We start from the raw sequence: 111,699 nt of genomic DNA, 5'->3' as shown, positions 1-111,699 counted from the left end.
TCCATCGTTTGTCTTTGTCAGCCTACTGGCGGCTTTCCCAGACAGAATAATCTCTGACTTTGCTGACAAAGATAAACATGGAGAATTTATTACAGAGGAATCAACAGCTGGAAACCCTTGTAGCTCAGCTTCAAGCAGCTGTAGCAGCTTTGCAAACTCAAGCCGTTCCCCCACACACCTCCCCCACGGAGGAGTAAATGTTTCGCTGCTCTACCGGACAAGTTCTCTGGCAACCAGCAGCAATTGGAAAGTTTTTTGGCGCAATGCAAGCTGCATTTCCAGATACGGCCAGAGGATTTTCCTACTGACACCCACAAGGTGGCTTTCATTATCAGTTTACTTTCTGGACCAGCACAAAGATGGGCTACCCCGTATTTGCTTCAGAACAGCCCCTTCCTGAACCAGCTGGACAATTTCCTTAAAGAAATGCTGGCAACATGGGGAGATCCATTCAAGACAGAGATAGCAGAGCGGCGCATACATCATCTGCACCAAGGGAAGGGCTCAGTGGCGGATTATACAACGGAGTTCCGCCTCATTGCCCAGGACTTAACCTGGAATGACAGTGCCCTCCAGGCTCAGTACAGGTATGGGCTAGCTGACCCCATTCTGGATGAACTGGCCCGAGCTGCTCTGCCTGCCTCTCTCTCCCTGCTCATGGAACAAGCCACCAGGATTGATGGCAGGCTGACAGCCCACAGGCTAGCTCGACAACAGACCATGCCCAGGTCTTACGGGTGGGCTCCGAGGGGTCCTGTAGCTACTCCAAGGGCTCCTGCAACCACGTCCATGACACCCGCTTCTAGCCCACCAGAGGAGCCCATGCAGCTAGGAGGAGCCCGCCCACGCCTTTCAGCGGCTGAAAAAGAGCGGAGGAGAGCAGCTGGGCTCTGCCTCTATTGTGGGCAAGGGGGGCATTTTGCCCGTAGCTGCCCACTCAAGCAGCGAGGGGGCCCCTTGTCGGGAAATGGACCCTCCCAGGCTTAGTTGAGGTTAGAAGCCTGGGAGAACCAGTGTCTGCCACTACCCCACCCCATTCGGAACCAAGAAGAGACCTGCTGTTGGTGACAGCTACAATTAGGGGACAGGAGGGCCAGGTGCTGTCAGTGGGTGCCATGATAGACTCCGGGGCGTCCAATAGCTTTATGGATCTGGGGTTTGCCACCCAACACCAGATCCCGCTGCAGCTACTGGAGGAACCACGGCCCGTGGAGACGATCGATGGACGGCTCCTCAAGTAAGGCCCCGTGACCCAACAGACGGCGGTGCTGACCATGGAGATCCAGGGCCATGTGGAACTCGTCCAGTTTTTTGTGGCTGCCGTCCCGCACTTCCCATTGGTCCTCGGAATGCCCTGGCTGACCCAGCATGACCCCTGCATATCTTGGACTTGGCAGGAGGTGCTGTTTGCGTCACCATACTGCCAGGAGCACTGTTGGCCCGAACGGATCCCTGCAGCCCAGGAGACACCCTCCCGGGAATCTTCAGGCCGTCTACCCACAAAATACCAAGATTTTGCGGGGGTCTTCAACAAGAAGGAGGCTGAGTGACTGCCCCCACACAGGTCATATGATTGTGCCATTGACTTGGTTCCAGGGGCCCCTATACCGGCGGGGTGCCTGTATTCCTCGTCCGAACCAGAACTGGCCACCCTAAGGGACTTTTTAGAATCTAATTTGAGGAAGGGCTTCATCCGGCCATCTACGTCGCCTGCAGGGGCTCCTGTTCTCTTCATGAAGAAAAAGAACAGTAGCGAACTGCATTTGTGCAATGACTACCGCGCCCTAAACAGAATTACAATCCACAACAGATACCCGTTGCCCCTAATCCCGGAGCTGTTGGAGCGCCTTCTTCATGCCCGAGTTTTTACCAAGCTGGATCTGAGGGGAGCGTACAACCTGGTGCGCATCCGGCCCGGGGACGAATGGAAGATTGCCTTTATGACCAGGTATGGCCAGTATGAATACACGGTCATGCCCTTCGGCCTCTGTAATGCCCCAGGTGTATGCCAACAATTCGTGGACGATGTTTTCCAGGACTACTTAGATCGGTTCGTGATCATTTATTTGGACAATTTCCTGATTTACTCCCCTAACCAGACCATCCATGACGTCCATGTGCGGGCGGTGCTTCAGAGACTCCAAGAGCACCGCCTCTATGCTAAATTGGAGAAGTGCGATTTTGACCTGACAGCGGTAGACTTTTTGGGCTACCGGATCTCAGCCAAGGGGGTGGAGATGGACCATTCAAAGGTGGAGGTGGTGTTGTCCTGGCAGCCCCCTCAGAACAGGAAGGAGGTCCAGCAATTCCTGGGGTTCGCAATTTTTTATCGGCGGTTCATCCCCGATTTCGCAACCCTCACTGAGCCCATTACGCAGTTGCTCCGGGGAAAGGCCCCGTTCCAGTGGACTGCTATCACCCATCAGGCCTTTGAGGAATTGAAGGCTAAGTTTAACACCTCCCCGATCCTACAGCATCCCGACCCTCGTACACCCTTCATAGTCGAGACGGACGCCTCTGATGTCGCTATCAGCGCGGTGCTGCTCCAGCCAACCAAGGATGCCTCCCGGTTGTCGCCATGTGCCTTCTACTCCAGACAGCTCACACCCCCAGAACACAATTACACCATCTGGGAGAAAGAGCTGCTGGCCATTAAGGCAGCGTTTGAGGTTTGGCGACATCTGCTGGAGGGAGCGGCGCACCCGGTGGAGGTACGAATGGACCACCGCAATCTTGAATACTTACAGACTGCTCGAAAACTGACGTAGCGCCAGAAGCGATGGTCCCTGTTCTTCGTCCGGTTCAATTTCAAAGTAAGATACATTCCACGTTCCCAGAACCGACAGGCGGACGCGTTATCTCGGAAGCCCGAGTATGCAACGGAGCTGGGGGAGGAGCAGCGTTCAATGATTCTGCATCCAGAGCATTTTGCGGCTGCGCCAGTGGCTTCCACTTTGCTCAAACAGATTCGGGACCTTCAGGGTCAGGACTCTTGGGTGGCAGCGCATGCCGGGGACGATCCTCCCACTCTGTTCTCCATGCAGGACGGCCTCCTGTATCATCGTGGCCGTCTCTACGTACCGGGAGGGCCTTGTAGGGACACTGTGCTCTGTCTTTGTCATGATTCAAAACCTGCCGGGCACTTTGGATTGTACAAGACTTTGCATCTCCTTACTCGGGAGTTTTGGTGGCCTCGGGTCCGCGCTGATGTTGCCCGCTATGTTCAAAGCTGCCCAGTGTGTCATCAAGCAAAGGATCTCCGGGGGCGGACGGCGGGGCTGCTGCACCCCTTAGCGACCCCTTCAGGGCCCTGGCAGGTGATTTCTATGGATTTTATCACCGACCTCCCTCTTTCTGCAGGCCATACCACCATTTTCATGGTGGTCGATCTATTTTCGAAAATGGCCCATTTTGTGCCATGTGTGGGGATGCCCACCACTAAAGAAACAGCAAGGCTCTTCGTCAACCAGGTTTTCCACTACCATGGCCTCCCAGAGGGAATTGTCTCCGACCGTGGAGTGCAGTTCACGGCATGATTCTGGAGGAGTCTCCTCCAGCTCCTAGACATCACCGCCCACATGTTGTCGGCGTATCATCCCCAGACGGACGGTCAGATTGAGCGAACCAACGGCACGTTGGAACAGTACCTACGCTGTTATACCAACTACCAGCAGGATGACTGGGCAGAGCTGCTCCCATTGGCGGAGTTTGCCTACAACAATTCTGTCCATGCCTCGACCCAGCAGACCCCTTTTTTCGCAACAGGGGGTTACATCCTCGGTGGTTCCCAGCGGTCGTTCCCTCCTCTGCGGTCCCTGCCGCTGACCAGTGGCTGCGGGAATTGCAGGCCACTCGCTCCCTGCTTCAGGAACAGTTGGAGGTGGTGAAGGAAGCATACAAGTCCGGGGCAGATCGGAAGCAGCAGGAAGGGCCTCCCTTAAAAATTGGGGACCGGGTCTGGCTGTCTACCCAACATTTGCCTCTCCGACGCCCGTGTCGGAAGCTGGACGCCCACTTTATGGGACCATATCTGATCACTGCGGAGGTCAATCCAGTCATCTTCCGGTTACAGCTTCCTTGGACTCTGCGCATACACCCGGTTTTCCATCGGTCCTTGCTAGTCCTGGCTACCGGGGTGAGGCCAGACTTGGGGGCAGGGGCCCCTCCTGCTCCAGTACTCGTGGATGGGGAAGATGAGTTTGAGGTGGTGCAGGTTTTGGACTCTAGGAGACAACATGGCCGGCTCCAGTATCTCATTGACTGGGTGGGCTATGGCCCTGAGGAGTGATCATGGGAACCCGCCTCAGATGTCCATGCCCCACTCTTGGTTCATGATTTTCACCACCGTTATCCCAGGAAGCCGGGCCCTCCGGGTTCGGGGGAAGGGGATAATGGAGGGAGGAGTAGTGTCATGCCCTGCACAGAAATAGAATCAGGAGATGAGGAGGAGTTGGTGGAGGCTGGACCCAGTGCCAGGAGGCCCAGCTCAGAAAGCATGGAGTCTGGATTGGCAGAGATTGCTGCAGAGCCCCAAAGGGAAGACCCAATGCCAGCTGGGACCTCTGCCAGCTCAGAGGGCTCAGTGCCAGCAGAGACCTCTACTATTCAGGAGGGGTCAGGGGGAGAGATGGACATACCTGCCTTTAGCCAATTGCGGGCAGAAAAAGAGACTAGGCGTCGGTCACGACACCTTTATCAGAAACGCCAAGCAATCAAGGAACAGCTGAAACACCGTGACTCAGCACCTTGACTCAGCATAAATACGCAGCCGTGAGTCAAGGCAGCTTTGTCAGAGATTATCTGAGCTTTCTGGCGAAAGCCTCTGTTCCTGAATCTCTTGACCCCGTGCCTTGCTTCTTGTATCCTGGTTCCTGATTCCTGCCTTGACTCCTGGATCCCATGACTACGTCTATCTGCTCTGGACTCCTGTTTGACCTCAGGTTTGTGACTACGCTTGCCTGTTCTTGCCCTCTGGACTTTTGGACTGTTGTTTGGACTTTGCTGAATGCTGGCTGCGCTGACCCTGGACTGGACTCTCGACTATCTACTTTGCCAACTCCCTAGACTTCGGACCGGACACTCACTCCTCTGTAAGCCATCATCCTGAACTGTTGCTTTACTTTGCTTTCTGAGTTAACTTCAAATCAGAGCATTCCTCCTCTGACTGCCTGTGTTCCATAAATAAACTAAACTGTTGCCTAGTTACCAGCATCCATCGTTTGTCTTTATCAGCCTACTGGCGGCATTCACGGACACCAGGGTGACTAACCACAAGCTGTCATCTGTGATTGTCCTGGGCTGGCTGTGGGAGATTGGTTGGATGAACCGAGCGTGTGAGTTTCTGAATGGCTGAGGCTGTGTTTGCGTTGTGAGTGGGTGCTGAGAGAATCAATAAAGTTCTGCTATTGTAAGGATGTGCTTGGAAAACTCTGACACTGCAATCCACCGAGGAGATACATCTATTCCAGAGACTTGGGCAGAAGGAGATGTTGCAGGCATAGGGGGTTCCAGCATCAGAGTAGATCAGCTTTCATAAAATACACAATAAAGGACAGGGTTAGGCCTTATATCATCAGTCATGATCATTGTAAAATGAAAGTGCTCTTCTCTGTAGCTTCAGGAAGAACTTGCAGAGGTAACTGAGAGCTCTTCCATTCCTGACGTTGAGCCGTGGTGTACAGAAATGAAGCAGAAAGATGAAGATGCTGAGACCAATACAACCTTCAGAAATACACATTGAAGGAAGAAGATTTTATTCCGCAAGGAGATGCAGCATCATTCTCTGAAGATTATTATTATTATTATTATTATTATTATTATTATTATTATTATTATTATTTATATAGCACCATCAATGTACATGGTGCTGTACAGAGTAAAACAGAAAATCGCAAGACCCTGCCGCATAGGCTTACAATCTAATAAAATCATAGTAAAGCAATAAGGAGGGGAAGAGAATGTAAACAGGCACTGGGTAGGGTAAACAGGCACAGGGTAGGGTAAAACTAACAGTATAAAGTCCAGGCAGCATCAAGTTTTAAAAGCTTTAGGAAAAAGAAAAGTTTTTAGCTGAGCTTTAAAAGCTGCGATTGAACTTGTGGATCTCAGATGTTTCGGAAGAGCGTTCCAGGCGTAAGGGGCAGCAGAGGAAAATGGACGAAGCCGAGCAAGGGAAGTAGAGACCCTTGGGCAGGCGAGAAACATGGCATCAGAGGAGCGAAGAGCACGAGCGGGGCAATAGTGTGAGATGAGAGAGGAGAGATAGGAAGGAGCTAGACCATGAAAAGCTTTGAAGGTCGACAGGAGAAGTTTATATTGGATTCTGAAGTGAATTGGAAGCCAATGAAGAGATTTCAGAAGTGGAGTAACATGGTCAGAGCGGCGAGCCAGGAAGATGATCTTAGCGGCAGAGTGGTGGACAGAAACCAATGGACTGATGTGAGAAGAAGGAAGGCCAGTGAGAAGAAGGTTGCAGTAGTCCAACCGGGAAATAACCAGTGCATGAACAAGCATCTTGGCAGAAGAGACAGACAGAGATGGTCGAATCCTGGCAATATTATACAGGAAAAAACGACAGGATTTAGCTACTGCCTCAATATGAGGAATAAAGGAGAGCGATGAGTCAAATATGAAGCCAAGACTGAGAGCTTCCTTGACCGGAGTAAGCGTGACATCATTGACAGTGAGAGAGAATGAAAGATGAGAAGAAGGTTTAGGCGGAAAAACAAGCAATTCAGTCTTTGCCATATTTAGTTTCAGACGACGATGAAGCAGCCAGGCTGAGATATCTGAGAGACATGCCGAGATACGATCGTGAACATCAGGAGAAAGTTCTGGAGATGAAAGATATAATTGTGTATCATCGGCATACAGACGATATTGGAGGCCATGAGATTGAATAAGCTTGCCCAAGGGCAACATGTATAATGAAAACAGCAACGGTCCAAGCACCAAGCCTTGCGGAACCCCTACTGAAAGGGGAAAAGAGGAAGACGAGCTGCCATTAGCCAACACGCTGAAAGAGCGACCCGCTAGATAGGAGGCAAACCAGTTATAGACAGAGCCACGAAGTCCAAGGTCATGAAGGGAATCTAAGAGAAGATCATGATCAACCGTGTCAAAGGCTGCAGTTAGATCAAGGAGAATAGGAATGGAATAAAGGCCTTTAGACTTAGCAATAAGAAGATCATTGGTAATCTTAGTAAGGGCTGTTTCAGTGGAATGCAAAGGACGGAATCCGGATTGAAAAGGATCTAGAGCAGAGTTACTAGTAAGAAAGTCAAGACAGCGAGAGTAGACCACACGCTCCAGGATCTTTGAAACAAAAGGCAACAAAGAGACAGGTCGGTAGTTAGACAGAGATAGCCTATCAAGAGTAGGTTGATCCCCAAAAGCGGTCAGGTAAAGCTACCTCAATTCTATTGACTTTTTCTTAATACATAATACAGCATTCTAACTTTCTTAATGGAAAAACTGCCAAGTTGATCTGTGCTGCTGTGGTTTACTTCTCCAAAAGAAGAAAAGGTGGATGATGGGGAGAAATATAGGGTGAAAGAATTGCTTGGACCACATACGTCACCAGGAAGGGAACTAGTTGAGAGAAGGAATTAGAAGATCCCATTCTTTGTGGGGAAAGCAATGGGCCTCCCAATCAACTCCCTACTCCAAGTAGTTATTGATCCAAATAAGAAATGAGAGACATACATAGTGTACAAAAAGAGGATTCAAAGATTTTGCTTCATCCATCAGGCAGATGAACACACTCAGGGAGCATGGTTGGGTAGCAGCATTGGCAAACTTGAGATGGAGATAGGAAAAAACTCCTGAAAATGCTAGGTTTTCTACTTGTATGATCTTTCCAATGAAAATCACAAAATGACTGCTGAATTTTTGTCAGGCAAGGTGGAAACAAATCTCAATTGTAAATGCAACATATTGCCCATCAGGAAAGAAAAGAAGCAAGAGGAAATTTACAAATGGCTATGCACTCGACCTTGGGGGAGCTCGGGGTGGCGACGGCCGACAGAAAGCTGTTGCCTAGGCTGATCCATGAAGTCATGAAGATTCGGAAGCTACTGAACAAATAAACAACAAAATGCATTTTCCTACAATTTCTCCCCCTACTTTGCAACTCTCAAAGATACAATGTTTTCTAGGGCTTTACATGGACACCTGCCCCAATCCACTTTGGAGGGTGACTTGGAGCTTTCAATTCAATCTTCATCTGCTTTTGATGGATTCCCATGTTATCCAACCTGCTTTTGTTTCTCAGAAACCAGAATTGTTTATATTTTTACAAATAACCATTCATTTACATTGGAAAACAGAATTGTCCATTATCTTTTCTGAGTTTTTATAATAAATGCATGAAATTTGGAGACCTGGCAGCCCCTATGATTGATTTTACTGCCAAATTTCAGCCATTTATGTACAATTGTTTTTTTGTGCTAGCCACAGGTAAAATTTGCTTTTGTCAAGACAATTTGTCTAAACAAAGAGCTATTCTTTTGTGCTTCCACCGAAGTGCATGGAATCTGGTGACCTAGCAGTCCTTATGACTGTGACTAATTTGCCCTATTTCAGACAGTTTGTTCCAGTGCCTTTTGTGTTATGTATGCCTAAAGTTTCCTTTCCTCAAAATCTAAACCAAAAGGTAAAAAGAAACCTGGCAAGATGCACAGGGGATTAGAGATCCTTATTAGAAGGTGTTTAATGTGATGAAAAGGAGATCACTTGCACTAATCTCATTTACTTTGAATTGCAAAACACACACACACCACCTAGTACTTTCCTTTTCTCTGTCTTAAAACTGCCATTGTTTAGCTTCAAGGAATAATTTGAGGCTCATCTCATTAAGGGGGGAAAAAAGAGAAAGCTCTCTTTGGCTGCAAAAGCTCAATACAAGGGAAAGAATTCATGCTTATTTATTGCACTGCTCCATTTTCTCCAGTCCATATCATTGCATAAAATTCTCGCTTATTAGAATCATAGAATCATAGAATAGCAGAGTTGGAAGGGGCCTACAAGGCCATCGAGTCCAACCCCCTGCTCAATGCAGGAATCCACCCTAAAGCATCCCCAACAGATGCTTGTCCAGTTGCCTCTTGAAGGCCTCTAGTGTGGGAGAGCCCACAACCTCCCTAGGTCACTGATTCCATTGTCGCACTGCTCTAACAGTCAGGAAGTTTTTCCTGATGTCCAGCTGGAATCTGGCTTCCTTTAACTTGAGCCCGTTATTCCATGTCCTGCACTCTGGGAGGATCGAGAAGAGATCCTGGCCCTCCTCTGTGTGACAACCTTTTAAGTATTTGAAGAGTGCTCTCATGTCTCCCCTCAATCTTCTCTTCTCCAGGCTAAACAGGCCCAGTTCTTTCAGTCTCTCTTCATAGGGCTTTGTTTCCAGACCTCTGATCATCCTGGTTGCCCTCCTCTGAACACGCTCCAGCTTCTCTGCGTCCTTCTTGAATTGTGGAGCCCAGAACTGGATGCAATACTCTAGATGAGGCCTTACCAGGGCCGAATAGAGAGGAACCAGTACCTCACGTGATTTGGAAGCCATACTTCTATTAATGCAGCCCAAAATAGCATTTGCCTTTCTTGCAGCCATATCACACTGTTGGCTCATATTCAGCTTGCGATCTACAACAATTCCAAAATCCTTCTCATTTGTAGTATTGCTGAGCCAAGTATCCCCCATCATGTAACTGTGCCTTTGGTTTCTATTTCCTAAATGTAGAACTTGGCATTTATCTCTATTAAATTTCATCCTGTTGTTTTCAGCCCACCACTCCAGCCTATCAAGATCATTTTGAAGTTTGTTTCTGTCTTCCAAGGTATTAGCTATCCCACCCAATTTTGTGTCATCTGCGAATTTGATCATCGTTCCCTGCACCTCCTCATCCAAATCATTAATAAAAATGTTGAAGAGCACTGGATCCAGGACTGAGCCCTGCAGTACCCCACTCATTGACTCTCCCCAGTTTGAGAAGGTTCCATTGATAAGTACTCTTTGAGTCCGATTCTGTAGCCAACTGTGAATCCACCTAATAGTTGTTCCATTTAGCTAGTTTGTTAATCAGAATGTCATGTGGTACTTTGTCAAAAGCTTTGCTGAAGTCAAGATATATGACGTCCACAGCGTTCCCACGGTCCACAAGGTAGGTTACCTTATCAAAAAATGAGATCAAATTTGTCTGACAGGACTTGTTCTTGACAAATCCATGTTGGCTTCTAGTGATAACCGCATTGATTTCAAGGTGTTTACAGATTGACTTCTTTATAATCTGCTCCAGAATCTTCCCTGGGATGGATGTCAGACTGACTGGTCTGTAGTTCCCAGGTTCCTCCTTTTTGCCCTTTTTGAAGATAGGGACAACGTTAGCCCTCCTCCAGTCGTCTGGCACCTCACCCGTCTTCCATGATTTTGCAAAGGTAATAGACAAAGGTTCTGAGAGTTCTTCCGCTAGCTCCTTCATTACTCTAGGATGCAATTCATCGGGCCCTGGAGATTTGAACTCATTCAAGGAAATTTGGTGTTCTTTGACCATTTGTTTATCAATCTCAAACTGTAATCCTGCCCCCTCAACTTCTGCTTCACTTTTTCCATGGGGGTCATAGACCTGCTTTTGGGAGAAGAATGAGGCAAAGTAGGAATTGAGCACTTCAGCCTTTTCTTTGTACTCATACTCATACTTTCTTTATTGCGATCCATAGATCCATAAAAAGAAAAGAAACAAACAAACAAACACAAGAATCAGACATGAAATCATACAGTTAGAGCTATTGTCAACTTTGGTCTAATACACAAAGAGCTCTAATCCTGGCTGCCACTGTAAGAAATTTAGCAACAGCCAAAGTTACTCTTGAGGACTTATCTTCCAACAGAAACTTAACATAAAATTTGCCTGAACTTCTGGACAGTTTGCTCAACAATGGGGTGATCATAAGATGGTGGGCCTGATTATAAAAGCTACAGGACAGAAGGATATGCTCCATCGTCTCCACTTCTGTATTCCTACAGGGGCATCGTTGTTCCTGATAAGGGACACCAGCATATCTGCCCTGAAGTAATTCAATAGAATAAACATTGCATCTGGCCTTGGAGAAGGCAATACGATATTTAGCGAACGACAAGTTCTTTAGATAGTCAGCCAGCTGAAGAGGCCCAACGTAATGAACGTGCAATGCACTGGGAGAGCAAGAAACATGAGAGCGAACACGTAAGTCGCAGAAGGCTATATCCCACAGTCTTTGTTTGACAGCTTTGAAAGCAAAATTCAAGCCCAGATTAAGGAGGAGGGAAGAGGAGAGACCTATTGAAGCTGCCTTCCTGGCAAGAAGCCTGGACCAGCTGTTCACATAGTTGTCCTGAGCCAGACAGGGCAGCAGACCTGAGCCCCTCCCAAAAAGACTAACTTCCATCCAAAATTTAAAGGCAGACCACCAAGCCCTAAGCGAAAGAGAGCTTTCCCCAGTTTCCAACAAAAGTACAGAATTAGGGACACACTTTGGGAGTTGAAGAAGGGTCCTCAAAAACCTTGTCTGCAGCCTATCTATCTCAGATGTTAAACCCCCTATCCAGATATTGGAGGCATATAAAAGCTGGGCTGCAGACTTGGCATTAAACACTTTGATGGCAGACGGTATAAACATTCCCCCTTTAGTAAAGAAAAAGCGTGTTATTGCAGCTGAACTGACTGAAGCTTTATTAAGGGTGGCCGATCTATGGGCACTCCAGGACAGGGTATGATGGAATAACAGCCCCAGGTAAGAGAAAATTTTCACCTGTTCCAGGATATGCCCATCAAAGGACCACCGACGTTCAGAAAATCTATTTTCAAAGACCATGACTTTAGATTTCTCAAAATTAATTTTCAGTTCGTTGGTCAAACAAAAGTTGGAGAATTTCATTAAAAGATCTTTCAAACCAGGTCTAGAGCGGGAGAGAATAACAGCATCGTCTGCGTAAAGTAGAATAGGAATTTTCCTTGCGCCAAGTTTGGGCAAGTGTCCTTCATGGTCAGACAGGGCCTCCTCAATATCATTTATATATAAGTTAAATAATGTAGGTGTGAGGATACAGCCCTGTCTTACTCCTCTAGACATAGGAATTTCATTTGAAAGCTGTCCCTGTGTGCCACATCTAACTTGCATCCTGCTGTCGCAGTATAGAACCATTATAAGATTAAGAAGTCTTTTGTCCACCAGGATTTTATCTAATTTCTCCCATAGTTTAGTTCTAGGGATTGAGTCAAAAGCAGACTTCAGATCCATGAAGGCGACAAACAGTTTGCTACGTAGAAACTTAAGATGTTTCTCCGCTAAGTGAAAAAGAATCAGACCATGATCAGAAGTGGAGTAATTCTTTCTAAAGGCAGCTTGGGCTTCTGTGACAACATTATTGGCCTCGAGGATGTCAGTTAGTCTATTAGATAGAAATCGAGCATAGAGCTTGCCTATTATTGAGAGGAGGCTGATAGGTCTAAAATTCCCAGGATCTTTTGGATGTCCCTTTTTGTATATCGGAACCACAATTGCGTGTCTCCAACTGTCAGGGATTTTGCCAGATTGATTTATAACGGTAAAAAGAGCGGCTAACAAAGGGGCCCACCAATCCTGATTGATTTTAATAAATTCAGCAGGGATAAAATCTATGCCGGGTGCCTTACCCCCTTTAAGTTGTTGGATTAATTCGATCACTTCCTCCTTAGAGACTGAATTCCAGGGGGGGAGGGAAGAGAAAGTGACATCCTGCATATCAGCCTGAGCTGATTGTATAGTGTCTGGGTCGGTAAAAATGGCTCTGAAATGATCCTCCCAGACCTGAGCTGGAATTGTGCAACTAGGTGCTTGGCAGTTGGATCGTAAGGCGCCCGACACAATCTGCCAAAACATTTTTGAATCATTATTCAAGGAGGCATTTAACAGCAGGGACCAGGAATTTCGTTCAGCTTGGCGTCTTTTTTGGGCTATGAGGGACTTATATTGCTTTTTTAGCTGAAAATAGGTCGAAGGGAGATAATTGTAGCCCGATCTTCTGTAGGTTATATAAGACTCCCTTAACTCATTTTTCTTCTTTGTCATCTGTTATCAATTTGCCATCCTTCTTAAGCAGTTGAACCACCATTTCTTTCCTCTGTCTTTTACTACTCACATATCTGAAGAAAGCCTTTTTATTGCTTTTAGCATCCCTCGCTAATCTCAGCTCATTCTGAGCTTTAGCCTTCCTGATGCCATTTCGGCACTTCTGCGCCACTTGTCTATATTCTTCTATTGTAGCCTGGCCTTCCTTCCACTTCCTATATGTATCCCTTTTTGTTTTCAGGTCATCTCTAAGCTTTTTGTGGAGCCACATTGGTTTCCTCTGTTGACTTCTATCTTTTCTCCTTGTTGGAATTGTTTGTAACTGTGCCTTTAAAATTTCCTTTTTTAAATACTCCCACCCATCCTGCACTCCTTTTCTCATTAGGCTCATTTGCCATGGGACCTTACTTATCATAGTTCTGAGTTTATTAAAATCAGCTTTTCTAAAATCCAGAGTACGTGTATGGCTACACTCAACTTTTGTCTCCTTCATAATCAAGAATTCAAGTATGATGTGGTCACTTTCCCCCAGAGTTCCCGTAACTGCCACTTTATCCACTAAGTCATCCCTATTGGTCAATATCAAGTCAAGGATTGCCAATGCTCTAGTTCCTTCCTCCACTTTCTGTAGGCAAAAGTTATCACCCACACATGTCAGGAATTTCTTGGAAGGGCCACTTTTGGCAGTATTGGTCTCCCAACAGATATCAGGGTAATTGAAGTCCCCCATCACTACTACATCACACTTCCTTGAAACACTGGCAATTTGTTTCTCAAAAGTTTCATCCTTGTCTTCTCCTTGATTGGGTGGTCAGTAGTAGACTCCGATTATCATGTTCTTTTTATTCCTTGCCCCATTTATTTTAATCCAGATGCTCTCGATGGGGCTCCCAGTCTGATCCGCCTGTATTTCTGTGCAGGGATAGGTATTTTTAACATATAGTGCAACTCCACCTCCCTTTCTATTTCTTCTGTTCTTTTTGAACAAGTTATATCCTTGTTCAAAAAGGATAATTTAGAAGCATTTCTTCTAAATTAAATAGCTGAACAGTGAAGCCCTTCCTAATAGAGGAGTTGTATTAGCCGCCTGCTCGTTTGCAGCCTTTCCCCCGCCCCCATGTGTAAAAGAAAAGGAAAGTTTTATTTACTGTTCTTTTAAATACGTATAGACTAATCTGAGCATATTCTTCTTATGGTCAATGCATGTACACATCATCAAACATGCAACAGGCTGTTGCCACAGGTAAAAGAAAGCAACTGGACCTGTTCAGATGTACAACCACTGCTTTAACCATGGTGAATAAGGCTTTTTGCCTTAGTCAATGTAGTTACAGCTGTGGTTTTAGGTGTCTTCTGAACAGGGCCAAAGTCTTCTGCCATGGGGACAAAGTTCCCAGCATTTCCTCAAAAAATATAAAATAAGGGACATCTTACAGGGAGTTCAGTCATAGCCACCAGTAGCACCAGCAGCCAGCCAGTACCAAGCTGGGAATATTCAAGGCTGGTACGGTCCTGCTGGCAGTGTAGGAAGCATGCAGGATGGCCTGGATGACATAAGATGGCAGAGTGGTAGAACAGGGGTTAAACCACAAAGAGCATACACACAGACACGCAAAAGTCCAAAAGAAAGCAGATACAGAAAAACTACAACTAATTAACTAAACAACTAAAGGATGGGAATGTAACCATAACACTAACTATTTATCTGAAACCTAACAAAGGAGAAAAGCTTTTTTTAAAAAAAAAATAGAATATAGAAAAACAAAAGTAGTATGACAGTGGAATCAGTTACCTAGGGAAGTTATAGTCTCTCCCACACTAGAGTGATTCAAGAGGCAGCTGGGCAGCCATCCATCAGGGATTCTTTAGGGTGGATTCATGCATTGAGTCGGGGGTTGGACTCGATGGCCTTATAGGCCCCTTCCAACTCTACTATTCTATGATTCTATGATTTTATGAATATTGGAAGTGAAGGAATATTAATTCAGAAGGGCAGGAACACGTGTGTGAAGAACAAACGGTAAACAATGCAAGGAATCTTAAAGAAGGGTTTAAGGGAAAGAAAAGAACAAAAAAATGGAATTGAGAAGGGCTGGGAAATTCAAGTCAAGCTGCACTAGCACAATCCAATAATACAGAACTCTCCTCCTCCTTCTAACTCTCGCTCACACTGGGAAAGAAAAGCGGAACGTCCTATTATAGACAACCCCTCCTCCACCACTGTGATTGGAGACTGCTGGGTTAAACATTCAGCCCTATGGCAGGCCCTAGAGATTAGGGGTGTGCACGGACCCCCCGCTCCGCTTCACTTGCAGATCTGTGATTTTTGGAGCGGGCCACTTCGCCCTGCCCCCGCTCCGCCCACTTCCGCTCCGCTCCGCTCGGAGCTCTGGATCTGGATCAGAGCTCCGTTTCCCCCCCCCCCATAGGCTTGCATTGAAAGCTAAAAAAGTAAACAACTTTTTTTCTGTTCAAGTTAGAAACCTCATGTTTGGCACCATGACACCTCATGGGGGTATACACATGCACGCCAGGTTTCAAGGGAATCCCATCATCCCCTGATTTTTGGGGAATTTTTGAAAATCGGGCACCCCATTCACACCCCTTTCCATAGCTCCGTCAATTTGCACGTTAGAAACCTCAAACTCACCACCATGAAAGCTTATCCAGGGATACATATGCACGCTGAGACTTAAGGCAGTCCCATCATCCCCTGATTTTTGGGGAATTTATGAAAATCCAACACCCATTCACACCCCTTTCCAATAGCTCCGTCAATTTGCACGTTAAAAAAACCCCTCAAACTCACCACCATGACAGCTTATCCAGAGATACATACGCCGCACGCCGAGACTCAAGGCAGTCCCATCATGCCCTGTTTTTTGGCGGGGCTTAAACCTGCAAAATTTGGAACTTCCAAAACTCCAAGTGAGCATAGGAAGGACTTCTCCCCTGAGTCAAAGCCAGACACACACAACATCCCTGCGAGGTGGGCAGGGGAGGAGGGAGGGAAGGCAGGCAGGCATGCAGCTGGCATTTCTGGGGGCATAAGGAAGTGAGCCAAGGATAAGCCAGTAATTCATATAAAATGGAATAAATAAATAAGTAAACAAAGGAGGGGTGGAATTAAAAGCAGCAGTGTTGCTGAATAAACAACAAGAAGAACTTTTTAAAAAAGGCTATATCTGTCTTTTACCAGTAATAGGGGGACGTGCCCGGGGGAGAGGGAAGCAGCTGCCAGTTCAGCTCAAGAAAGCCATTGCTTCACCAAGAGCTCTGAGAAGTAAACGCTCACTTCAACTCATAATAGGCATTGCTCCACCACTAAGGGAAGTAGAACGCTCACTTCGACTCATGATAGGCATTGCTCCACCAGGTTACTCTCTTTGGAAGGCTCTGATGGCCTTCCAGTACAGGAGAGAGTGGGGGCACGTCCACAATGAGATGCCCTAGGGGAGCTCATCCCCTTGCACCACATCTTTTCAGTTGTTCCCCAAAGTTAGGGTGGGTAGCAGTGCTGTGTTTCTATCTCTTATTATTGGCTTAGTATATGATTTCAGGTTGTGTTTGTGCATTTGGTGGGGCTACTGTGTTATAAAACACTGGGAAAAGTCTGTTCAGATTAAGAAAGAGAAGTTTCCCAGAATCCCAAGTTATCCGTTTTGCCTATGCCCTCCTCCAACTTTGGGATCGTCATGACCGGGAGCTGACTCTGCCCCTCAGCCCTTTGAAAAAGGTATTTTTCCCGCCAATTGTTAAAAAGTTCTAGCGCGCGACCCGCACCACGCAGAGAGGTGAGAGTAGTCTCAAAATGACCCCCATCCATGACTCTCTGTGCACAATAATTTTCAGAAAGATAGCTTCAAAAACAACCCAGTTATCCCCAATTCTTTTCCTCAATGCAATCCTAGGGCGAAAACCGCCGTTTGACCCACGCTGTCCGTTTGTTTACCCGATTTTTAAAAAATTCTAGCATGCAACCCGCATGACGCAGAGAGCTGAGAGTAGTCTCAAAATGACCCCCATCCACCACTCTCTGAGCAGAAGAATTTTCAGAACGATAGCTTTAAAAACAACCCAGTTATCCGCGATTATTTCCCGCAATGCAATCCTATGGGCGAAATGTTTTCAAGATGGCGATCGGAGCGCTCCGCCTGAAAGAGGAGTTCCGAAAAATGGCCGCTTCTCTTCGCCTTGCTTCTAGGGGTCCGCGGTCCGCTTCTACTCCGCCTCTGAGTAAGGCGGAGCAGGCCAATTCACTACTGCTTCTCCGCTCCTAATCGGAGTGGAGCACATGCCTACTAGAGATGTCTCTAGCCAAGGCTCAGTTCTCTCTTCCCAACTCCTCCTCTCCTCCTTTCTATTCTCACACAAATCCTTACATTACCCAGACAGGCTGCCTGGCCTTCAGCAATACACATTGATTCAACCTGCTTTGGACTGAGACGGATCCGATTCAGATCCAGGCTGCTTTGGTCTGAACCCGAGCCCACTTTAGTTTTTGGATTCAGAACCGGAACTACAGCACTACACCGCTCTCATTGTTTTCTCTTATTTTTCCCACCAGATTCTGTGCAGGAGAGTGAGGATAAGAAAGAACATCTTAGCACATCACAAGGAGGAACGAAGGGTGGAGTGTTGGAAGAGGACTTGAGCGATCAGGATAGATCCAGAAGGAACAGGGGAAACTATACAAAATAGAAAGACAAATCCATTACAACTCAGAGTGGGGTCCACCTTGAACAAGAAGAACAAACAGGAAAGGGACACAGAAAGCACCTGGATGCTCATTTGAGAATCCACACGGCAGAGAAACCCAGTCAAAGCTCAGAGTCTGTGAAAAGAGACTGTCTGATTAAACCAATTGTAAAAGCTCCAGTGCTTGACACTGAGGGAGAAAGTCATACTGGTTTGGAGTGTACAATGAGCTTCACACGGACCTCACAACTTACAAGACACCATCAACAAATTCATTCTGGGGAGGAAATATATATGTGTACAGAATGTGGAAAGAGCTTCCAAAAACAAAATCTCGTAGCTGATCCAAGGTGTCATACAAGGGGGAAACCCTTTAAATGCTCCTGCTGTGAAAAAAGCTATGGGGACAGCCCAAAACTTAACATTATTATTATTATTTATTTATTTATTTATTTATTTATTTATATAGCACCATCAATGTACATGGTGCTGTACAGAGTAAAACAGTAAATAGCAAGACCCTGCCGCATAGGCTTACATTCTAATAAAATCATAATAAAACAATAAGGAGGGGAAGAGAATGTAAACAGGCACGGGGTAGGGTAAACAGGCACTGGGTAGGGTAAAACTAACAGTATAAAGTCAGAACAAAATCAAGTTTTAAAAGCTTTAGGAAAAAGAAAAATTTTTAGCTGAGCTTTAAAAGCTGCGGTTGAACTTGTAGTTCTCAAATGTTCTGGAAGAGTGTTCCAGGCGTAAGGGGCAGAAGAAGAAAATGGACGAAGCTGAGCAAGGGAAGTAGAGACCCTTGGGCAGGTGAGAAACATGGCATCAGAGGAGCGAAGAGCATGTGAGATGAGAAAGGAGAGATAGGAAGGAGCTAGACAGTGAAAAGCTTTGTAGGTCAACAGGAGAAGTTTATATTGGATTCTGAAGTGAATTGGAAGCCAATGAAGAGATTTCAGAAGTGGAGTGACATGGTCAGAGCGGCGAGCCAAGAAGATGATCTTAGCAGCAGAGTGGTGAACAGAAACAAACGGACTGATGTGAGAAGAAGGAAGGCCAGTGAGAAGAAGGTTGCAGTAGTCCAACCGAGAAATAACCAATAGGGGTGTGCACGGACCCCCCGCTCCGCTTCTCTTCCAAATCCATGATTTGCGGATCGGGCTGCTCCGCTCCACCCCCACTCCGCCTATGTCCGCTCCGCTCCGCTGCGGAGCTCCGGATCCGGATCGGAGCTCCGTTTTTCTCCCCCCATAGGCTTGCATTAAGCTAAAAAAGTATACAACTTTTTTTCTGTGAAAGTTAGAAACCTCAGGTTTGGCACTGTGACACCTCATGGAGGTATACACACGCATGCCAAGACTCAAGGCAATCCCATCATCCCCTGATTTTTGGGGAATTTTTGAAAATCGGGCACCCCATTCACACCCCTTTCGATAGCTCCGTCAATATGCACGGTAGAAACCTCAAACTCACCACCATGACAGCTTATCCAGGGATACACACACATGCCAAGACTCAAGGCAGTCCCATCATCCCCTGATTTTTGGGGAATTTATGAATATCGGGCACCCCATTCACACCCCTTTCGATAGCTCCGTCAATTTGCACATTAGAAACCTCAAACTCACCACCATGACAGCTTATCCAGGAATACACATGCATGCCAAGACTCAAGGCAGTCGCAACATTCCCTGATTTTTGGGGAATTTATGAAAATCGGGCACCCCATTTGCAGACGTGGACTGTTCTCTGACATTTGGACAGATAAAAAAAAGAGAAGTGGGCACACTCACAGATGCCATCTAGACCCACAATCATGCCAAGGTACAAGGCAATCCCACCATCCCCTGGTTTTTGGTGGGGCTTAAGCCTGCAGACAGCTCAATGGGGCCATTTCAAAGGAAATCCCAACATGCCATGAATTGGGGAGTAGAGATCATCAACCTAATATGAATCTTCTTCCACACTTGAAAAATGGATTTGGAATTTCCAAAACTCCAAGTGAGCGCAGGAAGGACTTCTCCCCTGAGTCAAAGCCAGACACAAACCATCCGTGCGAGGCGGGCAGGGGAGGAGGGAGGGAAGGCAGGCAGGCAGCAGACATTTCTGGGGGCATAAGGAAGTGAGCCAAGGATAAGCCAGTAATGCATATAAAATGGAATAAATAAATAAATAAACGAAGGAGGGGTGGAATTAAAAGCAGCAGTGCTGCTGAATAAACAACAAGAAGAACTTTTTTAAAAAGGCTATATCTGTCTTTTACCAGTAAGAGGGGAACATGCCCAGGGGAGGGGGAAGCATCTGCCAATTTGACTGGTCCTAGTGACACCACTCTTTTAAGAAGCAACGCTCTCAGTTCAACTCATGAAAGGCATTTCTCCACCACGAGGGCTCTGAGACCCAGTCTTAAGAAGCAAAGCTCTCACTTCAACTCATGATAGGCATTGCTCCACCGGGTTACTCTCTTTGGAGGGCTCTGATGGCCCTCCAAGTACAGGAAAGAGTGAGGGCACATCCACATGGCATGCCCTAGGGGAGCTCATCCCCTTGCACCACATCTTTTCAGGTGTTCCCCAAAGTTAGGGTGGGTAGCAGTGCTCTCTTATTATTGGCTTAGTATATGATTTCAGGTTGTGTTTGTGCATTTGGTGGGGCTACTGTTTTAAAAAACACTTGGAAAAGTCCGTTCAGAATAAGAAAGAGAAGTTCCCAGAATCCCAAGTTACTTGTTTTGCCTATCCCCTCCTCCAACTTTGGGATCATGTGATCATGACCGGGAGTTGACTCTGCCCCTCAGCCCTTCGGAAAAGGTATTTTTCCCGCTGGATTTTTTAAAAATTCTAGCAAGCGAACCGCACAATGCAGAGAGCTGAGAGTAGGCTCAAAATGATCCCCAGCCATGACTCTCTAAGCACAAGAAGTTTCAGAAAGATAGCTTCAAAAACAACACAGTTATCCCCTTTTCTTTTCTGCAATGCAATCCTATGGGCGAAATGTTTCAAAATGCTTCACAGTTTCCTTTTAAAAATGGAGACACTAATGCTAACAAAAGTTCCCAGCATTTCCATAAAAAATAAACAACAAGCGACTGTAAGGAAGGGGTTAAGTCATACATGGAATTGCTGTTTTTAAAAAGAAATGTAAATGTCCTGTCGTTGATTTTAGGAAGAGAGAGATAATCACCAGCTGCCCGTGGGCGTTTGGGCACCTCCTGGCTCTGCTCTGTCCAGGCCGAGCTTCCTTGAGAAATTAGCATCCAGGAGAAGTGCGAAATACCTCACGGGGGGGGGGGGGGGCGGAAACTGGAGGGAGGGAAAGAGTAGTTTAGTTTCTATAAAGGGATACTTTTGAAAATGGGCCTTTGTTCTGAGCTGGTGGACTCCATGGCTGGGTGACGTATGTTAGTGAAACTTTGTATTAGTTTGCTGGTGTTGGGGTTCAATGTATCTGTATGTATCATGCTTTTAGAATGCTAATCCTGTACTGGCTTGCCTCCTCCCTGATAAATAAAGATATCAGGCCTAAACCTCTAATTTGAGAGTTGTGTGCGTTATTCCGGGGATCTGTGCAAAATCCAGTGGAAGGCCAGCTTGGCTGGGTCCAGTTTCCTTTAAGCGACATCTTACAGGGAGCCGAGTCATAGCCACCAGTAGCTTGAACAAAAAAAATGAAAAATTTGAGAAGTATTTTTTCGTACGGAAAGGCTTTTACATCGGAACAGAATCTACGCAAATACTCATTCTTCAAAAGTGGTGTAAGGTAAATATAATAACTAGGTTAAATGCATACAGCTAGACTGCCTACACTGAGCCCTGATTCTATCCAAGTTTGTTCCAGGTTAGATTTTTTTTAGGCTGAACGTATTTTGGAAACCAAAAAGGAAGACAATATGAATGCCTGTAAGGAGGCGTGGCCACCCCAACTTGCCTACCCCCATGATGGGTCAAACTTGACATGTATGGCCCCCAAGGGGGCATGGCCTTGATCACATGTCTAATTCTACACCATCATCCTCATTATCACCGTGATCCATTATCAGCATCATTATATCAGCATCAGCATCCATTATCATTATCACCCTCATCAGCATCCATTATCACACCCATGATCATCATTATGTTGGCATTAGGCTTAAGGGGTGGCCTTGGGCTAGTCACCAACTCCCAGCCTACCTCACAGGGTTGTTGTAAGGAGAAAAAATGGGGGGGGCATTTGTGAATCCTTGACCTCCTTAGAAAAATACTAACAATCACCACCATTATTATTATTATTTTGCTTGGCTTTGGTGATCACGGTGCGACTGCAAAGCACAAAGACACAGACCCATCTCCGTGGGGATATGTAACAAATACTCGCCCCTTCCCCAGCATAGCAGCTGTGGCCAGGGCAGGCTCCTTCCCTCCTTTCCCCCACACAGGGTAGAAAAACAAACTCTTTCTTTCTTTCTTTCTTTCTTTCTTTCTTTCTTTCTTTCTTTCTTTCCTTCCTTCCTTCCTTCCTTCCTTCCTTCCTTCCTTCCTTCCTTCCTTCCTTCCTTCCCTTCTCTCCTTCCATCCCTCTAGCTCCCTCTTCTCTTTCTCTCTCCCTCTGGTTCCTCTTTTCTTTGTGTGCCCTTCCTTTAAGTCTCTATCTTCCCCTGTCTATCCCTCCTTCCTTGGCTGCTCTTACCTTCCTCTCTCTCTCTCTCTCTCTCTCTCTCTCTCTCCTCCACCGCTCTCCCTCTGGCTGCGCTTTCTTTTTCCTTTTCTCTCTCTCTGCTCCCTCCTTCTTCCCCTCCTCTTTCTTTCTTTCTCCCTGATCTCTCTGCATTTCTTTCCCCTCTCTCAGGAAATGCGGCAGAGGTGTCAGTCCGATTCCGCTACAGCCCGGGCACGACCCAGCCACACGGCTGAGGATGCGTTGTGGAGGAGGAGGACAGCAGCGCTGCCAGCCATGTACCTTCCCACTGGCTGGCCTGGTCCTGTTGCCACCGCCATCCGTCTGGTTACGGTGGCTGCTGCTGCACATGGCTTGTCCCACCATGCTGATCCGATCCATCGCGCTGCTCCAATCCACCTCCATCTGCGCCACCTTACCCACGCAAGCTGGCTGCCACTGCTTCTACACAGTTCAGCCAGCAGCCGGGGGCTTATTGCTGCAATCTATCATGCGAGATCTCAGCTGCGCCAGAAGTCTCGCGAGATGTCCTGGGCTGGGAAAGATGGCCGGCCTGCTGGGGAAAAGGCCTACCAGTGCAACCGCTGGCTGGGCACCCCCATTATCCCGGTAAAGGGGCCCCCAACTCCAGTTGGCCTAATTTCCCAGAGGTGTCCAGACTTGCCCGGGTCAAAAAGTCACCCTATCCTTTTTCCAAGGAGCCCAAAGAAGCATATAGGATCGCCCTCCTCCAGTTTGTCCTCATAACAACCCTGTGAGGTGGGTCAGACTGAGAGTAAATGACTTGGCCAAAGTCACCCAGTGAGCTTCACGGCCAACTAAGTACTTGCACCTTAAACTTCTCACTTTCACCTACCATTTTAGCCGTTACACCACAATGATGGCAAATAGAGGCTCCATGTTCATGGAGAAAGCCCTTGTGCTACATGGACCTTGGTCTGATCCAGATTGATGTTCAAACTCTTTTTAAAGGGTTAGAGAAAAATCAATGAAATGTGCACGAGAAACGGAATAGAAATCAAAGCAATGGAAATAAAATCCTCAGTTGTTTTAGATCACAAGATGTCCACAACTCTGGGCGGGTTCTTGCACTGAACTACAGTTCCCAACAGCCCTTGCAAATCCCACACCAATGTCCCACAGCTGGCCCCATTTAACTGAGCCAGGTGCTCTGCTTGAAGTGAGAAGCAGAAGGGAAGAAATAAACGCCCTCCTGCAGGCCAAGGAAGCAGTACAAGAAGGTTGCTGCTCTATGCATTCCCATTTCTGTGGGTTGGAGGCTGTTTTGTTGATGTTCCACAGCCAGTGATGCCTCCAGGTTTTTGAGGAGCTTTACAGAAGAACCAGCTCCCTCTGTGAGTCTACGTTCTTCTTGCCGGTGTCACCAGCAGCTCCTCCTCATCCTCCTCTTTCTCTTCATTACAACCACTTCCTTGGTTGGCAGGCAGGACGTCTCCTGCTCCTCCTTCTGAAGAGGTCAGTGAACAAGAAGGTTGCCAAGGTGAAGGGGAGGAGCATGTCTAGGGGGACCCTTGCCAGTGGGCCCTTGGCTCATGCTGGACCATGTCTCTGCTTGATGCCAGCCCTGACTAAGGTCATGCTTTGTGGAAATGGGTCCTTGGAGAAATCCAGAGAGAAAGGAACAAGCATCCAGGGTCTCTTTTGGGGCTTCCAAATGAATTGGCGTGTTGAATCTTTCAGAGTGCAAAGAACAAGGATGTGCCAACCAAAAGATTTAAACTTGCTTCTAGATACTGTATGGGAGTGGAGTGGAGAGAGGAATTAGAGGATCCTGACCTACTATATGAACGTGCTGCAACAGATACATGAATTTTTATCAGCACTGGGCATTATTTTGTGGTCATAGCAATGAACAAATAAGGCTAAACAGACGTGACATCCCACAGGACAGTCTGTGACAATTTCAAGTAGAGCATATCAGAATTAAGAGAAAACTGACCATTGCAGTACATTTTGAGAACAATAGGGAAACCATGATCTCTCTTTAGGCCACTCTGCTAAAATCAAACTTACTGATTAGTCATTTCATTCTAGGGCTTTTGCTTGATGTTCTTGGATGTAAGTATTTATTACGTTTATATCCTGTCTCATGTAGAAATATTCTGTTTTATTGAATTTGTATCCTGCCTTTTTCCTCCAAGGAACCCAAGGCAGCATACATAATCCTCCTCCTCTACATTTTATCATCACAACAACAACCCTGACAAGTACATTGGACTGAGAGTCTCCTACAGGCCCAAAGTCACCCAGTGAGCTTCCTTGGCCGAGCAGGGACTAGAACCCAGATCTCCCACTGCTTTCTAAATGTTGCCAATTCTGATTTAATCTTTGTGTCTATGTCTACATTTATAGCAGGGCATGCTGGCATTTGATAGAATATGAAAATATGGGTTAACGAAACAGCAGTGATGGTGGAAAAAAATAAAATGAAGAGGACCAGGACTGTAAAGCTGCTCTGAGTTCCTTGAAAGAGAAAAAAAAGGACGAAAATGAATGGAATAATGATATGATCATACTGATAATAAGGACCGCAGTTTACAGGTGCAAATGTTTTGGGGGGGTTGTATGTGTGTTTTTGCTTCCAGGAAGGGAACGTTCTTATTCCTGCATGTTCCAATTTCCATCGCTTTTTTCTCTAGGCAGTAGGTGAGCACAGCGATCTAAGTGACTGATCTTCTACTCAATCATAACGTAGGACTGTTTTTTTAAGAAATAACCCATGGAGCACCACCAAAAGTCCACAGGCCCAAGGTCAGAGGAAGGCTCAGAAGAGACAGGAGAAGAACCCCATATCCCTCAGGTAATAACTATTTCATTAATGGAGTAGCAGTTGAAATTCTGCCTGTCTCATCACCAAGACAAAGGCTGGTTATCTGAATTGTGAAATGATAGTGACCAGGGTGACTAACCGCAAGCTATCATCTGTGATTGTGCTGGGTTGGCTATGGGAGATTGGTTGGATGAACCGAGCATGTGAGTTTCTGAATGGCTGAGGCTGTGTTTGCGTTGTGAGTGGGTGCTGAGAGAATCAGTGAAGTTCTGGTGTTCTAAGGATGTGCTTGGAAAACTCTGACACTGCGATCCACCGAGGAGATACCTCTATTCCAGAGACTTGGACAGAAGGAGATGTTGCAGGCATAGGGGGTTCAGGCATCAGAGTAGATCAGCTTTCATAAAATACACAATAAAGGACAGGGTTAGGCCTTATATCATCACTCATGATCATTGTAAAATGAAAGTGCTCTTCTCTGTGGTTTCAGGGAGAATTTGCGGAAGTAGCTGAGAGCTCTCCCATTCCTGACGTTGAGCCGTGGTGTCCAGAAACGAAACAGAAAGATGAAGATGCTGAGACCAGATCCTTGGGTAAGGAGGGTGAGTGGGTTTGATATGGATATCCCTTTTGTGCCTGGGTTTGGGGTTGCCTTGAAACTCCTTTCTGGGCTCTAGCTCCTTCTCTCTCTTCAGGAAGCTCAGAGATACTTAGCTTCGGAATATACACACAGACACGCAAAAGGCCAGAAGAAAGCAGATACAGAAAAACAGCAACTAATTACCTAAACAACTATAGGATGGGAATGTAACCTTAACACTAACTATTTATCTGAAGCCTAACAAAAGAGAAAAGCTTTTTTAAAAAATTAGAATGTAGATAAACAAAAGCAGTATGACAATGGAACCAGTTACCTAGGGAACATGTGGTCTCTCCCACACTAGAGGCATTCAAGAGGCAGCTGGACAGCCATTCATCAGGGATTCTCTAGGGTGGATTTATGCATTGATCAGGGGGTTGGACTCGATGGCCTTATAGGCCCCTTCCAACTCTACTATTCTATGATTCTATGATTCTATGAATATTGGAAGCGAAGGAATATTAATTCCGAAGGGCGGAAACAGGGGTGTGTGAAGAACAAACAGTAAACAATGCAAGGAATCTTAAAGAAGGGTTTAAGGGAAAGAAAAGACCAAAAAAATGGAATTGAGAAGGGCTGGGAAATACAAGTCAACCTGCACTTTGTTGTTTATTCGTTCTGTCGCTTCTGACTCTTCGTGACTTCCCGGACCAGCCCATGCCAGAGCTTTCTGTCAGCTGTCGCCACCCCTAGCTCCCCCAAGGTCAAGTCTGTCACCTCCAGAATATCATCCCTCCATCTTGCCCTTGGTCGGCCCCTCTTCCTTTTGCCTTCCACTTTCCCTAGCATCAGCCTCTTCTCCAGGGTATCCTGTCTTCTCATTATGTGGCCAAAGTACTTCAGTTTTGCCTTTAATACCATTCCCTCAAGTGAGCAGTCTGGCTTTATTTCCTGGAGTATGGACTGGTTTGATCTTCTTGCAGTCCAAGGCACTCTCAGGATTTTCCTCCAACACCACAGTTCAAAAGCATCTATCTTCCTTCGCTCAGCTTTCCTTATGGTCCAGCTCTCGCAGCCATAGGTTACTACGGGGAATACCATTGCTTTAACTATGCGGACCTTTGTTGTCAGTGTGGTGTCTCTGCTCTTAACTATTTTATCAAGATTTGTCATTGCTCTCCTCCCAAGAAGTAAACGTCTTCTGATTTCCTGGCTGCAGTCAGCGTCTGCAGTAATCTTTGTGCCCAGAAATACAAAGTCTGTCACTGCCTCCACGTTTTCTCCCTCTATTTGCCAGTTATCAATCAAGCCGGTTGCCATAATCTTGGTTTTTTTGAGGTTTAACTGCAACCCAGCTTTTGCACTTTCTTCTTTCACCTTTGTCATAAGGCTCCTCAGCTCCTCCTCGCTTTCAGCCATCAAAGTGGTGTCATCTGCATATCTGAGATTGTTAATGTTTCTTCCTGTGATTTTAACTCCAGCCTTGGATTCGTCAAGCCCAGCACATCGCATGATGTGTTCTGCATACAAATTGAATAAATAAGGTGAGACTATACAACCCTGCCATACTCCTTTTCCAATCTTAAACCAGTCTGTTGTTCCGTGGTCTGTTCTTACCGTTGCTACTTGTTCGTTATACAGATTCCTCAGGAGGCAGACAAAATGACTTGGTATCCCCATACCACCAAGAACTTGCCACAGTTTGTTATGATCCACACAGTCAAAGGCTTTAGAAAAGTCAATAAAACAGAAACAGATGTTTTTCTGGAACTCCCTGGCTTTCTCCATTATCCAGCGGATATTGGCAATTTGGTCTCTAGTTCCTCTGCCTTTTCTAAACCCAGCTTGTACATCTGGCAATTCTTGCTCCATAAATTGCTGGAGTCTACCTTGAAGGATCTTGAGCATTCCCTTACTGGCATGTGAAATAAGTGCCACTGTCCGATAGTTTGAACATTCTTTAGTGTTTCCCTTTTTGGGTATGGGGATATAAGTTGATTTTTTCCAGTCTGATGGCCATTCTTGTGTTTTCCAAGTTTGCTGGCATATGGCATGCATCACCTTGACAGCATCATCTTGCAATACTTTAAAATATTGCAAGATGATGCTGTCAAGGATACCGTCGTCTCCTGCTGCCTTGTTATTAGCAATCCTCCTTAAGGCCCATTCAACCTCACTCTTCAGGATGTCTGGCTCTAACTCACTGACCACACCATCTGACCTATCCCCAATATTATTATCCTTCTTATACAGATCTTCCGTATATTCTTGCCACCTTTTCTTGATCTCTTCTTTTTCTTTTAGGTCCTTGCCATCTTTGTTTTTGATCATACCCATTTTTGCCTGGAATTTACCTCCGATGTTTCTAATTTTCTGGAAGAGATCTCTTTTCCTTCCTATTCTATTGTGTGGTAAATAACAGGCAAGGAGTCCAGACTGCATGAAAGAGGAGGCATCCCATTTAGGCTACCCCGTCCTGGTTTTATTAAGAGCTACTTGGTTACATTCCTTGTTCACAAGCTATGATTGGTTGTTGATTACATCATGTTAGTTGCTGACTACCTCGTGCGCATGAGGTGTTGGTTAGTGTGTGTTCAGCATGAATATACCATACAAGGATCTAAGGAAGCACGTGTTTATGGTGCCTTTAGTGCTTGTATTGTTCTATCTGTGGCTCTTGCGTCAGCACATTCTTGAGATGGTTAGCCAGTATCAAGAAGTTCCTTAGCAAGGTCTATCTTCTCATTGTTGTTCTTGTTGCCAGTACTGAATGTGTGCCAGAGAGGAACAACAATAAACCCCACATCTCCCCCTTTTTTATTCTTTTAATTGCAAAGCCTTGTAAGCATAATAAATTTGACATTTGCTTGGTTTTGAAGCTCTGGGACGGCAAGAGGGAACACGCCATGACAGTAATCCTGGGATACATTGTATGAAATAGCAGAAGGTGATTAATAAAAATATAATCAATACAGCATATTGAAATATAGTTTTGAACCATCCTGTTGGAAACCAGGACCATAAAAACTTCCACCATTCAGGTGCAATATCTTGTTTGACTGCATTATTTATTATTATTTATTATTTATTTATTACATTTTTATACCGCCCAATAGCCGAAGCTCTCTGGGCGGTTCACAAAAATTAAAACCACAGTAAAACACCCAAAACCACAGTAAAACATGTGCATATGTTTTAAGTAAGTCCAGTTGTTGTTGAATTTGGTTACTATTGTCTGTGAGATTGAAACAGCACATGTCTTTCACAGCTTCACAGCCAAGATGTCTTTGTAACAACAAAAAGTCAATTGCAGCTCGATTGTCCAGTATAGCATGTCTTAAGTCCTGTTGTTCTTGAATCAAAAGTCCAATAGCAATGGAAGTACTGTTAATTGTCTTTGCTAGTAAACATGCCAGATGCCCAATTTGTTTGGCATTTCCCACAGCTAATCCAGGAACCCCGACAAGACTCATAGCCAGGGAGATGTACTCTGCTGGACTCATGACAGTAACATTGCCATCACAAACTGCATTCATAGTCTCAGTCTCTCTTTGCTGTCGAGTGCTCTTAGTAGGCCAGGGTGGTAGAACCACTGTCAAGCGACTAAGACAACATTGTGTTAAGGTTATATTAGCTGGTACATAATTATAAGTACGAGACCCACATGTGAAAAACCATCCAATTGGCAATATAATGTGTCCATAGTTACTTGTTACATTTTCTATTTTGGAACAATTCCACAGAGAAGGCCCTGGGGACAAACAACCTTTTAGTGGATGGTGAATGGAGCAGTTTACCATTCTAGCACATGTGTTATTCTTGTGGTTTACAACATATGGGGTGTATAACTGTATTGCATTTTGGGGCAACTGGTATGTAGCAATTCCCCATTGGGCGATGGTATGATAATGAATCTCACTAAAGTTCATAAATTCACTCAACCCAGTAACGTTACCAAGAGAACCAGGAGCTTTGCATATGGGAATGAGACATGTACTAAGTAATCCATGCATATCTGGGGCATCAGAAAGACAGAAATCAGTGGTGTTTACTATTTTGGCTAACTTTATCCATACATTGTACTGCAATCTGTCATGTAGTGAAGTGCTTATAACTGGACAAGTTATACAGCTAAATAGCATAATTATTGTCAGCAAAGAATTAGCATTTAAGCAAGCAAATGCAGCAACTAGAAAATTCTCTGGAGCTGGATCAACATGCTGTTGCTCCAATAACTTTTGAGCTTGGAGAGATAACGCCTTTATCTCTCCCCATGTTGGTTTATGTTTTTGGACGTGCGCCCTGCCACGTGCTTTCAGGGGGTCGTCCTGGAGTTGTAGGGAGAATTCTGGAATCAGGTTGGTCAATCCTTGATGCCACAACATGCTCTTTCCAGGGCTTCACACACCGTGCTGGAACCCACACTGGTCCTGTTGGAGTAAGTACAGCAGCATAACCCCGACCCCAAGTGATCAAGGGGACAGGGCCGTGCCAGACAGGATTAGGTAGTTGCCGGTACGTGACCAGCGGCTGCGGCAAAGGGGTATGCATTTGGAAATGTTGTTGTAATCGGGTAGTATTAGTTGGTAGGAGAACATTCAAATGGTTAATAGTGAACAACACTTTCGCCAGCCATTCCTGGCAGGGGCCCAAACCAATGGGGATCCCTGCTTTTTGTTTTTGTTTATATAAATGCTCTTTCAAGGTACGGTTGGTGCGTTCAACAATAGCTTGACCAGTAGAATTATATGGAATGCCAAAAGTATGTGTAATCTGCCAAGTTTCACAAAACTGTGCAAAAGAAGTACTGTAATAAGCAGGTCCATTATCTGTTTTTAAGGCAGAAGGAATTCCCATTACTGAGAAACTTCTAATGCAATGATTAATAACATGTTTTGTTTTTTCTCCTTTTTAATATGTGACCCAAATATATCCTGAGTAAGTGTCAACTGACACATGAAGGTATTTCCATGGAGTGAAAGGACTAAAATGAGTAACATCCATTTGCCATAGCTCATTGGCTACTGTGCCGCGAGGATTAACACCTATATCAGGGGCTGAATGCACCTTAGTACATTGTGGACACTGTTGAACAACGGCACGAGCTTGATCTAATGGCAATTGAAATTGTTTTGCTAAAGCTTTAGCATTTTGATGATGAAACGCATGACTTTCCCATGGAGTCAGTTTTTGCACAGCTAGAGCCCGAAGGGATTGATCAGCTACTTGATTACTAGTGGAGATCTCCTCAGGGAAGGGTTGATGACTACGGATGTGAGCAATAAAATATTCATTGGTGCGGTGAGCCAACAGAGTCTGCAAGGTTAGAAAGAGACCTAAAAGGTTCTTATCTATGACTGGGGTTACATAACTTCCTGGAAGACCACATACTACATTGTTAACATATAAACTGTCTGTAATTAGGTTAATTGCTTGAGGAAATGTGCGGAAGGCCAAAATAACTGCAGCTAGTTCAGCTCGTTGAGGTGATTTTGGGGGCAGTGTGAACATGGTTCTCCACTGATCTTCCTGTTTCCATGCCACTACTCCTCTCTTTGGGCTTCCGTCAGTGTAAACAGTAAGGGCTTCTTTAATAGGGAAGTCATTCTGTAAAGGCCTGATTTTAACAGACAATTGACTTAAACATTGCAGTCGAGGATCAGCAGGAATATGATATGCAACTTGTCCTACAAAGCCTGCTAAGGCAGCTTGCAATTCTTCAGAAAATGACACTGACCGTTCCCACATATGAAGAGGCATTGGAACTATTAAAGTTTCTGGATCTTGGGCTAAAAGCGCTCTTGTACGCTCTCGAGCTTTAATAATCAAATTGGCGTACATAACTGGTTTTGTAGAGATTGTACAGTTAGGGCTATGACTGAGATACAGCCATTCAAGTATGTGTGTGTGACGATTACAGGTCTTAATATTGCAAGGTCTAATCCTGACCTGAGTCCACATGTCACAGGTTTCAATTCGTGTCTGTGTAATAACTGCATATGGTTGGCTTAACCCTGTAAGTATAAGAACTTGACATGGTTGATCTAACACCTGGCGATCTACCCAAATTTCTTTTAAACGTTCATTTACTAGGGACAAAACGTGCAGTTGATTAGTGGTTAAAGAAATTTTATCAGCTGGGTGTTTGCCTTGTTTTAGGGCGGCAAACAAAGGTGAAAGCTCATCAGTTGTGAGCTTGCAGTAAGGTCTGAGCCAATTAATAGCTCTAAGGCTTCCTTTAACCTGTCTATAAATTGATGGTAAGGCTCACTAGGTCCTTGGCGTGTGATAGTAAAGGGTTTTGAGGGTTTTCCAGACACTGGCACCCTTTGAAACGCTTTCAGGATGCAGCGGTTAATGGCCTGAAAGGTAGGCATAGGTAGTTGTGCCTGCGCCTCTATCTCTGCAAATTGCCCACTGCCATACAACTGCTCTGCTGTTATCACTCCATTAGAGCTAAGGACTATATGGAGTGATTCCTTTCTATATTCACTGTCCCAAACTACATATTGGGCTGGACTCAGGATCATGCGAAATAAATCTTTCCAATCTTGAGGAAGCATAGTGTATCCATTTCCAATACTTTCCACCATGCCTTGAGCATAAGTAGAGCGTATGCCTGTCTCTTTAATAGTTTTATTCAATTCTCTAAGCACTGAATAAGGCAATGATGTCCAATTGACAACTACCTGTCCTTGGTCATTTTGATGTGAGGTTATAGGATAAGCTGAAGGAAAGTTATTAAGACCTTCAAACAGCTCATCAGAGGTTAGTGTTCCCTCCCTCTTTTCCTCTTCAAAAGCCTCACGGACTTTGCTAAGTTTTGGCAACACTTCACTATTTGCTTCTCCTCCTCTCAGCTGTGAAGCTGATGCAGGAGGCAATAACTGGGGATATGGGAGTGATGTTTGAGAAATAGGAGCGATAAAAGATAATGAGCTGGAGGATGCCTCGGTTCCTACCTTCTCCAGCGCATCTTTGCATCGCTGCCACAGCAACAAGTGCTGTATGGGAGCTCGTGGTTTGGTGTATAGGTGTGTACCTATTTTTACCCAATCTGTGAGCTGGAGTGTCCCTGCCTCGGGATACCAAGAGCATTGCAACCCTATTTCATTTACTAAGACACTAACATGACTGAGGGATACAGTTGTACAACCTTGCTGTTATAAAATTTTATGTAGCTCTTGTGCATGAAGCTTCTGCGGAGCTGACAATTCCCCCCCCCCCATACTCACGATAAGGGAGTGTTGTAACGCTGAAGTGCACCAAAGCTATTCCAGCCAATGAGCAGGGGTCTTCTTGGATCCGAACACGTCGGGGTCAACAGATGTGGTAAATAACAGGCAAGGAGTCCAGACTGCATGAAAGAGGAGGCATCCCATTTAGGCTACCCCGTCCTGGTTTTATTAAGAGCTACTTGGTTACATTCCTTGTTCACAAGCTATGGTTGGTTGTTGATTACATCATGTTAGTTGCTGACTACCTCGTGCGCATAAGATGTTGGTTAGTGTGTGTTCAGCATGAATATACCATACAAGGATCTAAGGAAACACGTGTTTATGGTGCCTTTAGTGCTTGTATTGTTCTATCTGTGGCTCTTGCGTCAGCACATTCTTGACATGGTTAGCCAGTATCAAGAAGTTCCTTAGCAAGGCCTATCTTATCATTGTTGTTCTTGTTCCAGCACATCTCAGTATGGTCTGCCAATACTGAATGTGTGCCAGAGAGGAACAACAATAAACCCCACATATTGTCTTCTTCCATTTCCGTGCATTGCTTGTTTAAAAATAATTCCTTATCTTTTCTGGCTAACCTCTGGAATTTTGCATTTAATTGGGCATATCTCCCCCTATCACTGTTGCCTTTTGCTTTCCTTCTTTCTTGGGCTACTTCCAGTGTCTCAGCAGACAGCCATCTTGCCTTCTTGGTTTTCTTTTTCTTTGGGACGTTTTTTGTTGCCACCCCTTAGACAATGTTGCGAACTTCTGTCCATAGTTCTTCCGGGACCCTATCTACTAAATCTAGTCCCTTAAATCTATTCTTCACTTCCACTGCATATTCATTAGGAATATTAGTGAGCTCATATCTAAATGATCTGTGGGTCTTCCCTATTCTCTTTAGTTTGATTCTAAATTGCACAATAAGAAGTTCATGATCTGAACTCCAGTCAGCTCCAGGTCTTGTTTTTACCGTCTGTATAGATGTCCGCCACCTTTGGCTGCAAAGGATGTAGTCAATCTGATTTCAGTGTTGGCCATCTGGTGAAGTCCATGTATAAAGCCGTCTTTTAGGTTGTTGGAAGAGAGTGTTTGTTATGCACAGTGAGTTGTCCTGGCAAAATTCTATCAGCCTATGTCCCACTTCATTTTGTTCTCCTAGACCATGCTTACCTGTAATTCCAGATGTCATTTGACTACCCACCTTAGCGTTCCAGTCTCTTGTAACAAAAATAACATCTCTTTTTGGTGTATTATCCAGTAGGTGCTGCAGATCCTCATAGAACTGATCTACTTCTGCTTCTTCAGCATCTGTGTTTGGGGCATATATTTGGATCACTGTGATGTTAAATGGCTTACCCTGAATTCGAATTGTGATCATTCTATCATTTTTTGGATTGTATCCAAGCATTGCTTTAGCCACTTTATTATTAATTATGAAGGCTACTCCATTTCTTCTGTGATCCTCTTGTCCACAGTAGTAGATCTGGTGGTGATCTGATGTGAAGTGGCCCATTCCAGTCCATTTCAGTTCACTAACACCGAATATATCTATATTTAATCTTAACATCTCACCAATAACCACATCAAATTTGCCCTGGCTCATAGATCTTACATTCCAGGTTCCTATGGTGTGTTGATCTTTAGAACATTGGATTCGTCGTTCACCACCAGCACCATTGGCCGCCAGCCGTCCTTTCGGCTTTGAGCTAGCTGGGTCATCACATCTGGGGCTAGTTGAACTTATCCTCTGTTCCTCCCCAGTAGCATTTTGACCATCTTTCGACCTGGGGGTCCCATCTTCCAATGGTATACCAACATATCTCTGGTTGTACTGACCCATTTAGTTTTCATGGCAAGAATCCTGGGGTGGGTTGCCATTACCTCCCCAGGGATCGTATTTAGTCTGACCACTCTACCATGATCAATAATATAGAACTCTCCTCCTCCTTCCTACTCTCGCTCACATTGGGAAACAAAATCCAAATGTCCTGTTATAGACAACTCCTCCTCCATCACTGTGATTGGAGAATGCTGGGTTAAACATTCAGCCGTACGGCGGCCCCTAGAGATGTCTCTGGCCAAGGCTCAGTTCCCTCTTCCCAATTCCTCCTCTCCTCCTTCCTATTCTCAAACAAATCCTTACATTACCCAGACAGGCTATCTGGCCTTCAACAATACACATTGATTCAACCTGCTTTGGACCGAGATGAATCCGATTCAGATCCAGACTGCTTTGGTCTGAACCAGCCCACTTTAGACTTGGGATTCAGAACCGGAACTACAGCACTACAACACTCTCATTGTTTTCTCTCATGTTTTCCATCAGATGCTGTGCAGGAGAGTGAGGATAAGAGAGAATATCCTAGCACATCACAAGGAGGAACGAAGGGTGGACTGTTTGAAGAGGACTTGAGCAATCCAGAGAGATCCAGAAGGAAGGAGGGAAAATATGCAAAAGAGAAGGACAAATCCATTTCAACTCAGAGCGGGGTCCACCTTGAACAAGAAGAACAAACAGGAGAGGGACACAGAAAGCACCTGGATGCTCATTTGAGAATCCACACGGCAGAGAAACCCAGTCAAAGCTCAGAGTCTATGAAAAGAGACTGTCTGAGCAAACCAACTGAAAAAGGTCCAGTGCTTGACACAGAGGTGAAAAGTCATACTGGTTTGGAGTGTACAATGAGCTTCACACGGAGCTCACAACTTACAAGACACCATCAACAAATTCAATCTGAGGAACTGCATATGTGTACACAATGTGGAAACAGCTTCCACAAAAAAGATCTCAAAGCACATCAAAGGTGCCATAGAAGGTGGAAACCCTTTAAATGCTCCTGGTGTGAAAAAAGCTATGCGCAAAGCTCAAACCTTACCAGACATAAAAGAGTTCATACAGGGGAGAAACCCTATGAATGTGCAGAATGTGGAAAGGCCTGCCGTGATAACTCACATCTTATTACACACCAACGAATTCACACAGGAGAGAAACCCTATACATGTAAAGAATGTGGAAAGAGCTTTTCATATAGTTCATCCCTTATTATGCATGAAAGAATTCACACGGGAGAAAAACCCTTTCAATGCTCAACATGTGCAAAATGGTTCAAAACAAAATCAGAACTTTCCAGCCATGAAAGAATTCACACAGGGGAGAAACCCTATACATGTAAACAATGTGGAAGGAGCTTTACTCATAGGGCATCCTTTATTATGCATGAAAGAATTCACACAGGAGAGAAACCCTATATATGTAAAGAATGTGGAAGGAGGTTTTCTCAGAGGGCAAACCTTATTACGCATGAGAGAATTCACACAAGGGAGAAACCCTATAAATGTGCAGAATGTGAAAAGGGCTTTAGCGATAACTCACAGCTTACTAAACACCAACGAATTCACACAGGAGAGAAACCCTATACATGTAAAGAATGTGGAAATAGCTATACTCGGAGGACAACCCTTATTATGCATGAAAGAATTCACACGGGAGAAAAACCCTATACATGTAAAGAATGTGGAAAGAGCTTTTCTCAGAGGGCAACCCTTATTACGCATGAAAGAATTCACACAGGGGAGAAACCTTATAAATGTTCTAAGTGCAGTGAAACATTCCGTTACAGTTATCAGCTTGTGAGACATCAAAGAACTCATGCACAGGAGACTCCCTAGAAATGTTCAGTATGTGAGGAAATGTTCACATGCCAACCAGACCTTGCAATACTTTAGAATAATGTCCATAAACTGGGATGGCTGTAGAAATCTCCTCATTGTAGGGCATGTTTTGATGATTAATTGAGCCTTCATGGACATGAGATTGCAGACAGTAGAAACAGGAGCCCCATTGCCCCCTGGAATCCTGTGTCAAGCACCTGATTTGCCAGACTGGCTCCAGGACACAGATGAATTCACCTCTCCCCAGTATGATTCGATGTCTTCCATTATATTATTTCTCATTTTAGTGATGGGATCTGTGGAATTCTCTGCCTCACATTCTGTGGCTCTATTAGATGTTTTAGTGCGATGGTTTTAATTACTTAGTGGAGCAATGTTATCTATGTGGTTCTCTGATGTTGTTCATTATATGTTTTATGCAGATGGTTTTAAGAACGTAATTGTACTGTACATTTTTATGAATATTTCCTTTGGGAGAAACTGGAGAAATAGAACTTTCCCCCTCTGCCAGAGAAATGACAAGTAACTTCTCTTTTCTTTTTGGACAAGAGGGTATTTCCAAGGCAGGAGCCCAACCAAGGAATGCTCAAGTTGGATTAAGGGCTTTTCTGACTATTTGGCCAACTTCTAAAGGTTCAAAAGGTTAATGTGGGGAATCCTGAATCCACAGACAGAAGATATTGAGATGGGAAATGTTTTAGAGGCAGTGGAAATGGAAAACTGGTACAGTTGCTGCGGCTGCTTTTTAGATGGCTCCTTTAACTTTTATTGTGTTTGAATACTAATAAAGTTCTGTATGTGTTTTCTCTGTTTCATAGTCTTGATTCCATTTTGCCTCCATAAACAAGAATGGTCCCGGGTTGGATGATCAGGCTGCCATTTTGTGCAGAGTTCCAAGCCCCTTAAGCAGAGGGAACATGGTGGGATTTCGTTCTGGGGTAAGAACGGTTGGAGTGCATCTTCAACACATTGAAGCCAAGGGTCATTTTGCACCTTTCCAACTTGGAATGCGTGATGTCATAGACTGGCAATGCCCTATGTGTGCATGGAAGGGGAAATAGGCAAAATATTACTCACACCTTTTGGCTCTTTCCATTTGTTGGAAGATTATTGGAAGACCCAAGAAAGAGGGTCCCTTGAAGCGTTCACTTTCCACTCTTTTGACTGCATCCAAGATCTCCTGCCTGCAGTTCCTCCGGACATCCAACTGGGGCAGGATGGAGAGGAGCTGCATTTGTCCTGCAATCTTCATTTCTCTGGCTGCCTCAATGAAACCAAATTTTTAGTTTTAAGGTGGAAAACTCTGGACTTCTGCTATCATTGTTAGTTGGTTGGGGTGGTGGGTTTCCTCTTAGATGTAAGTGTCTAAACAAGAAAAGAACTATAAAGGATTGAACAAAAAAAATGAAAAATTTGACAAGTATTTTTTAGTAGAGAACAGCTTTTACATCTGAACAGAATCTACACAAATACTCGTTCTTCAAAAGTGTAAGTGGTGTAAGGTAAATATAATAACCTGGTTAAATGCATACAGCTAGACTGCCTACACTGTACCCTGATTCTATCCAAGTTTGTTCCAAGTTAGATCTTTCTTAGGCTGACCATATTTTGGAAACCAAAAAGGACAATATGGCTGCCTGTAAGGAGGCGTGGCGATCCCAACTTGCCTACCCCCATGGTGGGTCGAACTTGACATGTATGGCCCCCAAGGGGGCGTGGCCTTGATCACATGTCTAATTCTACACCAATCCTCATTATCACCATGATCCATTATCAGCATCGTTATATCAGCATCAGCATCCGTTATCATTATCACCGTCATCAGCATCAACATCCATTATCACACCCATGATCATCATTATGTTGGCATTAAGCTCAAAGGGTGGCCTTGGGCTAGTCACCATCTCCCAGCCTACCTCACAGGGTTGTTGTAAGGAGAAAAAATGGGGGGGGCATTTGTGGTTCCTTGACCTCCTTAGAAAAATACTAACAATCACCACCATTATTATTATTATTTTGCTTGGCTTTGGTGATCACGGTGCGACTGAACATCACAAAGATACACACCCATCTCCGTGGGGATACGTAACAAACACTCGCCCCTTCCCCAGCATAGCAGCTGTGGCCAGGGCAGGCTCCTTCCCTCCTTTCCCCCACACAGGGTAGAAAAACAACCCCAACAACAAAGCAGGTCTCTTTCTTTCTTTCTTTCTTTCTTTCTTTCTTTCTTTCTTTCTTTCTTTCTTTCTTTCTTTCTCTCTCTCTCTCTCTCTCTCTCTCTCTCTCTCTCTCTCTCTCTCTCTCTTCTCTCCTTCCATCCCTCTAGCTTCCTCTTCTCTTTCTTTCTACCTCTGGTTCTTCTTCTCTGTGTGTGCCCTTTCTTTATGTCTCTAATCTTCCTCTGTCTATCCCTCCTTCCTTGGCTGCTCTTTCCTTACTTTCTCTCTCTCTCTCTCTCTCTCCTCCACCACGCTCCATCTGGCTGCTTTTTCTTTTTCCTTTCTTCTCTCTCTGGTCCCTCCTTCTCCTCCTCCCCTTTCTTTATTTCTCTCTGATCCCTCTTCATTTGTTTCCCCTCTCTCAAGAAAGGTGGCAGAGGTGTCAGTCCGATTCCACTGCTGCCCCGGGCATGACTTAAGCCACGTGTGCCACGTGGTTGTGGATGGGATGGGGAGGCGGAGGACAGCAGCGCTGCCAGCCATGTACCTTCCCGCTGCCTGGCCTGGTCCTGCTGCCACCGACATCCATCTGGTTACGGTGGCTGCTGCTGCACACGGCTTGTCCCACCATGCTGCTCCAATCCGTCGCGCTGCTCCAATCCACCTCCAACTGCTCCACTTTGCCAACGCAAGCTGGCTGCCAATGCTGCTACGCAGTTCAGCCAGCAGCTGGGGGCTTATTGCTACACTCTATCATGTGAGATCTCGGCTGGGCCAAAAGTCTCATGAGATGTCCTGGGCTGGGAAAGATGCTGGGGAAAAAGCCTACCGGTGCAACCACGGGCCGGGCACCCCCATTATCCTGGTAAAGGGCCCCCCAACTCCAGTTGGCCTAATTTCCCCAGAGGTGTCCAGACTTCCCCGGGTCAAATGGTCACCCTATACTTTTTCCAAGGAGACCAAAGAAGCATATAGGATTACCCACCTCCAGTATGTCCTCATAACAACCCTGTGAGGTGGGTCGGACTGAGAGTCAGAGACTCGGCCAAAGTCACCCAGTGAGCTTCACGGCCAACTAAGTACTTGCACCTGAATCTTCTCACTTTCACATACTATTTTAACCATTACACCACAACGATGAAAAATAGAGCCTCCATGTTCATGGAGAAAGCCCTTGTGCTACATGGACCTCCTTCTGATCCAGATTGATGTTCAAACTCTTCTTAAAGGATTAGAGAAAAATCAATGAAACGTGCGCGAGAAACTAAATAGAAATCAAAGCAATGGAAATAAAATCCTCAGTTGTTTTAGATCACAAGATGTCCCCCACTCTGGGGAGTTTCTTGCACTGAACTACAGTTCCCAACAGCCCTTGCAAAGCCCACACCAATGTCCCACAGCTGGCCCCATTTAACTGAGCCAGGTGCTCTGCTTGAAGTGAGAAGCAGAAGGGAAGAAATAAACCCCCTCCTGCAGGCCAAGGAAGCAGTACAAGAAGGTTGCTGCTCTCTGCATTCCCATTTCTGTGGGTTGGAGGCTGTTTTGTTGATGTTCCACAGCCAGTGATGCCTCCAGGTTTTTGAGGAGCTTTACAGAAGAACCAGCTCCCTCTGTGAGTCTACGTTCTTATTGTCGGTGTCACCAGCAGCTCTTCCTCATCCTCCTCTTTCTCTTCATTACAACCACTTGCTTGGTTGGCAGGCAGGGCGTCTCCTGCTTCTCCTTCTGAAGAGGTCAGTGAACAAGAAGGTTGCCAAGGTGAAGAGGAGGAGCACGTCTAGGGGGACCCTTGCCAGTGGGCCCTTGGTTTTGGTGGGCCCTTGGCTCATGCTGGAACATGTCTCTGCTTGATGCCAGCCCTGACTAAGGTCATGCTTTGTGGTGATGGCCGCTTGGAGAAATCCAGAGAGAAACATTTATCCAGGGTCTCTGCTGGGGCTTCCAAATGAATTGGCGTGTTAAATCTTTCAGAGTGCAAAGAACAAGGATGTGCAAGCCTAAAAATTTAAACTTGCTTCTAGGATCCTGACCTGCTATTTGAACATGCTGCAATAGATACATGAATTGTTATCAGCACAGGGCATTTTTTATGGTCATAGCAATGAACAATTAAGGCGAAATGGACATGAAATCCCACAGGACAGTCTGTGACAATTTCAAGTAGAGCATATCACAATTAAGAGAAAACTGACCATTGTAGTACATTTTGGGAACAATTGGAAAACCATTATCTCTCTTTAGGCCACACTGCTAAAATCAAACTTACTGATTAGTCATTTCATGCTAGGGATTTTGTTTGAAGTTCTTTGATGTAAGTATTTATTAAGTTTATATCCTGTCTCATGTAGAAATATTTTGTTTTATTGAATTTGTATCCTGCCTTTCTTCCCCAAGGAACCCAAGGCGGCATACAGAATCCTCCTCCTCTCCATTTTATCACCCCGACAACAACCCTGCCATGTACTTTGGACTGAGAGTCTCCTACAGGCCCAAAGTCACCCAGTGAGTTATGTGTTAACGAAACAACAGTGATGGTGGAAAAAAATAAAATGAAGAGGACCAGGACTGTAAAGCTGCTCTGAGTTCCTTGAAGGAAAAAAAAAAGGACGAAAATGAATGGAAAAATGATATGATCATACTGATAATAAGGATCGCAATTTACAGGTGCAAATGTTTTGGGGGGTTGTATGTGTGTTTTTGCTTCCAGGTAGGGAACATTCTTCTTCCTGCACGTTCCAATTTCCATCGCTTTTTTCTCTAGGCAGTAGGTGAGCACAGAGATCTAAGTGACTGATCTTCTACTAACTATAACATAGGGCTGTTTCTTATGAAATGACCCATGGAGCACCACCAAAAGTCCACAGGCCCAAGGTCAGAGGAGGGCTCAGAAGAGACAAGAGAAGAACCCCATAATCCTCAGGTAATAACTATTTCATTAATGGAGTAGCAGTCGAAATTCTGCCTGTATTATCACCAAGACAAAGGCTGGTTATCTGAATTGTGAAATGATAGTGACCAGGGTGACAGACTGGTACTAACCACAAGCTATCATCTCTGATTGTGCTGGGTTGGCTGTGGGAGATTGGTTGGATGAACCGAGCGTGTGAGTTTCTGAATGGCTGAGGCTGTGTTTGCGTTGAGTGCTGAGAGAATCAATATAGTTCTGGTGTTGTAAGGATGTGCTTGGAAAACTCTGACACTGCAATCCACCGAGGAGATACCTCTATTCCAGAGACTTGGGCAGAAAGAGATGTTGCAGGCATAGGGGTTCAGGCATCAGAGTAGATCAGCTTTCATAAAATACACAATAAAGGACAGGATTAGACCTTATATCATCAGTCATAATCATTGTATAATGAAAGTGTTCTTCTCGGTGGTTTTAGGGAGAACTTGCAGAGGTAGCTGAGAGCTCTTCCATTCCTGACGTTGAGCCGTGGTGTCCAGAAGCGAAGCAGAAAGATGAAGTTGCTGAGACCAATACAACTTTCAGACATACACATTGGAGGAAGTGGATTTTATTCCGCAAGAAGATGCAGCATCATTCTCTGAAGATTGATCCCCAAAAGCAGTCAGGTAAAGCCACCTCAATTCTATTGACTTTTTCTTAATACATAATACAGCATTCTAACTTTCTTAATGTAAAAACTACCAAGTTGATCTGTGCTGCTGTGGTTTACTTCTCCAGAAGAAGAAAAGGTGGATGGTGGGGAGAAATGTAGGGTGAAAGAATTACTTGAACCACATATGTCACCAGGAAGGGAAGTAGTTGAGAGAAGGAATTAGATGATCCCATTCTTTGTGGAGAAAGCAATGGGCCTCCCAATCATCCCCCTACTCCAAGTAGTTGTTGATCCAAATAAGAAATGAGAGACATACATAGTGTACAAAAAGAGGATTCAAAGATTTTGCTTCATCCATCTAGCAGATGAACACACTCAGGGAGCATGGTTGGGTAGCTGCACTGGCAAACTTGAAATGGAGACAGGAAAAACACTTCCTCAAAATGCTAGGCTTTCTACTTGCACGATCTTTCCAATGAAAATCACAAAATGACTGTTGAATTTTTGTCAGGCAGGGTGGAAACAAATCTCAATTTTAAATGCAACGTATTGCCCATCAGGAAAGAAATGAAGCAAGAGGAAATTTACAAATGGCTATGCACTCGACCTTGGGGGAGCTGGGGGTGGCGACAGCCGACAGAAAGCTCTTGCATGGTCTGCGACTGAACAAATAAACAACAAAATGCATTTTCCTACAATTTCTCCCCCTACTTTGCAACTCTGCAACATACCAATGTTTTCTAGGTCTGCACATGGACACCTTTCCCAATCTACTTTGGAGGGTGATTTGGAGCTTCCAATTCAATCTTCATCTGCTTTTGATGGATTCCCATGTGATACAACCTGCTTTTGTTTCTCAGAAACCAGAATGGTTTATATTTTTACAATTAACCATTCATTTACATAAGAAAACAGAATTGTCCATTACCTTTTCCGAGTTTTTATAATAAATGCATGAAATTTGGAGACCTGGCAGTCCCTAGGATTGATTTTACTGCCAAATTTCAGCCATTTATGTACAATGGTTTTTTTGTGCTAGCCACAGGTAAAAATTTGCTTTTGTCAAGACAATTTGTCTAAACAAAGAGCTATTCTTTTGTGCTTCCACAGAAGTGCATGGAATCTGGTGACCTAGCAGCCCCTATGACTGTGAATAAATTTTCTCAATTTCAGACAGTTTGTTCCAGAGCCTTTTGTGTAATAGAATCATAGAATCATAGAATAGCAGAGTTGGAAAGGGCCTACAAGGCCATCGAGTCCAACCCCCTGCTCAATGCAGGAATCCACCTAAAGCATCCCAGTCAGATGTTTGTCCAGCTGCCTCTTGAAGGCCTCTAGTGTGGGAGAGTCCACAACCTCCCTAGGTAACTGATTCCATTGTTGCACTGCTCTAACAGTCAGGAAGTTTTTCCTGATGTCCAGCTGGAATCTGGCTTCCTTTAACTTGAGCCAGTTATTCCATGTCCTGCACTCTGGGAGGATCGAGAAGAGATCCTGGCCCTCCTCTGTGTGACAACCTTTTAAGCATTTGAAGAGTGATATCATGTCTCCCCTAGATCTTCTCTTCTCCAGGCTAAACATGCCCAGTTCTTTCAGTCTCTCTTCATAGGGCTTTGTTTCTAGACCCCTGATCATCCTGGTTGCCCTCTTCTGAACACGCTCCAGCCTGTCTGCGTCCTTTTATAATTGTGGAGCCCAGAACTGGACGCAATACTCTAGATGAGGCCTAACCAGGACCGAATAGAGAGGAACCAGTACCTCACGTGATTTGGAAGCTATACTTCTATTAATGCAGCCCAAAATAGCATTTGCCTTTCTTGCAGCCATATCGCACTGTTGGCTCATATTCAGCTTGCGATCTACAACAATTCCAAGATCCTTCTCATTTGTAGTAATGCTGAGCCAAGTATCCCCCATCTTGTAACTGTGCATTTGGTTTCTATTTCCTAAATGTAGAACTTGGCATTTATCCCTATTAAATTTCATTCTGTTGTTTTCAGCCCAGCACTCCAGCCTATCAAGATCACTTTGAAGTTTGTTTCTGTCTTCCAGGGTATTAGCTATCCCAACCAATTTTGTGTCATCTGCAATTTTGATCAGCGTTCCCTGCACCCCCTCGTCCAAATCATTAATAAAAATGTTGAAGAGCACTGGGCCCAGGACTGAGCCCTGCGGTACCCCACTTGTTGCCTCTCCCCAGTTTGAGAAGGTTCCATTGATAAGTACTCTTTGAGTCCGATTCTGTAGCCAACTGCGAATCCACCTAATAGTTGTTCCATCTAGCCCACTTTTAGCTAGTTTGTTAATCAGAATGTCATGTGGTACTTTGTCAAAAGCTTTGCTGAAGTCTAGATATATGACGTCCACAGCATTCCCACAGTCCACAAAGGAGGTTACCTGATCAAAAAATGAGATCAAATTTGTCTGACAGGACTTGTTCTTGACAAATCCATGTTGGCTTCTTGTGATCATCGCATTGATTTCAAGGTGTTTACAGATGGACTTCTTTATAATCTGCTCCAGAATTTTCCCAGGGATGGATGTCGGACTGACTGGTCTGTAGTTCCCAGGTTCCTCCTTTTTGCCCTTTTTGAAGGTAGGGACAACGTTAGCCCTCCTCCAATCATCCGGCACCTCACCCATCTTCCATGATTTTGCAAAGATAATAGACAAAGGTTCTGAGAGTTCTTACACTAGCTCCTTCATTACTCTAGGATGCAGTTTATCGGACCCTGGGGATTTGAACTCATTCAAGGAAATTTGGTGTTCTTTGACCATTTGTTTATCAATCTCAAACTGTAATCCTGCCCCCTCAACTTCTGCTTCACTTTTTCCAGGGGAGTCATAGACCTGCTTTTGGGAGAAGACTGAGGCAAAGTAGGAATTGAGCACTTCAGCCTTTTCTTTGTCATCTGTTATCAATTTGCCATCCTCATTAAGCAGTTGAACCACCATTTCTTTCCTCTGTCTTTTACTACAAACATATATGAAGGAAGCCTTTTTATTGCTTTTAGCATCCCTCGCGAATCTCAGCTCATTCACAGCTTTAGCGTTCCTGACGCCATTTCGGCACTTCTGCGTCACTTGTCTGTATTCTTCTTTTGTAGCCTGGCCTTCCTTCCACTTCCTATATGTATCCCTTTTTGTTTTCAGGTCATCTCTAAGCTTTTTGTGGAGCCACATTGGTTTCCTCTGTTGTATTCTATCTTTTCTCCTTGTTGGAATTGTTTGTAACTGTGCCTTTAAAAATTTCATTTTTAAAATACTCCCACCCATCCTGCACTCCTTTTCTCATTAGGCTCATTTGCCATGGGACCTTACTTATCATAGTTCTGAGTTTATTAAAATCAGCTTTTCTAAAATCCAGAGTACGTGTATGGCTACACTCAACTTTTGTCTCCTTCATAATCAAGAATACAAGTATGATGTGGTCACTTTCCCCCAGAGTTCCCGTAACTGCCACTTTATCCACTAAGTCATCCCTATTGGTCAATATCAAGTCAAGGATTGCTGATCCTCTACTTCCTTCCTCCACTTTCTGTAGGAGAAAGTTATCACCCACACATGTCAGGAATTTCTTGGAAGGGCCACTTTTGGCAGTATTGGTCTCCCAACAGATATCAGGGTAATTGAAGTCCCCCATCACTACTACATCACACTTCCTTGAAACACTGGCAATTTGTTTCTCAAAAGTTTCATCCTCGTCTTCTCCTTGATTGGGTGGTCGGTAGTAGACTCCGATTATCATGTTCTTTTTATTCCTTGCTCCACTTATTTTAATCCAGATGCTCTCGATGGGGCTCCCAGTCTGATCCGCCTGTATTTCTGTGCAGGGATAGGTATTTTTAACATATAGTGCAACTCCACCTCCCTTTCTATTTCTTCTGTTCTTTTTGAACAAGTTATATCCTTCAATTGCTATATTCCAGTCATGGGAGTCATCCCACCAAGTTTCAGTTATACCTATCAAGTCGTATTTGCCTTCATGTAATAAGAGTTCAAGTTCGTTCCGTTTGTTTCCCATGCTCTGGGCATTAGTATATAGACATCGAAGACCATGTGTTTTATAGTCTGGCTTTGTTTCTACATTGTTGCGGACACTATTTTGGGGCACTATTGGAGCTGTTCTCTGTACTGTGGTGCCTTGGCCTTCATCCATTGTTGCCTCGAGGTTTACGTCTCCTGCCCCCGTAAGATTCAGTTTAAAGCCCTCCTGATCAAGTTCTTCATGCTGTGGCCGAACACATTCTTTCCAGCCCTTGTGAGGTGCAACCCCTCCCTTGCCAGCAGTCCATGTTCCAAGTAGCATAGCCCGTGGTCCCAGAATCCAAAATTCTCATGTCGGCACCACCTTCGTAGCCAGTCGTTGATCTGGAGTATTTTTCTTTCCCTTTCTAATCCTCTTCCAAGAACCGGGGGTGGGGGGATGGATGAGAAAACTACCTGGGCCCCAAAGTTCTTCAGTTTCCTTTCCAGAGCTTCATAGTCTGAAATGATTTCTTCGTAGCTCAGCTTGGCGACATCATTTGTTCCCACATGGATGAGAAGAAAGGGGTATGTGTCCGTGGACTTTTTGAGCTTCGGTAACCCTTCAGTCACATCTCTAATCTGTGCTCCAGGGAGACAGCACACCTGGCGAGTCCATGGGTCTTCACGACATACTTGGGTTTCAATCCCACGCAGCAGGGAGTTTATGAATGCCTAAAGTTTCCTTTCCTCAAAATCTAAACCAAAAGGTAAAAAGAAACCTGTCAAGCCACACAGGGGATTAGAGATCCTTATTAGAAGGTGTTTAATGTGAGGAATAGGTCACTTGCGCTAATCTCCATTACTTTGAATTGCAAAACACACACACACACACCTAGTACTTTCCTTTTCTCTGTCCTAAAACTGCCATTGTTTAGCTTCAAGGGATTATTTAAGGCTCATCTCATTAAAGGAAGAAAAAAGAGAAAAGTCTCTTTGGCTGCAAAAGCTCATTACAACGGAAGGAAGTCGTGCTTATTTATTGCACTGCTCCATTTTTCCCATTCCATATCATTATATAAAATTCTCCCTTATTAGCATTTCTTCTAAATTAAATAGCCAAACATTGAAGCCCTTCCACCATGTTACTCCGCTTCTGAAATCTCTTCATTGGCTTCCAATTCACTTCAGAATCCAATATAAACTTCTCCTGTTAACCTTCAAAGCTTTTCACGGTCTAGCTCCTTCCTATCTCTCCTCTCTCATCTCACACTATTGCCCCGCTCGTGCTCTTCGCTCCTCTGATGCCATGTTTCTCGCCTGCCCAAGGGCCTCTACTTCCCTTGCTCGGCTCCGTCCATTTTCTTCTGCTGCCCCTTACGCCTGGAACGCTCTTCCAGAACATTTGAGAACTACAACTTCAATCGCAGCTTTTAAAGCTCAACTAAAAACTTTTCTTTTAAAACTTGATGTTGTGCAGACTTTATACTGTTAGTTTTACCCTACCCTGTGCCTGCTTACCCTACCCTGTGCCTGTTTGCATTCTCTTCCCCTCCTTATTGTTTTACTATGATTTTATTAGATTGTAAGCCTATGCGGCAGAGTCTTGCTATTTACTGTTTTACTCTGTACAGCACCATGTACATTGATGGTGCTATATAAATTAATAATAATAATAATAATAATAATAATAATAATAATAATAATAATAAATAATATAGAGGTGTTGTACCAGCCCCCTGCTCATTTGCAGCCTTTTCCCCCCATTTGTAAAATAAAGGGCAAGATTTATTTACTGTTTTTTTACATGCATATAGACTAATCTGAGCATATTCTTCTTAGGGTCAATGGATGTACACATCATCAAACATGCAACAGGCTGTTGCCACAGGTAAAAGCAAGCAACTGGACCTGTTCAGAAGAACAACCACTGCTTTAACCATGGTGAATAAGGCTTTTTGCCTTAGTCAATGTAGTTACAGCCATGGTTTAAGGTGTCTTCTGAACAGGGCTACAGTCTTTTGCCATGGGGACAAAGTTCCCAGCATTTCCTCAAAAAATAAAAAATAAGGGACATCTTACAGGGAGCCAAGTCATAGCCACCAGTGGCATCAGCCAGCCAGCACCAAGGTGGGCATATTCAAGGCTGGTACGGTCCTGCTGGCAGTGGAGGAAGCATGCAGGACGGCCTGGATGACATAAGATGGCAGAGTGGTAGAGTAGGGGTTAAACCACAAAGAGCATACACACAGACACGCAAAAGGCCAAAAGAAAGCAGATACAGAAAAAAAACAACTAATTACCTAAACAACTAAACGATGGGAACGTAACCTTAACACTAACTATTTATCCGAAGCCTAACAAAGAAGAAAAGCTTTTTTTAAAAAAAATTAGAATATAGATAAACAAAAGCAGTATGACAATGGAATCAGTTACCTAGGGAAGTTGTGGTCTCTCCCATACTTTTTTTTTTTTTTTTGGTAAATTTTTATTTTCCAATACTTAAACATACATCAATACAATTAAAAGAAAAACAACATAATACATAAACTCTGAGTAACATTTATATCATATATTCTCGCTTCATCTATTTAACATAATCATACTTAACATAAAAGTGCACCCCCCACTTCGGAATCTCATTCCTGTTTCCAAAATCTCATCGTTTCTTCTGCTGGTGGTTTCCCACTTCCCTTAGAAAACACAAATATTAGGAACTTTTTCCAAATTCCCTCAAAATCATTCGTTTTTGCTATACCTCTTCTCACTTTAATATTACATGTCAGTTTATCATTACTAGCAATATCCCATACTTCTTTATACCATTCTTCAATACAATAATCACCTTGAATCTTCCAGTTCCTAGCTAGAATTAACCTTGCTGCTGTCAGCAAATTCGTTATCAATTCCTTAATTTCTTTACTACATTTAAAATCTTCTTGCAGTGAGAGTAATGCAACGCTTGATGTTTCTTCTATTTTCATTCCAACAATTTCTTCAATCTCTGAGAACACCATCTTCCACAACTTTTGCACATATTTGCATTCCCACCACATATGTAAATACGTTCCTTTTTCGCCACAACCTCTCCAACAATTTGCTGAATGCTGATTATTAATCTCGTTTAATCTAACCGGGGTTAAGTACCACCTCCATATAATTTTATAATAATTCTCCTTTATTCTCACTGACATATTTCTCAACACTCTTTGTCTCCATAGTCCTTCCCAACTCTGCTGTCCTATCTGTATCTTCAGATCTGTCTCCCAAACCGATTTTCCTACACTATCCATCGAGCCTTTCTCAAGTAATATACTATATATTTGATTCATTAAACCTTTTTGTCACTGTATTATCTCCCTTATCGATTTCTTTTTTATCAATTAATTTCTCAAACTTCGACATCTCTCTACACTCTCCATTTTCTCTTACCCAATTTTTAGTCCATTGTTCCAATTGCCAATAATTTAACCAAGTTAATTTTCTATCTTTTAGAACCTCTTCCATCTTTTCTCTTGTATTCATCCCTCTTAACCATTCTCTTAATTTCATTTTATTTTCCTCTATTAAAACTTTACTTAATCTACTCTTTAAATCTTCAGGAAAATTCTTTAACATTATTACCGGTGTTAAAGGGGAGCTGCTTGGAAGCAACTCCTTTTTATATTTGCTCCAAAGTTCCCAATGGAACTTCAAGAGCGGATTACCTATATTTTCAACCCATTTTTTACCTCCTTCCTTAAAAAATACATTGTCCAGATTTAATTCTATATTACTTATAGTTTTATCCTCCATCCAATCGAAATCACCTACTCCTAAAATTGCTTCTACAATATATCTTAACCTATTTGCTACATAGTATAAGTTAATGTTTGGGAGTCCCAATACTCCCTTTTTTTGGCTTAAATACCATTTACTCTTATTTATCCTGGCTTTCTTTTCTGCATTACAATAATTATTTATAATATTCTGCCAACTTTTTAATTCTATATCTGAAATTTTTATTGGTAGCATCCTAAAAACAAAATTAATCTTTGGTAAAATCTTCATCTTTATTAATACTATTCTTCCGAACCATGAAAGGTTCAGTCTTTTATATTTTTTTCAATTTTACTAATATCTCTTTTTTCAGACCACTTAAGTTCTCTTTTTCTAAATTTTCTAAATTTTTAGTAATCCTAATTCCCAAATATCTAATCTGTTCTTTAATTCTCATTTCTGTTTCTTTCCCTTCCCATTCCTTTTCCTCCTTTTTAGTATAATTAAATAACATCAGCTCTGATTTTGCCCAATTTATTCTTAACCCAGTAATTTCTTCAAATTCTTTCAACTGCTGTTTAATTCTTTCTATCTTTCCTACTGGATCTTTGATAGTTAACAATGTATCATCGGCGAACAAATTAAATTTTATTTTTTTAATACTACCTATCCCTTCTATCTCCCCATCATCTCTTATTACATTTGCCAATAATTCCATAACCAAAGGCAAACAGGACAGGTGAGAGTGGACATCCTTGTCTTGTCCCTCTGGCTAGTCGTATCTTATCCGTAACTCCATCATTTACTACCACTGTGGCTGTATTTTGAGAGTATAACTGCTCTATTATAGCTTTAAATTTATTTCCAAATCCCATTTTATTTAAAACCATCTTTAATGCTTGCCAACTCACACAATCAAAAGCCTTAAAAATATCCAGCGCTAAAATTCCTGCTATAATCTTTAACTTTTTTATCCCCTGTATTGCATTTAAACTCTTCCCACTAAATTATGCATTTGTCTACATGCTGTAAATCCACATTGGTCTTCCCCTACATATTTAGCTATGAATTTATTTAATCGTTTTGCCAAAATAGTTGAAAAATTTTTGCATCTTGATTTATTAATGAGATCGGTCTATATGAATCAGGGAGAGTCAAATCCTTGTCTGGCTTTGGAATTAAAATTATTAACGAATGCTCCCATGATTCCAGAGTCCTCTCTCCTTCCAATATAGCATTATATAATTTCAATAATTTTGGCGCTAATAATGATTTAAAAACTTTATAATACTCTGATTCTAGACCATCTACCCCAGGTGATTTACCCACTTTCAACTTCTCTATAGCCTCTTCTATTTCACTTTGAGATATAGTTTTTTCCATTAATTCTTTATGCTCTTTTTCCAATCCCTTCTTTATATATTTATCTACATACACTTCCATCCTCTTCTTCTGAGTATCTTTTTCCTTATATAATTCTTCATAAAATTCCTGAAAATGTTTTATTTTATCCTTCATTATGTGACAATAATTCCCTTGCTTATTTTTCACTATTCCTATCCCATTCTTAGCTTTTTCCTTTTGTGTGAGTCTAGCAAGCATTTTAGAATTCTTATTACTATTTTGGAAATATTCTCTTTTCATATAAATTAATTTTTCTGAACTTCTTCTAAATTTATATTCTCTAGTTCTTTTTTCTTTGCTTGTAATTCTATTAAATTATGTTTATTTTTGGTTTGCCAATAATTTTTCTCCAAATTTTTTATCTTTCTCTAACCTATCCTGCAATGCATCCTGTTGCCTCTTAAAGTTACACGTTTCCCTAATACAAATCCCCCTTGTTACAGCCTTCATGGTATCCCAAACAACTGTCATCGTCGTTCCTCCATTTTCATTTATTTCCCAGGTTTTTGACAATTTCTCTTGCATTTTTTCAACCACTTTGGTATATTTAAGTATCTTAGTATTCAGTCTCCACCTTAACGCTTCTCTATAATCCTTTTTAACTGTAAAATCTAAACTTACCAATGCATGATCTGTTTCTCTAATTACCCCTAATTCCATTCTACATACCTTAGTTACAAACTCTCTAGAGACAAAGATATTATCTATCTTAGAATATGTGTGATGGACTGGAGAATAATAAGTGAAACCAGGATCCGCCCCCATAAGAAATCTCCACCCGTCAACAAAATCCTTTTCTTTAATTAATTAATTTAAAATAGTAATGTTATTTCTCTTTTCTGCATTAGAGGGGTTTGACCTGTCTACTCTATTGTCCATAACCATGTTAAAAACTCCAGCCAAAATAACATATCCCTCCTTAAATTCTTCTATTTCTCTAAATAACACTTCATAAAATTCTCTTTGTCTGTCATTTGGTGCATAAACACTAATCAAAGTATATATTTTTCCTTCAACTTGGCCTTTTATCAAAAGATATCTACCTTTCCCATCCTTTTTAATATTCTCCAAGGTAAATCCACTTCTTTTTGAAATCAAAATGGCCACTCCATTTTTTTTGAAGTCCCCAATGACTTTTCATAATAGACTGACCATTTCAGATGAATTTCATTTATCTCATCGTTACATTGATGCATTTCCTGCAAGAAGATAATATCAGAACCTTCTCTATTTAATAATTGTTCAATTCTCTTCCTTTTCACGACTGCCCCCAGACCCTTAACATTGAGCGTTGATATTTTTATATTCTTATCCGTAATTAATTCTTTGATGTGCTTTCCGATCCCTTGTGTGCTGAAATTCAAATTTACATACATAAAAACATAAAACCCCTTTCAAGTCCCTCCCTTCCACCCAACCATTCTCCTCCCCTCCACCCTCCCTCCCATATCTTTTCCCCCCACTAAATCTCTCCCACACTAGAGGCATTCAAGAGGCAGCTGGACAACGATCTGTTAGGGATTCTTTAGGGATTCATTAATCAGGGATTCATTAATTGAGTAGGGAGTTGGACTCGATGGCCTTATAGGCCCCTTCCAACTCTACTATTCTATGATTCTATGATTCTATGAATATTGGAAGCGAAGGAATATTAATTCAGAAGGGAAGAAACAGGGGTGTGTGAAGAACAAACAGTAAACAATGCAAGGAATCTTAAAGAAGGGTTTAAGGGAAAGAAAAGACCAAAAAAATTGAATTGAGAAGGGCTAGGAAATTCAAGTCAAGCTGCACTAGCACAATCCAATGATATAGAACTCTCCTCCTCCTCTCAACTCTCGCTCACACTGGGAAAGAAAAGCAGAATGTCCTGTTATAGACAACCCCTCCTCCACCACTGTGATTGGAGACTGCTGGGTTAAACATTCAGCCCTACTGCGGCCCCTAGAGACGTCTCTGGCCAAGGGTCAGTTCCCTCTTCTCAACTCCTCCTCTCCTCCTTCCTATTCTCAAACAAATCCTTACATTACCCAGACAGGCTGTCTGGCCTTCAGCAATACAGATTGATTCAACCTGCTTTGGACAGATACTAGGGAGACCATATTTTGGAAACCAAAAAGGAGGACAACATGGTCAGCCCCCAAGGGGGCGTGTCTGGTATCAAGGGGGCGTGCCCACCTGAACATAGCCTTGGTAACATGTCTGATTTTACAGCACACATTTAAGACAAATCTGTTCTACATAACATCTTAATGTTAAAACCACTGAAATAAAGAACATGTGAGAGATTCAATGTATCTGAAATTAACTTCACTCACTCCTACTTTTGTAGGTTTTGCTGTACTTTGAAGCTTTTGCTATACTCTGCGTGTTACATTCTACCCTTCTCTCAAATATCTTTTCTGACTGTATCTTCACTCATTGCAAGCTGCTGCTGTTGTTAACAGGGTTTGCTACTGGCTGGCCGGATGGCTGGCTTTTTTTAATTTAATTTTTTTTAAAAAGCAAGTGTATAATTGTCGCAAGTTTCTCTACTCTAACTTTAGGGTGGGTTTTCCAAGGAATCAGTTTCTGTGCTAAACCGGTGTTTGTTGGCAGAAATGGATTGGATGAGGGTGAACAAATTGAAGCTTAATCCAGATAAGACAGAGGTGCTCCTGGTCAGTCGAAAGGCAGATCAGGGAATAGGGATTCAGCTTGTGTTGGATGGGGTTACACTCCCCCTGAAGACGCAGGTCCGCAGCTTGGGTGTGCTTCTGGATTCAGCCCTGAGCCTGGATGCCCAGGTTTCGGCGGTGGCCAGGAGTGCATTTGCACAGTTAAAGCTAGTGTGCCAGTTGCGCCCATTCCTAGAGATGTCGGACCTGGCCACGGTGACACATGCCTTAGTTACATCCCGATTGGATCACTGTAACACACTCTACGTGGGGCTGCCTTTGAAGAGTGTTCGGAAACTCCAGCTGGTTCAAAGAGCTGCAGCCAGATTGTTGACCGGGGCTGGTTACAGGGAGCAGACAACTCCCCTGTTGAAACAGCTCCACTGGTTTCCAGTCTGTTTCCGGGCACAATTCAAAGTGCTGGTTATGACCTATAAAGCTCTATATGGTTCGGGTCCAGGTTATTTGAAAGAACGTATTCTCACTTATGAGGCTGCCCATGCTTTGAGATCTTCTGGAGAGGCCCTTCTTTCAGTCCCACCTTCTTCACAGGCACGCTTGGTGGGAACATGGGAGACGGCCTTCTCGGTGGCTGCTCCGGTGCTCTGGAACTCTCTTCCTGGGGAAGCTAGGCTGGCTCCCTCCTTGATGGGCTTTCGGAAGCAGGCTAAAACTTTTTTGTTCCAGCAGGCCTTTGGAGAATAATCCAACCCTCCATCTATGTTAATGTCTTATAATTTTGCTGTGTATTTTTTAATTGTTTATAGTTTTGTTTACCTCCCCCCCATGTATATTTTAAATTTTGTAAGGCCACCTTGAGGCCCAGCATTGGGCAAAAGGCGGGATACAAATAAATATAATAATAATAATAATAATAATAATAATAATAATAATAATAATAGCAGAGAACACTACTTTGCCCATCCACCCTTCTCACTTATATACATTAGCTTCTCAAGGCTTGTGTGTTGGCACCACTTCGCACATCCAGATTTTGAACTCCTGTCTACTTCCTGCACAAACATGAGACTCTGAGACCCTCTTCCTAATGCCCTGCGTTTCATGCCAGCACCATGGGGCTAAGTTACATATGTCTCTGGGTTGTCTGTGCAGCCTCTGTTGTCTCTCACTTTGGTTTGCAGACAAACCAAAGCCTCCAGCTTCAAACAATCTCTCTCTCTCTCTCTCTCTCTCTCTCTCTCTCTCTCTCTCTCTCTCTCTCTCCCCCCAAAGTCTCCCAATGGTCCAGCTAGGCTGCACACTTGTGGCTTGGGATATTGCTTATTGCAGGTTATTGCTTGGTCATGTCTGGTGACTCTTACATTATTATTATTATTATTATTATTATTATTATTATTATATCCCACCTTTTGCCCAATACTTTAAGAACCTCTGCCACCAGCTGCCTCCACCTCTTCTCCTCTTGCACAACTTCGATGCACTCTTAAAACACTCTGCGTGGCAAGCCAGCCTCAGGGCCAAGCTACAGGTGCATCTGGTTTGCCTTCAGCCTCTCTCTGCCTTATGCCAGCCTGCCAACATTTCCAACCTCAAATAATTCCCCACCCCCTCTCTCTCTCTGCCAAAGTCTCCCAACGGTCCAGCCAGGCTGTGCACTTGTACCCTGTAGCTGGGGGTAGGGCAACAGCTTATAGCTTGGTTGCATCCGGTGACTCTTGTTTTTTTAAAAAAAACTCCACCGCCAGCTGCCTCTGCCTGCACCAAAACTGGACTCTGAGACATTCTTTAAAAGGCTCTGTGTGGTACAGCAGCCTCTCAGGGCTCAGCTACAGCCATCTCTGAGTTGTGGCTTCAGTCTAACTCTGTCTCTAAGAGATATGGCGGCCAGCCAAAGCCACAAATGTATCTATTTTTCTCTGGTATGCACTTCAAATGTTCTGCATTGCATCCCAGCAGCACAGTCAGAGCCTAGCTCACAAGTGTACAAAGTGAAGTGGAAGGGAAGTGGTAGCGAAGCAAAGCAATGATATGCCAGGTTCCAACATTTGCAGCAACAGGGCATCTGCAAAGAAGAGAACCTCACTCTCTCGACTGGCACCTTACTGTTGGTTGTGAGACTTTTTCTCTAAAGATGACCCTTCATAGCTCATGATGTGGAAATTTGAGGAAAAGGCCTATGGCTCATTCTGTTTTGCCCCGTGGGCAGCTTTGACTGACCTCTCCTTTCCCACATTTTGATTTGTGGATGCCTTGCTTCTGCTGAGCTCCAGGTACCCGACTGCACACCAAATCTGCAACAGGAAAGGTGTCCTGTTTGCCCAGGACTTCTTACCTAAAGACTGGAGATCCCCTTAATGCCAAGGGCTGAAACTGCTCAATGTGCAACATCCCAAAGAGGAGGTCTGAAAACCTGTGTTTGAAGGATAATGCTCCAGCAGTTTAAAAAAAAAATTAAAACTTTGAACATTTAAAAAATCCTAAAAAAAACAATGGATGAACAGATCTGATTCAAACTTGGCATGGCTAAATCTCTCCTTAAGAGCTATCATGGTTCCAATTTTCAGCCTTTATCTTTAAAAACGTCACTTAAAAAATAATAATTTTAAAACCTCAAACTTTAAAAAAAATCCTAAAACTCAATGGATTGACAGATCTGTCTGTTTCAATCTTGGCATAGCTAAAGTTCTTGTTAAGAGCAATCATGGTGCCAGGTTTCATCTCTTTATCTTTAAAAATAACATTTTTTTAAAAAAAAATCCTCAAATTTTAAAAAATTCCTAAAAATCAATGAATGAACAAATCTGTTTCAAATTTGGAATGCCTAAAGCACTATCTAAAAGCTATCATGGTGCCAACTTTCAACTCTTTATCTTTAAAAATGATGTTTTAAAAAATAATAATTTTAAAACCTCAATTTTTAAAAAATTCCTAAAAAATCAATGGATGAACGGATCTGTTTCAAATATGGTGTGGCTAAAGCTCTACCTAAATCCTATTATGGTGTGAAGTTTCATCCCTCAATCTTTAAAAATGACAATTTTAAAAATAATAATTTTAAAACCTCAATTTTAAAAAAATACCTAAAAAATCAATGGATGAACGGATCTCACTCAAATTTGACACAATCAAAGCCCTTCCTAATAGCTACCACCATGCCAAGTTTCATGTCTTTAGCTTAAAAAGTGACAGGGTTATAAGCATTTTTCTTAATTCCCATTAGAGCTGCCCTTTGAGGAAAAATCTAGATTTCAACTCCCGGATTTGTCATCAAAAACCTGGACAAATCTTGGCAAATCCGGGCATATAGTCACCCTAACCGATATGGATCCGATTCAGATCCAGACTGCTTTGGTCTGAACCAGCACACTTTAGATTTCGGATTCAGAACCGGAACTACAGCACTACACTGCTCTCGTTGTTTTCTCTTGTTTTTTCCATCAGATGCTGTGCAGGAGAGTGAGGATAAGAGAGAACATCCTAGCACATCACAAGGAGGAACGAAGGGTGGAGTGTTGGAAGAGGTCTTGAGTGATCAGGATAGATCCAGAAGGAAGAGGGGAAACTATACAAAAGAGAAGGACAAATCCATTTCAACTCAGAGCGGAGTCCACCTTGAACAACAAGAACAAACAGGAAAGAGATGCAGAAAGCACCTTGATGCTCACTTCAGAATCCACACGGCAGAGAAACCCAGTCAAAGCTCAGAGTCTGCGAAAAGAGACTGTCTGAGCCAACCAACTGTAAAAGGTCCAGTTCTTGACACAGAGGGGGAAAGTCATACTGGTTTGGAGTGTACAATGAGCTTGACACGGAGCTCACAACTTACAAGACACCATCAACAAATTCATTCTGCAGAAGAACTGTATATCTGTACAGAATGTGGAAAGAGGTTCCAAAAACAACACAATTTCATAGCACATCAAAAATGCCATATGAGGGGGAAACCCTTTAAATGTCCGTGGTGTAAACAACGCTTTGGGCAGAGCTCAAACCTTACCATACATAAAAGAGTTCATTCGGGGGGAAAACCCTATAAATGTGCAGAATGTGAAAAGGGCTTCTGCCATAGCTCAAATCTTATTACACACCGACGAATTCACACAGGTGAGAAACCCTTTAAATGCTCAAGATGTGCAAAATGCTTCAAAACGAGCTCACAGCTTTCCAACCATAAAAGAATTCACACAGGGGAGAAACCCTATACATGTAAAGAATGTGGACAGAGTTTTACTCAGAGGGCAACCCTTATTATGCATGAAAGAATTCACACAGGAGAAAAACCCTATACATGTAAAGAATGCGGAAAGTGCTTTTCTCAGAGGGCAACCCTTATTACGCATGAAAGAATTCACACAGGAGAAAAACCCTATACATGTAAAGAATGTGGAAAGAGCTTTTCTCGGAGTTCAACCCTTATTATGCATGAAAGAATTCACACAGGAGAAAAACCCTATACATGTAACGAATGTGGAAAGAGCTTTTCTCGGAGTTCAACCCTTATTATGCATGAAAGAATTCACACAGGGGAGAAACCTTATAAATGTTCTATGTGCAGTGAAACATTCTGTTACAGTTATCAGCTTGTGAGACATCAAAGAACTCATACACAGGAGACTCCCTAGAAATGTTCAGTGTGTGATGAAATGTTCACATGCCAAGCAAACCTTGCAATACTTTAGAATGATGTCCATAAACTGGGTTGGCTGTAGAAATCTCCTCATTGTACGGCATGTTTTGGTGATGGATTGAGCCTTCATGGACATGAGGTTGCTGACAGCAGAAACAGGAGCCCTATTGCCCCCTGGAATCCTGTGTCAAGCACCTGCTTTGCCAGACGGGCTCCCGGACACAGATGAATTCACCTACCCTCAGTATGATTCAATGTCTGCCCTTATATTATTTCTCATTTTAGTGGATGCGATATGTGGAATTCTCTGCCTCACATTCTGTGGCTCTATTAGATGTTTTAGTGGGATGGTTTTAATTACTTAGTGGAGCAATGTTCTCTATGTGGTTCTCTGATGTTATTCATTATATGTTTTATGCGGATGGTTTTAAGAACGTAATTGTACTGTACATTTTTATGAATAATTCCTTTGGGAGAAACTGGAGAAATAGAACCTTCCCCCTCTGCCAGAGAAATGACAAGTAACTTCTCTTTTCTTTTTGGACAAGAGGGCATTTCCAAGGCAGGAGCCCAACCAAGGAATGCTCAGGTTGGATTGAGGGCTTTTCTGACTATTTGGCCAACTTATAAAGGTTCAAAAGGTTAATGTGGGGAATCCTGAATCCACAGGCATAAGATATTGAGATGGGAAACGTTTTAGAGGCTACTGAAATGATAAACTGGTACAGTCACTGCGTCTGCTTTTTAGATGGCTCATGTAACTTTTATCGTGTTTGAATACTAATAAAGTTCTGTGTGTCTTTTCTCTGTTTCATAGTCTTCATTCCATTTTGCCTCCACAAACAAGAATGGTCCCGGGTTGGATGATTAGGCTGCCATTTTGTGCAGAGTTCCAAGCCCCTTAAGCAGAGGGAACATGGTGGGATTTCGTTCTGGGGTAAGAACGGTTGGAGTGCATCTTCAACACATTGAAGCCAAGGGTCATTTTGCACCTTTCCAACTTGGAATGAGTGATGTCATAGACTGGCAATGCCCTGTTTGTGCATGGAAGGGGAAATAGGCAAAATAATATTCCGTCACTCCTTTTGGCTCTTTCCATTTGTTGGAAGACATTGGAAGACCCAAGAAAGAGGCTCACTTGAAGCGTTCACTTTCCACTCTTTTGACTGCATCCAAGTTCTCCTGCCTGCAGTTCCTCCGGACCTCCAACTGGGGCAGGATGGAGAGGAGCTGCATTTGTCCTGCAATCTTCATTTCTCTGGCTGCCTCAATGAAACTGAATTTTTAGTTTTAGGATGGAAACCTCTGGACTCCTGCTATCATTGTTAGATGTTTGGGGAGGTGGGTTTGCTCTTAGATGTAGGTATCTAAACAAGAAAAGAACTATAAAGGATTGAACAAAAAAAAATGAAAAATTTGACAAGTATTTTTTAGTATGGAACGGATTTTACATCTTAACAGAATCTACGCAAATACTCATTCTTCAAAAGTATAAGTGGTGAAAGGTAAATATATTAAACAGGTTAAATGCATACAGCCAGACTGCCTACACTGAGCCCTGATTCTATCCAAGTTTGTTCCAAGTTAGATCTTTTTTAGGCTGACCATATTTTGGAAACCAAAAAGGAGGACAATATGGCTGCCTGTAAGGAGGCGTGGCCAACCCAAATTGCCTACCCCCATGGTGGGTCGAACTTGACATGTATGGCCCCCAAGGGGGCGTGGCCTTGATCACATGTCTAATTCTACACCATCATCATTATTATCAACATGATCCATTATCAGCATCATTATATCAGCATCAGCATCCATTATCACACCCATTATCATCATTATGTTGGCATTAGGCTCAAGGGGTGGCCTTGGGCTAGTCAACATCTCCCAGCCTACCTCACAGGGTTGTTGTAAGGAGAAAAAAAGGGGGGATTTGTGGTTCCTTGACCTCCTTAGAAAAATACTAACAATCACCACCATTATTATTATTATTTTGTTTGGCTTTGGTGATCACGGTGCGACTAAACAGCACAAAGACACAGACCCATCTCCGTGGGGCTATGTAACAAATACTCGCCCCTTCCCCAGCATAGCAGCTGTGGCCAGGGCAGGCTCCTTCCCTCCTTTTCCCCACACAGGGTAGAAAAACAACCCCAACAACAAAGCAGGTCTCTTTCTTTCTTTCTTTCTTTCTTTCTCTCTCTCTCTCTCTCTCTCTCTCTCTCTCTCTCTCTCTCTCTCTCTCTCTCTCCTCTCCTTCCATCTCTCTAGCTCCCTCTTCTCTTTCTTTCTCCCTCTGGTTCCTCTTCTCTGTGTGTACCCTTTCTTTATGTCTCTTATCTTCCCCTGCCTATCCCTCCTTCCTTGGCTGCTCTTTCCTGTTAAGTATATGAAAAGTAATACTTGCTTAATCATTAAAATTGTATATGTATGGCTATCTCAGGGTTAAACAGAGAAAGCCTATCTGTGTGCAATTACCTTGAGATAGAAGCTGTACTGGGAACCTTGCCAGGATTCTAAGATATCATGGTGTTAATGATATGAATAAACCAAAGATCCTTGAGGCTGGGTTAGCCTAATCACAGCTGTATGTAATGTAGATAAGAACTGTGTAGATGTGTATATAGCTTCTCACTTTTGTAAAATGGAACTGAACTGAACAGAACAGGACTGCACAGAAGCCTGAAGTGAATAAACTAGCTCTGCTAAGTAAGACTTGCATGGTGTGCATTTGTTTCTGAGCACGGACAGAATCCCAGAGAGAAAAGTTCTGGCAAACCCAACATTCAATTCCTTCCTCTCTCTCTCTCTCTCTCTCTCTCTCTCTCTCTCTCTCTCTCTCTCTCTCTCCTCCACCACGCTCCCTCTGGCTCCTCTTTCTTTTTCCTTTCTTCTCTCTCTGATCCCTCCTTCTCCCCCTCTCCTTTCTTTCTTTCTCTCTGATCCCTCTTCATTCCTTTCCCCTTTCTCAGGAAAGGCAGCAGAGGTGTCACTCCGATTCCGCTGCAGCCCCGGGCATGACCCAAGCCACGTGCGCCACATGGCTGAGGATGGGATGGGGAGCCGGAGAACAGCCGCACTGCCAGCCATGTACCTTCCTGCTGGCTGGCCTGGTCCTGCTGCTGCTCTGCCCATCCGGTTACGGTGCCTGCTGCACGCAGTTCATCACACCATGCTGCTCCAATCCATCACGTTGCTCCAATCCACCTCCCTCTGGGCCACCTTGTCCATGCACACTGGCTGCCACTGCTTCTACACAGTTCAGCCAGCAGTGGGGGCTTATTGCTACACTCTATCATGCGAGGTCTCAGCTGGGCCAGAAGTCTCGTGAGATGTCCTGGGCTGGGAAAGATGGCCACCCTGCTGAGGAAAAGGTCTACCGGTGCAACCGCGGTCCGAGCACCCCCATTATCCTGGTAAAGGGGCCCCCAACTCCAGTTGGCCTAATTTCCCCAGAGGTGTCCAGACTTCCCCGGGTAAAATGGTCACACTATTTTTTCCAAAGAGCCGACAGAAGCATATAGGATCGCCCTCCTCCTGTTTGTCCTCATAACAACCCTGTGAGGTGGGTCAGACTGAGAGTCAGAGACTCGGCCAAAGTCACCCAGTGAGCTTCACGGCCAACTATGTACTTGCTCCTGAATCTTCTCACTTTCACCTACTATTTCAAATTACACCACAATGATGGCAAATAGAGCCTCCATGTCCATGGAGAAAGCCCTTGTGCTACATGGACCTCGGTCTGATCCAGATTGATGTTCAAACTCTTCTTAAAGGATTAGAGAAAAATCAATGAAATGTGCACAAGAAATGGAATAGAAATCAAAGCAATGGAAGTAAAAACCCCAGTTGTTTTAGATCACAAGATGTCCTCCACTCTGGGGGGTTTCTTGCACTGAACTACAGTTCCCAACAGCCCTTGCAAATCCCATACCAATGTCCCACAGCTGGCCCCATTTAACTGAGCCAGGTGCTCTGCTTGCAGTGAGAAGCAGAAGGGAAGAAATAAACCCCTTCCTGCAGGCCAAGGAAGCAGTACAAGAAGGTTGCTGCTCTCTGCATTCCCATTTCTGTGGGTTGGAGGCTGTTTCGTTGATGTTCCACAGCCAGTGATGCCTCCAGGTTTTTGAGGAGCTTTACAGAAGAACCAGCTCCCTCTGTGAGTCTACGTTCTTATTGTCGGTGTCACCAGCAGATCTTCCTCATCCTCCTCTTTCTCTTCATTACAACCACTTGCTTGGAGTCTCCTGCTCCTCCTTCTGAAGAGGTCAGTGAACAAGAAGGTTGCCAAGGTGAAGGGGTGGAGCACATCTACAGTGGCTCTTGCCAGTGGGCCCTTGGTTTTGGTGGGCCCTTGGCTCATGCTGGACAATGTCTCTGCTTGATGCCAGTTCTGAGTAAGGTCATGGAGAGAACCAGAGAAAAAGGAACATGTATCCAGGGTCTCTGCTGTATTAGAGTATCCTGACCTGCTATATGAACGTGCTGCAACAGATACATGAATTGTTATCAGCACTGGGCGTTTTTTCATATGCATGGTCATAGAATCATAACATCATAGAAAAGCAGAGTTAGAAGGGACCTACAAGGCCATCGAGTCCAACCCCCTGCTCAATGCAGGAATCCACTCTAAAGCATCCCTGACAGATCGTTGTCCAGCTGCCTCTTGAAGGCTTCCAGGGTGGGAGATCCGATAACCTCCCAAGGTGACTGATTCCATTGTCATACTGCTCTAACAGTCAGGAAGTTTTTCCTGATGCACAGCTGGAATCTGGCTTCCTTTAACTTGAGCCCGTTATTCCGTGTCCTGCACTCTGGGAGGGTCGAGAAGAGATCCTGGCCCTCCTGTGTGTGACAACCTATTAAGTATTTGAAGAGTGCTATCATGCTCTCATGTCTCCCCTCAATCTTCTCTTCTCCAGGCTAAACAGGCCCACTTCTTTCAGTCTCTCTTCATAGGGCTTTGTTTCCAGACCTCTGATCAACCTGGTTGCCCTCCTCTGAACACGCTCCAGCTTGACTGCATCCTTCTTGAATTGCAAAACACACACTCCCCAACTAGTACTTTCCTTTTCTCTGTCCTAAAACTGCCATTGTTTAGCTTCAAGGGATTTTTTGAGGCTCATCTCATTAAAGGAAGAAAAAAGAGAAAGCTCTCTTTGGCTGCAAAAGCTCATTACAAGAGAAGGAAGCCATGCTTATTTGTTGCACTGCTCCATTTTTTCCATTCCACATCATTACATAAAATTCTCCATTATTAGCATTTCTTCTAAATTAAACAGCCAAATAGTGAAGCCCTTCCTTATAGAGGCGTTGTACCAGCCCCCTCCTCATTTGTAGCCTTTTCCCCCCATTTGTAAAAGAAAGGGTAAGATTTATCTACTTTTTTTTACATGCATATAGACTAATCTGAGCATATTCTTCTTATGGTCAATGGATGTACACATCATCAAACATGCAACAGGCTGTTGCCACAGGTAAAAGTAAGCAACTGGACCTGTTCAGAAGAACAACCACTGCTTTAACCATGGTGAATAAGGCTTTTTCAATTAGTCAATATAGTTACAGCCATGGTTTATGGTGTCTTCTGAACAGGGTCACAGTCTTTTGCCATGGGGACAAAGTTCCCAGCATTTCCTCAAAAATTAAAAAAAGCGACATCTTACAGGGAGCCAAGTGATAGCCACCAGTAGCACCACCCAGCCAGCACCAAGGTGGGCATATTCAAGGCTGGTACAGTCCTACTGGCAGTGGAGGAAGCATTCAGGATGGCATTGGTGACATAAGAATGTGGAGTGGTAGAGTAGGGGTTAAACCACAAAGAGCATTCACACAGACATGCAAAAGACCAAAAGAAAGCAGATACAGAAAAAAGCCAACTAATTACCTAAACAACTATAGGATGGGAACGTAACCTTAGCACTAATTATTTATCTGAAGCCTAACAAAAGAGAAAAGCTAGAATGTAGATAAACAAAAGAAGTATGACAATGGAACCAGTTACCTAGGGACGTTCTGGTCTCTCCCACACTAGAGGCATTCAAGAGGCAGCTGGACGACCATCTGTTAGGGATGATTTAGGGTGGATTCCTGCGTTGAGCAGGGGGTTGGACTCGATGACCTTGTAGGCCCCTTCCAACTCTGCTATTCTATGATTCTATGATTCAATAAATATTGGAAGTGAAGGAATATTAATTCAGAAGGGCAGGAACAGGTGTGTGTGAAGAACAAACAGTAAACAATGCAAGGAATCTTAAAGAAGGGTTTAAGGGAAAGAAAAGAACAAAAAATGGAATTGAGAAGGGCTGGGAAATTCAAGTCAAGCTGCACTAGCACAATCCAATAATATAGAACTCTCCTCCTCCTTCCAACTCTCGCTCACAGTGGGAGACTAACAAAGAATGTCTTGTAATAGACAACCCCTCCTCCATCACTGTGATTGGAGGCTGCTGGGTAAAACATTCAGCACTACGGCGGGCCCTACAAATGACTCTGGACAAGGCTCAGTTCCCTCTTCCCAACTCCTCCTCTCCCCCTTCCTATTCTCAAACAAATCCTTACATTACCCAGAAAGGCTGTCTGGCCTTCAGCAATACAGATTGATTCATAATGCTTTGGACCGATACGGATCCGATTCAGATCCAGACTGCTTTAGTCAGAACCAGCCCACTTTAGACTTGGGATTCAGACCCGGAACTACAGCACTACACCGCTCTCATTGTTTTCTCTTATTTTTTCCAACAGATTCTGTGCAGGAGAGTGAGGATAAGAGAGAACATCCTAGCACATTACAAGTAGGAACGAAGGGTGGACTGTTGGAAGAGGACTTGAGCGATCAGGATAGATCCAGAAGGAAGGAGGGAAAATATACAAAAGAGAAGGACAAATCCATTTCAACTCAGAGCGGGGTCCACCTTGAACAAGAAGAACAAACAGGAAAGAGACGCAGAAAGCACCTGGATGCTCATTTGAGAATCCACACGGCAGAGAAACCCAGTCAAAGCTCAGACTCTGTGAAAAAAGAGACTGTCGGAGCAATCCAACTCCAAAAGGTCCAGTGCTTGACACAGAGGGGGAAAGTCATACTGGTTTGGAGTATACAATGAGCTTCACACTGAGATCACAACTTACAAGACACCATCAACAAATTCATTCTGAGGAACTGCATATGTGTACACAATGTGGAAACAGCTTCCACAAAAAAGATCTCAAAGCACATCAAAGGTGCCATAGAAGGTGGAAACCCTTTAAATGCTCCTGGTGTGAAAAAAGCTATGCGCATAGCGCAAGCCTTACCAAACATAACAGAGTTCATACAGGGGAGAAACCCTATGAATGCGCAGAATGTGGAAAGGGCTTCCGTGATAACTCACATCTTATTACACACCAACGAATTCACACAGGAGAGAAACCCTATACATGTAAAGTATGTGGAAAGAGCTTTTCATATAGTTCATCCCTTATTAGGCACGAAAGAATTCACAAGGGAGAAAAACCCTTTCAATGTTCAACATGTGCAAAATGCTTCAAAACGAACTCAAACCTTTCCAAACATAAAAGAATTCACACAGGGGAGAAACCCTATACATGTAAAGAATGTGGAAAGAGCTTTTCTCAGACGACATCCCTTACTACGCATGAAAGAATTCACACAGGGGAGAAACCTTTTACATGTAAAGAATGTGGAAAGAGCTTTTCTCGGAAGGAATCCTTTATTATGCATGAAAGAATTCACACAGGAGAGAAACGCTATACGTGTAAAGAATGTGGAAATAGCTTTTCTCACAGGTCAACCCTTGTTACACATGAAAGAATTCACACAGGAGAGAAACCCTATATGTGTAAAGAATGTGGAAAGAGCTTTTCTCAGAGGACATCCCTTATTATGCACGGAAGAATTCACACAGGAGAGAAACCCTATACGTGTAAAGAATGTGGAAAGAGCTTTTCTCAGAGGATATCCCTTATTACGCACGAAAGAATTCACAAGGGAGAGAAACCCCATACGTGTAAAGAATGTGGAAAGAGCTTTTCTCACAGGACATCCCTTTTTATTCATGAAAGAATCCACACAGGAGAGAAACCCCATACATGTAAAGAATGTGGAAAGAGCTTTTCTCAGAGGCCAAACCTTATTACGCATGAAAGAATTCACACAGGGGAGAAACCTTATAAATGTTCTATGTGCAGTGAAACATTCCGTTACAGTAATCTACTTGTGAGACATCAAAGAACTCATGCACAGGAGACTCCCTAGAAATGTTAATTGCGTGAGGAAATGTTCACATGCCAAGCAGACCTTGCAATACTTTAGAATGACGAACATAAACTGGGTTGGCTGTAGAAATCTCCTCATTGTAGGGCATGTTTTGATGATGGATTGAGCCTTCGTGGACATGAGGTTGCAGACAGTAGATTCCATGTCTGCCCTTATATTATTTCTCATTTTAGTGGATGCGATATGTGGAATTCTCTGCCTCACATTCTGTGGCTCTATTAGATGTTTTAGTGGGATGGTTTTAATTACTTAGTGGAGCAATGTTCTCTATGTGGTTCTCTGATGTTATTCATTATATGTTTTATGCGGATGGTTTTAAGAACGTAATTGTACTGTACATTTTTTTGAATATTTCCTTTGGGAGAAACTGGAGAAATAGAACTTTCCCCCTCTGCCAGAGAAATGACAAGTAACTTCTCTTTTCTTTTTGGGCAAGAGGGCATTTCCAAGGCAGGAGCCCAACTAAGGAATGCTCAGACAGAAGATATTGAGATGGGAAACGTTTTAGAGGCTATTGAAATGGGAAAACTGGTACAGTCGCTGCGGCTGCTTTTTAGATGTCTCATGTAACTTTTATTGTGTTTGAATACTAATAAAGTTCTCTGTGTGTTTTCTTTGTTTCATAGTCTTCATTCCATTTTGCCTCCATAAACAAGAATGGTCCCAGGTTGGATGATTAGGCTGCCATTTTGTACAGAGTTCCAAGCCCCTTAAGCAGAGGGAACATGGTGGGATTTCGTTCTGGGGTAAGAATGGTTGGAGTGCATCTTCAACACATTGAAGCCAAGGGTCATTTTGCACCCTTCCAATTTGGAATGAGTGATGTCATAGACTGGCAATGCACTGTCAGCGCATGGAAGGGGAAATAGGCAAAATTATTTTCCCTCACTGATTTTGGCTTGAACAAAAAAAAATTTGAGAAGTATTTTTTCGTACGGAAAGGCTTTTACATCAGAACAGAATCTGCGCAAATACTCATTCTTCAAAAGTGGTGTAAGGTAAATATAATAACTAGGTTAAATGCATACAACTAGACTGCCTACACTGAGCCCTGATTCTATCCAAGTTTGTTCCAGGTTAGATTTTTTTTAGGCTGAACGTATTTTGAAAACCAAAAAGGAAGACAATATGAATGCCTGTAAGGAGGCGTGGCCACCCCAACTTGCCTACCCCCATGATGGGTCAAACTTGACATGTATGGCCCCCAAGGGGGCATGGCCTTGATCACATGTCTAATTCTACACCATCATCCTCATTATCACCGTGATCCATTATCAGCATCATTATATCAGCATCAGCATCCATTATCATTATCACCGTCATCAGCATCCATTATCACACCCATTATCATCATTATGTTGGCATTAGGCTCAAGGTGTGGCCTTGGGCTAGTCACCATCTCCCAGCCTACCTCACAGGGTTGTTCTAAGGAGAAAAAATGGGGGGAGGCATTTGTGAATCCTTGACCTCCTTAGAAAAATACTAACAATAACCACCATTATTATTATTATTTTGCTTGGCTTTGGTGATCACGGTGCGAATGAAAAGCACAAAGACACAGACCCATCTCCGTGGGGATATGTAACAAATACTCGCCCCTTCCCCAGCATAGGAGCTGTGGCCAGGGCAGGCTCCTTCCCTCCTTTGCCCCACACAGGGTAGAAAAACTACCCCAACAACAAAGCAGCTTTCTTTCTTTCTTTCTTTCTTTCTTTCTTTCTTTCTTTCTTTCTTTCTTTCTTTCCCTTCTCTCCTTCCATCTCTCTTGCTCCCTCTTCTCCTTCTTTCTTCCTCTGTCTATCCCTCCTTCCTTGGCTGCTCTTTCCTTACTTTCTCTCTCTCTCTCTCCTCCACCGTTCTCCCTCTGGCTGCTCTTTCTGTTTCCTTTCTTCTCTCTCTGGTCCCTCCTCCTCCCCCTCCCCTTTCTTTCCTTCTCTCTGATCCCTCTTCATTTCTTTCCCCTCTCTCAGGAAACGCGGCAGGGGTGTCACTCCAGTTCCGCTGCAGCCCCGGGCATGACCCAAGCCACGTGCGCCACATGGCTGAGGATGGGATGGGGAGGCGGAGGACAGCAGCGCTGCCAGCCATGTACCTTCCCGCTGCCTGGCCTGGTCCTGCTGCCACCGACATCCATCTGATTACGGTGGCTGCTGCTGCACACAGCTTGTCCCACCATGCTGCTCCAATCTGTCGTGCTGCTCCAATCCACCTCCATCTGCGCCACCTTACCCATGCAAGCTGGCTGCCACTGCTTTCACGCAGATCAGCCAACAGCCAGGGGCATATTGCTGCACTCTATCATGCAAGATCTCAGCTGGGCCAGAAGTCTCGCGAGATGTCCTGGGCTGGGAAAGATGGCCAGCCTGCTAGGGAAGAGGCCTACTGGTGTAACCGCATGCCAGGGACCCCCAGTATCCTGGTAAAGGGGACCCCAACTCCAGTTGGCCTAATTTCCCCTAAGGTATCTGGACTTCCCAGGATAGGATGGTCACCCTAACTTTTTTCAAGGACCCCAAAGAAACCTAGGGAGGTTGTGGTCTCTCCCACACTAGAGGCATTCAAGAGGCAGCTGGCCTACCATCTGTCAGGGATGCTTTAGGGTGGATTCCTGCATTGAGCAGGGGGTTGGACGCGATGGCCTTGTAGGACCCTTCCAACTCTGCTATTCTATGACTCTATGAACATATACGATCGCCCTCCTTCAGTTTATCCTCATGACAACCCTGTGAGGTGGGTCAGGCTGTGAGTCAGAGACTCGGCCAAAGTCACCCAGTGAGCTTCACGGCCAACTAAGTACTTGCACCTGAATCTTCTCACTTTCACCTACTATTTTGGCCATTACACCACAATGTTGGCAAATAGAGCCTCCATGTTCATGGAGAAAGGCCTTGTGCTACATGGACCTCGGTCTAATCCACATTGATGTTCTCAATCTTCTTAAAGGATAAGAGAAAAATCAATGAAACATGAGCAAGAAACTGGATAGATAGATAGATAGATTTTTATTATGCGGTCACAGACCCAATGGAAACAATACCAACCATCATTAATTTAAAATCATAAAATCACAGTCATTTGTTCATTATACAAACAGGCTAAAAGAGTTATTTAAAACATACACATATTTAAAATATATAGGCATAGTTAATAAAATTGGGAAAGTGGGCCCCATGCTGCAGGTTGGGAATCCGAGGTGGGTCATGGGTCTGGACCAGCTGAAGACCACGAGCACATGAAATATTCTGGTCTCTGACCATTGAAGGCAGGAGCGTCAAATCTCTTTCACCCTGAGCACGGAGTTACATACATACATACATTACATTTTATTATGTGGTCACAGACCCAATAGAAACTATACCAACTATACCAACCATCATTAATTTAAAACCATAAAATCACAGTCATTTGTTCATTATACGAACAGGCTAAAAGAGTTATTTAAAACATACACATATTTAAAATATATAGGCATATTTAGAACACCTGGTACAAAAGATAAGCAACAGCAGCATGGGATAGAAGTTGCAATTAAGATGTGTTCAATTTGCGATTCCTTTGTATGGAGAGGAGGAACTTAGCCACTAACTCTGTTGTTAACTTGTTTGTACCTGCCAGAAAATATTCCAAATACTGTTTGGGTGTCCTTCCAGGCCATTTTCTCATAAGAGGGCCGAGAAATCTATTTCTCTCTCCCTGTGGAAGCTACATTGGAAAAAAAAACATGGTCTAGTGTTTCAACTGCTTTGTCACCACAGGGGCACAAGCGGTCCTCATATGGGATGCCCTGATAACGCCCTTCCAAGATTGCAGAAGTAAGGCAGTTAAATGTAGCCCTTGTAAAAGCATGTCGGTACTTGGGGATGGTCAAATAGTCCAGATATCTAGCATATCTGGGGAATTCAAAAATTAGACCAGAGTGTATTGGAGAGCAGGAACTGCGTGCCTTTGTCATAGCATATTGAAAATCTATATCTCCAATCCGTTGTTCTACTATGGATTTTAGGGATGTGCTCCGCTTCTAATCGGACCGTAGAAGCAGGAGCGGAGCGGGGGGCTTTGCCTGCCCTTAAGGCGGAGGCGAAGAGGATTGGGGGGCCGTCGGAGCGTGGCGAAGAGGATCGAGGTGAAGGCGGATCCTTCGCCTCGATCCGGAGCTCCGCCGGAAAGGTAAGTGGGGTTTACCGGGCCCTGCTGCTGTCGCCCATGCGGCGACGGCGGCAGGGCCCGGTAATCCCCCCCGCCACCCTCCTCTCCCTTACCTGCCTCCGTCCGCGGTCCGTCAGCGTCTTCAATTGAGCCCGTGGTTCCAGCAGGAAGTCTGGGCGGCTTGCGGCCCAGACTTCCTGGTGGAACCGCGGGCTCAATTGAAGATGGCGACGGACCGCGGACGGAGGCAGGTAAGGTCCCCCTCTCCCTTGGTCCCTTACCGGGCTCTGCCGCCGTCGCCGCATGGGCGGCTATGGCTGCAGGGCCCGGTAACCCCCCCGCCCTCCTCTCCCTTACCTGCCTCCGTCCGCGGTCCATCAGCGTCTTCAATTGAGCCCGTGGTTCCAGCAGGAAGTCTGGGCCGCTGCGGCCCAGACTTCCTGGTGGAACCGCGGGCTCAATTGAAGACGGCAACGGACCACGGACGGAGGCAGGTAAGGTCCCCCTCTCCCTTGGTCCCTTACCGGGCTCTGCCGCCGTCGCCGCATGGGCGGAGATGGCGGCAGGGCCCGGTAACCCCCCCTATGGGGGGGAACGGAGCTCCGATCCGGATCCGGAGCTCCGAGCGGAGCGGAGTGGGCACAGGCGGAGTGGGAGCGGGGCGGAGCGGCCCGATCCGAAAATGGCGGATCTGAAAGTGAAGCGGAGTGGGGGGTCCGTGCACACCCCTAATGGATTTTGCCACAGAGTAATCCTGTGTATGTAGAAAATCCATTGATAGACCTAATATGCGCAATTTGACAGTAAAACCTTTATATCAAGAACTGGTAAAAACATCCCTTTGCAAAAGATAAAGATAGCTTTGGGATGAATTGGCATATACAACCTTTAGCCAATATCGAAAGGCAAGGGACCAAGCCCTTCCTTCTATAGATGCCAGGCCAGCCTCCAGGCGCAATGCAGCAGATGGCACACACCTCGGCATTCCAAAAAGTGAGTGCAAGAAGTTTGACAGAACACTCTCGGCAGTTGTATTAAATCCCTGGATCCATATTGGGATAGCGTACAACAACTGGGCCAGAATTTTAGCCTTCAATACTTGTAGGGCAGCAGGAATAAATTGTCCCCCCTTGACATAAAAAAAACAAAAAACTGCCTTACTGATATTCTGGGCAGCTTGAACTGCAGACTGCCTATGGGTAGCCCAGGAAAGTGTTGAGGAAAACACAATACCCAGATATTTATACTTCTTAACTTGCTCTATGTGCTGTCCCTCTATTAACCACTTGTTTGTTGTTCTACGCCTGGAAAATACCATAATTTTTGTTTTACTGAAGTTAACTGTGAGTCGATTATCCTTACAGTAAGTCATAAAAACTTGAAGTAAGCGTTTAAGGCCTATTTTGGACAATGCCATTAAGACAGCATCGTCTGCATACAACAATAAAGGGACTTTGGTCTCTGCCAGTTTTGGTGTATGAAAGTCAGATGCTAAGCAGTTCCCCATCAAATCATTTAGATAGAGGTTGAACAATGTAGGGGCTAATATACAACCCTGGCGGACCCCCTTGTTGGTTAAAATAGGTTTTGTCAGGTTACCCTCCAAACCACACCTTACTCGGAGCGTGGTGCGTTGATATAAACATTTAATAAGGTGCAACAATCTTTTGTCCATGCTAGAATGTTGTAACTTAGTCCATAGTCTTTCTCTTGATATTGTATCAAAGGCAGATTTAAGATCTATAAAAGCAACAAACAGACCATTTCCATAAGAATTCATATATTTTTCTGCCAGATGATTTAGGACTAAACAATGGTCAAGAGTTGATCTGCCCTTCCTAAAACCGTCTTGTTCTTCTCCCAGGATATTTTCCTCTTCTATCCAAGTGGTGAGCCTTGTATTTAAGAAACTGGCATACAGCTTCCCCACAACTGACAGTAAATTAATAGGCCTATAATTGGATGGATCCTCCCTGTCACCTTTTTTAAATATTGGTATCACAACAGCCTCCAGCCATTCTGAGGGGAGCTGGCCAGAGTTGTTAATATGTGTAAAAAGCTTGGCTAGAAGGGGAGCCCACCAATCTAGCTTGGCCTTCAGGATTTCAGAGGTTATTAAATCTAATCCTGGGGCCTTTCCTGGTTTAAGACATTTAATTAAAGTCCTTATTTCAAGTGGGGAAACTGGGTCCTATTTTGGTAGGTAATTTGGTTCCAGAGAAGAAAGTTTTTCAGTTGACTGCTCCCTAGAGTCCATAAAATTTTTGGAGAAATGGCTCTCCCAAATATCAGCTGAAATATTACAGGTAATTGAGCCTGAAGCATCACCCAAGGCACCAGTGACCAGTGTCCAAAATAATTTGGGTTTGTTATTTAATGAGGAATCTATCAGAGCCTTCCACCCTAGTTGCACTGCTTGCTTCTTCTTTTGAGCTAGCAGTGTCTTATAGTATTTTTTAATCAAATAATATTGATGGGGTAGAACAGCCTGATTTTCCTTTCTGTATTGATTGTATACATCTCTCAGATTTTTTTTTACTACTTGGCATTCCTTGTCAAACCACTTGGGAGGGCTCTTCTTCAAGACATTTCTCGGGGCAGGTTGTTTCCAGCTTAGGGCAGATTTCAAAATAGATACCAATGTGGAGTAATTGTTTAAGACAGATGTAATTTCAGTGGCCCCTAAGATTGAGTTTTTCAATTCTTCACCCACTGTAGAGTTTAGGAAGCCAGTGATTTAAATATTTATTGCTTCAGACCAATTCTCGATCCTCCCAGAGTGCAGGACACGGAATAACGGGCTCAAGTTAAAGGAAGCCAGATTCCGGCTGGACATCAGGAAAAACTTCCTGACTGTTAGAGCAGTGCGACGGTGGAATCAGCTACCTAGGGAGGTTGTGGGCTCTCCCACACTAGAGGCATTCAAGAGGCAGCTGGACAACCATCTGTCAGGGATGCTTTAGGGTGGATTCCTGCATTGAGCAGGGAGTTGGACTCGATGGCCTTGTAGGCCCCTTCCAACTCTGCTATTCTATGATTCTATGAATATACTCTCTGGTACCTAAGAATTAGATCTGAATCTCTGTACTGGTAATTGGAAGCAATGTGTACAGAAACAGATAATAATAGGGTGAGATTGAGAGGTAGATGATCACTTTCAATCCTATTTCCAACAGAAAACTCCTTAATCATGCTTGATAAACAAGAGGAAAACAACACATAGTCAACAACACTACTACCACGTCCGGAGGCAAAAGTGTATATTCTGCACAGTGGTCAAAGGAATGGTTTCCATTCAGAATTGTGAGGGTGAGGCGGCCCACCATTTCTGTCAGGTATATACCACCATAATTAACTTTGGGATCTTTTGAACATCTGTTATAGCTAAAAACATAATTCTCATTATCATGTGTCCCCCATAAACAAGATGAAAAAAGTGCCTTATTATTAGGACCAATTCTAGCATTAAAATCCCTCATTAAAATGAGGTAAGCCCTTGGAAATTTTGATTGTAGATCTGTTATATAGCTTTCCAAGTCTTCCCAAACCTTTTTTATACAGCTTCTACTCAGAAGTGGAGGAATATACACATTAATAAACAAAAAAGTCTGAGTTCTAAACTCCAGGAGGCCCGCTACAGCAATTTTGCCACAGGGGATGAGCCATTTAGTTGTTGCTTGAAGGGAAGTGGAGATCAACAATGCCAAGCCAGCCTTTGGTCTGCTCTTTCCTTTTCTAGACTCTGCAAAAATATCATTTACTAAGTATGCATTAAGGACAATCTTTTCGGTAAGCCAAGTTTCCTGTAGTGCAATCACGTCATAGGATCTGAAGTAGTCCAAAACTTCAGGGTCTCTTTGCTTAGACTTCCAGCCAGCTATGTTCCATGTCAAGATTTTCAGCTGATCATTGTCCCTGTCCAGTTCTTTATGTTTTTCCCTGGGTCTGTTGTTAGCATATTGGTTGGATATTTCAGGTGGCTGTTCAGTGTGATGCACCAACTGTCAGTCCAACTCTATAATTTGGTCCAGTGCTCCTCTTGTATCCACAAAGATGGATCCATTTCCTTTCTGGCATTTCAAGTGTTCTTTTTTAACTGTTGTATTTTGTTGTCTGAAAGGGGATTTGTATGGGTGCACTTCTTCCTGGCTAAGCTGTCTACTTTGTAGCCATTCTGTGTTGGTCATGGAATTCCTAAAAGGCACACTGGAATCATCTTCTTTGCTGTGGAAATATTTCTCTCCTGCATTATTGTCTAGATGTGATGGAGAATTATTTTCCTCACTTATCACCTGTTCTACTCTCATTTGATGATTTTTTTACTTCTAAATCCTCTACCAGAGTTGTTTTGGTTTTGTCATGGGCTCAGAAATGGATTAAAGTATCTCAGAGAGATAATATTCGGTCAATTATTTCATTCTGTACCTGAGAGGGTAAGACTAGGAAAGAGTTCAGAAGTTTGTTGTCTTCTGAAGCAAAAAAATCTTCATTCTCGATTTCTAGACAGGGGAGTTCTTGCTTTGGGCTATGCTGTATTGAATTATTATTATAGACATGATTCTGTGGGACCTCCAGGCTAATAAGATTACCAGTAATGTTATCTTTTTGTTCGGCTCTTACATCTTTATAGACTAGGGAAGTGCAAGTAGTGTTCTCAAAGACTCTAGTCACCACCAGACCCACATCCATAAAAAGAGCCTTATTGCTATAAACTTCTTTTGCAGACTGCCAAGATTCAAATGTCACCATAGCACGTGCATGGTGATAATTATAGAAAAGATACTGTATGTTTATTATATCATCAGTGTTAAGAGTCCCTGGGATTACTTCGCCTGCTAGCTGTAGAAAATGAATTTTACGTTGAGCCTGGGAGAGCATGCCTTTGGGTTTAGGGAAACTAGAAAAGGCTAGCTTTTGACGTTTTAGAACTATTTCCCATTTGTGACATCTAGGTTTTAGTTTGTCTTGGGTGGGGATTTTGTTCTTAGACTTGATCACTGGCAAGGCCTCCTGTTGAGAACATGCTGCCATGGGTCTTGTATTAGATCCGCGTTAACCACTAGTTCGTTTGATCCATTTGTAGGTACAGGTAGCTCAGGGTCATTTTGAACTACAGGCTGCATTTTGCTATGTTGGCATTGCTTACATTTCTGCTGGGTAGGTTTTGAGGAATCCTCCAGCAATTTAAAGAGTTTGTTAAAATTCATTTTCTTATATTGCTGAGTCATTTTTTGACTTTTCCTACCAACTTTGATATTTTTGCTCTTTTTTTGTGGGCCTTTCCTTTGTTTACTTTTCTTTTCCTTGATAGATTTTTTATGGAGCATGTTGTTTTTCTGGTCAAAGTTTCCATATGTCTCCTTTTGGTTGCCCTTGCTTGTAGTAGAGCAGGCTGGCTCCATGACTCCCTTACATATTTCAGCCATAGTGGTTAACAGCTGGTGGCATTTTGACAGGAATTGCTTAATTTACTCCAAGTCCTTGGTTATTGGGATGATATAGTTCTCAAACATTCTTTCTTTTGAATCCAAAAGTCCCTGAAGAAAGATCTTATCTTGTTTATCAATAACAGGAGAATATACATAATTTATCTCCTCAAGGGACTCGTCACCCTCTTGGACCCTTAGGTTGGTCCATGTGGTTTGGCTCTTCCCAGAAGTTATTTCTTCTGGAAGTTCATCACGAGAGCTTCCTAATTTCATCTCAGGTGAATCAGGTCTTCTTTGAGAGCCAAGGGTTAGACCTGCTGAGCTTTCAACTTGGGCAATTTCAGTTGATAAATTTGTTCCCTTTGTTTCAATTGATGTTTCATATTTGTTCCATGAATAATCCACAGACCAGTCTGAAACATTTGTATTGATGGTAACTGCTTTCCCCTGTTTCTTTTTTTGCTCTTTTTTTAAGGGGAAAAAGGATGATATTTTTGTTTGCCTTTTCCTTTGAGGTAATTCAAGCACTATGGGGGAGAAAATCCCCAAAGCATTACATCCATGCCTTGTGAGGACCATATTCAGAGTAATCTTCTATAGCTCAATAAAAACATTAAATTGCCTGGGCACCCCAGATGCTAGGCTTCAGAGACAGGTCCGAGGCTGGGGTTCTTCCTCCAAAGTAGCTGTTCCGTTTGACTGGCTTCACGCGCCGCAGGCTCGTGCCTACAGGATGTTGAAGGCTTTAGTACCTGGGGAAAGAGGACAGGTTGCTGGCAGCTGCTGGGGTGGGAGGGCAACAACAAACACTCACAGGACTCCTTCAGTGCAAATACAACCCTCTCCTGGCCGAAACTGAATAGAAATTAAAGCAATGGAAATAAAATCCTCAGTTGTTTTAGATCACAAGATGTCCCCCATTCTGGGGGGTTTCTTGCACTGAACTACAGTTCCCAACAGCCCTTGCAAATCCCATACCAATGTCCCACAGCTGGCCCCATTTAACTGAGCCAGGTGCTCTGCTTGCAGTGAGAACCATAAGGGAAGAAATAACCCCCCTCCTGCAGGCCAAGGAAGGAGTACAAGAAGGTTGCTTCTCTCTGCATTCCCATTTCTGTGGGTTGGAGGCTGTTTTGTTGATGTTCCACAGCCAGTGATGCCTCCAGGTTGCTTCTAGATTCTGTATGGGAGGTGAGTGGACAGAGGGATTAGAGGATCCTGACCTGCTATATGAACATGCTGCAACAGATACATGAATTGTTATCAGCACTGGGCGTTTTTTCATGGTCATAGCAATGAACAAATAAGGCTAAATGGACATGAAATCCCAGAGGACAGTCTGTGACGATTTCAAATAGAGCATATCAGAATTAAGAGAAAACTGACCATTGTAGTACATTTTGAAAACAATCGGAAAATCATTATCTCTCTTTAGGCCACACTGTTAAAATCAAACTTACTGATTAGTCATTTCATGCTAGGGATTTTGTTTGATGTTCTTTGATGTAAGTATTTATTAAGTTTATATCCTGTCTCATGTAGAATTTTTTTTTTACTGAATATGTATCCTGCCTTTTCTCCTCCAAGGAACCCAAGGCGGCATACATAATCCTCCTCCTCTCCATTTTATCACCCCGACAACAACGCTGCCAAGTACATTCGACTTGGAGTCTCTGACAGGCCCAAAGTCACCCAGTGAGCTTCCTAGGCCAAGCAGGGACTAGAACCCACATCTCCCACTGATTTCTGAATGTTGCCAATTCTGATGCAATCTTTGTGTCTATGTCTACATTTATAGCAGGGCATTGCTGGCATTTGATAGAATTTGAAAATAGGTGTTAACGAAACAACAGTGATGGTGGGGAAAAATAAAATGGAGAGGGCCAGGACTGTAAAGCTGCTCTGAGTTCCTTGAAAGAGAAAAACAGGACGAAAATGAATGGAATAATGATACGATCATACCGATAATAAGGGTCACAATTTAGAGGTGCAAATGTTTTGGGGGCTTTTGTATGTGTGTTTTTGCTTCCAGGTAGGGAACATTCTTCTTCCTGCACGTTCCAATTTCCATCGCTTTTTTCTCTAGGCAGTAGGTGAGCACAGAGGTCTAAGTGACTGATCTTCTACTAACTATAACATAGGGCTGTTTCTTATGAAATGACCCATGGAGCACCACCAAAAGTCCACAGGCCCAAGGTCAGAGGAGGGCTCAGAAGAGACAAGAGAAGAACCCCAAAGAGCTATTCTTTTGTGCTTCCACAGAAGTGCATGGAATCTGGTGACCTAGCAGCCCTTATGACTGTGACTAAATTTGCCCAATTTCAGACAGTTTGTTCCAGTGCCTTTTGTGTTTTGTATGCCTAAAGTTTCCTTTCCTCAAAATCTAAACCAAAAGGTAAAAAGAAACCTGGCAAGCCACACAGGGGATTAGAGATCTTTATTAGAAGGTGTTTCATGTGATGAATTGGAGGTCACTTGCATTAATCTCCAGTACTTTGAATTGCAAAACACGCAGACCCCAACTAGTACTTTCCTTTTCTCTGTCCTAAAACTGCCGTAGTTTAGCTTCAGGGGATTATTTGAGGCTCATCTCATTAAAGGAAGAAAAAAGAGAAAGCTCTCTTTGGCTGCAAAAGCTCGTTACAAGGGAAGAAAGTCGTGCTTATTTATTGCACTGCTCCATTTTTTCCATTCCATATCATTATATAAAATTCTCCCTTGTTAGCATTTCTTCTAAATTAAATAGCCCAACAGTGAAGCCCTTCCTTATAGAGGTGTTGTGCCAGCCCCCCTGCTCATTTGCAGCCTTTCCCCCCCATTTGTAAAAGAAAGGGTAAGATTTATTTACTGTTCTTTTACATGCATATAGACTAATCTGAGCATTTTCTTCTTAGGGTCAATGGATGTACACATCATCAAACGTGCCACAGGCTGTTGCCACAGGTAAAAGCAAGCAACTGGACCTGTTCAGAAGAACAACCACTGCTTTAACCATGGTGAATAAGGCTTTTTGCCTTAGTCAATGTAGTTACAGCCGTTGGTTAAGGTGTCTTCTGAACAGGGGCACAGACTTTTGCCATGGGGACAAAGTGTTAGATCAATGTTCTTCACCCAGGGACGAAATCCAAACAGCCCCTAAGCACGACTCCACACTTCCAGCGACAGAGGGTTCAAAAGCGCTTTATTGATTATAATCAAGATCTGAGTCTCTTGAAAAGCGAGCAGTCAGACACAGAATAGGGAATTCAGCACAGCATTTCAAGCCTGCAAAGGGCAGGGCCCTGTTGCAGCATAAACCAATCAGAACGTCACACTTTTGTTGTTGTTTATTCGTTCAGTCGTTTCTGACTCTTCGTGACTTCATGGACCAGCCCACGCCAGAGCTTTCTGTCGGCTGGGGCATAGCTAATCTCTTCAAACAATCCCTTTGCCCCACAGCAAGCTGGAGACGAAGCTCTTGTTTATGTTAGATAAGACAGATGCAAGGATGCACTCAAGGAGATATTCTCGCGTACGTCATACTTCGTTTGCTGCTTAATGGCTGCTTCACAGTTTCCTTTTAAAAATGGAGACACTAATGCTAACAAAAGTTCCCAGCAGTTCCATAAAAAATAAACAACAAGCGGCATCTTACAGGGAGCCAAGTCGTAGCCACCAGTAGCACCACCCAGCCAGCACCAAGCTGGGCATATTCAAGGCTTGTACAGTCCTACTGGCAGAGGAGGAAGCATGTAGGATGGCCTGGGTGACATAAGATGGTTGAGTGGTAGAATAGGGGTTAAACCACAAAGAGCATACACACAGACAGGCAAAAGACCAAAAGAAAGCAGATACAGAAAAAAACCTAATTACCTTAGGGTGACCAACTGTCAGGATTTCCCCGGATTTGTCCTGGTTTTTGTTCTTTCCATGGTGTCAGGGGGGATTTTCTATAATTTTCAATAATGTCCTGGAATGACACACCTTCCCCTTTAAGGCTGCCATTAGCATGGCAGGAGTGAATGACATGCTTTCTTGAGGCACATCATTCCCCCACCCCAAGCTCCAATTGAAGTCTTAAAGGGGAAAGTGGGTCATTCGTGGACATTATAGAAAAGGCCCCAATTGGAGTTGATGGTGGTGGTGCAGAATGAAATCCTTTCCCCTCCTCCACTCCAATCGGGTTCTTTAAGGTGGAGGGGGAATAATGTACTTTCTGAAGGACTCAGCTGTTTTCCCACACAAACACTAGGTGTCCTCTTTTTTGGTTTCCCAAATATGGTCACCCTAAATTACCTAAACAACTATAGGATGGGAACGTAACCTTAACACTAACTATTTATCTGAAGCCTAACAAAAGAGAAAAGCTTTTTTAAAAAAAATTAGAATATAGATAAACAAAAGCAGTATGACAATGGAACCAGTTACCTAGGGAAGTTGTGGTCTCTCCCACACTAGAGGCATTCAAGAGGCAGCTGGACGACCCTCTGTTAGGGATGCTTTAGGGTGGATTCCTGCATTATGCAGTGGGTTGGACTCAATGGCCGAATAGGCCCCTTCCAACTCCACTATTCTATGATTCTATGAATATTGGAAGCGAAGGAATATTAATTCAGAAGGGCAGGAAGAGGGGTGTGTGAAGAACAAACAGTAAACAATGCAAGGAATCTTAAAGAAGTGTTTAAAAGAGAGAAAAGACCAAAAAAATGGAATTGAGAAGGGATGGGAAATTCAAATCAAGATCCACTAGCACAATCCAATAATATAGAACTCTCCTCCTCCTTCCAACTCTCGCTCACACTGGGAGACAAAAGAAGAATGTCTTGTTATTGACAACCCCTCCTCCACCACTGTGATTGGAGACTGCTAGGTTAAACATTCAGCCCTATGGCGGCCCCTAGAGATCTCTCTTGCCAAGGCTCAGTTCCCTCTTCCCAACTCCTCCTCTCCTCCTTCCTATTCTCAAACAAATCTTTACATTACCCAGACAGGCTGTCTGGCCTTCAGCAATACACATTGATTCAACCTGCTTTGGACCGAACAGATCCAATTCAGATCCAGACTGCTTTGGTCTGAACCAGCCCACTTTAGACTTGGGATTCAGAACCGGAACTACAGCACTACACCGCTCTCATTGTTTTCTCTTATGTTTTCCAACAGATTCTGTGCAGGAGAGTGAGGATAAGAGAGAACATCCTAGCACATCACAAGGAGGAGCAAAGGGCGGAGTGCTGAAAGAGGTCTTGAGCAATCCGGAGAGATCCAGAAGGAAGGAGGGAAAATATACAAAAGAGAAGGACAAATCCATTTCAACTCAGAGCGGGGTCCACCTTGAACAAGAAGAACAAACAGGAAATGGGGACAGAAAGCACCTGTATGCTCACTTGAGAATCCAAACGGCAGAGAAACCCAGTCAAAGCTCAGACTCTGTGAAAAGAGACTGTCTGAGCCAACCAACTGTAAAAGGTCCAGTGCTTGACACAGAGGGAGAAAGTCATACTGGTTTGGAGTGTACAATGAGCTTCACACTGAGATCACAACTTAGAACACACCATCAACAAATTCATTCTGAGGAACTGCATATGTGTACACAATGTGGAAACAGCTTCCACAAAAAAGATCTCAAAGCACATCAAAGGTGCCATAGAAGGTGGAAACCCTTTAAATGCCCCTGGTGTGAAAAAAGCTATGGGCATAGCACAAACCTTACCAGACATGAAAGAGTTCATACAGGGGAGAAACCCTATGAATGTGCAGAATGTGGAAAGGGCTGCATTGATAACTCACATCTTATTACACACCAACGAATTCACACAGGAGAGAAACCTTATACATGTAAAGTATGTGGAAAGAGCTTTTCATATAGTTCATCCCATATTATGCATGAAAGAATTCACACGGGAGAAAAACCCTTTCAATGCTCAACGTGTGCAAAATGCTTCAAAACGAAATCAGACCTTTCCAAACATGAAAGAATCCACACAGGGGAGAAACCCTATACATGTAAAGAATGTGGAAATAGCTTTTCACATTGTTCATCCCTTATTAGGCATGAAAGAATTCACACAGGAGAGAAACCCTATACATGTAAAGAATGTGGAAGGAGCTTTTCTAAGAGGGCAACCCTTATTACTCATGAAAGAATTCACACAGGGGAGAAACCTTATAAATGTTCTATGTGCAGTGAAACATTCCCTTACAGTTATCAGCTTGCGAGACATCAAAGAACTCATGCACGGGAGACTACCTAGAAATGTTCAGTTTGTGAGGAAATGTTCACATGCCAAGCAGACCTTGCAATACTTTAACATGATGTCCATAAACTGGGTTGGCTGTAGAAATCTCCTCATTGTAGGGCATGTTTTGATGATGGATTGAGCCTTCATGGACATGAGGTTGCAGACAGTAGAAACAGGAGCCCCATTGCCCCCTGGAATCCTGTGTCAAGCACCTGCTTTGCCAGACGGGCTCCCAGACACAGATGAATTCACCTCTCCCCAGTATGATTCGATGTCTGCCCTTATATTATTTCTCATTTTAGTGGATGTGATATGTGGAATTCTCTGCCTCACATTCTGTGGCTCTATTAGATGTTTTAGTGGGATGGTTTTAATTACTTAGTGGAGCAATGTTCTCTTTGTGGTCCTCTGATGTTATTCATTACATGTTTTATGTGGATGGTTTTAAGAACGTAATTGTACTGTACATTTTTATGAATATTTCCTTTGGGAGAAACTGGAGAAATAGAACCTTCCCCCTCTGCCAGAGAAATGACAAGTAACTTCTCTTTTCTTTTTGGGCAAGAGGGCATTTCCAAGCCAGAATCCCAACCAAGGAATGCTCAGGTTGGATTGAGGGCTCTTCTGACTATTTGGCCAACTTATAAAGGTTCAAAAGGTTAATGTGGGGAATCCTGAATCCACAGACAGAAGATATTGAGATGGGAAACATTTTAGAGGCTATTGAAATGGGAAACTGGTACAGTCGCTGCGGCTGCTTTTTAGATGGCTCATGTAACTTTTATTGTGTTTGAATACTAATAAAGTTCTGTGTGTGTTTTCTCTGTTTCATAGTCTTGATTCCATTTTGCCTCCATAAACAAGAATGGCCCCGGGTTGGATGATCAGGCTGCCATTTTGTGCAGAGTTCCAAGCCCCTTAAGCAGAGGGAACATGGTGGGATTTCGTTCTGGGGTAAGAACGGTTGGAGTGCATCTTCAACACATAGAAGCCAAGGGTCATTTTGCACCTTTCCAAATTGGAATGTGTGACGTCATAGATTGGCAATGCCCTGTCTGTGCATAGAAGGGGAAATAGGCAAAATAATATTCCCTCACTCCTTTTGGCTCTTTCCATTTGTTGGAGGACATTGGAAGACCCAAAAAGAGGGTCCTTTGAAGCGTTCACTTTCCACTCCTCTAATGGCATCCAAGTGCTCCTGCCTGCAGTTCCTCCGGACATCCAACTGGGGCATGATGGAGAGGGGCTGCATTTGTCCTGTAATCTTCATTTCTCTGGCTTCCTCGATGAAACCAAATTTTTAGTTTTAGGGTGGAAAACTCTGGACTCATTGTTAGATGGTTGGGGTGGTGGGTTTGCTCTTAGATGTAGGTGTCTAAACAAGAAAAGAACTATAAAGGATTGGGAAGAAAATGAAAAATTTGACAAGTATTATTTTAGTATGGAACGGATTTTACATCTGAACAGAATCTAAACAAATACTCATTCTTCAAAGTAAAAGTGGTGTGAGGTAAATATAATAACCAGGTTAAATGCATACAGCTAGACTGCCTATACTGAGCCATGATTCTATCCAAGTTTGTTCCAAGTTAGATCTTTTTTAGGCTGACCATATTTTGGAAACCAAAAAGGAGAACAATATGGCTGCCTGTAAGGAGGTGTGGCCACCCCAACTTGCCTAACCCCATGGTGGGTCAAACTTGACATGTATGGCCCCCAAGGGGGCGTGGCCTTGATCACATGTCTAATTCTACACCATCATCATCATTATCACCATGATCCATTATCAGCATCGTTATATCAGCATCAACATCCATTATCATACCCATTATCATCATTATATTGGCATTAGGCTCAAGGTGTGGCCTTGGGCTAGTCACCATCTCCCAGCCTACCTCACAGGGTTGTTGTAAGGAGAAAAAATGGGGGGGGCATTTCTGATTCCTTGACCTCCTTAGAAAAATATTAACAATCACCACCATTATCATTATTATTTTGCTTGGCTTTGGTGATCACGGTGCGACTGAACATCACAAAGATACACACCCATCTCCGTGGGGATACGTAACAAATACTCCCCCCTTCACCAGCATAGCAGTTGTTGCCGGGGCAGGCTCCTTCCCTCCTTTCCCCCACACAGGGTAGAAAAACTACCCCAACATCAAAGCAGCTCTCTTTCTTTCTTTCTCCCTCTGGTTCCTCTTCTCTGTTTGTGCCCTTTGTTTATGTCTCTAATCTTCCCCTGTCTATCCCTCCTTCCTTGGCGGCTCTTTCCTTACTTTCTCTCTCTCTCCTCCACCGCTCTCCCTCTGGCTGCTTTTTCTTTTTCCTTTCTTCTCTCTCTGGTCCCTCCTTCTCCCCCTCCCCTTTCTTTATTTCTCTCTGATCCCTCTTCATTCCTTTCCCCTCTCTCAGGAAAGGCGGCAGAGGTGTCAGTCCGATTCCGCTGCAGCCCTGGGAATGACCCAAGCCACATGTACCACATGGCTGAGGATGGGGTGGGGAGGCGGAGGACAGCCGCGCTGCCAGCCATGTACCTTCCCGCTGCCTGGCCTGGTCCTGCTGCCGCCTTGCCCATCCGGTTACGGTGCCTCCTGCTGCACGCAGTTCATCACATTGTGCTGCTCTGATCCGTCATGGTACTCCAATCCACCTCCCTCTGTGCCACCTTGCCCATGCACACTGGCTGCCACTGCCTCTACACAGTTCACCCAGCAGCTGGGGGCTTATTGCTGCACTCTATCACACGAAATCTCCGCTGGGCCAGAAGTCTCGCGAGACGTCCTGGGCTGGGAAAGATGGCCAGCCTGCTGGGGAAAAGGTCTACCGGTGCAACCGCAGCCCAGGCACCCCCATTATCCTGGTAAAGGGCCCCCCAACTCCAGTTGGCCTAATTTCCCCGGAGGTGTCCAGACATCCCCGGGTAAAATGGTCACCCTATTTTTTTCCAAGGAGCCCAAAGAAGCATATAGGATCTCCCTCCTCCAGTTTGTCCTCATAACAACCCTGTGAGGTGGGTCGGGCTGAGAGTCAGAGACTCAGCCAAAGTCACCCAGTGAGCTTCATGGCCAACTAAGTACTTGCACCTGAATCTTCTCACTTTCACCTACTATTTTACCCATTAAACTGCAACAATGGCAAATAGAGCCTCCATGTTCATGGAGAAAGCCCTTGTGCTACATGGACCTCTTTCTGATCCAGATTGATGTTCTAAATCTTCTTAAAGTACGGTGACTAAACGTCCGGATTCGTCCGGACACGCCCGGGAAACGGGGGGGGGGATCTGCGTCCGGCTGGAAATACCATCCCCCCCCCTTTTGTCCAGCCCCAATGGAAGCCAGGGGAGCCTTAATAAAATCTAACTTACCAGGCCTAAATTCCCCTAGTGAGTGGTGGCGGCCATCTTGAATCTCGCCCAAAATCACGCGAGATCTCGGCAGCTGGCTGGGAACTCAGCGAGACCCAGCCAGCAGCCGAGATCTCGCGTGAGTTTGGGCGAGATTCAAGATGGCCGCCGCGTGGGGTGGGTAGTGTGAGTGTTTGGGGGCTGCGTGCAGGAACTTCCAGCAACGCAGCCTCCAGCCCCCCCCACCCCCCCCGTGCAGAAGCAGCAGCAAGCAGGAGCAACAGGAGGAGGTAAGAGACTCAAGTTTGTGTGTTTGTGTGAGAGTGCATGGGGTCTTTGAGTGAATGCATGTATGCATGTTTTTTGAGTGAGTGATGCTGAGTGTGTGTGTGCATGCACGTGTGTGCTGGCAGTGTGAGTGTATTGATGTCTGAATGGGATGCCTGGTTGTTTGACTGAATGAATGCATGTGCATATTTGCAGTGGGGGTGGCTGTAGTTTTCTGTAAGGTGGGGGGATGATTTGGAGGTGAAGTTCCCATTAAATAATGCATTTTAGACCCATAGACCTTCCTTTCCAATTTGTTTACTATAATTGGCATGACGTATATTTTGTAACAGTGGCTGACAATTGTTCATCCTTTTTAAAGAAACTTTTAAAAAATTAACAGGGTTGCTATTATCATCATCACCACCACCATCATCATCATCATCAATCTATCTCTCCTTTCTTGCTTGTGGTGGTTTTTCTAGATGAACATGATGGGCTTTGCCAAGTCATGTTGTCTTTTACTGATTCAGAATAGGTATTGCAATTTCAATGTAGGTGTGTTTTTCTTGGTTGTTTTTGGCTGTTATGTCTGGTTGAAGTTGAAACAAGCTAAGACAAGCTTTAATCCATTTTGTTCCATGGCTAACATTTGCAGGCTGTTACGTGATGCGTTCTCATTAGACCCGTGTACAAAAAAGTCCGTCCTGCTCACAGGAGCTGCCTTGTAACCACTCCCCCCATTTATGACAAACCAATCTTATTGCTGGCATCTTCACAACAATTATACAGGTTGGAACTGGAGACTTATTTCACTGGCCTAGAATCATAGTCACTACTCTTTCTAATTAGACTTTATAGCCAATTAGAATTTTTCCTTAAAACAGGATACAGTATTGCAAAAACATGTTCATGCTGAAAACACAAAAGTGATAATCTGGCAATACACAATACTACTGAGTATAAAAACTGTGGCACTTAAACATATTCTTTCTGAGGTGGGAGAACACATTTTATGATTCTTTCATTCTTGCTTATTGATTATGTGTGACTGCGTATGTATGGTGATTAGCTGGTGGAGGGAATGGAAGAAGAGTTGAATGTACTAGGATAGACAAAGAAACTTGCTATTAAGGAGGGAAGCATGGGGTAAACTTCACAATATTAACACTATAAATGTTTTGGGAAAACAACAATTGGAAGAGAGCACATCTTTCTTTATACAGGAGTAAAACAATTTCACTCAAAGTTCTATTTTTATTCAGCTGAGATATCAGTTCTTGATGGGACTGAAATTTCTAGAGCTGCTTCAAAAGCAAGTTTTCTTGCAACTGGTGTCATCTGGACTCTGGTCTTCTGTACTGCAGTTCATCTGGGTTCCATCTTTCATTATTACTTTTCTGAGAAGACTTCTTGCATCTCTTTAGGGTTATGATGGTGTTTGCAAAAACCTGCATAGGAAATTAACTACAAAGAGGCGTGGATCGCTGGATAAAGAGCAATAGCAAAACAATAACTATGTATATGAATCTGCATCTTTTTTTTTCTCCTTAAGATTTAGAGGCTAAATTTTTACTCTGCACATGTTCATTATTATTATTATTATTATTATTATTATTATTATTATTATTATTATTTTATAAAGCACCATCAATGTACATGGTGCTGTACAGAGTAAAACAGTAAATAGCAAGACCCTGCCGCATAGGCTTATATTCTAATAAAATATAGTAAAACAATGATTTGGACGAGGAGGTGCAGGGAACGCTGATCAAATTTGCAGATGACACAAAATTGGGTGGGATAGCTAATACCCTGAAAGACAGAAACAAACTTCAAAGTGATCTTGATAGGCTGGAGTGCTGGGCTGAAAACAACAGAATGAAATTTAATAGGGATAAATGCCAAGTTCTACATTTAGGGAATAGAAACCAAATGCACAGTTACAAGATGGGGGACACTTGGCTCAGCAATACTACAAACGAGAAAGATCTTGGAATTGTTGTAGATCACAAGCTGAATATGAGCCAACAGTGCGATAGGGCTGCAAGAAAGGCAAATGCTATTTTGGGCTGCATTAATAGAAGTATAGCTTCCAAATCACGTGAGGTACTGGTTCCTCTCTATTCGGCCCTGGTTAGGCCTCATCTAGAGTATTGCGTCCAGTTCTGGGCTCCACAATTCAAGAAGGACGCAGACAAGCTGGAGCGTGTTCAGAAGAGGGCAACCAGGATGATCAGAGGTCTAGAAACAAAGCCCTATGAAGAGAGACTGAAAGAACTGGGCATGTTTAGCCTGGAGAAGAGAAGATGGAGGGGAGACATGATAGCACTCTTCAAATACTTAAAAGGTTGTCACACAGAGGAGGGCCAGGATCTCTTCTCGATCCTCCCAGAGTGCAGGACACGGAATAACGGGCTCAAGTTAAAGGAAGCCAGATTCCGGCTGGACATCAGGAAAAACTTGCTGACTGTTAGAGCAGTGCGACGGTGGAATCCGCTACCTAGGGAGGTTGTGGGCTCTCCCACACTAGAGGCATTCAAGAGGCAGCTGGACAACCATCTGTCAGGGATGCTTTAGGGTGGATTCCTGCATTGAGCAGGGGGTTGGACTCGATGGCCTTGTAGGCCCCTTCCAACTCTGCTATTCTATGATTCTATGATTCTATGATTCTATGAATAAGGAGGGGAAGAGAATGCAAACAGGCACAAGGTAGGGTAAAACTAAAAGTATAAAGTCCGGCTAGGCTGCCAAGGGCTAGTTAAAGCTGAGTGAAACTTTCAATCAGGGGGCTTTGGGGGTGGCAGCATTTCTTATTCTTTAAACATACTTGCATGGCTGGCTAGAATAAAGAAAACTAAAGCAATTACTCTGAAAGTTACTGGTGCTCTTTGTGCAAAGCTTGACTGAGTAATTGCAATTGAAAAAGGCTAATAGTCAGGGAGCTTTACAGTCCATTCTTTGGACTGCAAGCAAAGGACACTCTCAGCTTTAGTTAGGCAAATGCTATGCTCTGTCTTGGAGGGGCTCTCCTTGTGCCTTACAAGGGTCTACCCAATGCGTGTAATTTTTGTCTACTCTCTGGTGGCTGCACTTTGAGACTATTTAATAGATTAGAGAGAAAACTAGGTTCATTTTTAAATTTAATTCAGGTTTGAGGTAGACTCTTCTTGCTGTTGGAGGCTCTATTTTTGAAGTTTTTCTGGTATGAACAGGTTGCTTATCAGGAAGCAACAGCTGGTTTGCAAACACAATGTTTTCTTTATTAGACTTTGCTACTAGTTATTTACTGTGTACTCTGTACAGCACCATGTACAGTGATGGTGCTATATAAATAATAGTAATAATAATAATAATAATAGTTCAGATTTATGTTGTTTTATGTAGCATTCTTTAACATGCTTTATATTTTTAATTTCTATTTCTGAGCATACCATAGGAGTTTCTTTACAACTTGGCATGGCAGAAACATTAAATTGGGTTTTCTCTTGAACTTGAGATTGAATTGGGGGAGCTTTTAAAACAGGGTAACCCCCCCCCCCACAGGGCTAACTGCCATCTTCACCCTGTGGGGAAGAAGATGCGAGGGAGACTGGAACAGGCAGGCACCATCACAGCCTGCTTCAGTTGGAAAACCCCCCCCCACAGGGCTAACATCTTCACCATGTGGGGAAGAAGGAGCTGTTGGTTTGCCCCTCCATTGGGAGATGAGAGGACGGAGCAGGGCCTTCCCACCAGCCTAAGCAGTCTCCTTAATTTATTTTTATTTTCTCCCTCTTCCCTCCCCATACACTTTTCCTTGTGTGTCATGTCTTTTTTTAGAATGTAAGCCTGAGGGTAGGGACTGTCTTCTTTATTGATACATTGTAAGCCGCTCTGAGAGCCTTTTGGCTGAAGGGCGGGATAAAAATACTCTAAATAAATAAATAAAATAAATGCAGACTCTCCCTAAAACCTTAGCTACAGAAAGAAGCAATACTGTAACTGCCCCCAAAAACTCTCCTAAGCAATCTCTTGCTGTGTCTAGTGCACTGCTAGAGAAACTGAAGCTTCACTTAAAGAGCCAAGTAAGCCCATAGAACAACCAGTTTTAAAAGCTCCCCCAATTCAATCTCAAGTTCAAGAGAAAACCCAATTTAATGTTTCTGCCATGCCAAGTTGTGTTGGCAATAAAGAAAACATTGTGTTTGCAAACCAGCTGTTGCTTCCTGATAAGCAACCTGTTCATACCAGAAAAACTTCAAAAATAGAGCCTCCAACGGCAAGAAGAGTCTACCTCAAACCTGAATTAAATTTAAAAATGAACCTAGTTTTCTCTCTAATCTATTAAGAGAGGCATTCAAGAGGCAGCTGGACAACCATCTGTCAGGGATGCTTTAGGGTGGATTCCTGCATTGAGCAGGGGGTTGGACTAGATGGCCTTTTACTATTAAGAGAGGCATTCAAGAGGCAGCTGGACAACCATCTGTCAGGGATGCTTTAGGGTGGATTCCTGCATTGAGCAGGGGGTTGGACTAGATGGCCTTGTAGGCCCCTTCCAACTCTGCTATTCTATGATTCCAAATAGTCTCAAAGTGCAGCCACCAGAGAGTAGACAAAAATTACACGCGTTGGGTAGTCCCTTGTAAGGCACAAAGAGAGCCCCTTCAAGACACCAAGGCCTTGCAAAACAATTCTAGCAATTCTAATTTTTGCAGTTCTAAAAAGCAGTTTCTAAAATCACAGTTCTAGCAAACATTTAGGCTAAGCAAAACATTTTGCATGCAATATTACTTCAAACACATTGGTGTTACCCAGCACAGGAAACAGGAAACAAAGCATTCATACAGTGAACCTCTATGCTAACATGTGTATGAACAGACACGTGTCTGCCCACATTCTCCACGTAAATTCTGTTACGTGATGTGCTCTCATTAGACCCGTGTACAAACTTGCACATGTTCTAATGAGACTTACACCCACTTCTAAGGAATCTTTTGACATTGGCAATAGAGCGTCTGTGGCGAAGTAAGGCGATTCTAACTCAAGAAACTTACAGCACTGAAGGGGATAACGCCACAATGGCACATTTATTGAGGTTGAAACAAATAGCACAAGCTAGTTTTGGGGAAAGGCTTAGAAGCAGTTTCAAGATTGAAAAATAGACCTTTTGAGACTTAAGAGCATACACACAGAGACAGCAGGGGAAAGAGTAGAGGGAATCTAATAATAATAATAATATACCTCTCCTTGGGCTGCAGCCCTTTTTTGTAGAGCAGAACTGTGGAGCATTGCAACTCTTGGACTTAGGTGAAGAGGAAAGGAATTAGCGAGGGAAAGCATGGCAGCTCGCTCTCCCAAGCTGAAATCTGTAGTAAACTCAAAAAGAAGAAACTAGCCTCTCTTCCCCTCCCCCTTTAGGGGGTCTTGGTATTATCTTGTTTAAAGATCTACTTGCTATGGGAACAAAAGAGGATGATTTGGGATGATGGCTGTACTTGATGCAGCTTGGAGTTCAGCAACAGGGCTACATTAGCATGTGTATGACCAGGTAAAACTCTTGCCATCCAGCATTCATATTCTGCTTGGTTTCCCCCCAGCTTTGTCTCTGGGGAAGGCATTTGAAGACATCTATCAGGAAATGGTTACTGCTTGCAGTCTATAGGTCAGGTTTTAGGTCACTTCAAAATGGAGTCAGTACTGCTCACAGAAGCTACCTTGTAACAAGGCTAATTGTAGTTTATGCTCTTTCTGAATCATAGAATCATAGAATAGCAGAGTTGGAAGGGGCCTACAAGGCCATCGAGTCCAACCCCCTGCTCAATGCAGGAATCCACCCTAAAGCATCCCTGACAGATGGTTGTCCAGCTGCCTCTTGAAAGCCTCTAGTGTGGGAGAGCCCACAACCTCCCTAGGTAGCGGATTCCACCGTCACACTGGTCTAACTGTCAGGAAGTTTTTCCTGCTGTCCAGCCGGAATGTGGCTTCCTTTAACTTGAGCCCGTTATTCCGTGTCCTGCACTCTGGGAGGATCGAGAAGAGATCCTGGCCCTCCTCTGTGTGACAACCTTTTAAGTATTTGAAGAGTGCTATCATGTCTCCCCTCCATCTTCTCTTCTCCAGGCTAAACATGCCCAGTTCTTTCAGTCTCTCTTCATAGGGCTTTGTTTCTAGACCTCTGATCATCCTGGTTGCCCTCTTCTGAACACGCTCCAGCTTGTCTGCATCCTTCTTGAATTGTGGAGCCCAGAACTGGACACAATACTTTAGATGAGGCCTAACCAGGGCTGAATGGAGAGGAACCAGTACCTCACGTGATTTGGAAGCTATACTTCTATTAATGCAGCCCAAAATAGCATTTGCCTTTCTTGCAGCCCTATCGCACTGTTGGCTCATATTCAGCTTGTGATCTACAACAATTCCAAGATCTTTCTCGTTTGTAGTATTGCTGAGCCAAGTGTCCCCCATCTTGTAACTGTGCATTTGGTTTCTATTCCCTAAATGTAGAACTTGGCATTTATCCCTATTAAATTTCATTCTGTTGTTTTCAGCCCAGCACTCCAGCCTATCAAGAATGTTTGGTTGTTGTATACTTGTCAACTGCTTCATTTGTTCAGTGGTAGCAGTATGCAGTAAGGTGATGGGGAAACAGTGTTAAATGTTAGGAAAGGTTAGACTATGGTCATCCAGTGAAGGATTTGCAGTCAGAAAAGATATTTGAGGGAAGGGGAGACTGTATCACACATAGGGCTCATCTACACCAAGCAGGATATTCCACTCTGAAAGCGTTATAGAAAATCCAGGCGCCACACTACTGCTTTATAGCAGTATTGAAGTGTACTGACAACTGTTGGGGCCCATGACACATACCATATACCACTTTCATAACACTTTCATAGTGTTATATCCTGCTTGGTGTAGATGTGTCATGGGCCCCAACAGTTGTAAGTGCTCTTCAGTACCACTATAAAGCAGTAGTGTAGCTCATGCAGTGCAGTTGAATACCTCTATAAAGTAATAGTGTGGCTCCTGACTTTTATATACCGCTTTCATAGTGGAATACCCTTCTTGGTGTAGCTGAGCACACAGTATAGCAAAAGCTTCAACGTACAGCAAAAGCTACAGAAGTAGGAATGAGTGAACTTAATTTCAGATACATTGAATGTCTCACTTATACTTTATTCCAGTGATTTATTCCAGGCACAGTTACAAAATGGGGGATACGTGGCTCAGCAATACTACAAACGAGAAGGATCTTGAAATTGTTGTAGATCGCAAGCTGAATATGAGCCAACAGTGCGATATGGCTGCAAGAAAGGCAAATATTATTTTGGGCTGCATTAATAGAAGTATAGCTTCCAAATCATGTGAGGTACTGGTTCCTCTCCATTCAGCCCTTGTTAGGCCTCATCTAAAGTATTGTGTCCAGTTCTGGGCTCCACAATTCAAGAAGGATGCAGACAAGCTGGAGCGTGTTCAGAGGAGGGCAACTAGGATGATCAGGGGTCTGGAAACAAAGCCCTATGAAGAGAGACTGAAAGAACTGGGCATGTTTAACCTGGAGAAGAGAAGATTGAGGGGAGACATGATAGCACCCTTCAAATACTTAAAAGGTTGTCACACAGTGGAGAGCCAGGATCTCTTCTCAATCCTCCCAGAGTGCAGGACACAGAATAACGGGCTCAAGTTAAAGGAAGCTAGATTCCATCTGGACATCAGGAAAACTTTCTGACTGTTAGAGCAGTACGACAATGGAATCAGTTGCCTGGTGAGGTTGTGGGCTCTCTCACACTAGAGGCCTTCAAGAGGCAGCTGCACAACCATCTGTCAGGGATGCTTTAGGGTGGATTCCTGCATTGAGCAGGGGGTTGGATTTGATGGCCTTGTAGGCCCCTTCCAACTCTGCTATTCTATGATTTTAACATTAAGATGTAATGTAGAACAGGTCTGTCTTAATTGTGTGCTGTGAAATTAGACCTGTGACCAAGGCCATGTTTGGGTGGGCACGTCCCTTTGGGGGCTGGGCATGTTGGTGAGCACACCCCCTTGGGGGCTGGACATGTTGGTGGGCACGCCCCCTTGGGGGCTGGACATGTTGGTGGGCACACCCCCATGGGGCGGCCACGTTGTCCTCCTTTTTGGTTTCCAAAATATGGTCACCCTACTTAAAGGATAAGAGAAAAATCAATGAAACGTGAGGAAGAAACTAAATAGAAATCAAAGCAATGGAAATAAAATCCTCAGTTGTTTTAGATCACAAGATGTCCACAACTCTGGGGGGTTTCTTGCACTGAACTACAGTTCCCAACAGCCCTTGCAAATCCCATACCAATGTCCCACAGCTGGCCCCATTTAACTGAGCCAGGTGCTCTGCTTGCAGTGAGAAGCAGAAGGGAAGAAATAAACGCCCTCCTGCAGGCCAAGGAAGCAGTACAAGAAGTGATGCCTCCAGGTTTTTGAGGAGCTTTACAGAAGAACCAGCTCCCTCTGTGAGTCTACGTTCTTATTGCCGGTGTCACCAGCAGCTCTTCCTCATTCTCCTCTTTCTCTTCATTACAACCACTTCCTTGGTTGGCAGGCAGGGCGTCTCCTGCTCCTCCTTCTGAAGAGGTCAGTGAACAAGAAGGTTGCCAAGGTGAAGAGGAGGAGCACGTCTAGGGGGACCCTTGCCAGTGGGCCCTTGGTTTTGGTGGGCCCTTGGCTTGTGCTGGACCATGTCTCTGCTTGATGCCAGCCCTGACTAAGGTCATGCTTTGTGGAAATGGCTCCTTAGAGAAATCCAGAGAGAAAGGAACATGTATCCAGGGTCTCTGCTGGGGCTTCCCAATGAATTGGCGTGTTAAACCTTTCAGAGTGCAAAGAACAAGGATGTGCCAACCTAAAGATTTAAACTTGCTTCTAGATTCTGTATGGGAGGGGAGTGGAGAGAGGGATTAGAGTATCCTGACCTGCTATATGAATGCGCTGCAACAGATACATGAATTGTTATCAGCACTGGGCATTTTTCATGGTCATAGCAATGAACAAATAAGGCTAAATGGACATGAAATCCCACAGGACAGTCTGTGACAATTTCAAGTAGAGCATATCAGAATTAAGAGAAAACTGACCATTGTAGTACATTTTGAAAACAATCGGGAAACCATTATCTCTCTTTAGGCCACACTGCTAAAATCAAACTTACTGATTAGTCATTTCATGCTAGGGCTTTTGTTTAATGTTCTTTGATGTAAGTATTTATTAAGTTTATATCCTGTCTCATGTAGAAATATTTTGTTTTATTGAATTGGTATCCTGCCTTTTTTCCTCCAAAAAAACCAAGGCGGCATACATAATCCTCCTCCCCTCCATTTTATCCCCACAACAACAACCTTGCCAAGTACTTTGGACTGAGAGTCTCCTACAGGCCCAAAGTCACCCAGTGAGCTTCCTTGGCTGAGCAGGGACTAGAACCCACATCTCCCACTGGTTTCTAAATGTTGCCAATTCTGATGCAATCTTTGTGTCTATGTCTACATTTATAGCAGGGCATTGCTGGCATTTGATAGAATATGAAAATAGGTGTTAACGAAACAACAGTGATGGTGGAAAAAAATAAATTGGAGCGGACCAGGACTGTAAAGCTGCTCTGAGATCCTTGAAAGAGAAAAACAGGACAAAAATGAATGGAATAATGATATGATCACACTGATAATAAGGATCGCAATTTACAGGTGCAAATGTTTTGGGGGTTTTGTATGTGTGTTTTTGCTTCCAGGTAGGGAACATTTTTATTCCTGCATGTTCCAATTTTCATCCCTTTTTCCGTAGGCAGTAGGTGAGCACAGCGATCTAAGTGACTGATCTTCTACGAAATATAACATAGGGCTGTTTCTTATGAAATGACCCATGGAGCACCAACAAAAGTCCACAGGCCCAAGGTCAGAGGAGGGCTCAGAAGATACAAGAGAAGAACCCCATATCCCTCAGGTAATAACAATTTCATTAATGGAGTAGCAGTCAAAATTCTGCCTGTCTTATCACCAAGACAAAGAGTGGTTATCTGAATTGTGAAATGGTAGTGACCAGGGTGACTAACCACAAGCTATCATCTGTTATTGTGATGGGTTGGCTGTGGGAGATTGGTTGGATGAACCGAGCGTGTGAGTTTCTGAATTCCTGAGGCTGTGTTTGCATTGTGAGTGGGTGCTGAGAGAATCAATAAAGTTCTGGAGTTCTAAGGATGCGCTTGGAAAACTCTGACACTGCAATCCACCGAGGAGATACCTCTATTCCAGAGACTTGGGCAGATGGAGATGTAGCAGGTATAGGGCGTTCACGCATCAGAGTAGATCAGCTTTCATAAAATACACAATAAAGGACAGGATTAGACCTTATATCATCAGTCATAATCATTGTAAAATGAAAGTGCTCTTCTCTGTGGTTTCAGGGAGAACTTGCAGAAGTAGCTGAGAGCTCTTCCATTCCTGACGGTGAGCCGTGGTGTCCAGAAACGAAGCAGAAAGATGAAGATGCTGAGACTAATACAACCTTCAGACATACACATTGGAGGAAGTGGATTTTATTCCGCAAGAAGATGCAGCATCATTCTCTGAAGATTGATCCCCAAAAGCGGTCAAGTAAAGCTACCTCAATTCTATTGACTTTTTCTTAATACATAATACAGCATTCTAACTTTCTTAATGTTAAAACTGCCAAGTTGATCTGTGCTGCTGTGGTTTACTTCTCCAGAAGAAGAAAAAGTGGAAGGTGGAGAGAAATATAGGGTGAAAGAATTGCTTGGACCACATATGTCACCGGGAAGGGAAGTAATTGAGAGAAGGAATTAGATGATCCCATTCTTTGTGGGGAAAGCAATGGGCCTCCCAATCAACCCCCTACTCCAAGTAGTTATTGATCCAAATAAGAAATGAGAGACGGACATAGTGCACAAAAAGAGGATTCAAAGATTTTGCTTCATCCATCTGGCAGATGAACACACTCAGGGAGCATGGTTGGGTAGCTGCACTGGCAAACTTGAGATGGAGACAGGAAAAACACCTCCTCAAAATGCTAGGTTTTCTACTTGCACGATCTTTCCAGTGAAAATCACAAAATGACTGTTGAATTTTTGTCAGGCAGGGTGGAAACAAATCTCAACTGTAAATGCAACATATTGCCCATCAGGAAAGAAAAGAAGCAAGAGGAAATTTACAAATGGCTATGCACTTGACCTTGGGGGAGCTAGCAGTGGTGACGGCCGACAGAAAGCTCTTGCATGGTCTGGTCCATGAAGTCACGAAGAGTTGGAAGTGACTGAACAAATAAACAACAAAATGAACCAGCCCACTTTAGACTTGGGATTCAGAACCGGAACTACAGCACTACACCGCTCTCATTGTTTTCTCTTATGTTTTCCATCAGATGCTGTGCAGGAGAGTGAGGATAAGAGAGAACATCCTAGCATATCACAAGGAGGAACGAAGGGTGGAGTGCTGAAAGAGGTCTTGAGCAATCCGGAGAGATCCAGAAGGAAGGAGGGAAAATACACAAAAGAGAAGGACAAATCCATTTCAACTCAGAGCGGGTTCCACCTTGAACAAGAAGAACAAACAGGAAAGGGACACAGAAAGCACCTGGATGCTCATTTGAGAATCCACATGGCAGAGAAACCCAGTCAAAGCTCAGAGTCTGTGAAAAGAGACTGTCTGAGCAAACCAACTGTAAAAGCTCCAGTGCTTGACACAGAGGGGAAATGTCATACTGGTTTGGAGTGTACAATGAGCTTCACACAGAGCTCACAACTTACAACACACCATCAACAAATTCACTCTGCAGAGGAACTGTATATGTGTACAGAACGTGGAAAGAGCATCCAAAAACAAAATCTCGTAGCGTATCAAAGGTGTCATACAAGGGGGAAATCCTTTAAATGCTCCTGGTGTGAGAAAAGCTATGGGGATAGCTCAAAACTTAACAGACATGAAAGAGTTCATACAGGGGAGAAACCCTATAAATGTGCAGAATGTGGAAAGGGCTGCATTGATAACTCACATCTTATTACACACCAACGAATTCACACAGGAGAGAAACCCTATACATGTAAAGAATGTGGAAAGAGCTTTGCTCGGAGGGCAACCCTTATTACACATGAAAGAATTCACACAGGAGAGAAACCCTATACATGTAAAGAATGTGGAAAGAGCTTTTCTCAGAAGGCAACCCTTATTACGCACAAAAGAATTCACACAGGTGAGAAACCCTATACATGTAAAGAATGTGGAAATAGCTTTTCGCATAGTTCATCCCTTATTACGCATGAAAGAATTCACACAGGAGAGAAACCCTTTCAATGCTCAATATGTGCAAAATTCTTCAAAACAAGCTCAGGCCTTTCCAAACATAAAAGAATCCACACAGGGGAGAAACCCTATACATGTAAAGAATGTGGAAAGAGCTTTACTCAGTGGCCAACCCTTAATAAGCACAAAAGAATTCACACAGGTGAGAAACCCTATACATGTAAAGAATGTGGAAAGAGCTTTTCTCAGAGGCCAAACCTTATTAAGCACGAAAGAATTCACACAGGGGAGAAACCTTATAAATGTTCTAAGTGCAGTGAAACATTCCGTTACAGTTATCAGCTTGCGAGACATCAAAGAACTCATGCACAGGAGACTCCCTAGAAATGTTCAGTGTGTGAGGAAATGTTCACATGCCAAGCAGACCTTGCAATACTTTAGAATGATGTCCAGAAACTGGGTTGGTTGTAGAAACTCCTCATTGTAGGGCATGTTTTGATGATGGATTGAGCCTTCGTGGACATGAGATTGCAGACAGTAGAAACAGGAGCCCCATCGCCCCCTGGAATCCTGTGTCAAGCACCTGCTTTGCCAGATGGGCTCCCGGACACAGATGAATTCACCTACCTTCAGTATGATTCGATGTCTGCGCTTATGTTATTTCTCATTTTAGTGGATGCAATATGTGGAATTCTATGCCTCACATTCTGTGGCTCTATTAGATGTTTTAGTGGAATGGTTTTAATTACGTAGTGGAGCAATGTTCTCTACGTGGTTCTCTGATGTTATTCATTTTATGTTTTATGCAGATGGTTTTAAGAACTTACTTGTATATTTTTATGAATATTTCCTTTGGGAGAAACTGGAGAAATAGAACTTTCCCCCTCTGCCAGAGAAATGACAAGTAACTTCTCTTTTCTTTTTGGGCAAGAGGGCGTTTCCAAGGCAGGAGCCCAACCAAGGAACGCTCAGGTTGGATTGAGGGCTTTTCTGACTATTTGGCCAACTTATCAAGGTTCAAATGGTTAATGTGGGGAATCCTGAATCCACAGACAAAAGATATTGAGATGGTAAATGTTTTAGAGGCTACTGAAATGGAAAACTGGTACAGTCGCTGCGGCTGCTTTTTAGATGGCTCATGTAACTTTTATTGTGTTTGAATACTTATAAAGTTCTGTATGTATTTTCTCTGTTTCATAGTCTTGATTCCATTTTGACTCCATAAACAAGAATGGTCCCGGGTTGGATGATCAGGCTGCCATTTTGTGCAGAGTTCCAAGCCCCTTAAACAGAGGGAACATGGTGGGATTTCATTTTGGGTAAGAACGGTTGAAGTGCATCTTCAACACATTGAAGCCAAGTGTCATTTTGCACCTTTCCAACTTGGAATGAGTGATGGCATAGACTGGCAATGCCTTTTCTGCTCATGGAAGGGGAAATAGGAAAAATAATATTCCCTCACTCCTTTTGGCTCTTTCCAGTTGTTGGAAGACATTGGAAGACCCAAGAAAGAGGGTCCCTTGAAGCGTTCACTTTCCACTCTTCTGACCGCATCCAAGTTCTCCTGCCTGCAGTTCCTCCAGACTTCCAACTGGGGCAGGATGGAGAGGGGCTGCATTTGTCCGGCAATCTTCATTTTTCTGGGTGCCTCTATGAAACCATATTTTTGTTTTAGGGTGGAAAACACTGGACTCCTGCTATCACTGTTAGATGGTTGGGGTGGTGGGTTTGCTCTTAGATGTAGGTGTCTAAACAAGAAAAGAACTACAAAGGATTGAACAAAAAAAATGAAAAATTTGACAAGTATTTTTTAGTAGGGAACGGCTTTTACATCTGAACAGAGTCTACACAAATACTCATACTTCAAAAGTATAAATGGTGTTAGGTAAATATAATAACCAGGTTAAATGCATACAGCCAAACTGCCTATACTGAGCCCTGATTCTATCCAAGTTTGTTCCAAGTTAAATCTTTTTTAGGCTGACCACATTTTGGAAATCAAAGAGGAGGACAATATGGCTGCCTGTAAGGAGGCGTGGCCACCCCAACTTTCCTACCCCCATGATGGGTCAAACTTGACATGTATGGCCCCCAAGGGGGCGTGGCCTTGATCACATGTCTACTTCTACACCATCATCCTCATTATCACCATGATCCATTATCAGCATCGTTATATCAGCATAAGCATCCGTTATCATTATCACCGTCATCAGCATCAACATCCATTATCACACCCATGATCATCATTATGTTGGCATTAAGCTCCAAGGGTGGCCTTGGGCTAGTCACCATCTCCCAGCCTACCTCACAGAGTTGTTGTAAGGAGAAAAAATGTGGGGGGGCATTTGTGCATCCTTGACCTCCTTAGAGAAATACTAACAATCACCACCATTACTATAATTATTTTGCTTGGTTTTGGTAATCATGGTGAGACTGAACATCACAAAGGCACACACGCATCTCCGTGGGGCTATGTAACAAATACTCCCCCCTTCACCAGCATAGGAGCTGGGGGCGGGGCAGGCTACTTCCCTCCTTTTCCCCACACAGGGTTGAAAAACTACCCCAACTACAAAGCAGCTCTCTTTCTTTCTTTCTTTCTTTCTTTCTTTCCCTTCTTTCCTTCCATCTCTCTAGCTCCCTCTTCTTTTTCTTTCTCCCTCTGGTTCCTCTTCTCTGTGTGTACCCTTTCTTTATATGACTTATCTTTCCCTGTTTTTCCTTCCTTCCTTGGCTGCTCTTTCCATCCTTTCTCTCTCTCTCTCTCTCTAATCCACCACTCTCCCTCTGGCTGCTCTTTCTTTTTCCTTTCTTCTCTCTCTGGTCCCTCCTTCTCCCCCTCCCCTTTCTTTCTTTCTCTCTGATCCCTCTTCATTTCTTTCCCTCTCTCAGGAAAGGCGGCAGGGGCGTCACTCCGATTCCACTGCAGCCCCGGGAATGAGCCAACCCACGTGCGCACATGGCTGAGGATAGGATGGGGAGGCAGAGGACGGCCGCGCTGCCAGCCATGTACCTTCCCACTGGCTGGCCTGGTCTTGTTGCCACCGCCATCCATCTGGTTACGGTGGCTGCTGCTGCACAAAGCTTGTCCCACCATGCTGCTCCAATCCACCTCCATCTGCGCCACCTTACCCACGCAAGCTAGCTGCCACTGCTTCTACGCAGATCAGCCAGCAGCCAGGGGCATATTGCTGCACTCTATCATGCAAGATCTCAGCTGGGCCAGAAGTCTCACGGGACGTCCTGGGCTGGGAAAGATGGCCGGCCTGCTGGGGAAGAGGACTACCGGTGCAACCGCGTGCCCGGGACCCCCATTATCCTGGTAAAAGGCCCTCCAACTCCAGTTGGCCTAATTTTTCTGATGGTGTCCGGACTTCCCTGGATAGGATGGTAAGCCTATCTTTTTTCAAGGACCTCAAAGAAACCTAGGGAGGTTGTGGCCTCTCCCACACTAGAGGCATTCAAGAGGCAGCTGGACAACCATCTGTCAGGGATGCTTTAGGGTGGATTCCTGCATTGAGCAGGCCGTTAGACTTGATGGCCTTGTCGGCCCCTTCCAACTCTGCTATTCTATGATTCTATAAAAATATATGATCGCCCTCCTTCAGTTTGTCCTCATAACAACCCTGTGAGGTGGGTTAGGCTGTGAGTCAGAGACTTGGCCAAAGTCACCCAGTGAGCTTCACGGCCAACTAAGTACTTGCATCTGAATCTTCTCACTTTCACCTACTATTTTAGCCATTACACCACAATGATGGCAAATAGAGCCTCCATGTTCATGGAGAAAGCCCTTGTGCTACATGGACCTCGGTCTAATCCACATTGATGTTCTCAATCTTCTTAAAGGATAAGAGAAAAATCAATGAAATGTTAGCAAGAAACGGAATAGAAATCAAAGCAATGGAAATAAACACCTCAGTTATTATAGGTCACAAGATATCCCCCACTCTGGGGGGTTTCTTGCACTGAACTACAGTTCCCAACAGCCTTGCAATTCCTACACCAATGTCCCACAGCTGGCCCCATTTAACTGAGCCAGGTGCTCTGCTTTCAGTGAGAAGCAGAAGGGAAGAAATAAATCCCCTCCTGCAGGCCAAGGAAGCAGTACAAGAAGGTTGCTGCTCTCTGCATTCCCATTTCTGTGGGTTGGAGGCTGTTTTGTTGATGTTCCACAGCCAGTGATGCCTCCAGGTTTTTGAGAAGCTTTACGGAAGAACCACCTCCATTTGTGAGTCTACGTTCTTATTGCCGGAGTCATCAGCAGCTTTTCCTCATCCTCCTCTTTCTCTTCATTACAACCACTTGCTTGGTTGGCAGGCAGGGCGTGTCCTGTTCCTCTTTCTGAAGAGGTCAGTGAAAAAGAAGGTTGCCAAGGTGAAAGGGAGGAGCACATCTAGAAGACCTCTTGCCAGTGGGCCCTTGGTTTTGGTGGGCCCTTGGCTCATGCTGGACCATGTCTCTGCTTGATGCCAGCCCTGAGTAAGGTCATGCTTTGTGGTAATGGCTGCTTGGAAAGATCCAGAGACAAAGGAACATAAATCCAGGGTTTCTGCTGTGGCTTCCAAATGAATTGGCATGTTACATCTTTCAGAGTGCAAAGAACAAGGGTGTGCCAACCTAAAGATTTAAACTTGCTTCTAGATTCTGTATGGGAGGGGAGTGGAGAAAGGGATTAGAGGATCCTGACCTGCTATATGAACATGCTGCAACAGATACATGAATTGTTATCAGCACTGGGCATTTTTTCATGGTCATAGCAATGAACAAATAAGGCTAAACGGACATGAAATCCCACAGGACAGTCTGTGACAATTTCAAGTAGAGCATATCAGAAGTAACAGAAAACTGACCATTGTAGTACGTTTTGAGAACAATTGGGAAACCATGATCCCTCTTTAGGCCACACTGCTAAAATCAAACTTACTGATTAGTCATTTCATGCTAGGGCTTTTGTTTCATGTTCTTTGATGTAAGTATTTATTAAGTTTATATCCTGCCTTATGTATAAATATTTTGTTTTATTGAATTTGTCTCCTGCCTTTTCTCCTCCAAGGAACCCAAGGCGGCATACAGAATCCTCCTCCTCTCCATTTTATCACCACAACAACAACCCTGCCAAGTACTTTGCACTGAGAGTCTCCTACAGGCCCAAAGTCACCCAGTGAGCTTCCTTGGCTGAGCAGGGACTAGAACCCAGATCTCCCACTGGTTTCTAAATGTTGCCAATTCTGATGCAATCATTGTGTCTATGTCTACATTTATAGCAGGGCATTGCTGACATTTGATAGAACATGAAAATAGGTGTTAACGAAACAACAGTGATGATAGAAAAAAATAAAATGGAGAGGACCAGGACTGTAAATCTGCTCCGAGTTCCTTGAAAGAGAAAAAAAGGACAAAAATGAATGAAATAATGATATGATCATACTGATAATAAGGATCGCAATTTACAGGTGCAAATGTTTTTGGGGGGGTTGTATGTGTGTTTTTGCTTCCAGGTAGGGAACGTTCTTATTCCTGCATGTTCCAATTTCCATCCCTTTTTCTCTAGGCAGTAGGTGAGCACACCGATCTTAGTGACTGATCTTCTACTCAACTATAACATAGGGCTGTTTCTTATGAAATGACCCATGGAGCACCACCAAAAGTCCACAGGCCCAAGGTCAGAGGAGGGCTCAGAAGAGACAGGAGAAGAACCCCATATCCCTCAGGTAATAGCAATTTCATTAATGGAGTAGCAGTTGAAATTCTGCCTGTCTTATTACCAAGACAATGGCTGGTTTTCTGAATTATGAAATGATAGTGACCAGGGTGATTAACCACAAGCTATCATCTGTGATTGTGCTGGGTTGGCTGCGGGAGATTGGTTGGATGAACTGAGCGTGTGAGTTTCTGAATGGCTGAGGCTGTTTGCGTTGTGAGTGAGTGCTGAGAGAATCAATAAAGTTCTGGTGTTGTAAGGATGTGCTTGGAAAACTCTGGCACTGCGATCCACCGAGGAGATACCTCTATTCCATAGACTTGGGCAGAAGGAGATTTTGCAGGTGTAGGTGGTTCCGGCATCAGAGTAGATCAGTTTTCATAAAATACACAATAAAGGACAGAATTAGGCCTTATATCATCAGTCATTTTCATTGTAAAATGAAAGTGCTCTTCTCCGTGGTTTCAGGGAGAACTTGCAGTGGTAGCTGAGAGCTCTTCCATCCCTGACGTTGAGCCGTGGTGTACAGAAACGAAGCAGAAAGATGAAGATGCTGAGACCAGATCCTTGGGTAAGGGGTGGTGGGTGGGTTTGATATGGATATCCCTTTTTGTGCCTGGGTTTGGGGTTGCCTTGAAACTCCTTTCCGGGCTGGATTCAGCTCTAGCTCCTTCTCTCTCTTCAGGAAGCTCAGAGATACTTAGCTTCGGAATATACACACAGACACGCAAAAGGCCAGAAGAAAGCAGATACAGAAAAAAACCAACTAATTACCTAAACAACTATAGGATGGGAATGTAACCTTAACACTAACTATTTATCTGAAGCCTAACAAAAGAGAAAAGCTTTTTTAAAAAAATTAGAATGTAGATAAACAAAAGCAGTATGACAATGGAACCAGTTACCTAGGGAACATGTGGTCTCTCCCTCACTAGAGGCTTTCAAGAGGCAGCTGGACAGTCATCCATCAGGGATTCTTTAGGGTGGATTCCTGCATTGATCAGGGAGTTGGACTCGATGGCCTTATAGGCCCCTTCCAACTCTACTATTCTATGATTCTTTGATCCTACGAATATTGGAAGCGAAGGAATATTAATTCCGAAGGGCGGGAACAGGGGTGTGTCAAGAACAAACAGTAAACAATGCAAGGAATCTAAAAGAAGGGTTTAAGGGAAAGAAAAGACCAAAAAAATGGAATTGAGAAGGGCTGGGAAATTCAAGTCAACCTGCACTTTGTTGTTTATTTGTTCTGTCGCTTCCGACGCTTCGTGACTTCCCGGACCAGCCCACGCCAGAGCTTTCTGTCGGCCGTCGCCACCCCTAGCTCCCCCAAGGTCAAGTCTGTTACTTTCTACTGTTAGTTTTTCCCTACCCTGTGCCTGCTTACCCTACCCTGTACCTGTTTGCATTCTCTTCCCCTCCTTATTGTTTTACTATGATTTTACTAGATTGTAAGCCTATGCGGCAGGGTCTTGCTATTTACTGTTTTACTCTGTACAGCACGATGTACATTGATGGTGCTATATAAATAATAATAATAATAATAATAATAATAATAATAATCCATCCATCTTGCCCTTGGTCGGACCCTCTTTCTTTTGCCCTCCACTTTCCCTAGCATCAGCCTCTTCTCCAGGGTTTCCTGTCTTCTCATTATGTGGCCAAAGTACTTCAGTTTTGCCTTTAATACCATTCCCTCAAGTGAGCAGTCTGGCTTTATTTCCTGGAGTATGGACTGGTTTGATCTTCTTGCGGTCCAAGGCACTCTCAGAATTTTCCTCCAACACCACAGTTCAAAAGCACCTATCTTCCTTCGCTCAGCTTTCCTTATGGTCCAACTCTCGCAGCCATAGGTTACTACGGGGAATACCATTTTTCCAAATTTCCTGCTATATGGCATGCATCACCTTGACAGCATCATCTTGCAATATTTTAAACAGTTCAGCTGGGATGCCGTCGTCTCCTGCTGCCTTGTTATTAGCAATGCTTCTTAAGGCCCATTCAACCTCACTCTTCAGGATGTCTGGCTCTAACTCACTGACCATATCATATTAGTGAGCTCATATCTAACTGATCTGTGGGTCTTCCCTATTCTCTTTAGTTTGATTCTAAATTGTGCAATAAGAGGTTCGTGATCTGAATTACAGTCAGCTCCAGGTCTTGTTTTTACCGTCTGTATAGATGTCCGCCACCTTTGGCTGCAAAGGATGTAGTCAATCTGATTTCAGTATCGGCCATCTGGTGAAGTCCATGTATAAAGCCGTCTTTTAGGTTATTGGAAGAGAGTGTTTGTTATGCGCAGTGAGTTGTCCTGGCAAAATTCTATTAGCCTATGTCCTGCTTCATTTTGTTCTCCTAGACCATGCTTACCTGTAATTCCAGATGTCATTTGACTACCCACCTTGGCGTTCCAGGCTCCTGTAATGAAAATAACATCTCTTTTTTGTGTATTATCCAGTAGCTGCTGCAGATCCTCATAGAACTGATCTGCTTCATCAGCATCTGTGGTTGAGGCATATATTTGGATCACTGTGATGTTAAATGGCTTACCCTGAATTCGAATTGAGATCATTCTATCATTTTTTGGATTGTATCCAAGCACTGCTTTAGCCACTTTGTTATTAATTATGAAGGCTACTCCATTTCTTCTGTGATCCTCTTGTCCACAGTAGTTGATCTGGTGGTGATCTGATGTGAAGTGGCCCATTCCAATCCATTTCAGTTCACTAACACCCAATATATCTATATTTAATCTTAACATCTCACCAATAACCACATCCAATTTGCCCTGGCTCATAGATCTGACATTCCAGGTTCCTATGGTGTGTTGATCTTTAGAACATCGGATTCGTCGTTCACCACCAGCACCGTCGGCCGCTAGCCGTCCTTTCGGCTTTGAGCTAGCTGCATCATCACATCTGGGGCTAGTTGAACTTATCCTCTGTTCCTCCCCAGTAGCATTTTGACCATCTTTCGACCTGGGGGTCCCATCTTCCTGACGTGGTAAGTATAGTAATGCACTTTTTAAAGCTAGTGCAGAATGCAACTCACACAAGCAGAGTTTTTCAGGAAGTCCAGTGTCAAAACAAAGAAGCTGATCTCAAGATGAAAGACCACACAGACAAAGATCAGTAGTGCTCAACTAAGTCCTTTACTGTGCAGTATCATTACAGAATGGCAGTGCAGCAGTAGATATTTACATCAATATACACAATGACTTTTACTCTAAACCTAACCCTTCTTCTCCACACTATCCATAGTCCATATTCTTCTTTATAGTCCTTTGAGCCAATCAGTTAGTGGCTTTCTTACCATGTGGTATTATTACATCAGCTTTACCACACTCTTTGTGAGTCAGCAAACCATTCCAGCTGCTCTTAATTAGTCACCTGACTGTAGGTGCAATAATCACTTTGGCCATGAAAATACCACCAGCTAATCTGGATTTCTCCTTATGTGTCATAATGGCAGAAAAACCTCTAGTCACTTTTTGGCTCACTCACCCAGAAACCTGACACCCCTCCTTTTTTCTGTACATTTGCACACTTATGCAACCTGCTCAGCCATGCCAAGCTGTTTGACAAATTTTCTGTGCTTCAATACTGTTAGGGGTTTTGTCATGATGTCTGCAGTATTATCCTCGCTTGCACAATAAGTTAAATCAATTAACCCCTCTTGTACAGCCTGTCTAACATTGCAGTATCTGATATCTGTATGTTTACTTCTAGTGTTAACTCTTTCAGAGTGTGCCATCTGAATACATGTTTGATTGTCTTCAAAAACTGTCACTGGATATTCTACATCCAATCCAAAATCTTTTAGCAATTGCACAAACCAAATCATTTCAGTGCACAATTCTGAGACTGCAGCAAATTCAGCTTCAGAAGTTGATAATGCTACCACATTTTGTTTTCTAGTTTTCCAACTAATTAATACATTTGCATATTTAATAACAAAACCTGAGGTTGATTTTCTATCCTGAAAATCTCCCGCCCAGTCGCTGTCTGAAAAACATTGAAAAAACAGTTGCTCTGTGGGCTTGATCATCAGAGCTGTGTCAATAGTTCCTTTTAAATATCTTAAGATTCTTTTTACACCTTGCCAGGCACTGTAAGTAGGTTTTGATGAGAACCTACTTAAAATACCCACTGCATTTGCAATATCTGGTCTAGACCACTGTGCCAAATATAACAAACTTCCAATTGCAGATTGATACAAATCTGTTTCCTCAAATTCTGCATCATTACTGTTGCAAACAAAACCTGATATCATTGGTGTCTTTACAGGTTTACTTTTTTTCATGTTGTATTTGGCTAACAGGTTTTTTATCTTTTGCTTTTGGCTTATCACATAAGCCCCTTCTTTCTTTGAAACTTCCACCCCAAGATACTCTTTCATTTTCCCCAAATTCTTTAACTTGAAGTGCTTGCCCAATTGTTTCTCAAATCTTTCCATTTGATCTTTTGTTTTGGCCACTAAACAAATATCATCAACAAATATTAACAACCATATTTGTTCCTCATTTTCATTTCTAGTATACAAGCATGAATCTGCCCTGCTATTTTTGAACCTCATAGATTCAAGAACCCCATGTAAGCATTTGTTCCAATTTCTGGCAGATTGCTTCAGTCCATAAATTGCCTTGTTAAGTTTGTATACTAAACCTGGTGTTGGGCTTTCATAACCAGGGACCTGCGCCATGTAAATGTCTTCTTTCAAATCAGCATTTAGATAAGCTGTTTCTATGTCAAAGTGATATACTTCACATTTTTTAATTGCTGCAACCGTTAAAGCTAGCCTCATCGATTCAGGCCTGGTTGTAGGACTAAACGTTTCATCATAATGAATGTTCTTCCTTTGTGTAAATCCCTGTGCCACGAGTCTGGCTTTATATTTTATCTCTCCAGACCCTAACACCTTTTTCTTATACACCCACCTACAACCAATGGCTTTTTCTCCCTTTGGTAACATAGTTGGTGTAAAAACATCATATTTTGACATACAGTCCATTTCTACTCTCATGGCCTGAACCCATTTTTCCCTTTCTGCTTCAGGCAGTTTCTTAACTTCTTCAAAATTCTCAGGTTCATAGGAGACTTGACAAATTCTGATTTGGCCAGCAGTGAATCTATCTGGTGGAACACCCTTATTGCTCCTTTCTGAGCGTCTGGGTCCTAATGATGTGCCAGCTTCCTCCTCCTCTTTCTTGGAGCTTGCAGTAGAGTTACTACTGCTACTCCTGCTGGAAACATCTCTTTGTTCCTCTTCTCGTTTTGGAGTTTCTAAGTTCTTTTCTTCAGTTGGCAACAAAACCTCAGTTCCATGAAGCCTCCCCCAGCTGCTGTGCTCTTCAAAGCTTGCAGATCTGGAGATAACAACATTGCTGCCTCCTGCTGAGAATCTGTATGCTTTGGAGCCAGGTGCATAGCCCAGAAACCTCAACCTTCTGGCTTTTGCCAGCCCCTTTCTCCTTGCAGCTTTTGGGATGTTAACCCATGCATAGCTGCCAAAAACTCTCAGGTGTGCTAGAGATGGCTTTTTTCCAAACATGAGGTAATAGGGGGTGTTGTTAATTGAAGAACTCCACAACCTATTAACCACATAATTGGCAGTTAGCATTGCTTCACCCCAGAAGTGGGCCTGAAGCCCTGAGTCTGCCATCATTGAATCTTTCATGGTTTGAAGAACTCCATTTCTACGTTCAGCCACTCCATTTTGCCATGGGGAATGAGGTGCAGTTCGCCTGGCTGAGATCCCTTTTCTTCTTAACCATTTCTGGAAAACATCAGCCATGAACTCACCTCCTCTATCTGACTGCAATTGCTTAACTTTGGTTGAGAATTTTCTCTCCACCCAACTCAGCCAATTTTGGAACACCTTAAAGGTTTCACTCTTATTGTGTAGCAAATAACAAAACCCATATCTGCTATAATCATCTACCAACACCAGGACGTACCTTGCCCCTCCTAGTGTCTTATCCAATGGCCCAATTAAATCTGCGTGAACTAATTCAAAAATTTGTTTTGTGACTCTGTCACTCTTCTTTCCAATAGGGGCAACTTTGGATTTCGCCAATTTACAGGTGGTGCAGTCAAGAAATTGGTCACATGCTTTTACCTTCAAACCAAGACACGCATCTGGCATCTTGCTTAACACTTTAAAGCTAGCATGCCCCAAGCGTCTATGTAACAGGTGCACACAGTTATCATGCATAGGCTTATTTTCAAAAACAGATTTTACATCTCCAGAAACATTAGAACCTTTTTGAACCATTTCATACAAATTGTTTCTTAATTCTCCTTTAGCTAGCAGATTATTCCCTTCTAGTACTTTGCATTGCTTGTCAGAAAACAAAACAGTATACCCTTCTTTATCCAAACAAGATACACTAATCAAGTTGTACTCTAAAGACGGTACACAAAGCACATTATTTACATTTTTACCAAGACAAGGGATAAATAAAGAACCTTCACCAAGGACATTGGAAGGTTTTCCATCTGCCAGCGTCACTGATTTCTGGTGTGGAGAATGCAAACTTGCAAACAGCTCCTTTCTGTTTGCAATGTGCTGGCTGGAGCCACTGTCCATTAGCCAAACGTCATTGGGCTCTTCTACAGCAATCTTAACCACGGAGATCTTGGGCCTCACTTTCTTCTTTTGTGGTGCAGGCTTTTTCTCCGCTGGTACTGGACAATCTCTCTGCAGGTGCTTTCTTGATCCACAACGAAAACAACACTTAACAGCAAACGCCTTATTTTCATCCTGTGTCGCTGCCAATTCGGTGGAAGAATACTTCGGTTTGGCAGACTGCCTCACGCTCCCATTACTGGACTCAAGCCGCTTATCATCTCTCTGACTTTGCTCTTCTATCAAGCGCCCAGTTAAGTAATGGAGTGTGAGCTGAGCCTCTGGCATAGCCTCCAAGGCTAGGACAAAATTGTCCCACGAATCATCTAAGGAACTGAGTACTACATATACTTTATGTGACTCTGCAAAGTTCATGCCTCGCTCCTCCAAGTCCATAAACAGCTTCCGCATCAGGTTGATGTGGTCAGACACACTTGACCCTGACTGCAGACGTGCTCTATACAACTTGCGAGTTAGCAAGACTTTACTTGCAGCAGTATCTTGCACATAGATTGCTCTCAAGGCGTTCCAACATGCTTGTGCTGAAGTTAGCCCTCTCACATGGATCAGCTGGCTGTCTTCCAAACACAGAATAATATTTGCTAACGCCTTCTCATTGTTCCTTTCCTCCTCTTCA

The 111,699-nt window shown here is 43.7% G+C and overlaps 4 protein-coding genes across 4 annotated transcripts; all 4 read left to right on the top strand.

The window, feature by feature from the left end:
- The first annotated feature begins 22,617 nt into the window (after positions 1 to 22,617).
- Positions 22,618 to 36,703, top strand: LOC134395684 (zinc finger protein 883-like). Its single transcript, XM_063121844.1, has 3 exons — positions 22,618 to 23,052; positions 25,725 to 25,827; positions 35,361 to 36,703. Exons 1-3 carry the CDS (start codon positions 22,618 to 22,620, stop codon positions 36,701 to 36,703), a joined length of 1,881 nt encoding a protein of 626 aa, XP_062977914.1.
- A 133-nt stretch (positions 36,704 to 36,836) lies between these two features.
- On the top strand, positions 36,837 to 67,047 carry LOC134395682 (zinc finger protein 271-like). The gene is made up of 5 exons (XM_063121843.1): positions 36,837 to 36,952; positions 39,292 to 39,730; positions 42,249 to 42,438; positions 57,611 to 58,723; positions 66,134 to 67,047. The coding sequence occupies exons 1-5, from the start codon at positions 36,837 to 36,839 to the stop codon at positions 67,045 to 67,047; spliced, it is 2,772 nt and encodes a 923-aa protein (XP_062977913.1).
- Positions 67,048 to 69,106: 2,059 nt separating this feature from the next.
- Positions 69,107 to 82,873, top strand: LOC134395681 (zinc finger protein 883-like). Its single transcript, XM_063121842.1, has 3 exons — positions 69,107 to 69,487; positions 73,079 to 73,103; positions 81,783 to 82,873. The coding sequence occupies exons 1-3, from the start codon at positions 69,107 to 69,109 to the stop codon at positions 82,871 to 82,873; spliced, it is 1,497 nt and encodes a 498-aa protein (XP_062977912.1).
- A 133-nt stretch (positions 82,874 to 83,006) lies between these two features.
- On the top strand, positions 83,007 to 99,118 carry LOC134395680 (zinc finger protein 660-like). Its single transcript, XM_063121841.1, has 4 exons — positions 83,007 to 83,122; positions 85,568 to 85,724; positions 96,883 to 97,072; positions 97,857 to 99,118. The coding sequence occupies exons 1-4, from the start codon at positions 83,007 to 83,009 to the stop codon at positions 99,116 to 99,118; spliced, it is 1,725 nt and encodes a 574-aa protein (XP_062977911.1).
- Positions 99,119 to 111,699: the final 12,581 nt, after the last annotated feature.

This window comes from Elgaria multicarinata, chromosome 3 (genome assembly GCF_023053635.1).
Source record: "Elgaria multicarinata webbii isolate HBS135686 ecotype San Diego chromosome 3, rElgMul1.1.pri, whole genome shotgun sequence".
NCBI classification, from domain to species: Eukaryota; Metazoa; Chordata; class Lepidosauria; order Squamata; family Anguidae; genus Elgaria; species Elgaria multicarinata.
The sequence above is the reverse complement of the archived record's forward strand: the minus strand, read 5'-3'. Positions and strand labels throughout refer to the sequence as shown.

Excerpts from the sequence above, each read along its gene's own strand:
- LOC134395680 (XM_063121841.1), top strand. The coding sequence starts at position 83,007 with ATGGACATGAGGTTGCAGACAGTAGAAACAGGAGCCCCATTGCCCCCT. Across the intron at positions 83,123-85,567 it reads GATGAATTCACCTCTCCCCA|TTCACCCAGCAGCTGGGGGC; the intron begins GTATGATTCGAT and ends GCCTCTACACAG. Across the intron at positions 97,073-97,856 it reads TGATCCCCAAAAGCGGTCAA|ATGCTGTGCAGGAGAGTGAG; the intron begins GTAAAGCTACCT and ends GTTTTCCATCAG.
- LOC134395684 (XM_063121844.1), top strand. The coding sequence starts at position 22,618 with ATGCGGCAGAGGTGTCAGTCCGATTCCGCTACAGCCCGGGCACGACCC. Across the intron at positions 23,053-25,724 it reads TGGGCACCCCCATTATCCCG|GGAGAATTTGCGGAAGTAGC; the intron begins GTAAAGGGGCCC and ends CTGTGGTTTCAG. Across the intron at positions 25,828-35,360 it reads TGCTGAGACCAGATCCTTGG|ATGCTGTGCAGGAGAGTGAG; the intron begins GTAAGGAGGGTG and ends GTTTTCCATCAG.
- LOC134395682 (XM_063121843.1), top strand. The coding sequence starts at position 36,837 with ATGGACATGAGATTGCAGACAGTAGAAACAGGAGCCCCATTGCCCCCT. Across the intron at positions 39,731-42,248 it reads CGGGCACCCCCATTATCCTG|GGAGAACTTGCAGAGGTAGC; the intron begins GTAAAGGGCCCC and ends CGGTGGTTTTAG. Across the intron at positions 58,724-66,133 it reads TTATAAATGTTCTATGTGCA|AATGTGGAAAGGGCTTCCGT; the intron begins GTGAAACATTCT and ends ATGAATGCGCAG.
- LOC134395681 (XM_063121842.1), top strand. The coding sequence starts at position 69,107 with ATGGCTGAGGATGGGATGGGGAGGCGGAGGACAGCAGCGCTGCCAGCC. Across the intron at positions 69,488-73,078 it reads CAGGGACCCCCAGTATCCTG|GATATTTTCCTCTTCTATCC; the intron begins GTAAAGGGGACC and ends TTCTTCTCCCAG. Across the intron at positions 73,104-81,782 it reads TTTCCTCTTCTATCCAAGTG|ATTCTGTGCAGGAGAGTGAG; the intron begins GTGAGCCTTGTA and ends GTTTTCCAACAG.